Genomic DNA, 143,422 nt, shown 5'->3' on the forward strand with positions numbered 1-143,422 from the left:
AAAACCACAAATTTATTATTATAATAATAAATACATATTATAAAACTATTATTGTAATATTAAATAAATAAATTTAAATTATTAAATTTTGACCTTCATATAGAAATTTTTGCAATCAGATCTACACTAAAAATTAGGATTATAATAGCAAATATTTTATGCTTCGTTAATTTTATTGATTGTGCACAGTTGCTCGTCTATTAGAAGTAACATTGTTCGTGCCATGATCATGTATTAAAATGTAGGTACATCTTTCAATGAGATTTCAAACATTAGCTTGTTATGTTGAAAGCAGTGTTTTTAAAATCGGACCGAACCGGATGGTCGGATCGGTCTGATTGTCGACCGGTTTGGTTCATAGAAAAAAGCCATTTTAAGAGTTGAGTCAGGTTGAGCCATTTTGAACCGGTGCTCGGACCAAGAACTGAAATCAAGCCAGGAATTGGATCCGGTTTTCAAAAACCAGACTGTGCAAAAAATTTTTTTTATTTTTATCAATTTTTTAAAAAAATGACTAATTTTTTTAATCATTTGATATTATATTGTATCACGTGATTTGTGAAGTCATGATAAACTTAAAATATTTTATTTTTTTAAATTAAATAGCAATTTCATATGTATTTCTTATATTTAAATTATTATATACATATATAATTTTTTTTAATTTAATTATTATATCACCGGTTGAATCATTGGTCTAACCCGGTTGAATCATGAGAACCGTGAACCGTTGACTTTTCGGTTCAATGTCCGGTCCGGTTCTGAAAATATTGGTTGAAAGAACTAATTATTTTGTTATATTCAACTCTTATTTTAAATTATTTAGGTCAATTTTCCCTTAATTTTTCATAGTTTTTAACTGTGGAGGTTAAACTTTATATCTGAACTATTTAAGTATAATTTTAATAGTTCAAAATTATTTATTTATTTAATATTACAATAATAATTTTACAATATTATTTATTTTTATTTATTTTATAATAATAACTCGTGGTTTAAAACCAAAAAGGAAAAAAAAAAACAAAAAAGACATTTGTGAAACAATGCAATTTAGGTGATGAGCCGAGCACCGAAACCAAGTCCTTTCGCCTAAAAAAGTGTGCGTCAATCTCGCAATGCCAAAACCCTGTTCAAAATGGCCATGAACCATAATGAATCCTTCAAAAGCCTCAGAGACTGAGTGAGTACATGTCTGGAAAATGTGGCAAATAACTCGACAGAGATGACATTGACAAAAAACCCTTTCACAAAAGACTTCAATCTAGACATCATCATCATTGCTCAAGGGCACATTAACCCACTAAAGGAGAGGAAGTCTGGAATCAATCATAAACCGAACATGATAGAAGTTGAGCGTACTGGAGTAGAGAACATTACCATACTCCAGCGCAGTATTGCCAAGGGTAAGGGTTTCCCACCGTGCCCAAAGAAGGAAGCTTGACACCTTGAGTTCTTGCAGCATAAGGTTTAGAAACCATCTGTCAACCAGCAGAAGCGAGTTGTAGAGAGACCGGGGACCATTATAATTTGCAAACAACAAAATCTCTATTTGAGTGTTTTCCATAAGTTGGAAGCTGATAAGATAAAAACATCCTACTCTGCCTTCCACATAAGCAAGAGTGAAAGGAAATAAGTACAAGCATTTACTATAAACAGATAAACAGATAAGAGGTAAGAACGTAGACATTTAAAAATTAGAAAATGACAAAGAGGAACACCAAAATAGCAAAGAGTAATAGTTAGTGAATCAGAGGGAGCGATTGGCCAGAGCAATAGTTAGTGGATGATGAAATTAAGTCTAACAAGTCACAAAAAGATCATAACCCAAGCAACAACCAATAGGTGAAAAGAAGATACAGTGAAAGAAAAATCATTTGGGAAAAGAAGAGCAGCCAATAAGATTATGGAGATTATGGGAGGAAGGAGTAAAGGCTAATTAGTGTGAAATGAAGAAAAACACTCAAATTTGTAGCTAAAAAAGGATGGCCAATAGCCAGAAGTATAAAGATAGAAAATTAGATACAGGTGAAAAAAAGGATTTGAGGCTACAAGAGAAGATCCATTACCATAGGCATGACGCATAGACAGAGGAAAAAGAAGTGGAGTTCAATACAAGCACAAAGAAGAAAGAAGAAGATTGAAAGATTCTTATCACAGAGTGTGTGTAGGTGGGAGTTTTTGGAGGAGGTGGGCGAAGTTGCTTCACCTTCCTTATGTGGTTGGTACTTTTTTTTTTTTTGGAGAAATACTAGAGACCTTCATTCACGAAGAAAGTGTACAAAAGAAAAACTTAGGAAAAAATAGAGCCTAGCAAACAACAAAACCAAAAGTAAAAAACAACCCCCAATTAAGTAATGAGAGGTTAATAATACAAATTGAAATCATCACTAAGTCTAAAAGCTGACTTAGCTAAAAAATCAGTCATCCTATTATTTTCTGTGTACAAAAAATTAATTTGGACCTCTCGATTTTTAATCAAAAGTTTTTTTGTATAGTTGATAATTTGTTAGAAATGGTGATAATTATGGTTCTCTATTGTAATTGTAGATATAACATTAGCACAATCACAGAAAACCTCGGCAAACTCAAAATCCTTTTTGCTAACAAATTTCAAATCCTTTGAAAATGCCAAAGACTTTTAGAAATAGTAGATGATAATTGTTTCACTTTACGGTTAAAACCCATAATCCAGTCTCCATTAGAATCTCGCAACATCCCACCAATAGCACTGTATATGGTTCGTACTTTATAAAGGAAGGGAATGGGATCACCTTGATTAGTTATATATATATATATATGAACCCCCCCCCCCCAATCCTCTGCTAACCTTCCTCTCCAATTTAGAGTTTTTTTGGAAGGAAGACGAAAGATAAAATTATAACTAAATTACTTATTTATTTATTATTTTAAAAATTTTAAACTATATTTAATATTAAAAAAGTATGCATTATTTTAGTCCCTCTCTCTTATAGTTAAATAAATTTTATCACTTTACAAAATTAATATATATATTTTGTTGTCTTAAATTTTATTTTTTTTCATTAGATGCACTATCAAAATATAAAATTACTGTATTTATTTTGCAAAAAATATTATTAATATAAGTTCATATCCGTAAAACAATAAATTTACTAAAATACAATATAACTATTTTTAATATAAATCAAATAAAAAATAAAAATAAACTTAAAATTGATAATAATAAAATTGTTAACTTATTATTGATTCCCTCCCATTCTTTCATAAATCAAACAAAAATTCATTAAAATCTCACTCTCTTCCCTCGTTCCCCTTGCCTCCCCTTTATCCCTCCCCTCTTTCCATTAAAATTCCTCCCCTCCCTCTCTTTTAACTAAACACACTCTAAAGATAAGAGTGAGAAAAATCTTTCACTAGAGGAAGATCCAATTAAATTTATATTATCTAGATTTGCTATAGAATAAATTTATTATAATGTTGTAAGTTTATTTTAATAAAAATAAAACCTTCAAAATGAACTGTGAGATTAAATTCAGGATGGTATAGATCTATCACTCTCAACACCACCATGAGTAAAGCAAGGTTCGGAGGGTTGCTCTTTAAAATTCATTTTCATAAAGATTTAAGTATTAAAAAAATAATATTTTTTAAAAAAATCAAGCTTTGAAATCCACTTTTTAGACCCTAAAAAATGAGCCCACGCTCAGTTGCCCCTTTTAAGTCTTTTTTTGTTTTTACATCTTAAAAAAATAAAATATTTTTAATTTTTAAATTAAATTTAAACTGTCAGAGTATATACTTATATTTTAAAAGTAAAATTTTTATTATTTATTTTTAATTTTTGAATATCATAATTGTAATTTAAAAATATAAAATTTTAATTCTAAAAACTGTATAAAATAATAAAAAAGAATTTATAGACAGCCTTTAAATAAAAGTGAGGCTTAAAAATCAATTATTTTTGAAAAAATCGGATTTAGAAACCTGAAACCATAAACAACAGGCCATAAAGGCAGAGCCCACATGAAGCCGCTAATCCAACCTGGCACTCTAATCACCTATAAAGCGGACAAACCTCAGCCGTCTGGGGCTGTGACCGCGCGAAGAAGAGTACTCTGCGACATTCAGCAACCGTGACGCCATCGGGCGAGTCAGATCGTCGTCCCGCCGGTTAGTGTTTCCTGTCTTCTTCTTTTCTTGTCTTGTTATGCTTTCATTTGTTCGTGACCCAAACCCAACGACACCCTTTTCCATTCTTTTTTCGTATGCTTTCTGTGCCAGTCAAAATGGTAATAAGTGATAGCAAATTTGTAGTAACTACTGCATGTTATATTTCTTTACTCCATTGATGCCTGTGTTCTCAAGCTATCTCCGATTTATATCGGAAAGTTTGATGCTTTACTGCTTTAGCTCCATTTTTTCTTCTCTTCAGTCTCCAAGTTCGATGCTTTAGGTCTCAGTTTTTGTAATAGCAATGATAATTTTCGATTTCATCACCTGTGTGCAAAGAAATTTGAGTCAGTTTCTTGGTGACAAATCTGAATGAACGGCAAGTTATTTGATTTATGGTATGTGGTATTATACTCGTTTCAAGTGCTCTGTCTTTATAAATACAGTAATAGATAATACATCGATTGACAATAGACAGACAGACTAGCATCCTAATTTGGATGAGAAGCTGGTGTATGGTGGTGAAAAGAAAGGGGAAAAGAATAGAAGTAGGGGGGGGGGGAAGAGAGAGGAGAGGTTTATCTGTATAACACACTGAATTTCTCCTTAAGCATAGCTTCTGATTACATTTAGGATTCCTTATAATTCATTCTTACGGAAACAAGCTACCTCCCTTCCTAACTAAGTAATATTGGCAACTAACTGATGGCTCATTTATTTTTATTTATATTTACACATCAGAAGCAAATCCTTTGTCTATAAATGTACGTCTATAAACTGATTCAGGGACAAAAGTCACAAACATCATAGCGTGGGGGATTGTTTCTAAAACCCTTGTTTCTCATATTTACCTTGTTTTGTTTCTCTTTAAATGTAATATACCCAATTTATAAAGGATTCTGACTGATAATACTCATAATTTGCCCTTTCTGTTCTCAAATCACTTTAATTCTTATTAGTAAGTTAGTAACAACACAAAAACCAGACATAGCGCCCAGAAAACTGCCTTTTCTTCCCTGCATCTAGCCAATGGCTAGATAGGTTTCGACATGGCTAATCCAGACTAATTAATATGACAGGTTCTTAAAAAAAACACGAGATATTTTTTTAATGAGAATTAGTGTTTAACGTGCAGTGTTTCTTTTAGAGAAACACAAAAGCTTTTAATTGTAGGCTTTTGTTTTATCTCTTCATAGATATTCACATTCTGCTTTTCATATCCTTGATAGTACTGTATCCAATAACTTCTGTTTGTGTCCAGGATTCCAATTTCTCCCCCATTTTTGATAAGATATGCATTGATAACTGTTCAGGTCTTCTGCGTCCTCGAAAGTCAATATTTAATCTACAGTGAATTTAAAAAACACAGAGAGAGACAGAGAGAGAGAGAGAGAGAGAGAGAGAGAGAGTGGTTGTAGAGATGAAATATGTTTTGCATGCTATATCTTTTGGTAAAAGCATTTTATTTATCTCTAAATGTATAAACACATGAATGTAAAGAATCCAATTTGTTTCTGTTGAATTTATCTCCCTAAGGGTGTAGCCCATGTTTGATTTGAATAGTCAAGCAGACAAACGAGCCTACATTTTTTTTTTTTATCTCCCACATTTTTATTTGTTTAAGTATTTAACATTTATGATTATGATGAAAATTTTGAAGATGATTCCTGTATTATATTGATTGATATCACATCAGTTTCGTTATACATGAATTATTGAGGGCTTTTGAGAGCTGGTTTATTCGAGAAGTCATAAATTAGAGTATGAGTAGGTGACCTATCATGAAAATAGGTCAAAATGGAGGTGTAAATTTGCATGACTATTAGGCAATCAAATTAGGCAAGTAGTTTCCTAATTTTCCGCCAAGTTTATTTGATTAATGCCTATTTAAATAATGAATATTTTTCTGCATTGATTGATCAAAATTCTAGGTCTCCAGTTTCATTCATCCCTAGCTATATATGATTGCAGCAAGTCACGCAATGGAAGTGGAGTCAAGAAATTCGCTAAGCAATTTCCCAGATGCCATTCTTCACCATATCTTATCTTTCCTCGAAGTTAATGACATAGCAAGACTTAGAGCCTTGTCTAGAAGGTTCCAAGCTTTATGCATTTCCGCCCCCTCTCTCTCCTTCTCCCAACCTCATCATTCTCCTAACTGCTCATGCCTACATGTCTTCAATTTTATGAACACCCTTTCCCGACAACGTCCTCGTGCTTTGAAAATTAACCAACTTTCTTTCTCATCTTTCTGTACGAAACGCAAACACCGTAAGCTTCACAAGCAGTGGATCCATAAATTATTTCAAGCTTTTCGTATCGACAAACTCTCTCTTGATTACCAGTTACCTTCAATCTTCACAAGCCTCTCTAGATTTCAGTCCTTGAAAGTTCTTAAACTAATTATGAGTTCATGCTTCTCAGTGAAGCTTCCTGAGATGAAGCTTGCTTCTCTTGAAGCTCTTCACTTGGAGGGGATTGAAACCGAAGACTCAGTTGGCGCGTGGGTTTCTCAGAGTTTCCCGTCCTTAAAAAGTTTATTCCTCAGAGAAGTCAATATGGCGGGCGTCTCAACAAAACAACTAGACCTTACAATACGAAGTTCATTTTTGGAGGATTTAACCATTCATGATTGCTGCAGCTTTAAACCTGTGAGGATCATCACCGACAATCTACGAGCCCTGAGTTACATCATTTGCTATAGTGACTCTGGTCGCTGCATTCATAATAGGTTGAATATGGATGAGATTGTAGTTGAAGTCTCTGCGCCTAATCTACAAAGCCTTATGTGGGAAGGCGCTCCTACAAAGCTTTGTTATGATAGAAGGACATTCAAGAATTTGCATGTTGCCACTATCACTAATCTGAGGGTCCAGAATTTGAGTTTAGTCAAACAGTTATTTGAAGCTATACGTTGGGCCAGAATACTACACACAGATACGGATACACTTGAGGTTAGTTCATGAGTGTGAGCTCCATATCGTAGTTTACACGCTGCAATGTGGATTCTCTTCCATTATAAAGGGGGAAAAGTAATACTATACAGATAGTAGAATGTAGGTGTTATTTATCTAAAGTTTTATTTGTTTTTTTTTTTCCATGCCCCTGGTCGACGCAAAAATTTGTTGGTCACATGAGTAACTTGACCCTGGAATCTTAGTGGAATTTTAGCACACGGCTTGTATGAAAAATTAAACTAACAGGTCTTTTTTTTCCTTGTTTTTATTTTTTTGGGCTCTAAGCAGCTTTTAGATGGAACGTCACCCATTTCATTTGGAAACGTTAGCTACCTTGAAATACAAGTTGCCCGGTACTTTCTTGAGGATGATGTTCGGGATGTTCTAACTACTTCTTTGGAAAGAATATCAAATTTGGAAACTCTTACCCTTGCCCTTATAAGCGATCCTTTTGAGGATTCTGACGAGGTAAGCAGGAATATTTTTTTCCTTTACGTGTTATCTTCTGCAATTTTCACTCCTGTAGTTAGTTTTTGAAACTATTTTTTTTTCATCCTCTCTAAAGATTAACTCTAAACTTGAAACTACAAGTCAATCTTTTATGTTGATTAGCCCCTTGTGTGTGTGTGGTATAACTTGTTTTTTATGTGAATTTTTTGGTATTTCAGGCACCCGATCCATTTAGCTTTAAGGATGTATTAAGGAAGTGTAGGAAAACTAAATGGAAGAAAATAAAGGGATTGAAGAAAGTGAAGTTAAGAATAAGAAACATGTACCACTCTATGGCTTTTCTAATGGGGATGTTGAAGAAATCGTGCGTGGACATGGAAGAGATGACACTTATTTACCCATCTTGTTATCACAAATATTTGAAGCTTTATTTGAATTGTTTGGAGAGTGCTTCTCCTGCAATTTCAATTAATTTATGCCCACCTAATCGAAAGAGATGTCGATCACAATACGACAGTCTTGACTCTTTGAAGAAGCCTTCACGACTCTGTCGCCAAGATGAAGATAATGAGTAGTTCTGCTGAAGGAGGCATTACCGAGTGTTGGTATCCCGTGTCTGTTCTGGTTCAGTCACTGTAAGAAAACAAGGTGATTGGGCATTTTTCCAATTTTTACAACTATTTATTTCTAGTCTGGATTTAACTTATGTTCCCGACTTCACAGTTACATCTAATTTAAGTTATAAGAAATACATCTATTTGTTTTAAAATGATTAATTGTTCAAATTCAATAAAGTGATTCTCAAAGGATCTGGAAAAAGTGATTGTTATTTAGCTCGACTCGTGAAATAATTACTTCTATAAAAAACTGTTTTCGGTTTATTTTGGTGAGCTATCCAGACTATTTATTAACATAATCACTTTTATTAAAAAAAAAAATACTTTTTCATATTCCCTGTTATTAAGTTTGCGTTGAGCCAAACGATTAATTTGAAAATCACTTTTTGTTGAGCTCAAACAAACTGGTCTTAAATCATCTGACAACCTTTCCATCTGCTGTCATAATTAATATCAAGGACGTTATTGGAAAAGCTGTTAATTATTTTATAGATTATGCAAAGTCGCTTACAAATAAAAACATGAAAATTCTTTAAAAAGTGATACATGCGATGTCTTATCATTTACGTTCGCAAACTTCAAGAAGAGTTTTATCATTTTCAAGCAAAACAACAAAAACAAGAAGAGTTTTATCATTTCATGATACGAAAGTTATTTTTAAAAGGGTTTGTGGAGTATTAAAAGCTCTCTCTCAAGAAAATTAAAAAAAAAAAAAAGATGTCCCTGTCTGTTTTTTAATAAGAGAATGGCGTGGATGAAAGCTTTCCGATTTGGCATGTACGGCGGGACCAGAGTTTGGAATACAGATGAAATATGACCCAATAAAACCCTGGTTAAAAGAAACAACAGAAAAAGGAAGAGATACACAGTGACAGAGGAGAAGTCAAGCGCCCTTGGGCTACCCTGTGCAGCGCAGCTCGTCAGTTCGAATTCGATCCGTTTCACGGAGGAAGGGGAGAATTCTTTTTTTTTTTTTGGGGGGGGGGGGACGGCACTTGTTTTAGAATAACTCAAGATTAATAAGGATCTAATTCTTTTGGGGAGCGGGTAAGGATATACCTGCTGATGCAGACTCAAATCACTCAGACTCGTATTTGGGCTGAAAGGGAACCCTGTCGGCTACGTCTCTGGATCTGGCGAGGCAGCTATCCCTCAATCGTCAATCGTAGCCGAAACGTTGGATTTGAAGATCTCCGAGTGCTAGATCTGCACCGCCTCCTGTGAGTTCAAGCTTATCTGGTGAAGATGCGGCTGAGACATTAGCTTTAAGAAAGCTATTCTCCTTGTGTTAGATCTGCGTCTTGAAAAAGTTGTGCTTTGGGCTCAAGTTCATCCAATGAAGAGGCGGCTTCTGCTTCGGTTGAGAGCAGGGAAGGCGTTGGCTAAGTGATGCTCTGCTCGATCTCCCCTTTGACCCCTCTTTTGACTGTCTTCTTTGCTTTCTTATCTTGTCCGTCATAACTCTCCTTGTTTGGTGGCTTTCTATTGGCCGGGGCCTTGGTATGAGCTGTTGTAATGGAATTTGATTCGGTGCTCGTCATTTCAATTCAAATTAATCCTTATCATTTATTTAAATTAATTTTTAAATATTTTTAATATTATATTTATTAATATAAAACATTTTAAAATTTTAATAAATATATTCATTATCAAAACAAGTATGAATTACTAAGCTATTGAAATCATTTATTATATATATCCAAAAAATTATACATATATGTATGTGTGTGTTAAACATGAAAAGGCAGTGTTGGTAAACTAGAATCTAGTAATCAATTATATTTAAGATACTTGTTATTTATGCAGTGTCACCTACCAATAAACAATGTATACCTTTAATTATAAATAATGTATAAGATACTTGTTATTTTTATAAGGTGATTTGTCAATAGAAATATACATATTTAACAATCAATAATGTATAAAATATTTGATATTCACGTATGGTGACTTGTTAATGAAAAACATATATATTTAATAGTTATTGATATAAAATTTTTATTATTTGCACGGGGTGACTATAAAACCAGTCACAAGTTGTTAATTTTTGATCCTTTTTATAAATATAATCCTAGGATTTATAAAACAAGACTACTAACTATATATGTTTTTTATTGACAAGTCATCATACGTAAATAGCAAATATTTTATACATCATTGATTGTTAAATATGTATATTCTCTATTACAAATCACCTTATGAAAATAACAAGTATTTTATATATTATTAATATTAAAAGTATACATTGTCTATTGGTAGGTGACATTGTATGAATAACAAGTATCTTAAATATAATTGATTACTAGATTTTAGTTTATTAACATTGCCTTCCCACATTTAACACACACACATATATGTATAATTTTTTGCATATATATAATAAAAGGTTTCAATAGCTTAGTGATTCATATTTGTTTTGATAATAAATATATTTATTAAAATTTTAAAATTTTTATATTAATAAATATAATATTAAAAATATTTAAATAAATGGTAAGAATTAATTTGGATTGAAATGACGATCACCGAATGTAAATTCCATTACAACAACTCATACCAAGGCCCCGGCCAATAGAAAGCCACCAAACAAGGAGAGTTAGGACGGACAAGATAAGAAAGCAAAGAAAGACAATCACAAGAGGGGTCAAAGGGGAGATCGAGCAGAGCATCACTTAGCCAACGCCTTCCCTGTTCTCAACCGAAGCAGAAGCCGCCTCTTCATTGGATGAACTTGAGCCCAAAGCACCACTTTTTCAAGACGCAGATCTAACACAAGGAGAATAGCTTTCTTAAAGCTAATGTCTCAGCCGCATCTTCACCAGACAGGCTTGAACTCACAGGAGGCGGTGCAGATCTAGCACTCGGAGATCTAGAGCTTCATTCAAATCCAACGTTTCGGCTACGATTGACGATCGAGGGATAGCTGCCTCGCCAGATCCAGAGACGTAGCCCATGGTAGCCGACAGGGTTCCCTTTCAGCCCAAATACGAGTCTGAGTGATTTGAGTGTGCATCAGCAGGTATATCCTTACCCGATCCCCAAAAGAGTTAGATCCTTATTAATCTCTTGAGTTATTCAAGTTTATCTTTTTGTGGAGTATTCTGTGACGGTCTTCTCACTATAGATGTGTGAGATGGGAAGAGTTGATGGCCAATATAAACCACTTCTTTTTGGCCAGATTATTTGAAGCTGAAAATTTCTGGGAATTTCAATGCTTTCCTACTCCTGTATCTTTTCTGACTTGTGTTCATTTTGATTTACTGTTTGAAATTGCGATGGGTGCACAATTAAGCTCAGGACTAGAATCCAATCGAATACTAGACGGGAGTCATTGCTTGATAGAAAATTTGAGTGCAGAATATCAAGCATTACAACCTATATATCAGTCCAAAATCCACACAAATAATACCCAACAAACAAAATCAGTCTAAAACGCCAACACAGTAGTATGTTCGAAGCAGTCATTACTTGATAGAAAATTTCAGTCCAAAATATCAAGCATTACAACCTATATATCAGTCCAAAATCCACACAAGTAATACCCAACAGACAAAATCAGTCTAAAACGTTAACACAGTAGTATGTTCGAAGGAGTTATTAGTTGATAGAAAATTGGTCCAAAATGTCAAGCATCACAACCTATATATCACGTCCAAAATCCACGCAAATACCCAAAAGACAATATCAGTCTAAAACGCAAACACAGGCACAAGTAGTATGTTAGACAGTAACAGTAACAAAGCTCTTCAGCCAGATCCACTAAACTTTGTTGACTTGATCTTCTTCTTGGAACTTCCTTCACCCTCCCCCTTTCCTTTCTTTCTTTTTGACCCTGCTGCTTTCATCTCCTTCTTGGGAGAGGACTCTTCAGGTGCTCTGAGTTTTGACCCTGCTGCTTTCATCTCCTTCTTGGGAGAGGACTCTTCAGGTGCTCTGAGTTTTGACCCTGCTGCTTTCATTTCCTTCTTGGGAGAGGACTCTTCAGGTGCTCTGAGCATAAAGTCAGCACCACTACCGTCCCAGTATATTGTAGGGACCCTCATATTTGGTGCCTACGAACCAAAAGCAAGAAAAAAGTAAATTCATATTAACAGAAAACTCGGGGGGCAAAAATAAAAATAAGAAACCAAAAGGAGTGGGAACTAACTCTGTCAAATTCTCTCCATAGTTCTTCGCATGGAGAGGCAACCAAGAAAGACTTGCTTGGTTCCTTTTCGATAATGGATTTAAAACACTGAAACAGGTCATTCCCCCCTCCATGCTTGCAGCTAAAAAAAAAAATCATCAGATGAAGAGAACAGAAAAATGCGTTTAGAGAAAACAAAGCTCAACATAAATGAAATCCTTAATCTGGATGTCTAGCTTAGCTATTAAAAAGGAGAAAACAAAACATGACAAAGTAAATCTGGAATCCTCTAACTCATATTCTTAATCCAGAAATGTCTAGCTTAGCTATTAAACAGGAGAAAACAAAACAGAACAGAGTAAATCTATAATTCTCTACTGAAATGTCTAGCTTAGAAATTAAAAAGAAGATTGTACCGTTTAATCTGGAGCTGCTTTTTAGCAGCTATGGAGACCTCTTCAGTAATGTAGGGCTCCCGTTCCAGAGCCTTCAGCATACATCTGAGGACAAAGAAGAGGAGTAAAAGCAATGCGTGTAAAGCTAACCTAAATAGATAGCAAATCAAAGAAGGATGGCAAATAACCTGGAGGTTCTGAGAGTTACCCTTCGTTTCAGGAATCCTCTGAGTGACTCCTTCAATTTGATTTTCTCGTGATAAAAATGGTAGAAAAATCGAGCATCTACGAGTACTTGATACGGAGTCTTGAATTTCAGGTCATGCTTGAGAAAATCCAGGATCTTCCTAATCCTCCCTTCGCTCAGTGGAATGGAATTGAGAGTAGGATACTGGACTTCAGGTACGTGCAGGAGAGACATAGTGGCAAAGTGGAATGACGGAGTGAAGGAATCGTGAGTAAGAATGGCTGATGAAAGGAAAAAACTTCCTAGGGAGAGAAGAGGTTAAAAGGGACCTGAACCGCTGATGCAGTTAGACGGTTAATAATGATAATGAAACAGAATTTTATAGTTTATACTAATAAAATAGTACTCCCTCCTTGTTAGATATTAAAAAATATAAAAAAATTAGTCTTTTAAAGTGTGATTATTGTCTTTTTATTAAAAGTGCCCCTATTGAATGAATTTACTTTATATTTATTTTAGGGTATTTATAGGGGTAAATATGAAAAGATAGGATTAGTTTAAAAATAAATAACTACTTTTTTGAGGGGTGAGATTCGATTAAAAATGCCTTACATTTTTAAACGGAGGGAGCATAATATAATTCTATACAATTATATAAATTTTATTTCATCACTTTACTGTATATATTATAGAACTACATGGGCTAGATAGGTTTTAGACCTGTGCATCTCACGAGAAATTTAATCTTGATTTAATTGAAGTGAATGAAAAGGAGGAGAATGTGGGAAGCGATTCTAAGGCGTTTAATTTTTTAAAATGATAATTAGGATTATAAAATTTTATTAGAGGGAAAATAGTGAAAAAAAATTAATAAAAAACTTCTAACACACAAACAATTTTGTGCACATATATATTAAATGGTTTCAATGCCCTAGTGGTGCGTATTCTTTTTTTTTTTAAAGGCAAAATAAGGGTATTTTTGTAATTTAACTTAACAATATATTTAAAATAATAAATTTGGGAGTTAGAGATAGCTTGTGAATTTCACCAGACCTCTTCGTAAAATTCTTATGGGGGACCTTGGAGTAACTATTTTTGATACGGTGAGTTATTCTTTAAAATTAGAGCATACCTCCAAACTGAAAAAATGCCGTAGAGTCCATCAACAAACTTCTCACATTGATAGTGAAATTTGATCTCATGACCTTATAAATTATGATCTAATTGTTTAACAATTAAGTTATGAACTAACTGTTTAACAATTAGACTAACCTTTTTTGGGACCTTGGAGTAATTTCCTCAATCTAAAACTTGTCGCCTTGGATGACTATGTTGTGATTGAATTGAGGTTTCGGCTTTTTTCTTTATCATGGGACTGATAGCGATTCTAATTTAGAAATTTTTTTATCGGAACTTGGCCTGATTTCGCTTCACTAATACTGCTAAATGTTTCATAGCTAAGCTCATTTTAGTGTGCTGATTATTGATGTGTTCTCGCGGCGTTAGTTAATAATCGAAGATGTAGGAATTTTAGCAGGAAGAAGAATTGAGGTGGGCGGTGATGGAGGTTTACCCCTTACCCCAAATATAGAAATTGATATTAATGTACACATCATTCCTAGGTGCACTCTCCAAGTCTTCATCTGGCTCGCGTTTGTTCATCGGATGAGCTGAATGGTTGGATGCGTGTAAAACGCAAGCGACAATTTTAATCCTTTTATAAATATTAGTTCATGTTAGGGTTGTGCAAAGACCAAGCAGTCCAGTTCAACCTTAATAAACCTGGTCTTGAAAAATTGACTCAAAAGATTAAAATGACCAATAAAACCATGCTTCGTTTTTGTATTGGACTGCACAAGAATCCGAGTCCTCAGGTCACTTGGTCTGATCTAGTCTTATAAAGTTATTTTATCATTAACTAATTAATTATGATGATAAGTTGAGCAAATGTGTAAAGTAATGCTCAAATAAGTATCCAACTACAGCTGGCACATCTGTTGATAAAAACATCCTCTCCACAGTTCAATGGAAGCATTAGTTTCATTGCATGCGAGAAAGTCAATAAATTCAATAACATTGTGTTCCACGAGATCATTTCCAATAATGATCCAGCCTTTGTACACCTGCATAGACAAAGTGTAGTTATTAGATGATAATAAGTTTAGCTGAAGTCTTGTTTTATTCGTCTTTTGTACAGCTTTAGTTTATGTGAAAGTTCATAGGCTCTTCCAACTCTTATCTTTTTATACTTCACACTTCATAACTCAGTTGTAGGAGTTTTTTTTCATGCTTAATACCCATAAATTCAAGATTACATATTATAGATTTATGTGAATTGATCTTGTAATTTAATTAATTGTATTTCTTGGATAGGATTGGAGCCATAGCAAGTCTCCCCTACCCCCCCTAATTTTAGGCTCCTTTGTTTTTTTTTTAATTTTATATGTTAAAAAGGTGGAATTTAGTTCTGCATATTCTTAATGCTTTTGAAATTTGCCCCCATGTAGGTTATAACCCCCCTCTCCCCTTTAGGATGGTTTGATTGATTATCAGGTTGGATTTTTTTTTATTTTGACATTAGTATCATCAATTAAATTTATTTAAGAGTTAAAGGATATTGTACACATTTTTTATACCATATTTAAAGAAATAAAAATTAAATTATAAATTAAGTTATGAAGAACTATTTTTGCACACATTAATATAAGATCATATAAATATATGTATATATTTGTTTAGTTAAGTTATACCAGGTCAACTTAGGCATTTCTAACAAGTGTGGGAGAAGGAGATTTTGTAATTGCACCAAAAAAAATATACTAGAATATTTCTTAATATATATATTCCTAAAATATCTAATAATGCCCATTAGGCATGTTTGAAGGTATCATTCGCATTGGGGTAGGCTGCATATAAAAAGGCTACAGTGGTGGAGACATAAATGGAGGTGGCGGTTGCATAAGTGGTGGTGGTGGTTGCATAAACAGTGGAGATGGCTGTACAAAGAGTGATGGTGGCAGCGGCGATGACATGGTAGGTGAAGGGGTGGCTAAAGTCAGTGCTACTGAAGATATTAATGGTGGTGGAAAAAATAAAAGGTGTGATGAATGGGAGGGTGAGAGTGGTATTATTTGGTCTGGAGTAGGTGGCAGCGGAGACCTCATATGGTCCGCTATCACTTAGGCCGGTCCATAATTTGACACTATGATTACTATCCAATTGATCTCCATGACAAACCTCACTGTTGGCGTTTGGATAGATTACAAAGATAATCAAATGAGAATTTAAATTCTTAATAAGATCTTTATTTAAGAACTAATAATGGTCCAGCTGTCTTGAATGCAAAAAACTTTTTTTAAAAAATAATAATCATAGCATAGTATGAATAATTAATTATGTTAGCCAACAATACTAAAACAATTATCAAACAATTGAAAATAAACAATTTCAAATTGATCGTATTTTATCATAAAAAATTGTACTATGGTGTCCCTTAAAGTGGATCCACAAAATAGTTTCTTATACCTAAATCTTTTTTTTGATTATGAATTTCATTGGGTTTATCCCAAATTTTCTTCCGTAAAAAGAATTCCTTGTGTGTGAGAATTTTATTCTTAATAGTCAAAATACTCAAAAAAAACAAACAAACATTGGCACAATAATTAACAATTATTATTAAACTAAATATTAATAACAATGAATATATATATATATATATATAATAATTATAAGGAGAAATAAACGTTAATTGAGTAATTAAGATAAATTTAAGGAGTCAATGTATGATTTAAATAACTATTGTAACTGCCAAAACATATTAATATGTGCGCATAAAATAAATACTAATTATTTATTTAAGAAGGTAATTAATGTAAATAAATTTAAGCAGTTCATGTATGATATATAGAATAATAAATAAGCACTAATAATGCAACAATTATAGAAATAACTAATTATAATTTATTATACTAAATAAGTAAATGAATAATTATTATTTAAAACTAAAATTATAAGCACAAATAATTCTAAATGAATAAGTATATGGTAAATAAATAATTATGTTTTATAAAAAGGGATACAAACTAACTAAATGTGTGTGCGTGCGCACGCATGCGCGTGTAAGATCCTTAACATGTGAATGTGGTCTGCGCATGCGCGTGTAAGATCCTTAACATGTGAATGTGGTCTTTATGTGTAATTTCTCTCTTTTTCTTATTCCTTTTGCTTTATATTACAACTCATATATATATATATATATATATATATATTATAAGAAGCATAAATTACACAACTTCTAAAATATGAGTGAGGTACTTATGTGTGATTTTCTCCTTACTTTCATATCATTTTCTTTTCACTCATTTAGTACCCAACTTCAGTGCACAACAGAGAGCAAGAAAATCAAATTATATATATATATATATATATAGTCTGAAAATGTGTGATTGTATGACTAAAATACATATAAAAATATCAGGATAATTAGTAATAAATATCTAAAAAAATTTAATATCGATTAAACAATGATATTAGCTAAAGATAAACATATTATCTTAATATAATTAAAAGATATAAATGATATTTGAGAAAAAAATTTACTGTATTTTTTTATTTTTTCCTTTCTTCTCTTCTTTTTTGCCCCCTTAGATCTTCCACTCTCTTGTTTTCTTTTTCCCTCCTCACAAGTTGCTAAACAAAAATGAGAGTAATGATCAAGCTTAGAATGAATGGACCTGCTAAAGTTATATCATCCTATACTATTCTCTTTTTTTTTTTTTTACTTCATCAAAAATGTCTAGCTATCATCCTTCACATTTTTTTTCTTTCTTTTCCCACATCTTATCAAATTTATCACATCACACACTTTTTTTTGTCCCTTTATTTTTGTTTTTCTCGTGACATCTACCCCTTTCTTTTTAAAAAACTCTTAGAAATTAAATAATTAATATCTTAGTCAGTATTGTGCAAAATACAAGAGAACAAATAAATCTTTTGAAATTCTTAAAGGAATTCTATATTTATTCTTTATGTATTTATTTATTTTATTATTATTACTACTTACACATATATCTTATTACATTATACCATACCTATTTACTTATAAAATCTTATGTAGATTATGTGTATGGGATTATATTTGGAGTGTGTGTGTGTATTTATTTAATTTTTTTTAAAGGGTGTTACATAGGTGGCTCTAGAATCTTTATTAGGTTGGAGTCTATAAATAAAAATTATGTACCATACATTTAAAATGTCCAAATGAATAAAAATTACTCCTCATTTTTTCTAATTTTTTAGTACCTTGTTCATTTCTCTTACCTTAAATCTCTCTTATTTTTCTTCTGATTTCATAATTCATACTTGGTCAATGTTTTTTTTTAACATACAACGGATATTTATAAATTAATAGACTATGTTTAACTTTTTAATACAATTAATGTAACTGTTATTGGTATTCACATATTATAGAGTTACCTATCACAATGGAAGAGTAAATTTTGACTAAAATGAGTCACAGTTAAACAAATGGATATGCCTGTGCATAGGCATTTGACATTGTTTGGAAGTTCTGCAAATGTCACAAAATATATTACAAATTGCTGAATAGCTTTTTAGGATATAATTGAGAAGTTTATGCAAAAGCAACACTCTAGATCCGGTCTTAATCAAAACAGAAGTGCATGTTTCAATTTCAAGCTCTTGATGATTGAGTCTATCTTTCAGGTACAACGCTTCAAGCTCCTCGACCACAGCCCTCCCTTTGCCTTGACGTCTTCCCCTACCACTATGACCCGTATGGCTAAACTCATACTGCAACAAAAGAAAAACATAATTAACCCCCAAGAAAATAGCAATATCATGGTTATCATCATTTGCTACTTTCCTATTCAGAATGGAATTATTAAGCTTGCTAAATATATAAATACAATGGAACAATTATAAGCTTAAGATGAAACATGTGAGTGTCTTTATACCTTCTCCTTAAAATGACCTGATCATCAGCATCAATTTGAAAATGACCATGCTTGTAGCCATAGTCAGAAACCTTGCTGACGGCATCCTTCATAAAATCAAAGACATTATAGATTTGTACAATTTTTTTTTTTTTTGCAATAAAAGGACAAGGGCTTTTCCAAGGCTCCCACCCCTACCTTTGACAATACGTAGCAAAATAGACAATCTCTTTTCTTTTCCAGATCTTCGCGCTCTGCATTGATATCGGCCCACTTTGATCAAGCAATCTCCACATCTTTTAAAGAACGAAATTCCATACCGGTTGAGTTTGATTTCTTTTGCCTCTTACTCTTGAAGAATTGGGGAAAAAATGAGTTCACATATTTAAATTAGTTATAATGAATTTAGTAATATATGTTAATGTAAAACATGAGTTGGGGAGTTAAAAACCAGAACCATTATCATATCACAAGTATACACTTCTTAAGTATTATATGCATCTTCCTGTAAAGGGACACTTCCTTCAATAGGTATAACATTTACATACAAACATGATAAGACTTCCTTTTGGTCTACTATTAGTATGAAGAGTCTTATCAACTCAATTAATCAAATAACACCCTCTTGTTAGTATACATTAGAACACTACATATATGAATATTATGTGAGTTCGATCTTTGAGCACAACATTCTTTCAACCATGAAAACAAAGTTGTGCAAATCAATATATTGAATCGGAATTGCAATTTCAACATTTGTACTATAAAAGATCATGATGAAGCAAACAAACAAGAAAATAAGTTTGTCAAAGCAATATATAGGGAAAGAACTAAAGAATACTGTAGCATCCAGATAGAAAATTAAAAAAAAATTGCAGTAAGTCAAATAGATGGATTTCTTTTTCGCAATTAGAATTGAGAAACTGGCAATCAAGAGCCTACGTTTTCTCTCTTTTATGGTGATGTTTTGATGTGCTAGACTTAACTATCCATTACAATCACCATTAGAAACTAACCTCTAATTAATGCAATAGAAATATGTAAATATACATTTAATTTCAATTCAAAGATTAAGATTGACATTGAGTTGTGAAATGTCACAAGTCTTAAAAAACAAAGAAGGAGAATGAAGTTTAAAAAACAATTATAAACCCAAATAAGCAAAGGAATTATGAAGCACGAACACTCCAACAATATTAATTAATCATTCTTTTTCCCAATATCAATTAGGACCCGTTTGTTTAAAATTAAAAAACAAATAATTTTTAGAGAGTCTATAGATTTTATAAAAATATATTTATTTTATAAAGATTTTGTAAAAAGTAAATATCATTTAATGTTTAGTTACAATAATAAAAAAGTAATTATTAATTGGCTATTTTTAAATTTTATAATATCTTTCTTGATATTTGTTTTATAAAAATAATTTATTATTATATTATTTTAAAATTTTATGATATTTTTCAATATCCCACCTCTTCTGCTACATACTCAGGCACATGAACGTTGACTAATGGACTCTCTCATTTACTATATTAGATTATTCTTAAAAACTATGGAAAGTAATTTTTTTAAAATAATCAAAATCTACCTTTTTTATAAATTCTGATTATTTTTAAAAATTTAAACAAACATTATAAAAACTCACAAAATAAATTTTTTCAAAAAATAAGTGATTTTTTCATAAAACAAGCTAAAACAAACAAGTTCTTAATTATTCTGTAATTAGATGGGTAGGTAAAATGCATATACTAATAGTTATTAAAAGACTAAACTCTTTTTTAAATACATATATTACTTAAAGAGTATTAATAATATACTAACAGTTATTACTATTAAAAGAACTTTAATAATAATTTAAATTGCTTAAATTTGATTTAAGAACCATCATGTTACAAAATAAATGGATTTGTTATATTATATATTAAAAGTGAAATGTTAGAATTATTTAACTATAAAGTTTAAATATTTAATTTTACAGCTCAAAAAGCTAGGAAAATAACATGAGACAGATAAATGACAAGACATTAAGCCTCCTATAATTATTAACACACTTATATAGAATATTTAATTAGCGTATAATTGAAAAAAATGTATAATTTTTAAAGAGGTTAAAAAACACTTAAATATCGCGAGGTAATTACCAATATTGAAGTCCGAAGGAGTACTATGCTAGAAGTCGTGTGAGTCATAAATAACTAAAGTGGTCTCTAGCATCACGTCCGCTCTGTAAGGAATGGGCATATATAAGACCTAGTGATATATAATTATTGCCCCTAATTAGATGATGCAGCAAACGTTTTGTTGTCTAATTAGATTAAGATCATATATTTTTTTTATTTATTATTGATCCATGATATGATAATAATTATACAAATTTAGAAGGCTTAAAGCCTTGAACACATTCAAAATGAAGACATGCTGGAAATGAACCATGAAGTGGCTGGGAAATAATAACATGCGAGAAGCAGTGGGTACATATATATCTCAATTCTCACTTTTGGAATTCAAGGAGGGCATAGAAGTAGTCAAAATGGAGGGCACGGAAACGAGGGAAACCAGCAGAAAGGCCAAGCTGCTTGAACTGATCTTCAGTCCGATGCTTACCTTTGGCTCTGTAGATTGTCATCACAAAAATGTCGCCCTCTAGCAACGCTCGAGTTCTGCGGCTGTCGTCGGATTCCTCCGGCAGCACCGGTTCGCAAGCTATCAATTTTCCTCCCTCCGGCAGCGCCTTGTAACAGTTCTCCAGTATCTTCTTGCACTCCTCGTCCGTCCAAGTTGTTAGTATCCACTGTAAAATCAAATAACACCCCCATTTAATTTATTACTCTCTTTTCCTTTTCATTATTAATATAACCACCAAGGAAGACACAAGACATTAAAGTGTTGGTTAATTAGTTGCTTTGTCTGGCATATGTACATATGTAATGTAAAATTGTTAGGTGTGCACACATAACTCTCTCTCTCCACACGACTAAACGTATGAGAGATGAAATGTCTCGATAAATAAGTCCTTGGCATTCTAAAATCGATTGCAGTGCACAGTGACAGTATTGCCCTATATATATTCTAAAGCTTTTTGAAACAGATAATATAAATGAGTCAAGATCCGTTCATATGCAAAGAAAGTGAATTTGGATTCAACAACTACAAGTACTGAATGTTTATATTATCTGAATCATTAAAATTCACATCAATTATTTAGATAAATTCACTTATTCATTAATGTCATGTCAAGTATGAATCTAAAATCATTTATCTAAATTTCAATAATTTATTTGGTACAAACACTAATACCCATAATAAATACAATCTCTGGATCCAAATGTCATCTTCTTCGACAACAGATTGTCTCTTTTAAGAAAATTGTGGTCAACAATATAAATAAGATACCTATGACAAGCTACCAGAAGAGATGTAACAAAGTCCCATATTGAATCAGCAAAAAAGTAAAAAATGAGTCGATGTCCAAGCATAATATTCTCAACAACAATTGTGTAGTGTACAAATTTCAATTTGTTCCTTTTTTTTTTTGAAAAAATTATAAGTGAAAATATAAAATTTTAATAAAGAAAAAATGTGAGGAAAAAATGAAATAAAACTTTCAATCTCATTTATTTATTTCTTTCAATCCAACTCACTAAAATTTCTCATTCATCCCTTCCCTTTCTAAAACATATTTTTTGTTTTAAAATTTGTTTCTTTTAGACTGTATAAACTTGATTTATTTTACGATTCGCTATCATAAAAACAATTTATTTTATCATTTCTTATCTATTTACATGTTAAAACTATATATGGCAACTTATTTTATTCTATAACCTTTTACTTGCCCAATTTAGGTAATAAATTATTATATTTTATAATTTGGAGATCCAGTCTCCCTCCCACGCATATTAAAAAGTTAAACATCACATTTTATTTCAAAATTTGTCACCCACATACATCTAATATATTAAATGTTATTCTAATAATAACTTTTTTGTTTGGCAATTTAGTACTATACATACGAAAAATAAAAGCAATTTAATTTACTTTATAATTTAGTACTTTTTTATATATTAAAAATACAAGAAATCCTGTCAATGGGTTGTGTATATTCTTATAAATTAAATTTGCAATTCCATAGCAAGCCTCACCCCCATTTTTTTTTTCACAGTAATCCCTACATTTATCATCTATTTTTGATTATCGATCCCACACCCATATTTTAATTTTCGCCATGCATCTCACATTTTCCCCCACTTTTTCCCAATTATATAATTTTTTAAAAAGGAAAGTATGCACCTTTGATACCACAGTACTGTACATTTACAGTACCAATAATAGACTATTTACGATTGAGAAAAAGATGCCACTCCCGTGAGCTTGTCATGGAACGGGAAGAGAGTGTCCCCACTTCTCTACCCTCCATTTCCCCCCATTTTTTTCACATCATTTTTAGATTAAAATTTTAAGAGTTTAGATTCAATTTTTAATAATATCTGGCATTAAATCTGACACTGTAAGTCGATACATACCTAGTTACCTACTGTTTTCCCCCTTTCCCCGTGGAACCATTTTAGTTATCTATTACTGTAACCTAGTATTTTTTTTATAATGAATCGAATTATTTATCCAAAAAAAAAGACGACGATATTTATAATAAAGAGATTAAACTATAACATTCTGTTACTTTGATTAAACTATTACATTGGAGGAGTTTATGTTTTATTAATTAATACCTAGAATATCTGGCATGCTGAAGAATTTTTTTTTTTTTTTTTTATCCGAGATCCCCGAAGCCTCGAGAGATATATACCTGAATGCTCAACTCAAGATGGGATGGGTGGGAACACTTTCAATCTAACAGGTTATGAGTTAGTTTAGGTAATTAGATTGAAGTTTATTAAATACTCCCCAATTCAAAAATACAATACATTTTTAGTTAATAATCTCACTCTCCATAAATTAATTAACAATTTTTAACCTAGCATCATATATGATGCTATACTTATCCTTGCTTAATGGATTGCTTTACTTAAAAATAAATATAAAATAATTTATTTATTAATAACATTTAACTTTAGAATAGTAATAACAAATTTTTTAATATCTAATCCTTAAAAAAATGTCTTTTACTTTTCAACAGAAAAAGTATAAATACTTAAATATTCAAATGAAGAGGAAAAGAGATAAAATAAAAATAAAACGATACATATCTTTATTTCAATTTCTCATCTCATTTGTTATTATTTTCATTGATAAATATGTGCAGTATATAAGTATAAGATAGAAATAATTTTGTAAATATACAATAACACCCATATATCTAAGTAAGAAACAATAAGTACAACAGATATTTTTTTTGAAAAAATGCAATCATATCTGAAAGTTATACCGACACACTGCGGAGTACCGGATGCTACCCTTTCCAGTCTCCACAGGTAACAATTACTCTGCCTACCGGTCCCCCCCCCCCCCCCCCGGGTGTCGTAGAGCAGTAACTAGGGGTATTAGAAGTAAACAAAAATCAATAAATGCAATTAAGTCTAAAGTAAGAATTAAGACACACCACCCATTTTTATTTATAAAAAAAATTATTATTTTTATTTATTTTTTATATAAATAAAATTATATATTTTAATAATCATTTATTATATAATTTTTAAATCACCTTCATAATTTATATTAATAAAAATAATTAATACATATATATATATGTTGATTAATATAAAGCATTTTAATTTAATTTTTTATTTTTAAAAATAATTATTATGGTTAATTAATTTTTTTAAATTATATAATATAATTTTTTATATATATAAAAATGAAGGGAGTAAGACTAGAAGAGGGCATTAGGGCATAGTGGCATTAAAAGGGCATCAATCAAATTACTAAAAGTTAACAAAGACGCACCTTCATGAAGATGGCATCGCCTTGGGGAATAGACTTGAACATGTCACCACCAACGTGGGTTACCCCTGACAAATAAATTAGCAGCAGCAGCAGATATCAGCCAATAGGAAAGTAGAACCACAGATTCCCTGCTTCCCCGATCTGTATCTTCCCCAACAATGACTTGGTGGCTTTCACACGGCTTACCTGGAATGACGGCCGCTTTGGCTACCACTTCCGGCAGATCGAAGTTAATCCCTTCTCGCACGCTTCGATGTTTCTGTAGGATCATCCTCAGGCAATCCCCTCCACTCCCACCCACGTCTACCAGTCTCTCCACCCCTAAGAACCCATCGTATCCCTCCAGCACCGCCTTCATGAACGGTACCGATACCCCGGACATCGCCTTCACCATCAATCCGTTCATCTCCGGCTCTTTCACATAGTAATCGTACGCCGCCTGTCCGTTAGCCTTCACGAACGGCTCCTCCGTCGAGTCCTTCACCGCCTCATGCACCAACGGCCACGCCCGCATCAGCGCGTCCTGTTTATCCGTTTATGCAAAAATCAGATACAGAGGAAATTCAATATAGCGATTAATGTTACCGGATTTCAAAATGACGAGCCTGGTGGTGCTGGAGCACGTAAGCCGCATAGGACAGGCCTTCTTCATCGGTGACGAGGGTTTTGCCGACGTCGGTCAGGGAGTATTTTCTCTCGCCGCCGGAGTCGATGTGCTCGGCGAAGACCCCATAACTGGTGAGCATGCGAAGGATGCGTTGGAGGTTTTCGGCGTCGCCGCCGGAAGGGAGGACACGCATGAGAATCTCAGAGGCGGCGAGGGGAGTGTTGGAGCCGGACTGCCAGATGGCGTCGGGAACGTTGAGGCGGACGATGGCATTGAGGGACATGGGCACACTGATCATGTTGGCCAGTTCCAGGATGGCCAGCCTTGCTTGGTTCCGGGACTCCGATGACTCTTTCGCAGACATAACTCCGTCGTCCCTCACGGTTTCTCCCACCTGCAGCTAGAGATACAGATAGAACTCTCTTCTCATATATCATATTTGTGTGTGATTGATGTTGGATTATTGATATTAAGTTTAAATTAAAAACCAAAACAAAACGAAGCAGAGGCTCTCAAAAAGGCCAACATGGCCCAGAACTCACGTGTGGTCCGTGGGGCCAGAAATCCGCCGTCGATTTTTTTTTTTTTTTAAATATTGAAAGGATGATTCATTTGTAGCATAAGGTTACAAACTCAAAAATCTTCCACAAGACCATTTCTCTGCCTTTGCCATCGATATTTTCAGAATCCAACTAACCTCCTAATTTGTGTACTCTTGTAACAAATATAAAAGGATTTAAATCATCTGAAAGTGAGATTGGTAAATTTAAGTGAAGTTTTCTTTTTTAAATTTTTTTCTTCATTTTTTATTCTTTTATAAAATATAAAATCTTCTCTCTTTTTTTAAAAAGGAAAACCTTTCAAAAATTCACTAATCCCAACTTTAGAAGATTTGAGTCCAAAATAAAAACATCTGTACTCCAAAAAAAAAAAATCAAAACATTGGTTTAGGGTTTATTATTTTTATATTTTCATTATTGAAAAATGACTGCATTAAATTAAGATTTTAAATTTAGATCATTTGGGAAAAAATTTGACAATCCAGATCAGTTGGACAGTCCAGAAGAAGGTAAGTGGGATTGGAGTCTTCTTCAAAATCTACTAGTGCCTATCTCATGTTGAAGTTAAACTTGGCTCATTTGACAGCGAAGGTAAAGCCAAGCGCAGGTGGAATTTAACCAAAAAAAAAAAATGGCACTTGCACTGTGAGCCGTTCCTATTAATTGCTTACAGTTGCAGCTAATATTAATTTGTAATGAAGAAAATGACGAATAATGGGCAAAGGGTAAGCATTTTCCTATGGCTAGCCCTGGCGATGAGGAAGAAGCTTGTTATGAATATGATGATGAAAGGCATAGAAGACACCTCGTCGCTTATGCTATGCCAAGGGGGAATTGAAGATATTGATCACGTCCTCGGAAAGTGTCCACGAGCGAACGAGCTTATGATTGTTGGTGAGTGGTAGCTCTTCGGCACCTTCTTGGATCTCGTTGGCCGTCCTTTCCATGAATATGCTCTCCACTAATCTCCAACTTCAACACCGCAGCACCCCCATGGAAAACTATATTCAGCCTACCATTTTGCAAATTATAGGAGGTAATGAGGTTATCAATGACTACAACCTTGTCAATGAAAAAGCTATATTCATTACTAGCAACCTTGTTGGTTTGGATGGAGGGAAAAAATAGAAAGAAGAAAAAAAATAGTTTACGAAAAAAATTTAAAAAATAGTTTTTTTTAACTACTCTTAAGAATTATCCCTCATAATTTTCCTTCCTTTTCTATTTTTCTCCACATCCTAACAAAGGGCAAGGCTTGATTTGAATGGTGAGAAAAGTGGAAAGAAAATAAGAAGAAGAAAAATTAGAAAGAGATATTTTCAAAAATAGTAATTTTTTAAAATATTTTTAGGAGTTTTCCTATTTGTTTTCCTTACTCTATTTTTCACCTCATCCAAATGAAGAGTTAGAGTCTTCATATATAACATTCTAAAAAGCTAATCAAGATTAACTTAAATAAAAGAGAGTGATTAATTGAATTAATATGGTATGTAGTCAAAAAAGTTTAATAGATGTGTTTGGTTGTAATTTCAATTTTAAATATAGGTTCGAGGTGAAGTTGAGTTACCCAGGCATCAAAAAGTAAGAAAAGCTAAAGTAGAAGCCTTTATGTCACATGCCGCAGCGTGTAGCATGTCCAACGCTGCGCACAAAAGGCAAGCAATAAAGGACATGCCTCTCTATGCCATGCACCATAGCGCGTGATGCATCCGCTACAATGTATGGTCAAAATTTTGCTTAAACTAACTTGTGTCTGTGAGAAAAATTAGAAGAGTGGAAAAAAAATGAAAGCACGTCATTTGCTCAATTAGGGCATGAATTAGGGACCATTGGAGATATTTTGGAGTCTCCTAACATTAAAGATAAGTCCCTTATGCTCTTTACTTCCATTCTCCCTTTATTTTCTTGAAGATTGAAGTTAGAGTTTGAGTTGGGATAATGATTTTCTATCCATATGAGTTATGGATTCAAACTCATTAACTTAGATAGAGTTAATGTAAGTATTTTATACTACTTAAATCTAGTAATAATGGTTTTATACTCTCTTGGTTGGTAAGTGTCATTAAAATCTAAAATTTTCATTTTTAAGGGTTGTTTAGAGTCTTTAATGGCTATTAATGGTAGATTGAGCTCATTAATGACAATATAGGTCATTAGAACTTAGTAAACTCAATGAGTATGATTGGGAGTGAAATTATGATTTTGGTAAAAAGGAAATTGTTGAGTTAAAGGGATAGAAATTATTCAAATAAAGGATCATAATGATATCCTTGTGATTTCATTGTAAATTAACTCAACTTAGTACCATTCAAGCCATTTGGAAAAGCTTAGGAAGTTATATTTTGAGAGGCAAACCTTTGACCTCTTAAAGATTTGAGATAATCAAAAGATATTTAGTTTATACTTTTGTATAATAATTAATTATGTGTTGGAAAGTAATATTTTGAAACTCAATAATGTTCATAAACTCTTATTTGGTGCAAATTTGGCAATTATATTTGATATGTGCAAGTTTATGATAGTAAGATGATGAAAAATAATATGTATACTTCACATAGGTTAGTGGTGCTATTGAGTATAAACATGCATATTTATATATATATATATATATGTACATGAATGCCATAAGACAATGTATTTGATAAGTTATGTTGAGTATAATGGATAAGAATTATGTGAGTATGACATGATATGATAAATATTATTATTATGCATATTATGTGTTAATATGTGTATGGCATGATCATTAAAGCAGGAGTTTGCCTATAGAGAGAAGAGTAGATTGATAAATTCATATGATAACGACTACTTACTATTGAAATCAAAAGTCTATCATGGCACCGACCGTTGAAATCAGGAGGTAGTTATTATACCATAGTTGATTAGGGACTATCCCACCTATTTTTTAAGGGACTCAAACTTAACTAGTCTATATCAGTTCATGAAAAGACTAAATTAGAGGTACAACACCCTATAGTTATTAGTATCGGGAGAACCTATGTATCACGAATGAGTGGGTTCATCCTAGCCTAGAAGCTCCTTACGAGTAGAAGGCTAGGCTAGTTCGAGTCATAGACATTGCCACTAAATAGCCACCAGTTTCATGTCAGAGGTATTGCGAGGGTATAAAGTTAGTATTGATCATGCATTCTATTTTTAACCACACGGTTGTTATTATCATAGTCCGGTGTGTTTTCATTACAAGTGCATAGTTGTTATTGTTGTGACCCCAAGATATGCATTTTTAAAATAAATGTGATAATATGCATTAGTGCCCAATTATATAGTTGTTAGTTTTGTGGCCGAGACTATAATTGTAATTTATGTATGTGAAGCTTATGAAGTTATTTAATTGCCATTTGCATCTATAATTAATCGATATGTAATTGTATAGACTAAATTAACCTTGATTATTGAGTAGTTGTACTCAATCCTTATTTCTTAACATTATAAGGCCTAGCTAATTGGATCAGGATTTAAGAAAATGATTGAAGGCATAGGATTTTGAGTAAACCCTACTTGTAAGCTTCTTAATTGTATTTATATGTATTTGAAGTTATTTGCCAACTTAGAGATCACATTATTCTTTTTTTTTACTACTTAAATTATTGTTGAAAATATCTAGTGTATTTTGTGCCCTAAGCTACTGATATAGGGTTGTAAAACTTAAATAGGGTTAAAATATTAGTGCAAGTAGGGTATACTGTAAATGATGACATGGATGATTATTTTATAACTTTTATATGAAATCACTCCCCCTTTTATGTTTTTGTTAATAAAGGGGTTGAGTGTTGAAATTATAATTTATGTGAAATGGTTTAACTGTAGTGTGTTGCATGAGTCTGTAATAGTTTATTGGGTGTGGTTTAAAGATTGGTGTAGGTTTTTAGCACTTGTATTATGGTTTGGACACCCTTGTTGTGTATCAATGTGAAAAAGGAGTAAATTTTGTAAGGGGTTTTCAACTTTTGATAGGAAAATAATTTAATTATGAAATTATTGTCATTAGTTAGAGTTAAGAAAAAGCTCTCTATAGACACTCAGATCACCTCAATTGGATATCAGATGAAGAAATGGGACGTTTTGAAAGTTTATCTTGAAAGCTATCAAATTTTGTACAATATGTCACAGTGCATGGTACAAAGGCAGCAAGCCATAGTGCAGGAGTGGTATGCCACAACACATGTGATGCGTTAACTAAAAATTGATGTTTTTACACTTTTTTTGCAACTGCATTAACTTAAATTGCATTCTAGGCTTTCCCACATGTTTTAAACTTTGATTTGTGAATGATAAGAGTGTATGGAAGTATTTTAAACTATAAAAAATGGATTCCCATTTGTATAAATTTATAAACTTGGTAATCTAATTGGATTAGTTCCATGATTACCTTGATTTTTAGAGATTAAGGTGGACTAATAAGGGTAATATTACTTATCTAACTCGGAGTTTACATTATATGCCTTTAATTTTCAATTCGCTAAGAGTTCACTTGTTAAAAATTAATTTAATAAAAGTAAATTATTGTAATCAAATGAGCACAAGAGCATGCTTACATTTTCAAAAGTTGAGACCAAATGCATCCTTTGATTTTTAATTTATATTTTCCCTTTAATGATAGATGGTTTTAATTTTGTTGTTCCTATGACTCATCCCTATTCTCTTGTTAGGGCTATTCATATAGCCTAATTGCTCGAGATACCTAGCCAAACCTAGTAAATTTTGCTCAACCTAACTCAAGAAAAAGCAGCTCAACATGTTTTAGGCATGTTCGAGTTAGACTAATGTATGGGCAGGGTCAGGCAATGAGTAAGGTATGCTGCCCTGCCTGTTTGGCCCTACCTAAGAATAAATTTTTTACATATTATTTTTTTTTAATTTTTGGTGACTTATAAACTTGATTAAGGGGGAGTAAGGGTTAAGTTTTCTTCTATTTCCCATTCCCATTTTCAAATTTATTTCCCTTTCAACATTAGCCGATGCCATCAGTCGCTCTCCATTGCACCTCAACCTCTCACTCAACAACTTTGATATTCCCCTTCCTTCCCATCTCTCAGACCTTAATGTTAGCCAAGCACAACATGCGACTTCAACCTCTCAAGGTAGTCTCTAATCTCCCCCCTCTCATTTGCAAGTTCACTTGTGCATGACTAGTAGAGCATCGATTGAGTTTGATGAGCAATGTTGTGCTCTGCAACTTCAACCTACATCTCTCCCTTCTCACTTTAACCTATGACTAAGCTTATAAATCCATCTTTCTCTTTTTCAACTTTTCTTATTAAGGAATGTTGTTAATAGTAGTTGAATATGTTGGTTTAGCACATCTTTGATAAACCTTGTAATTTTAGAATAAGGCATAGGTCTTGAGAAATTTCAAAGGGTTTTTGGTTAATCTGTAGATGACCTAAAAATTATACAATCAAGTTAAAGCCTTGTAATTCTAGGATAGGGCATAGGTCTCTGTAAATGAACTATAAAATATACAATCAAGTTAAAGTCTTTCTGTGAAATGAAATATGAAATACATGCTTCCATCCCCAAAATTGTTAAGAAACTTTGCCCATTTATTCAATATAATATTAATCTCATGCGTATTAAATTCTTTACAATAGGCAGCATCTTCTGCTAGTTTATATGTTATATAAAAAATAATCACAATACGTTAGAATCAAACACTACAGGATGATTGGCTCATGAGAATAATATCTTTCTTTATACATTTGTGTTTGTGGAGTTTGTACCTATCTACATAATCTGTTTCTTCATAAATGAGATGTTTTAATAGTTTGAATTTGAATCATGCTTATTGGCCATTAAAGTTTCTTTTATGGACTGATGTTCTTACTGCCTTGTGTTGTTTTATTATCTAACTTCTGGTTCTATTATGTAATTATGGTCACTTAGATGCCAATTGATTTATTCAGGATATAGAGAAAGTATGGAGGACCAAGCTTCCATTTAAAGTTGCGCTCTATCGTTCCAATTTGTGGTTTTATTATGCTATTAAAGCTGTTGAATTATGGATTTTATGTTGTGCCAAGACTAAAGGTAATTTTTATATTTTGAGCTAATGATTTATGCATTTATGATGTGGATTTATGGAGTATGGGTATTATTTTGGATTGAATTATTAAATATATCTGCTTTTTAAAATGATCCCTTTTAGGTTTGATTTAATAAAATTTTCTTCATAAGCAATAAACAAGGTGCTATCACTTGAGCAAGACAACCCAAAAGGTATCTAGCTTGAAATGTTAGGACTTTTAAGAGTAAAGTTGGACAATAGGTTATATTTTATAACCCAATTAACTTTTGAGTCGAGTATCGAGCAGAGACCTAGCCCTGCCCATGTATAGCTCTATCTATTGTATTTGAATCCCAATGTAGTCTATTTTTTTTACCAAGTGTTGCCTTGTATGGCATCTTTTTAAATTAAATGAAACTGATTTTTTGTTTAAAAAAAAGTTAAATATCACACGCCAGCTGAGGTTTGGGTGCTACAAACTTCAATTAGAGTGTTAAAAGCTTGTTAGAAAATTTTGAATCTTATTTGAATTAAAAAACTGCTGAAAAGAGTTTCGGGGGAAAAAAAAGCCAGTTTAACTTGAAGCTAGAAAAATGAGCTTACAAAGAAATGAGCTTGTGAACGCGCTAATGGGAAAGAAATTGGTTGCATTTAACGGTAATTATAAAGCTTGATTTACAGATTACAGTCAGAGACATTTATCACAGCTTTAGTTGCATTTGCAAACTCGCAGTTTTATAACTTCTATTTCAAACACAACCAAAGTTCAACAATCAAATACAACAAAACAATATTATTATCTTATTTAAATCTATTTTCATAATTTTTTATAATTTAAGACGAAAAAATAAAAAATTAGGGATTTAATTAATTATGTTATTAAAAATTTAAACGTAAATAAAGTCAGTCAGACTCACATGCGTAGACAAAAGAAAGAAAGAAGGAAAGGGCGGTAACGAGCACCACATGGTGAGCGGCAACATCCCAATCGGCCCACATCACATCCACGTTGGTTCTTACGCTGCGGCCTGCGTCCTTCGGCTGCTCTTTAAAATCTGTTCTCTAACTTCAAGGACGTACTGTTCCATGAATAGAAAGGCAAAAGCAAAACTTCAGCAAACTTTTTCCTTTTTTTTTTTTAACCCGAAAACTCCAGCGAACATAAATTCATTCAGTCTCAAATAAACTGATTGTATCATCACCAAGTTTAGGTAAATTTATTCCTAATAGTTATTCGTAAAGGGTTTTTTTGGTGTAAAATATTCATAGAAGTTTTATGCTGTATGAACATTCTATGGATGTGTTCCAGGTTTTTAAGACTCCATACGCTATGCTAGCTCTTCCATTCATTCACTGCATTCTCATCCATATATATATATATATATATATACACATCTGAAGTAAATCAAGTCCTTCTACGATATATTTTATTAACTCAATAAACAAATGTGCTTATGCCAAAAACAACCTTGTCAAAATCTATAATAAACGGATATGGTCGGATTTTTTTTGTGCGGGCCCACTGGGGTAGTTGCAAATCGGGATGTCGCGATACGACGTTAAGTAGACGTAATCGGTTGATTGGGCTCTGTTATTGTCACCACGCAGAGATGTTTATAGTGGATTCCTTGCAAACCGTTGAATTTGCTTCTTTAATAGATAAATTGGTTGAATTGTCGTTATTTTTATCTATTTAGTACATAAAAAGTTTAGGTAAGACGAAGTTGGGAAGATTCTCGAACTCTGGTGTCCAATAATTCTAATAAATTTATATGAAGGCTCTTAAAAAATGCATCACCTTTACCAGCACTAACCAATCATCACATCACTTGTGGGTCGTAGATACAGAATGTAAACCATGTCTACATCTTAAAGAAACCAGTAAGCTTTTTTTGTCCCCTTTCATGCCTATTTGCTGAAGACACTTGGTCTGGATGAAGCTTGGGATTAAAGAACCAGAATGTACAAGTACAGAATTTTGAAAGTGGACCAGATCAAGTTTTTTTTGCTGACTTTCTTCAGTGGGTAGCTGTCCAGTTGACTTGGGCCCGTTAACTGTTGCTGCTGCCCGTTAAAGTGGGCCTCGACCGCAGTGGGTTCCAGGGGTGCGTTCTAACACTCGATGGTCCTCTTTTTTGGGCCAATACTCGATGGTGTTCCTCTTCTTTCTTAAACCCAACAGATATAACAGGAGTGAAATAAAAATTAGTGTGCCAAAAATTGTACACTTTCTTTGTTTTTCATTTTTTACCGGCAAACATTTCATGTACTTTCAAATTAATGTAAACGTGCATCTATTATTTACCCATTTGATTATTAAGTAAATTCATGTGTCCATGCTTTCAAAATATAAGTATTGTGCTAGTGATTTAAATATTATTTAATAATATCGAGCCAATTAATTTAATTTAGATAACATTTGAGCTTAAAATAATGAATAATTTTCCGTGAATTTAGGGAAGTTAACGACTTACGTGCTTGATTAAAATAATTCTCCTAATTTTAATCTATTGTGAAGATGCGAGGATCGTAAATTCCTGAACCGATACAGCAAGGCTTACGTTATAGACAACAAATTAATAGTCTATGATATTGCCTACAGGATGAAAAAAAATGCCCTTTTTTAAGAGAATGAAAAAAATATGCTATTAAATGTTATATTTTACTGGATTTTGAATATTTGAATTGATGACTCCATCGCCGACTTAAAAAAAAAAAAATCTAACGAGCTCGCTAGTTCAAAGGACCCTTCTCATTTTAAATGTTTCTACTTATTCTTCCTTATAAAAAAATACTAAAATTCAGCCGCCCAGAAAAATTCAACTTTACCTAGAGTTACTTCCTCCGGTTATAAATCTATGAATTAGATAACTAATTGACACAGATTAAAAATTAGTTAAGTTAATTATTTATAAAAACGTGTATTAGTCTTTCCTAAAATACCATACTTTTAATATTTTGCATCAGAAACTACTGATATATACGCAATTAATATGGGTAGTCTGAAAAACAAAATGCACGGGTGAGAAGGAAGATTAATGTTACTTATATTTATAAGCAAAACAAAATATTGAACAACTAGTTTTTACTTTTTACAAATATAATATGCTGTCCTATTTATAAAATAATTGGGAAAGGGGTTTTGTCGCTGTTATTTCTTTTAATAAAAACCTACATTGACAATTACTTACAATTTTTGCCTTTCACCCTTATTTAACATTGACGTGGGAAAGTAACATTTTTTTAAGGATTTATTCAATACGAGCAAAGTATGAAATTTATTTAATTTTTAATAGAATTATAATGAGTTTTAATTTTGTTTGGTTCGGATAAAAAATAATGTAGGAAATATCATTTTTGCCTTACAACCGCTAAACCCTGGATGGGCCAACGGTGGATCCCATGCTACGACTGCCACTTTTCACCCGCAGGACGCCCTGGTTGGCGTTTTGAATTTTGATTGGTTTCAGGGAAATAAGTGTGTGCTTTGATAATTGATTGCCATGTTAATCGATCTTTTGTGGAAAAAAAAAATCAATTTTTGCTTCAATTACCCAAACACAAGTTTTTTGGTTAATTGGTTTTTGGAAGAAAAATTAATTTTTTTCGGAAGCTGTGAATTCGAGCTTGTGCAGAGAAACGTTATCAAAAATTATAAAAAGAAGCTTAAGAAAAAAATTATGAAGAAGGCATGTAATTTAATAAAAATAAAATAAAATTTTCTTCTCTTCTCTTTTTTTTAATAAAATTTAAATTTTATATTTTTAAAAAAGTTACCAGCATAAGTTCTATCAACCATCATTTTTCACTCAATACTTGCTATAAAATTAATTTAAATAAAATATTAATTAATAAAAAAATTAATTTAAAATTTAGAGTCATAACAAAGATTGTTGCAAAAGCTCATAGAGAAAGATTTTGCATCATTTATGACATTGTTACATTTTCTTTGTTGCCAAAATTTTAAGACGGTATTTAATATTTTCATCAAATATGGCTCATATTCATAATATCATTGAAGATCAATTTGTATATTATCATCTTTATTAGTTATTATAAAATTGATGTTTGATATTTAAGAATTAAATATTTTTCTTTTATTAAATTTATTTGAATTAAGATATATTGAGTTATTTATTTACATAAATTAAATTATTAATATTAATAATTAATCAAATATGTAATTTAAATAATATATTTTACTTCTTAAATAAAATTTAACAAATTTCATAATATTATATACAAATATATTAATAATTTAATTTTAAAAAGCAATATCCTATATAGTAATTTATATAGCTAAAATTAATTTTAATTAAATTATTCAAAAATTTTTAATTCTACTAAAATTAATTTTAAAAAATAGTATTTAAATATATTGTATTATAATATAATCAATTGTAATTAAAATTATCATTTAATTAATTATTTTTATAATTTATCATATTCAATTAAAATTCAAATGGGCACCGAATAAAATGGGTTTTGGAAGTTGAGGCTGTGGATCTTATACGGGGATCAATGTAGTGTATATGCAAGTGATCAAAATCGGGTCAAGTCAACTGAAAAAGGCCAGCTTGGTCATGGTCAACTTTCATGGCAAGTTCTAACCCACCAACCATTAACATTGACCTCTTAAAATATACGTTTCAGCTTTTGAATTTCTCAACTGTTTTACTTAGCTGCCGCTTCAAAACCCAACGAATTTCATGTTCCTTTAATTGACATTTGACGGTAATTTTTTTTAGTATACCTATCTGGACTATAACATAGTTAATAATATGAAGTACTGAGTCGGTTATATTCAATTATACTTTTATTTTATTATATCATATTCAATTCAAATAATAATTAATGAAGTTGTTTTAAATAAGTCACACGTCATATTTATTTCACTCAAATATACGATTGCAAAGATATACAAATGTTTAGAAAATTAAAGATTCAACCAACTTTTTTTAAAATATATACGAGTTAGTAATGAATCGTATTATGATTGATATGGAGTATTAGTTACATGCATACACGCTCTTCTGATTTCTTTGCTCCCAGTCCGGATTTTTGTTTTGGTTTTCTTTTTCCATTATTAATACTCTCCAGTCCTAAATTATAAGATACTTTTAAAAGAATTTTCCTGTTTCAAAATACAAAATACTTTAAATAGATTAAGGTTTCATTATATGCATCAATTTTAATTTTATCCTTTCTCATTTTATAATTAATTCTTGTTCATTCTCTTTTTAATATATTAAATGATCGATATTTTTGAAAGTTTATATTTTTTTTAAAGATAAAGTTGTTAAGAACATTTAATAAAATTTATTGGTATGTGAGATTTTATCTAAAAGTGTTTATACGGAGGTAGTATAATATTTCTTTCTTTCAAAGTCCACTATGCACCAATATGATCGCCTTTTTATTTTATTCATGCCGAATGAATGAGAATTTTGAAGTCGCGCTTGATTCTGGGTACTCTATTTGTTTTTGGGATAAATAATTAGTTGCCCAAGTTGTCTTGCCAACAAAAACACTGCCATTTTTTTTTTGTCGCGCACATACATGCAGAATTGCAGAGCATAGTTTTCTTCTTCTCCCAGAAAGATATAATTCTTCTTCGAAGAACATCTGTCCAATGCAGTGAGACAACACGCAGCCAAGGATGGAACCAGAAATTAATATGAAAGGAGTGGTAAAATGAGAATTCATAAAAAATTTGGGGGCTGACTTTGTAACGTACTCGAATACACATCATGTACAACCTAGGTCCGTCCCTATTGGACAACCTAGCTCCGTCCCTGAACATAGCATCGTGGTTTTGTGACTCTTCTGTATATATGTGCAAAGGGCATATGAAGCAATTACCTTAAGAACAATATTGCGTTTTATATACAACTACTATTTATTGTTGATAATATTGATATTACAAACATTTACATATCACTTAACCTATTATATATTGGCCCTGAGCAATCACGTTTATGTGAAGGAAATTAGGTTAATTATAAATAAAGAAGAGGCCGATCTCAACTCTAAATATTCCCTTTAATTAATGTGGAACAAGCATTTCCAGGAAGGTTTGTGGGCATTAATTTATCGTGATCACAGCTCTTTCGTAGTTGAATCTCGATCGATCGGCGTGTATATATAGGGCAGAGATGAGACCAAAGTTCGAAAACACACATGAATCTTAACGAAGGCTCAGGGGAGAATTGTTGATGTCTTACTTGCACAATTTTGCTTTCATGGAAAATATTATTCAAATGCTACAAACACACACACACGATTGCTTGAAATTAAAGTTTTATTTGGATAGAGAGAAGCAGGGAAAAGAAAATACTTGGAGGAAGATCATGATTCAGAAAAAAAAATATATGTTTAATTTGCTTGACTTTCCCTCTTAAGCGTTCTCTCTCGTCCTTAGCTATCAAAGTTTTGGACTATATTACTTTTAACTTCATATTTAGGGAAAACAATGAATGCACTAATTATTTAATTGGATCTGTATGTCTCATCTTTTATATAAAAGCTAACAATTGAAAAAAACCAAAAAAAGTGGAGGTATTATAAAAGATATTAGAAATAGGCACATTAAAAATACTTAGTTCAGGTCTACCCATGACTTTGATAATTTCTTTTTTCAATTTAATTCGCCAACTGAACTTGGGTTGCAGGTGGCTGGTTGATTTCAATAGAACTCTGTTTTTAGTTTTTGTATGGTTTTTCATATCCCTGTATTTCCTTTTTTTCTTAAAAAAAAAAAAACCCTTTCTCTCGAAGGTGTGGCTTTCGAAAGCAATAGCTAGGGAATATTTATTAAGAAGAATCACATTTAATTAGGATCTGACAAGAAATTTATTCATAAACAAAAATTAATGACAAGCCTCATTTAAAAGAAATAAGTTTATATTCTGGTATTAACAACAATCAATTTTGTATTATTTTTCATCTGTGAGTAAATTTTTTGCTAGGTTATTGGACGTGATTTTTGCTATTTATTAATGGATTGAACTCTGCACCAATATTGGATTTCTCTTTCTCTAGTAATATACCGACATCGTGCTGCAAGAGATTGCTCCTTGTGCTTAACTGATCAGTTTTGACTCTGTGCCGATTCACTTACATCCATCCACCGTATGGCTTGAGCAGTTGAGCTGACGAGCTCCTTTGCTGCGAAGGAGACGTAATTCCATGATATCTTTTCATCAAATAATTAATGATAACATCCAATAATGTCAAACTTATTGCCAAAATTTTCTATTACACACGGCTAAATAAAGCCCCGGAATGAAGAACAGAGAGGGAAAACGGCAATGATGTTACATATATTTGACATTACAAAGTCAAAACACATCCTGTGCTTTCATATTTTCTACATTATATCTTCACTAATTTTCTCTTAATTAGTCAATTTCCTCGACTCCAGGAAATCCTTTCTCTTGGCCTCTTTCGTGGAAATATACTCAAGAAAACTCCCAAAATCTGTGTCTTTGTAACGCTTCGGATTCATTTCGTCTATGACTTTTGGTGAAGGTCGCACCACGCAGTTGAATGGAAGGCTATGCAGCGAAGCCACCGATCTTCTACTCTTCACACCGTTCACCAAAACCCTATGCAGTACGCTCTTGTATTTCCCATTACTGTATATCTATTCCATTAAAAAAAAAACAAGAAAAAAGAAAAATCCTTGATTAATTTACTGTGAGCTCTTTCTTTTGTATAGGACTTGAAACATAAAACAAACCTCTAAGTGATCTCCAACGTTAACAACGAAGGCATTAGGAATGGGGTCAACGGTGAGCCATTGCTGTTGATGGTGGATCTGCAAGCCCTCGACCTCGTCTTGGAGGAGAAGGGTGAGGAAGCCATAATCAGAGTGAGGAGGCATGCCAAGAGTTAGGTCTGGTTCCGGGCATGGCGGGTAGTAATTGGCCACCATTATCTGGCTCCCATCTTCGAAGTCTTTAAGAATTCCCTTCTTTTCTGTCACCTCTTGGCTGGCCTCCACAATTCCCAAACTCTCTAGGATGGCCTCCATTAGTGTCAGAAACAAGTGTTTGGTTTCTTGTGCGTAGGTAGACGCCACTTCCCTTTATAAAATATTAAAACAGCGCGCATATGGGTAAATAATGACGTATAAAGTAATAAAGCGATGAATAAACAATTACCCAAGACTAAACAAGATTGGACCGTGCTGGTGCTGGATATTTGACAAAAGACAAGCAATTCAATTAATAATTCAGCAATCAGCAATATTAAATGTCAGTAGCAATGAACTAATAGTGTTAGAGATATGTGCTGCTTCATGGAACCACCGATGGACAGGCTGAAAGTTTGAAAAAAGTTTGATACTTTGAAACCCCGGGGTGGGGGGGGAGACTAACCTCAAGTCCGAGGGGGAAGTAGGCCAGTGAGCGAGGAAATCAGGTGAGGGATGGCAGTGCAGCTTCAAGAAGTCCCTCCAGCAGAAGACGGTGTCTTTGGTTTGGCTGAAGCTAGTCCCATATCGAACAGGAGCTGTCATATCTGGGGTCATGTACTTGCATCTCTCCTCAAAACTAAGATTGAAGAACCTCCCAGTCACCTCTATCATCTTCTTTATCACATCTTCCGCGATCCCATGATTCACCAGCTGCATCAAACTTTAATCATCAGACTCTTAACACATGAAGAATATAAGCATATGATGACCATCAAGACATGTCACAGATATTCATGCCATGTAATTAAACACACCAGACCTGGAAGAATCCGTACTGTTGGCAGGCATCGCGCATGGAATTAAGGCCTTGGGGCCTCTTTGGGCCAAGCAAATCACCAAAATCGATGATAGGTAACTGAAGATTCGGATCCTGTGTATTGGTACTGCCGGGTCGTTCAGAGGCAGGTAGTATGTACTTGTTGGGTACCCTGTGAAGCTCATTTTCACAGAGCAGCTTCACACCTTTCAGGAGCTGGCTTTCGGGTGGACTAGTTTGGTCGTCGCGCCTCTCATCAGCTACTAACATTGCAGGAGACATGTTAAATCACCGGCTGCAAGTAAGAGCAAGTACATGTAATTCTTAGGAAGTCTCGTTATATATGCCTTGCATGTATAAACATAATCGCACATGCAAGTTGCACCTAATTAATTGTGAACCACTACAGTCTAAACTTTCTATTTTGAAGTTAAGAGAGTGTGTGCGTGCATGTGGAGGGATGGAGAGAGATCAAAATGTGGTATATGATTGGTGAAGAAGACATGGGAGAACCACCCTACCTGGCTAGCCAGAAAGATCGAGCAATAATAAAAATTAGAGAGTGGGGGAGAAACAGAAAGGGCTAGCTTTGGGAATTGGTACGCGGGGAGGGAAAAGAGGTGAGTGTGCATATATAGGGAAAGGAGGGAGAGGAAAAGAGTGGCAAGTTAGGAAGAAACCAGGAAAAGGTTTCTGAATGGATCCATTCCATGTTACAATACCGTTGACACTTGACGAAGAGTTGAGTCTGACCACGGGGAGGGACACTCCACTTGATTAAGACTCTCCATACCGCCTTCTGCATTGTTTTATATATAATCCACCTTCCCTTCAACTTTAGCGCTTTTGTCTCTTTCTCAAGAGCCTACCCGCCTCTCTATTTCCATGTCATTAATACTGTCCCGGTTACGTCATTATTATTATTATTATATTATTATAATTATTATTAAATTTTCACCTAATTTGTGTTTATCTTACTCAAAAATTATTTGTGTGCTATATGTATATAAACACACTCTTTTCAGTAGTTGTTAGTTTCCACAAATCTGAAAAAATTGTGTGACTTTAATTTCTTCCCTTCACCGAAATTAATGAAAAAATAAATTATATTTAGAAATTAAAAATTTTTCAACAGCTTGATACAATTAATAAGGACACTATTAAAAAGATAAATTAGTTATTACATCTTTATTCTATATTTAAAATCAATGATGACTTCAAAATTTTGCCCCGTAAATAAAATCGAAAAAAGTACGCGAACGTCTCTCTTCGAGCGCGCGCATCTGAATGGGACGTAGAATTTCGCAGCTTGCTTCTTTTGAACGGAATGTATCGACCCCTCTTGTTGGATGTTTCCGGGGCCCGCTCTCTTTAGCAGTTAGCAGCCTTCATTAATTGCCACGTCTCTATTAGTATCAAATTCAAACTTTAATACTATAAAATATCAATTATTAAAGCAAAAGTAATAATAAAATTTTTTAAATTATATAAATGATAATATAATTTTTTAAAACATCATAAATTTATTAAAGTCCCTAAGTATATGTTAAAAAAATTAAAATAAAAAATTATTTTATCTTTATTAGAAATAACAAGCCCCAATAACTTTTACTTAAAAAATAAGAATTTTGGTTTCGCAAATCACAAAAATTAAATAAGAAACCACAACTTATCAATAAAGGTAAATAATATTTTTAATTTAAAATTTATTAATACATAAATTTTTAAAAATTTTAATAAAATTATGATATTTTGAGAGATTATGTTATTATTTATATAATTCAGAGGATTTTATTATGATTTTCTCATTATTATATAGCAACCCGTATTAATATTGATACTAATAGTGCCACTTATTAATTAAACCCTATTTAATACAAAGACTCAAATACTCAATTTTTTTTATCGTTAATAAATATTCACTTATTAGAAGCAATCCTATTTAAAATATGATCAGACATTAAATGTGAGCATCTAACACAAATTTAGGATGGTGTACTAGGGCAAGAATATATATAAAAATAAGAGAGGGCTAGAAGGGCTAAAAAATTCTTCAATGTTTTTTTTACAGCTAAAACACTTGTAAATTATGTCAAATTATGAGGGGGGATAGCCCTCCTCACCCCTCATAGTTTTGTTACTAGTGGGCACTTTTCTTAATAAGACTTGAAATTTTAATTCACAATGTTGTAAAATATTAGCTTGTTTCGTTAAATTAGACACAATCCTCACTGATAAGCAATCAATATATTATTATTGATACATAGCAAAATTTACAGGAAATCACATTATCTATACAAGTGAAAATTTATTACAGCCTGAGTGCAATGCATGGGGTCATCCATTAACTAGTTACTCATAATTTTATCATCTCACCGTCTACACAAACCTGACATTGCATTTTGTTTTTTAAAGATCAACACCTGTTTTGCATATGAGGCTGTCCTCAACTGATTTTTTGCTTGCAGCCAAGCAGAGCCTGTTATTAACGGGTGAGTAATAGTGGATGCCTGTTATTATTTGCTTTAAAAAACTTTCTCTAACACTCGTAGCCATTGCAACTATAATCGATAATATTTTAGTAATGCGTACTCCTAGGAACAAATTAAGACTTTCGACATCATCGAGAGTCCTGATCGAAATAAAGTTTTAAAATTCTGTATTCAATCAAAATAATTTTATATTCTAAAATTAATGTAGGATAAATAAATTAACTTAAGATCTATTTCCTTCCTCTTCCTCTTTATACATATTTATATGAAAATGATTGTTCGAAGCCTTCAACAATAAGAATTATTTACATTTAAATTGTGAATTTAAATGCTCGGGCTCAACTCAACTTAATTAATTTTAAAATAATTAAAAAATAATATTTATGAAGCCTTAACTATTAAGTCAAGATTATTTACACTCTACCCATGACAAGTGACCATAACGAAAAAAGTGCTTCCTAAATTTAAGAAAAATGGTGATTATGGGGCTTGGGCATTAAGCCAAGATCATTTATAAATAGAGGAGCCCTCTCTCAACAAGAATTATCATTAGTATCAACAAACTATCAGTTTCAGACTCCACGTCTGCTACTTTATTTTAATTTTTCTTTTATCATGTAATTTAATTTTTTATTTTTCTATTGTACGACCAACATAACCCACAATCTCTTTCCTTAATTAATGCATCCCTGCATCTACGTTAATTTTTTTCACTTCACATTTTCACATCCGAATGAACTATGACAAGAGAACTCAGGTTTCCCACATTTGACTAGAAGTCAGGTTCTTCCATTTTTTTGAGACCTCACTTCCCTGACATACCTCCTGACATCCCTTTTTATTTTGCCTAACAAGAATATATACAATTCTTGAAATTGATGAATCTACTTTAATTTCTTAAATGTTAATGTTATGAATAGACTCGTAATTTGAAACATTTATTAGATGTACATGCATCTCTAATAACTATGCATAGTTGATATCTAGATTGAGCTCATTAATATGCAAGATGCCGAGATTAAATGATAAACCAGCCTCTTGTTTTATATTTCTCCGGTTTAATATATAAGTCACTTTTAAGAGCATAATCTAGTCCACTTTATAAGTTATTTGTTAATGAATTTATTTTGTTTCAAATTGAAATTCTCAAATTACTCTCAAAAAGTAAGAGAGAGAAAGATAGAAAAAATAATATAATATAATTAACTTATTTTTTGTTTTTTATTTGAGGATTATATTTGAAATTTTATTTACTTTTATTCCTTGTACTTTTATTATATTGGTATTGATGAGGTTGGTAGAAATGACTTATAAATACGACCGGAGGGAGTATATATGTACAGTGTATGTTTTTGTATGGAGATCAATTATCTCAACTTGAACCCTGGCTAAATATAAAGTTTATTATACTTAATAATGCTTGTTAAAGTCAAATATGCTGAAACGATACACCTAGCTAGCTACGTCCTTAAATAAATGTTCACGTATCTTATCCAGTCAAAAGATCATATATTTATACCCAAATTAATCACAGGAATATATACATAAAAATATTTTAGGCGTGTCAAAATGTGGTATAATTTTTATTGAGTGTTGTTAAATAGGTGAGTTCACTTATATTTTATTCTAAGCGGGTCAAAAAATTTAACCTGACTGATTGAGTTGGTTAATCTGAATGTCATAAGTGCGTGTCACCATTTTCTATGAAAAAGATATACAGGTATGTATGTGAGCTGTGGCGGTGCCAAGACTTCCGGCCATGAGATGCTACATTTTTAAAATTAATAATTTAAAAAAAATAATAATTTTTAAAAAAATTGTACCTTCGACTTCATGTTATGAAATCATTAACAATCATTTCATTGTTGATGTTAAAAAAAATGTTTTTTTTAATATAAATCATTAGATAATTATTTATCAATGGCCATATAATTTCACAACCGATTTTTCACAAATTTCATAAAAAAATTTTCTTTTTATCGTTGTTGTGGCAATTGTTAATATCATCACTAATTTTAAAAAAGTATAAAATTTTTTAAAATTTAAATATATTTAAAGTTGGACTAAGGGCTCAAAATATTTAATTCAAGAGGTACAAAGTATTAGGATAATTAATCCTCTTTGTATTTTTTTATGTTCAAGGGGTGCATTTGCCCCCATGATTTATATGTGGCGCCGCCCATGTATGCGAGTGTTTATATTTGATTCGTTAAAAAAAAAGAGTTAATTTGATTCATCAATTTAAATATTTTTAAAAACACGCAAATGAAATTCATCGTGTTCGTGAACTGAAAATACTATCTCAACTTTAGCATTTTGTTATTTTGCCAATTATAGATCGCAAGCATCACACACACACACACACACAACTAAGTCAAATTAAATAAAATAAACCCTATTAGAGTTGGCACTAGGCACTGTACATGCTCTCGAATAATTTTCATATTCCCGTATATTCAAGACTATAACTTTACGCGACTCTATAATATAAATAGAAAGAGTGTATCTAGTTCTTGCCATATATAGAAAATCTAAGTTCCAGTTTTGCCCCACATATATCTGCAATTGTGGGCTCGGCCATGCACTGGCAACGAGTAGCAAAATTATTGACCCGCGTGCGCGCATAATCTCATTTCTTAACTAAACCCTAGCTAGCTGGGATCCAGTTGAAATGAAACCCATGAGCTGATCACATACATTTAACTAATTCATAAAGATTAAAAAACTATTTAAGCTGTTCATTTGTCGTTATTATCGTGTAAAAAATTGTATGTTGTTTTTTTTATTAAAAATACTCTAATTTTAACGAGCGCATTAACGTGGAAGACAAAGAGGATAAGAAAAGTAATGAAACTAATGAGGGCAATGGGAGAAAAAAATATTATAAATGAGGAATATAAAAAAGATTGAGAGCATATATTTAAGATCAAAATGAATTTATCAACAAAGTTGCATATTTAGGACTGAAAGAGTATAAAATCAAAGATAAGAAAGAGTATAATTAACTACTAATTTGGCATGTGGGGGCTCTGTCCCGAGCAGAGATTGAAAATAGCAATGAAAGGCTTATCCATGACCATGCATTACAGCTGTTGTGTTGAGCTTGAAGCTCCTGAACTTTGCAATTGTCGTCTAATTTGCCTCCGAATAAAATAAGCCAAAAAAAAAAAAAAAAAGCAATTGCGTGAAGGCGCGGGTCAATGTAGTTGTTATACATGCGGCTGGAGTCTCATTGGATCGAGAATGAAGCGACGTGTGTGCGTGTGTGCGTGTGTATGTATATTCTAAAGCAGCAGGTGACAAATAAACTAATAAACGACTTTGCAAACACATTGAAGCGAATTAGTCAGAATCTCATTTGTAATTGAATCGTGAGCCACAAGCGTACGACCCTATGGCTAGGTATGCTCTTCATTATATATATATATATATATATATTTGATGTACGCATATATTTAATTTAATGGTGATAGAAAATTCATGGACTTTTGAACGGGGTCGCTAGCTCGCTGACACTGTACTTTCATGGGTCTGTGCTACCATGGCCACTAATGAGACCCTGTACAGGATTCCAAGCTAGCTGGCTATAGCTACCTCTGTATATAGCTACCTCTGTATATATACAATGATTCTTGCTGTAATTTTGTTCTCATTCGTTGCGAAGTCTAGATGTGCTACCCCTTCACTGCTATGTATTGTTAATATTTATTGTATCGATGTCTAAAACCAGTGCTTTAGATTCTATGTCCTGTCTGTCACACTGATACGTCTTCGCTGGTTTTCTCCCAGCCAGTTCATTATAAGTATGCTCTGCCCATTTCCCTTTTTTTAAAAGCCTTAGACTTTGAGTCTCTCACAAAATTGCAAAATATTCGAAATCATCAAGTCTCAAGTTCTTAGAATCTGGGCTGCTTTCAACTGCTGTCATTTTTTTTAATTACAGGCCCACGGCCAGTATCGTGGAAAAAAAAACAAAATTACATTAGATTTGAAAGAAGATAGTTTTTACAGTTTGCACAACAAAGAAGGATCGCAAAATTATGATGGTGAGCATGTCAAGCAGTCCAGTCAGTGAAAATGTTAGTCTCTTTGAAGGAGTGGCCAAGAATAATAGTCCAACCTCACATCATGACGAGACACGTGGTATTCCTTAACATTGTCGAGTAGAGGATGGCTATGGTCATGCTCAACATTGCTCACTGAGAATGACACAGATAGCTTGGCAAGAATTGCTGTAGTTGCTAATTAATATGAGTCATATTTTATTCCAAGATCGGTTTGACTTATTTTCCACTAGTCCTCGTCAACTCTGACCGGTACGCTTTTTGGGCAGTTCTGTAGATGTTCCGGCTAAATATGTGGCTGGTTCCCGGTTTAGTTCTCACTTCTAAGAACACTATTGAAACTCGATTGTTGATTTTGAATCTGCGGCTAAAAAAGATCGGTCTTTCCTGCCGAATATTCCACTTTTTTTTAATGCCCAATTTTCCTTTTACCGTTTTACGTGCGAAACTCCTGATATCCATTTTTTTTTGTACCTTTTTCAAATGAAATGGTTTGACCGATTTATCGAAAATAAAACCCACTAAATAATAATAGATGGCTATTTAAAAAAAAAAAAGAGGGGAGGGGGAGACCATGTACATGTCCGTCCGACGTTGCATGATGGAGTATGTGTTTATTTTTGAAGAATTTTTTAGTTCCCGCCACTAATTTATCTATATAAACATGTAATGTAATATAATTGTTCCGAGAGTTTTCTTCCTCTTTGGGACTGATTCTGAGAGTTGAATTTATACATCTCTGTTACGTCCTGATCTTTATTATTAATTTATTTTGTCTGTATAAAAAATAGCACATCCCTATCTCTGCGTCGTTACTTGTTAGTGAATTACGTTCAAGATTCATACTTCATAGACATGATTTTAGAAGTTGAAAATGTGCGTGCTTGCATATATAATATCCATATTTTGAGAAGAGTGGGTGGATATTCATTATCGGGCACGCAATATAAGCAATATAATATACACTTGGCAATTGTACAGTTGAGCGTGTATATCCTTCGCTCAATTCAAATTTTAACAGTAAGATATAACTTTTTGTGGTTCTAAAAGTAAAATGGGGTGAATCTTATAGCTGTTTACAATAATAATATAATATTTTTTTCATTATTTTTTCCAGCAATATTTCTGTCTTGAAAGAAAGGACAAAATTTTATTTTGCGATCACTTTTTTCATAGGTATGTTCTGTTTCAGCCATTAAACACTGTGTGTGTGTATTTGAGTATCTATACTACTCTTATCTTTAATAAAATAATTTGTTGATTATACATGTAACTAATGCATATACATGAGTGGTGCATGTTTATATTGCATATCTCTGATTTAAAATCAGAAAAATTGTTTACACCATACTCCCTCAATTTAAAAATTTTAGTTTTTACGATCTTTTATCAGGTTTTAAAATATAACAAATTTTGATGTTTTCCAAGAGTAATTAATGAGATTATTAAAAAAACATCATTAATGAATATTTAAAATTACTGAGAATTTTCTATTTATTTTAATTAAATTATATTATTAAATATGGGTAAGCATAAAAATAAAAAAAATTAATAATATTATCTATTATTCTTAAGAGATACAAAATTAATTAAAAATGTCTTATACGTTTTTTTATTGCATAAAGGTGTCTTTCCATTGAAAATATTATTGTTCAAGGCACATACTGATACCAAACATTAGCACGTCTTTTAATAAGAATTTGAATATCGATTTGTCGTGTGAGGAACTAACAATCAATCAATCAATCATTAACTCATATATACAAATTTGGTGGATTAAACCTAATTAGTTAGAAAAAAGATTGACTTTGATTGGTTAATGATGTTAGGCTGATGTTAATATCATTCTCTCTTTGGTTGGTTTTATTGAAAATTTCTCTTGATCAGTAAATTTTAAATTTTTACAAACTTATCTATCACGAGAGCTTTAACATGTGTAGTTTTCATGTTCTCAAGTCCCAATAGAGAGTGAGATTCTGTTCCCAATATTCTTCGCGTCCTTTGACACATAAAGATAAACCAAAGGAGCAAGGAAGCGATACTGTGCCAGATTGTATTTGAGTTCATCATTTCCAGACTTCATTTTTAGATTGCTCTTCATTCGACTAGCAAAATCTTCATCTCCCATCAGTGATCAATGAGTTTGAATATTTTCTTTCACCATGTCTACTAAAACCTACTACTTTTTTCAACATTCAATTTCTCCACCTTCCTCTTACTGCGTTTCCTATGGGTTTTGCCTCAATTTCAAAACCCATTCAATCAATTGCAGGGATTTAAATTATAACAAATCCATTGATGAAGAATGATCTCAATGATGGCTAATATGAATTTTGACTATTCAATGTTGTATTGATTCGATGGTGCTCAATAACTCAATGTTGTATTGAGTTAGTGATACTTGATTCAGAAATCTCTCTTTTCATTTTTTTTAATATTTGTATTCTTTTATTTGTCTCTATGGTAATGAATATTTTCCCCCATACAGCCTTCCATCCTTAGTTCATTCATTTTGCATCAAAGATTGTCCTAAGGTTCGTCATCACAACTAAAAATATTTGTGATTTCTTTTATTAAGTTGTTGGTGTTTGGTTTATTATTTTCAAGCAATGGTGCAAGAGCTTTAAAGTTGAAAGAATATTTGAGGATGTCTTAGGAGTCTTTTGGTTTTTATTTATTTGTATAGATTGTTGAAGGTTTAAAAATTAACGTGTCGAGACTCATGAATTGTTTCCCAGAGTAGAATTTGCAAGATGACTTGTTAAATAAATGCAATATGATTTATTTAATAAGGTGTATCGCTTTAAAATAAAAATAAAATAATTTGTTTATTGCGGATATTTTTAAAAAAATACATTAATTACATTTTAAAATATCAAAAACACCTTATATTAAAAACAAATTAAATCCGAGTAACGCACTAAATCCAATCTGGTTTTTATTAAACACGGCCCAAGTAAAATGCCTCGTAAATTTAAAAAGAGAGAGTATGTCTCGCAATGGTAATTATATCCAACATACACACATATTACACAGATGCTTGCACCCTGCAGACACGCACAACGAGCGGTGTGAGCGTGTGTGAGAGCGAATGCACGTGCGATTGTGTGTGTGTGGTGTGAATGCATGTGCAGATGTGTGGGCATGCGTGAGGAGTGACTAGGGCTGCGTAAACAATCTTGAACCCCGTTCGCCCGGTCCAACCCAACAAAACCCGGTTCAATCCAATAAAAAAAGCCCCCCAAAAAAGATCAGACTAATCGGGTCAGATTGAATCATTGGGCCAGGGCAGGTTCAAGACTAATGTTTGAGACTACTTGATTTGGTCCGGTTCAGGTGATTAAATTTTTAAAATATAATTAATGTATTACTAAATACTTATATTTTCTTTAACAAAGCTAAAAAATAATGTACTCAAACACTCTACCTAAATCCCTAATCACTCCAGACTTAGCTTCTCTTCATTTTTGTCTCTCTCCTTTCTCTTCATTTTTCATCTCAACTGTTGAATTTATTTTAGAACGGTTGAGATTTAATATTTTATAAAATTATTATTATATTTATTTTTTATAAAATTTTAATTTTTAATAATAATTTTATAAAATATCAAATCTTAACAGTTTAAAATGAATCTAACAGTTGAGATAGAAGTTGAGATAGAAAGTGATAGAAAGTGGAAAATGAAAAACATGGAGCCAAGTCCACTCACTCAAGTCTTCCTTTCTTCACTTCCCTAGGCGCTCCCTCGGCTTCCTTATTCAAGTCCTTATGTGCGCCGCTCTCGTCTCATCTTCAAGCTTTAGGTGTTCGGCGACGGCTACACTCTATCATCATTCAAGCTTTGGACGCTGCCTCTCTCCACTTTATAGTTTAGCATCGATGCATTGTTGCTAACCTCCGGTATTGCTACACTCCATCGGCCATTCCCAGATTTCTTCCCCTCCTCTATTGCATCTCTGCTTACCGTTAGTATTTGACGGCTGCAGCTTTGGCTTTGTTCTCCTCTCCCCAGATCTGCATCTTCTCAAAATTTTATCTTTATTTATGTGGTGGATTTGATTTTTTTTATCTTTCTCCCACTCTAGGGTAGAACTTCTCATTATTTTATTTTTCATTTAATTTATGGTTCTGATTTGATTTGTGGATGAGAAGGTCTTGTTTTCTTTTAGTTATGGGTCCTATCGATCTGTTATGAATATTGGATTTCAATTGAAACGAGAGAGGAGGAAGAATGAAGAAGGATAGAGTGAAAATGTTGGTGGTGATAGGTTACATAGTGGTAGAAGAGTTGGGAGGAGTTGCAGGGAAAAAAAAAAAAAAAAATGCAAGCCTGGTAGATTGGTCTAATAGTCCGGTAGATGAAGTCTAGCCTGGCCTTGATCTCGGATTTAACTAGACTAGATCAGACTTCACGTTAGAAAATCTAACCCGAGGTGCTTTTAGGCCAGACTTTGAGTTGATGTTTAACTCTGTCTAACCCTGTCTTTGTGCAGCCTTTTATTGAGGACACTGGGCAACGTGCGTGTGTAGATAATTAGGTAAATAGTTAGGAAATTTTTTTAAAAAAGATATGACTACAAATTAAATTGTCAAGAAGGACTTGTAAATGTTTTAAAAATGAGGTCCTTTACTATCAATAATTGGAAGGTTACATGATATAAATGCCTTAAATAGTGCATAAAAAATGAACAAGGTCTTTCCTTGTTAACATGTTGCATGAATCATTCTTCGTCAAAAATTAAATATTAATATGTAACACAATGTTATTTGATATTGATATGTCAAATAAGATTCTTTTGTGCAATTTATTGAGCCTTGAAGCATGAGATCTTTTGGTATTAATATGTCACATGCTAAGTTTCTTTCATGATATGCAAATCATCTTCAATGAGGCATACATAACATTTCTTTCATAATATGCAATTAATCTTTAAAGAAATGTAATTTTCTTTCATATATTTTTAGCATTGCTCATACAGATTCAAATATTCTTTGTTAATTTTGCTTATGGATATGCTTTTTAAAGTATATGCAATCTTCCTTCCACAATATACGACTGATTTTTAATAAAATATAATTTTTTTATACATTCGAATATTTTTTTGGTAATTTTTCTCGTGGATGCTTTTGAAAGTGCATGCAACATTTCTTTTATGGTATGTAATTGATTTTTAATAAAATACAATTTTCTTCTATATGTATATGAATATCACTTTTATAAATTTGAATATTCCTTGTTAATCTCTCTTATAGATACCTTTAAAAACATATGTAATCTTTATTTCGGGATATGCACTCGATCTTTAATTAAATACAATTTTTTTCATCTATTTGAATATTACTTATGTATATTCAAATATTTTTCACAGATACCTTTGAAAGCATATACAATTTTTCTTCCATCTTCAATGAAATATAATTTTCTTTTATATATTTAAATATTACTTATGCATATTCTAAAAAAATTAGTTTCAGTGTCAATTTTTTATATGAAATACACCTTATTTTTTAACATGGTTTTTGCATATTTTGAAAAAAAATTCTTGGTATCAAAATTTTGTATAGAATACACCTTATATTTGAATATTTTTCATATTATAAAAAAAATTATAAAAAAAATCCTTGTATTAAAATTTTACATGAAATGTATCTTATATCCAAATATGCTTTTTGCATGTTCTAAAAAGTATATCATTTTAAAAAAAAAAAAACTAACAGATACTCTTAAAATGAAAATGAAACTTAAAAAAAATTATTTTTTTCAAGAAAACACTCATGATTACTATTGTTACGTGTAAAGTTCAACTACATCAACTTGAAGCATGGAAAAGAATAATTAAACAATAACAAATCCATTTACCATTGAACAAATATCATGTTCTTACATTGTTTTTTTTTTTTGTGAAAATAAATTCATTAATCAAAACTGCATAGGATTACAAGGAAAAGAGATAAATAATATACGTTCGAATTCTACAGGTATTGTAAGTTCTAATTGTACGATCTACAATAGCCCTAACTTATGCTAAGATATTATCAGTTGTATGGGTTTCACGGATCCAAGGGACAACATTCTTTCCATTGAAATCCATATACACGCCTTTGCGAAGTATTTTTCTCCAAACAGTTGCAGCAAGGTCATGTTCCTGCGGTGTCTTTTATCCGATTGTCATCAGCTTCGTTTAAGATATAACTATATGCTGAAATAAGCGCCACTTCCATTGCCCATTATCACCAATATAATCATGGAGAGTCAGTGAGATCAGGTTCAGGAATATCAGCAAATAATGATAGATTTTTCAAGGGGCCTGAGTATTAGCCCTCAGTAATGAGAATTAAGCAAGTATGTTGCCTAGCAGTGAGAATTAATGAAGCAAACCATATAGCAAGATAATGACAAAAATAATAATTTAATTAAAAACTTTCTAATTAACTCCCGGGCTTTATTAATATACACTTAAAATTTCTCGATGTTGCAGAAAATTCAAGTGATCCCTTTGAGTTTAATATCTACTCGAAACCTTAATTTGCAAACAACACCCTAGTGGATAACTGCCCTATTCCTCCTATTCTTCAGTAGGTCATCTTAGACTTATTACTCACACCAAACAGCTGATAGGTGTGTGAGCTTGTAGTTGAAACGCTTTGAGAATTCACAACCCTTGGAATTCCTGCAATATTTAACAATAAAGATACTTAATGTGAAGATGCCTTTGATGGGGGAAATTCATAGAGGAAAATATCCAAATTTGAGATAGCTATACATCCAACAAAAGTTGCAAGAACAACATAATAAATCTCGGCAGAAACTCTCATCGTGAAATGAAGGAGAGTTGAAGCCTAGGTAGAGAGTGGTGCGAGAATATGAAGGACACAAGCGAAGTGAATGGTGCTGAAATCGAAGCATATTGGAGCAGAGGAAAAGACCCATCACTTTGGATCAAGAGCTCAAACATCAAAGGGCCTCACCAATCTCGTTGCTAAGAATCGAATAGGGTAGAAGCAAGCCTGGGTCTAGGAAGAAGGCTTCTGATAGAAGAGGACCATTGGATTAAGGAGTCGAAAAATCCTTAAGGCTCGAACCTTTTGTACTTCCTCATCCACTGTCTTCAAAATCAATATCTCACCTTACCCTAATTTGTCGCCATCACCATCGGAATCATGACCACCCATCATCGCCATCAGAAACACGAAGTTGCGGTAGAATGATGCTAGAAATCACATGGAGCGAGGGAGGGAGAGGATTTGGCTAACAGCATTTAAATTTTTTTTTTAATTAACTGACACTACACTGCAGAACCAAGGTACCTCCTCAGATTCCAAGTCCTTATGGGCAATAAATATATTGGTCAATTCTTTTTGAACAATTTTCCCAAATAATTAATCTGGTTGAATTTAAATACCTTTTTTTAAAAAAAAATTCAAATATTTTTCATTCACTGACACTACACTGCAGAACCAAGGTACCTCCTCAGATTCCAAGTCCTTATGGGCAATAAATATATTGGTCAATTCTTTTTGAACAATTTTCCCAAATAATTAATCTGGTTGAATTTAAATACCTTTTTTTAAAAAAATTCAAATATATATATATATATATATTTGTTGAGTTTAAATATTTTATTGAATAAAAATTTTGGTGTGTTAGATTTCATGCATTTACTAGGATTAATAGGATATCACAAAACAGAAACACTAAATAAAAATAGTTATAGATTTATTATTTATGAGCTAATATACTCCTTGCGGGGAGGAGTGTCGAGAGAGCAACAACTCAACTAGCCCCTTCTTTCTTTATTCTGGTGACCTTTTTTTTATTTTTGGGGGGGGGGGGGGGGGAGGTAAAGATAAGGATTGTCAATTTGTTAAGTTGAATCAGTGTAGCCCAACCTCATCTCAACACTTGGAATTACTGCACGTAACGGACGTCATGGACTGAAATACTTGACCCATTTGTTTACTATTTTCAGCAGAGGGCCTGAAAAGCCTATAAAAACCCAATGGCGAGGAACTAAGCATAGACTTTTTTGGAAAAAAAAGAAGACAATCTCATTTAAGATGTAAAAAAATATCAAGCTAAAATAAAGTATTTAATAATAAAAAATCTTCATAATTCAACTTAAATTTAAACTATGAAACATATCCTCCTTGAACCAGCACCTAGTAATGCGCCAAGAAAAATGGACAGGAAAATCCTTATGCAAGACAATGCGAGAAAAGCAGATTCAGTGCATGTCTTCAATTTCGGCAATACCACCTTTCATCGGCTTTCCTTTACCTTGGTTAAGACTAATTAATCAAAAGTAGTTTAACTTGCAACTTAAAAGTTTGCAATACGTACGCTCTAGTTAAATCAAATAATTGCTAGATAGTTAGTTGAACCTGCAAATTCATTTGACAAGCATGGAAACTTCAACTGTGTGGCATTAACAAATTTAAAAATACAAAGTTCAAAGTTTTGCTTTCTTCAACTCTCTCTTTCTGAGTAAACTCTCTTTCCAATGATATCTATCACATTTCTGTAATTCAGATATCACATGGCGTTATATATATACATGTTGGGAAACGGGAACGAGGAACTCTGATCTATTTATTCGGCTTTCTGGAGAGACGAGATAGAATCCAATAGACGTATCCAGCGGAGAAGAAGCTTATAAACCAAGCATTGTTGTACATTAATGCAAAAGCTTCAGGAATGTCAGAAGTTAGAACTCCAACTCTCTGCAAGAAACCAGGGATTACTGGCAAAATACCAATAGCCAGAGCCACCATCGCCAATAAATTAAAGCCCCCTGTGTAATAGTAAGCTCCATCAGGACTACGGGAGTACAGATCTGTGATGCTCAAATTGGTCGACTGTACAAGATAGTAATCGACCAAAAGAATCCCCCCAATAGGACCTACGAACGCAGAATAGCCGAGCAGCCACGTATACACAAAGCTCTCACTAGACTTGAGAAGCCTCCAAGGCTGAAAAGCAATCCCTAGCAACGCAGTGACTAGAGCTCCTCTTCTGAAAGTGAACCGCGAAGGGCTCAGATTCACAAGCGCATTCGCAGGTGCCACGACATTGGCAGCGATGTTAGTGGTGATAGTGGCAAGACTTATTCCTATAATGGCTAGAATAATCGTCGTGAAGCCACCAATCTGGCCGAGTAGTTGAATTGGGCTAGAAATGACCTGCCCAAATATCACCTTCGTCGATGAGGTCACCGCGAGGCCGACGAACGTGAATGCCCCCATGAAGATGGGAAGCCCAATCTGGCCAACGACTTGATCAGTCTGGCTCTTAGCATAGCGAGTAAAATCAGGGATGTTCAGGGCCACCGTAGCCCAGAAGCTTATGTTGGCAGTTAGAGAAGGGAAGAACAAGGACCAAAACTCTGATTTGGAGAGCCTAGAGGACAAGGAAAGCATGTGACCAAACCCACCTGCTTTAACGCCAGACCACATGAGAAGACAGGAAGTGAGTAGAATGAGTATTGGAGCAGAGTACTTCTCCAGCTCTCGAATCCCATCAATTCCTCTCCACACGAAGGCCAATTGTGCCGCCCAGAAGGTCAAAAAACAGGCAAATTCAAGGGGGGAAGTACCGAGCCAAGGAAGATAGTGAGAGAATCGAGTTTGTTTGATTGAGTTTGGCAGGAGAAGGAAGATAGCCTCTCCACCGATCCAAGACTCAATCCCATACCAACCACACCCAACGAGGGCTCGTATAAGAGTGGGAATATGAGCACCGTGGATTCCAAAAGAGGATCTCGCAAGAACCGGGAAGGATATGCCGTAGCGAGTACCGGGATGACCGGTGAGCACCAGAGGGACCAAAAGGATGGCGTTGGCCGCGACCACCGTGGCTATGCCCTGCCACCATGACATGCCGAGGTCGACGAGGCTGCCGGCGAGGTAATAGGAGGGTACACCCACCACCAGACCCACCCAGAGAGTGGCCAATTCCAAGCCAGAGAAAGTGCGCTGGCTGGGAGTGGTAGGCTTGAGGTCGTCGTTGGTGAGGGAAGGGTCGGGTTGGAACGGGAGGAGGCTACCGGAATTGGAGCATCTCATGGTGGGTAAATGGGAGGAATGGCGGGGGTTGGTGGGTTTTGCGGCGGTGAAGGGGGAAACATGAGTGGGAAAGCAAGAGGGCTTTTGGATTTTGGAGATTGGAAAGGGAAGATGAGGACGGAGGGAGAGACACCTGGAGACCATGTCTTGGTTTAGAGGTCTCGTCACAGTTTTGGTTTGAGTGGAATCTGATGGAGTTTAACGCAGAGGGGGACTGGGTGGTTACGGTCCTGCAACGTCAATCTCAGTTCATGTGAACATGAATAATTGGCAATGATTTTTTATTCATTGAAAAAGAAAAAAAAATTATGGATCTGTTTGAATTTCTTTTGTTTTATATTTAAAAAATAAAATTTTATTTTTAAAAAATTAAAAATTATTTAAATAAAATATTTTATAAAAAAATACATGTCGAAAGTATATTTAAATAGTAATTGAAAGTAAATTTTTAAAATGTAACTATTTAAATTTTTAAAAAGTAAATTTAAAAAGTAAAATGTTATTTAATCATACTTTTTAAATTTGATCTCTTATCATTTTATTTAAAAAATAGTTCATTCATTAAAAATATAATTATTATTTTAATAATAATAATTAAATATTAATTTTTTTAGTATTATAAATTGAATAATTAATTATGTTAATTTTTAACATTAATTTATAATAAAAATTACAAATCTTTATCATATTTTTAAAAATTATAAATTTAAAAAATATAAATAATTTGACTTTAAATTTTTAACATTATAGATTAAAATTTATATTATTTAAAATCTTTATCACATATTTTAAATATTTTAAATATATTACATTTGTATAATAAAAATTATAAATCATCATAAATTAATGTCCTTTTTAATAATTATACATTTAAAAACATATTTAATTATCACAAACCAAACAGCATTCAATGTATCAAATTAACTTTTAAAAAATATAAAATATAAATTTTATTATAACAATTGATTTTCATTAAGCTGACTTTTATTAAATAAATTTTTATCAAATAACCTTTTAACAAATTAAAAATCAAACGCACACTATATTCCTCGATCATAAAAGGTGAGCATAAAAGCTGAAGCTTACCCAGAAAAACAAAAAGGCTGATTGTGAGATCACCTTCTCACCACATAAAAGCACACTTTTATTACTATTATATATTTCAACTGACTTTTAAATTAAATTATTTAAATAAATTTTAACTTATCTAAAAAATCAAACATAAATCACGTTATAATCACAAATTTTGCTCTCAATTTCAATTCAATTAATTAATTTTAATTAATTTTTAATCTCAATTGAAAATTTTTCAATTCAAATACACACTTAATCATGTTACATTGCAACACTCACGAGCCTAATTGAATGTACCTCTAAAAATTTTAGATTTACACGGAACACTTTTGATTTTGGAACCACCAAATAGTTTGATATCTAATAGAAAAGGTCAATAGTCAACATTAAAATAAAAGGGCCAAATAATCTGAGCAGATTATCTATCAATTATAGTTAAAACACACACATCCGTGTATCTTAAAAAGATTGCGTCTTCTTCGTACAAATGAATCGAGACAGGACTTTTGGCGCCACGAGCACGAAAATGAATTGATAAATGATGAGAAGTCAATGGTCCAAATTTAAAAATGCTCCAATTGGAGTGCAAGTCAACTATTCGAGAAGTACACTTTTTTCCTTCTCTTGTTATTATCCGGAGAAGTCAAATTAATCTTCTTACTTTTTTGCAATTACACAATTTTTCATATTTCATAACGAAAACATACACAACAAATATTAAAAAGAAGAGTAAAAATCAGCTTCATCAAATTTTTTTGAAAAACAATTATCATTATAAATTATGCAATACTATGAAGCGTTTATTCGGAAGCGTGCATGTTCTTTTTCGCCAAAAAACAAAAGAAAGCGTGCATATGTATATACTATAAACACATTATGGTCTTTTCAAATTTCAAGGAAGATGTGGTCTGGTTTATGAAAGATTAATGTTGCTCTGAAAATTTACATTTTTTACAGAGAATGATTAGTGGAGCCGTGGCTGTTAAAGTTGCTCTTTTTATAAAAAAATGTTTTGGGATTCTATTTGCCCTGTTTGTGGTGAGCATGATGAGACTTTAGAGCATTTATTGTTTTTATGCTCTTGGATTACTAAATGTTGGTTTGGTTGTTGTCTTGGTTTGTAGTTTAGTGACAAGGGAGTGATAAGGGTTGAACAATGGTTAGAAGAAATGCTTTTTGGTAGCAATGGCTTGGATGAGTATGGGAAAGCCTCCTTAATCACTATTTGTTGGTGGATCTGGAAATGTAGATGTAATTGAGTATTTAAAGGAGAAAAGGTAGATGTTGATTCTGTGGTTAGAATGGTGCAAATTCAAATAAGTGAATTTTGGAGGGCTAAGCAAATAAGCAACAAGAAGGCCAGATGTTTGTCCCTTACTAGATCGTAAGGTTAGAGAAATGAGTGCTTCCAAAAAAGGTTGGTAAAATTTAATGTTGATGGCTCTTTTAATTCTGCTAAGAGGATTGTTGGTGTAGGTGGGATTTGTAGGGATGAGTTTGGCAATACTCTTGGATGTTTTGGGAGGTCTTTGAATGCTATTTCACCTTTTATGATTGAAGGATTGACATTGAAAGAGGCTATAGAGTTGAGTTTTGTATTTGATGCAACTCATATCTCTTTTGAGTTAGATTGTGAAGAATTGTTTATAAGAGTTATGAAGGACTCTATTATTGGTTGTGAATGGCAATGTGTGGATTTATTAAAGGAGATTATCTATCATAAACATTCTTTACAAAATATTTCGTTCTCTCTAGTGGCAAGACAGGGAAATGAAGCTACTGATGTTCTTGCAACTCTTGGTGCAAAAGGGGTGATGAAGCCTGGTTGGCTTTGTGATATTCCATCCTCTATTGTTGTTGTATTATGCAAGGATGTTGATGTCATTTTATCTCATGATAGTGATGCTCAATGTTTTAATAAGGAGGAAGTGGGTTGATTTTGTTTTTTTTTTTTTTGTTTCTTTGGTTTAGGATTGTATTGTAGGTTTATTTTCTTTCTCTTATTTTTTATAGATTGTATGTTTAGGATTTTTACTGCCTTTTGAATTAGTGAGTGTAATGTTTTTGATAATCAATAAAATCGACGTTTTTGGCCAAAAAAAACATCACGGTCTTCTGTTTTGGGCCTGTACATTGTGTTTTGGTCCAAAAGTGAAGTTGCGAACGAGCTGACCTTTTACTGTAGCATATTGGGCTTTCCTGGTCCTCAGCTATACTGCGAAATCCAAGGTCCCTGCCATGACATGCTTTTCTGATACAACTGTGACGTATTTTTTAAGCTGCAAATATTTTTGTATAACTTACAAAATGCGCGCGCGCGCGCGTATATATATATATATATATATATATATATATATTAGTATTTGGTGAGGTGAATGGCCCTCAAAATTTTGTCTAAATTAATACAATTTTCAATCCTTTGTTGCATTGTGTGATAGTTACTTTTTGTGGCATTGTGAGATACGATTGTGCATTAAACACACTTAAGATTGATTAATCATTTTTTTAATCAATTTAAAGTCTTATTTGGTTAAAGCAATGACTGGTCAAGTTTAAAGTCTTATGTGATAATTAATTTCATAAGTTAATTAGTCATTTGTAAAGCATAATTAATTCTAAAAGTTAATTTAAAGAGCCTAAAAGTGTTAATTTTAGTGGTTGTTATAATGTCTCTAAAACCAATCAAAGGTTAAGAGAAAATTAATTTAACGGAGCTAGATAAAAGAGGAAGTTTATATGCCTAGGAAGACTATCATATTGCATTTTAATCACACATTTCATTTAATTTCAAATCTGTGAAGTTTTAGAAAATATTAAAAAGATTAGTTTTTATTTAATCTTTGTTTGTTCAATTTGCAATCATCAAATTGAATAGAATTGTTACTATTTTTGGATAGATCTAATCAACTAGGAGTTTAATTTTTAGTCAATTCTGTGAGAGATTTAACTTAATTAAGTTTTTTTTTTTTACATATTATTGAAGTGCTTCTTAGTTTAATTTAATACGCACTCGACTAGTATACATTCAATTTTGTTAATGAGCACAGAAGATGAATACCAAAATTCTTGAAGAACCTCTTGAAGAATATACAATTACGGATTGGTCACAGAAAAGTGTTCTGATTGTGATATATATTATGAACTAGTGTCCAAGAGGAGGATGGAGAAGGGAGAATTTCATTAAAGGTCTTTTGATGTGATATAATTTTAATTGAAGCTCTGAACTTCTGAAATTTTATTACAGGTCCAGAGGATTGAATGGAGTTTTCTTAATTAAATGATCAAAATACTTTTCAATTATAATTAATATTACTGAAATAATAAGTTAGGTTGTGATTTTTAAAAAAATTATAAGAACAACAAGTTAAGTTATGAGTTTTACAAGCAACATTATTAAAATAAATGCGACTTCTTGTTATTCTTATAATATTAATTATAAAAACCGTAACTTGACTTATTATTATAATAATAATACAATATGTTATTATAGTAATGTTATTTGTAAAAATCATGACTTGGCTTATTATTTTATCAATATTACTTGTAAAAATTATAATTAACTTGACTTGTTATTTTAATTATGTTACTTATAAATTTCGTATTTAACCTCACTTCTTGTGTTGACAATGTTATATGTTAAAATCATAACTTCACTTGCTATTCTAATAATGTTATTTATAAAAATTACAACTTGACTTATTATTTTAACAACGTTAATTACAATTGAAGTATATTTTTGTCATTTAAGTAAAAATAATTGTTTTATTTCAGTCTTCTAAATTTACAGTGAAATTTTAAATTTTTTTAACCTCAATTAAAATTATGTCACATTCAAAATCTTTTAATAAAATTTTCCTTGATAGAGAATGGGCATAAGAGAAATTTCATTATATTCTTCCGATTCTTTTTATAAATCATTTCTATCAACTTTATCAATATCAATGTAAAAAAAATATGAAAAATAAAAGTTTTTAAAATTTTAAATATATTTTATATTTCAAAAATGATATCATATTACTTTTTCTATTTCATGAAGGATAATTTTAAAAATACCTTTTAATTATTACATAAAAAATTATACCGTAACTTATAAATAGAATCAAATAAATTTTTTAAAATATAATTTATAAATAAAATTAAAAGGAATAATAAATTACCCGCACTCTTCAACTAATAAAATTTGTAGTCAAAATTATTTGACAGAATTTTTTTACTCCATGTTATTCTAAGTTATTCTAGCGACCCCACCGTCTATGCTTGAAACAATAAGGAACGAAAAAAATAAAACGGAGAATTATTATAAAAACACACACAGTTACACTTGTCCAATACAGTACCACTAGAATGGAACTGGAGATGAGATTGCACTGTCTGAAGCCGCTACGTGGAGGTCATGGCAAGAAAATCTCTCAAGCAGTCAACCCAACGGCTTCCTGCTTTATTGGAACTAACATCTGAAAGCGAAAAACCATATCCTCGGTCTGCCACAATTAACCACAAGTTGAGGCAACTGCAACACCAACACAGAAAAGAACAACATTACACGAGACATGAACAGCAACAATGCCGCCGCTGATGGCCAAGGCAACCTTGGTTACTTTGTGAACCCTCTCATTATCTCCGGCGCCGGCATCATCTGCTCTTGTGTGGCCTTAGCGACGTACCACTTCATCCTCTTCAGGCTTTGCCTTCAAGGCCGACGACAATTGCGGCAAATAGCTCAGCCAATGAGCCCCCCTCCTGATGACATTCCCTGCGGCGTCGACCCTGAGATCCTCAAGAAAATCCCTATTCTGCCTTACTCTCACAAGAAAGATGACGCCTTTCGTCTGGACCAGACCGAGTGCGCTATTTGCTTAGGCGAATTGCAGGACGGAGAAAAGGTTCGATTATTGCCTTCTTGCAGTCACGCTTTTCACGTACCTTGTATCGATCTCTGGTTCACTCAAAATTCCAATTGTCCCATTTGTCGAGCGCCATTAGTCATTGCCCCTGCGGCTTCAGAAGATCATGTTGCTGATGCTGAGGAAAGGCAGTCTCATCAACGTGATCATGATCATAAGATTGCTGCTTCTGGTTCCACGTCACGAGCCCCTCGTGCTGCTTCCACGATTCGGCATTCTCTCTCTGTGGCGTATCATCACGCGCAGGAAAATCCTCATCAGGGTTCCATGATGGGGTTGAAGAGGTCTCTGTCCATGGATCATTCGTCGTTTGTTTCTGTCAGCATACAGAGGGATGAGGAAAATAAAGCTTCTGCTTCTTCTTCTTCCTCGCCCCCTGTCGCTACAGGAATTGGGATTGCGCATGCTAAAGCGCTTGATCAGGTATCGTCCATGTTGATGATGTCTTTCGCGCAGTTTCGGAATAGTAGAAATGAAAGATCGAAAGGCATTCTACCCAATTGAGATTTGTTTTTTCCCCACCCCCTAAAAAAATAGATTGCGTTGAATGGGCTTCCTTACTCTCATTCTTTCTCAATTCATTTCTGGCCTTTCCAAGAATTCAACCGTAATAAATTTTCCCCCGTTACTATGTGTACAAAGAAGATAAACGCACATTGCTTATACTGTGACGGTGTGACCTTATGGTTTCACGTGTAGTGCATAGATTTGTTGAACGTTGCAAAGAAGGGCCCGATCATAAGGTTTTTTATGACACGCACTTGTACCTTCGTTGCTTAATGCTTTATCGATCAACTTTTTGCAGGTACCTTTTCCCAGATATTTTTCGGTAAGTGAATGTGCATGAATTCGCACTGAATTGAAGATCGTAACCGAAAGAAAAAAAGAAAATGCATGAGCCTGAATGTTTAATGCGATTTCACTACCATGGACGTCCGGGGATACATCAACATGTTTGACGTCTTTAATTCCAAATACGCCCTACATGAAATTGGTATCATTGTGTGAAATATCACACAACAAGATAATGCAAATTTTAATAAGTATAAAAGACGAACAAACTTACTGGACATTTTAAAAGTCAGATGTATTGTCGCGCGCGCGTGTTTATCCAATGCAACTGAGTAGACAGAAAAGGACCGAGCGCATAGGGGCATGTAAACTTTATATCGTGATGGGTAAATTAATTGTTAGGTCCATAGTGCAGGAGAACTCTTGCCTGTGGACCCTGGAAAGCAACGAAAAGTCAATTCACTAGCGACAACAATTTATCATATTTTTATCTATGATAAGTTAAATACTTAAATTAGCATTTTAATAATAGAATACTAAATTTTACAAATTTCTTCGAAAAATAATTCTAATATTTAATGTCATCATGTATGTATGTATGTTTGTGTGTGTGTGTGTGTGTGAAGACAAGTATGATTCACGACAGATTATTTCATCATATTCTAATTTTAAGTTGGTGAGATAATTAATCCTACATTACACGTCGTTACTATTAATGAAATTGGGAAATAAAAAATCTTAATCTACCTACCCTTTCAGTTGAATTCTTGGGTGACGCACGTTTTGCGAATTGAAAACTCTGGGTAGCTATCAATTAACATCTGCTCTACCTAATTGCTTTGGCTCATTTGTTCGGGAGAGAAAATGACGCTACGTAATAAACACGATCTTTCAACATCCGCTACCCTCCCTCCCTCACTTTCTCTCTGTCCCTCTCCATTATTTCCCCTAATTTTCTTGACAAAAAGAAATAATAACAATTAAGAACCAAAGAAAAATGGAGAGCGAAAAAGAAAGAAGGGAGATATATTATATATAGATTAGAACATTGAAAACAAGGAAGGAATAGAACAGAAAAGAGGGCACTGCACTACGGACGCCAAAATTGGCAATGATAAATAGAAAGTAGATTTGTCCTCATTATATTACATGCACGTAATAATAATAGACAGTAAAAAAGGTCGTCTTATCTTTATGTAGACGGCCCATGTGGATGGTGGGCCACTGAAAACTATAAAACGAACTCCACAAAGACTTGCTTTATTGCCAAAAGAATTTCTTAATGACATGTACACCCGCAACTATAAAATATTAAACAAATCTGCATTATTGGTTCTCTTTCACAAGAGAGAATTTGTTGTTTCCTGGGACCCAGATCCCAAAGCAAAGGAAATAAATTCCCTGTGTATCCTTTTTCCTCTCTTTTGAGCATTTACACAACACCCCTCCCCCAATATCAAAGGTCCGGCTACCCTGCATCATGCTAATTAACGAGGTTCTTTCTTGTTTTCGGTAAAAATGGAAAAGAAAAGGAAAAGGTGGGTCGGGTCGGGGTGGAAATTGGAGTTGAATATGTACCAATATTTGTGGGTGGAAAATGATAATAATTAGGAGGCGAATGGAGCCCTGTGAGGAATACCTTTTCTTCTCCTTGCGGTTGAAGCAGGTGGAGGAGGCGTGGCCGGATACATGTCTTGTTGTGAGCCTTCACGCGATTCTTCTTCCGATACTGATCTCCTTGATATTCCCTCCCCCCTCGCCATCGCCTCGTTGTTTCCTTCCAAAGCAAAGTTTGCATCCCCATTCCTCTTCACTCCCACAAGCTATACATGATTCCCCCCCAACACACAGAATCTTGTCATTAATTTAATTAATACAATAATAATTACTTCTACTCATTGACGCACAACCCTTCCCATGTTCCCCCCACTGTCAATAATTATCACTACTAATTATAAAACTCACGCTCCCTCCTCTGCTTTGATTATCATATTATAAACGATGGGAAATGTCAATGCCAGGCCTTCCAATATTCACATGTACATAGGGTGAGTTAATCAAGACTATGAACAGCTAGGTAGCGGTGGGATTATAATTATGATGGCGATGTGTTTTCAAATGTATGTGATGATATGTATCGGTGGTGGGTGTTATGGCCATATGGCGAAGACGATTGAGTTGTGAATGAGGTACCTATTGACAATGATATGAACCAAGAGAGAGGGCACATGGAGGGAGAAATATCTCACCTTACAGCCCAGAGAACAGAAGCGGAATGGGTCCAAGAGGCTTCTTCCGCAAACCTCACAAATGTGAGCCACTCCCTTCCCAGATTTTGGCTGAGGCCTCTCGTTCAGAAACAGGACTCTCGCGCTGTTTATCACGTACGTCTGAACCCCGCCTATGTCCAATACCTTCTGAATCTCGGACACTCTCACCACATCGTGATACGAAGATCGCCTTATCTAATCATTCGAATTCACAACAAACATCGTACGGTGAATCAATCCAGATTATTAATTGCCCAGTCGAGTCTTTAATTATTCACATCGATCGAAATGCCGCATCAAGAATTAGCAAGCAGAAGAAGAGGAAGCTACCTGAATGACCTGATGATCCTTGTGCCTGGATGACCGACAATAAAAGCAAAATGCGTCGCGATTGCAGTCGAGGCAGAACATGTTACACTCGCTCCTGGCGGCGTCGCCGTGGAAGCGACAGACGCTGAAGAAGGAAGTGGTGAGCAGGGGCTCGAGCCAGGGAGGCACCGACATTGTGGTCTGAATCAATGCAAATCAACATTCAGGATCAGAAATTCAGATCAATTTCATCAAGAGACGGAGAGTAAGAAGAAAACGGGAGTGTGACGATGATACCAATAGCCAGCAGGCGGCGAATGTGGGTCAACGGATGAGTGAGCAGTTGAAGAATAAGAGAGAATGGCAATGAAATTCAGTAGAAGGACGACAATGGCAGAGACGTAGAGGGAAGGGAATTGCAGGGGAAAATGCAGAGAAAGAGAAGGGGGGGTGGGGGAGAGAGTAAACGGCCTTGGACTTAGAATTGAACAAGAAGACAGAGGAGGGAGAGAAAGAGAGAGAGATTAAAGAAGAGGAGGGAGAGGCGTTGGATGGGGCAGTGCTGGGAATAGGAAGGAGGTTGGGTGTGTCTCTACGTGGACAAGAGCCAAGAGGGTGGGCGACCTGGCTACGCATCAGCGAAGCGAAGGAGGTGTCCAAAAGCATCAAAGGCCTTTCTCGCCCACGTGTCTGGTTCCCTCCATGTGGCGTCCCCACCGTGGTCCATCCTATACCCCGGTCCCACCTCCCTCCCTCATTCTCGCCTCAATTACTCTACACTCACTCTCCGTTTGCGCGCGCGCCTGTATGACATTATTCACTGCGCCGCTTTCACCCAACGTCTAATCTAATTTTCATGATAAACATTGTGAGAGCAAGTCTTGTTATCCGCTGTATATGAACAATGACACTGATTTATTAGAATCTGAAATAGAGTGGCAGCGTTAGTTGTTTCTCTTATATACGGAAATCTATTTAACTTTAATGAATAATTATAAAATAAATCGCATTGTAAAAATAGTTTGTTTTTTAATATGGTTTATCAGATACTATGATTATATTTAAGCGTCGTTGGATTAAATTGATGATAATTTTTTAAAATATGTCATTTGCTTTTACAAGATTTAAATATGAAACGTCATGTTTAAACAACTGTGATCATTTCACTACGACCAACACTCATTGCAATTTTTTTTTCAATAACATCAATTCAAATTTGTTAAAGTTTTACTTTTGCTATTGGTAATTCGATCAAAGTCTAATTTAATTTTTAAAATTGCGTTTCAATAATGTGTAGTCTATAACTACTCTCTCCGTTAAAAAATATAAGATATTTTTAATCGAATCTCATCTTCAATAAAGTAATTACTTATTTTCAAACTAACCCTATTTTTTTATATTTACTCTTATTAACCACTCTATAATAAATATAAAGTCAGGGCACTTTTGAAAAAAATGACAATGATTACACCTTAAAAGATTAATAATGCCTTACATTTTTAAATATTCAATTCTTCAAAAAATACCTTACATTTTTTAACAGAAAGAGTATTATTTTTTTAAAAAAAGGAAATCAAAAAGACATGAAAGCCAGCATTAATATAATTTTAATTTTCAAGAAATCGTAATTTCTATGTGATTTGGCAAATGGTTCATTGTTTGAAATTAAACACGTTCTTAATTAGTCTTGATAGGCGTACCTTACAAGTAAGCTGGTTCCACATGGCCCGCTTGAAATTAAGAGATAAGCACGCTCTAATCAAGACTTTATCCTCCAATATCGAAAACAAAATGTCAAAATCTATTTGGGGGTTATTCTCCAATATCGAAAACAAAATCTATTTGAGGCGTCTTTAAATCTTAATTGCTCATAATTGAGGAGGCAATAAGAAATTGAACGCCTCCTATATTGATCGATGCAGGAGCTGGGGATGTGTTTGGTGATCGACAAATTAAAGGGAATTATATAACGGCAAAAATTAAACCACGTATCTATTCAAATAAATACGGTCATGATCATATTTTATATATATATATATATATATATATTTTTGCCAGAGGTCATTATTAGATTATGAAATGTTCATAATTCTGTTGGATTTATTGCCATTTACACGTTTATGAAAGACACCATTCATATAATAATTGCTTCTGAATTTCCAGAGCAAGATATGCAAATCCATCGGAATCATCCTCACATGATGAAGCGTGCTGTCTCATTTGTGAAACACATTCATGTTTTCATGATCTTAATTATCAGAAAGTTCAGGACTTTTTACTCCCTTGATTATTTAATATTTCGATTTTTTTTTTACCTCAATACTATTTGGAAGTTAAAACCTTGTTTTCGACTACTTTCAAGATACGATTACATCATAAATTATGTCAAATGGATATATCCCTTAGTAAACCATAAATATTGTAGGCAGGATGTCATGTCAGGAAGGAATTAATTAAATTACTATGATCAACATCACGCGAATATCATTTAACTAATTCCCTCTTATGTATTTTTCTTGTTCCTGAATCAAAAATCAAATTACATTTCTTGTTTGGGGGGTTAAATATTTATTTACCGGTCTTATCACGGCAACTCCAAAGCTGGTGGTGGGGTCCACGACTATAACAAGAAAAGCCATAAAAACTATGAAGATAATTAATTCCTCATTTAGCGGATGTATATATATTGTTGAATAGATTCTTGGGGCTGATCAGAAGTTATTACCATTGATCTGTAATTTGATGCATGGCAGTATTTTAAAGGAAAAGAAAAGAATATTCTCTTTGGAATTTAAGAGACTACAAAATGTTTACGTGCACAGCAAGAAAACCTTTCTCGTGCCATTACCGACATTGTGACATTCACCAAAACTAGGATTACCATTCACCATTGAAAGAACCTTTGATTTCCTTTTTCTTTAATCATGCCATTAATTTAAATTTCATAGCGCCAGAAAGAAAAAAAAATCATATATAGTCATACAGCCAATAATTAATTAGTGAAAGCCACTAGTTTTCCGTTCTTCCTCCTAGTTTTGGTCAAATTGAAAAGTTTCACTAACATGAATGTATATTCACGGCACTCACATTGTTAGAAATTCAAGTTTCTATTCTGCCTAAAATTGCGTTAGTTATTTAGTGAATCAAACCTAATGTTTCACGAGCTACATAGTTTGATTGTTTCGCACTCGTACGCTGCTTGAATGAAAGGTAAACAAAAACATTAAAAAGGAAGGAAAAGGGGGGAATCAAAGGAGAAGATAACGGCGACTTTTTACTAATATCAGTGATTGTAAAACAAGAAAGCGAAAAGATGATATGCATGATGAGAAGGAAAAAGACTTAAATTGAGGGATTTTTTTTGCAGACCCGAAACCATAGTTACGAGAGTCAAAAAGTAAAAATTAACAGAAAAGAAAAGTATATATAGTTTGATTGCATGATAAGAATGCGAATCATGCGGTATATATTAAAACGTAGTATCCAATTAAGCCAAACAAAGAAAAAGTGGTTCCATCAGAATGATCTCATTCTCACACTGCTAAAACCGATCAATGACCGCATGATCACCGTCAAGACAACATGCCTTACTTAATCAGTGTTCTTAATCATTTCAGTGTCAGGTTTTAGAAAGCCAATCCCATACATTAACAGAGAAATAATTAACTGTGTGAATTAGTGCAGTTAATTAAGTACATATCTTTGTTCTGAGTGATGACCATAAAAAATGAACCACAAAGTAGTAGTCAGGTGCATAATTATATCGTTAATTTTGAAGCTTCATCATCTTGGCAAAGGAACAAGGAAAAGTGAAAGCCAAAGCGCTGTATTATACACCCACACACGCCCACACATGCACAAACCATATCTAGCCTGGCAAATCAGAACGTTATACTAATTAATAAGAAAGTTGAGCACTTTATGTAGAGAGCAAGGCTGGCAACGAGGGAATAGGGAAAAGAAAACTATACCAATATATATATATATATATATATATAATCAGCTGCATGCAGTTTCCTTATGATTTAAGGTGTAATAAACTTATAATAATTGGATAAATCCCCAGGATACATGCAAGGTGCATCGCATGCTTCCAGTTCTACAAATCACTTTTTCAAGCGCAAGATAATGTTGATCCTTTCGCAATTATTAATATAAAATTAAAGCATTGCCTCTTTCACCTTTTCAAAAGGCATTGGCCTCAGCCTCCTCCACTTCACGACAAAATATTTGAGAACCCATCCAAAATGTTTTGAATATATATTCTTATAACAAGATTCACACTACTGTAAATTTAAAGTTTCTTGGTTGATTATATATTTGTATTTACACACACATATATTGAGGACAAGACAGCGACATTCTTCTAACCCCCCCTCTTTGTTTCTTTGTCATCCTAATTTTATTCATTTTTAAAACGCGTATTTTCATAATATTATATTGCTTAGAGTGTTGTAGGGACTGCAATAATGCTCATTGTATAACACTTTTTTTTTTTGTGTTTTAAATGTTGTAGCTTTGTTGGGATTAAGGTTTATTCGGCGGTTTATATATCTTAGGGAAATTACTCCCAGGAATTACTTGAAAGAGGCAATTCTACACTCAGGTTGCTTAAAATCTTCATTTTATTTTAAAGTTTGAATTTTTTTAAATAAACTTTGAAAAATAGTTACTAAAATACATTTACATCTTCTTTAAAAAAAAAATCATCAAGGTACATTACCGCGAGTGGTGATTGGTCATAGTAATACTAGAGCCCATGACTTTGGGAGGATGAAAGTTGGGTCTCATAATATTGAATTAATGATATTTAAATTTTCAATAAATTTTTTTAAAAAATAAGTTAAAAATATCGATCCAGATGATAAAAAATTTAGGAGTTTCAAATGTAAATAAATATTTAAGTATCAAATATAACTTTTAGATTGTAAAATTTTTTTTCTTATAATTATTTTAATTAATATTTATAATTTATTTTGTAAAATTTTTTTATCAATGACCTAATTGTTATTAATTCACTTCTTTGGGACCTAATTGGCATTCTCCCCATGACTGAAAAAATGACAGTTAAGTCCTTAATAAAATTTAAAAAAAAATAAATTAAAAATATTGATCTAGATAATAGAAAATCTAGAAATTTCAGTTGTAAATAAATATTCAAGTATCAAATGTAACTCTTATATTGTAAAAGAAATTTTTATTTATAATTTTTTTTTATTAATATTTATAATTTATTTTGTAGAAAATTTTATTGAGGATCTAACTGTCATTAATTCACTACTTTTGGACCTAACCATCTTTCTTCCTTTAATTTTTTTAAAATAATAATAATTGACATAAAAAATAAATATTTAAAAGTAACAATGTTAGAACAAGAGAATTGAAAATATAATTTTTAAAATTAAAAGACTAGATTAAAAACTTATATAAAATTAGAAGATCTACATTTTGGCTAGTATAAAAAAAGTACTCTTTAACCATTAAATTATATTACGTCTTTTTTTTTACCAATATATATTCTGTCATAATTTGAATAATTTATTGTATGTAAAAAACAAATTAATATATCTAAATTCAAATAAATTTAATAAAAGAGAAAGATATAGCTCTTAAATTTATTATGCTTAATTTATGTAAAGAAAATAGATTTTCTTTCATGGCAGTTAATTAACAAATGTGTCATTCCAATTTATTTTAATTGAAAAGTTATGGGATTTTTTTTAAGTAAGAATTTAATTGGAGATATAAAGAAGCCACTTGAAAGTTTAATTTATAGGCTACTGAATTCAGAGATTAACTGTAAAGAAGCCAGCTAGATACTAAGAATATAAACAACGAAAAGCGAGACACAAGTACATCCAGAGACAAGAGTACATTTGGACAACTGACATTTTTAACAAATAATAAATGAGAGTAGCAATAAAATTGAAATTGATAAGCTATCCAAAACAGCTGAAAGAAAAACGAAGTTTGGCTTCCAATAATTTATTATGAGACAATGGAGGTGTTTGGATTTTTTTAAGCAAAACCATGGTTTTGTTCAATTAATCGATTCCAACTCTGCATCCAAAGGGGCACATACTTGTCCAAATAAAAACCTAAAAACTTGCACTTGGTGAAGCACAGTTCCACTTGGCATTTAAAAGTAATTAATTAGTTTTAATCATATTTTAGTGATTGCAAATAATTAATTCGTGAAAGTGCATGCTGAGATCATCCGTCTTGTAAAAGTTAGCCTCTCTTGTGTATTATAATGGGCCAGTTGAATTATATTACATATTTCACGAGTTGCCGTTCATGAGCCAGTGATTGATTCGACGATAATTACCATTTAAAGGGAAAGAAGAGGAAATGGCGTGAGATTGCTAATCAATTATCCCAATTTAGATAATTCTTGTTCCATCCATATATACGCAAAAACCATAATTGGTCCTCCACTAAGGTTCACGGCAAAAGTACCTTTTCAATTACAAATATGAGCCAAGTTTATAGATATAATTGCCTTGCTTGAGTCTTGAACTAATTTCATAGTCCAACCATTTAAAGAAAAAGATCTCCGAAGAAAGGTCTTGTGAAATGGTTTAATCCGTGGAGTATTATTTGGTTAAGATTTTTTTAGCCTCCAAGAAATATGTGTTGATTCAAATATTAGTCTATTATAATAAATTTTTACTTTACCCTTTTTTGAAGTTTTTACACTGTATTGGTTAGATGGTATCATGGTAGACCCAATTTATTTTATAAAATATAAAGAAATGAGTTATATTATTTACAATTTATCCGTAGCTCAGTATTTTTGTAAATTTTATATCTTGTTTTCATATAGAGACCTAATTGACTGATGTTAATATTGATTGACACAAAAATAATAGTTCTCCAAACTACAATACAAGTTATAGTTAACTAATTTACGGTTTACGAATAGTGTTGTTAAAATTTTAAATTTTAAAAAATATTAACATCTTTTCATTTATATTCTCATTAAATACTCTATGTACATAGTTTAAATTAAAATTTCAGTACATGATTTTTTTTTAAAAAAAGTAATAAATAAAGTAGAGGTATAGTTAAAAAAATAAATATAAAAATTATTTAATATCCTATATTTTGAATCAGACAAGGTTTCTAAAAAATGTTTTACATTATGGTCTGCAAAGAGTATAATTTTTAAATTAAAATACATTAACTTCCATGCGTTCCTTCTAGTTTTAAAATTTATATAATTTCTCATTGAAATAAAAACTTATACAATACAGTGTTCTTTTCTACTTTTAAGATTCGATTTCTCCGTTTAATTCAACCATTAAATCATATATTTTAGAAAGTACCGCTTCCCTGAGAAATAAGGTTGCCTACATTCTACTATCATCTTCAAGCAAGCGGTTTCAGAATCGATTGGATTTTTTTTTTTTTTTTGGTGCGGGGATGCTGTACGACCCCTTGGACATTACAATCTGATAGCCTTGGATGTACTTCCCTAGCTCAAAAGCATAAGGTTGTACCCTAAATTCCTAATACGTATGGGTAACCCTTCATTTTATATTCCTAGAAAACACCTGCTCATCCCATCGTCCTTGGTTCAAGTTCTTGGCGCGTTGTACGATATATCCAACAGTGAAGACTAACAAGATCATTGTTTATTCACCAAAAGGCTGGACTAAGTTAAAATAGGAATTTTGTTTATACTCCTCAGTCCTCACTTCAATCCCTTGCGTGATTCAATGATCAACAAAGCTGAAGCTAACAAGGTATTGATGGACAAATTAACAGTAGAACAAAAGTTGATTGCGCATGTGATGACACCATGACATCATTAAGTTACACTGACCGACATATCAAGTATCAAGAGTCCTCCACTGAGAGAAAGAAATCAGCTCCCGCCAGTGCAGGTAATTCGACAGGTAAGCTGAATAAGAAACTCTTCCTCGTCTTCTGACCCTCCTCTGGCAGGTTAACGTTTGATGGGCATTCAATGTCCATAGTCCATACAGCCAGATGAGGGGACTAAGGAGTTATGCAGTGAACTGGACATCTTATTTGATCACATCGTTAACAGTAAAATCGCACATGAAAAAAATAGTAATAAAAATCGCACTAAAATGTAAACGAAGTCCGCACGCGCACACAATAAAATCATTCAACAATTAACCTGTTTGCTTAACCAAGAACTAGTAAGGTATAATTTAACAGCGTAACAACTGGTAGAATGTTTGCTTAACCAAGAACCAGTAAGGCATAATTTAACAGCGTAACAGCTAGTAGAATGTTTTTGTTACACATTCTTCCTAAATTTTGTGTCCCTTTATTTTACAAGTACACATCCAAACCGCAGCCCTACAGACACAGCCATAACAGAAGTATCGTTCTCAGACGTTTTTCTTTCCACATCCGACCCAAGCCGTGCCAAGGAAAGGAATTAACCATTGTTTGAGCTAGGCAACTGATATTTCACTTGGTTGATTCAATTGATAGTTTACTCGGCATGACAGTCCTACAAGATTGAACAAAATTTGATTCTCCCAATCAATCAACTTGCCTAAGGCTTAACATTAAACTAAAAATATTAGGAGTCCTTATTCTTCTAAACGCCCAAGCTCTTTCTCCCAGTTAAGGCCAAACATTTGCCTACCAAAAGGGACGATGAGATTATATCGAAAAACCTGCAGAAAGATGTAAAATTTATTAAATGTGCATCGCACTTATCAAAACCAGAATATAAAACTCCAAATAAGCAGGCATTGATCATCAAAGCTTTTAGAGGAAAATCACCACTCACCTTATTATTGATGTCTCGTAATTGCGTTTTCAAAGCTTCAGAACTTTCTAACCACTTAAGATTATCACTGCACTTATTTATCCAAGATTTTTTCAATGCCACTCTCCATTCAGATATGTTAATTCTTATTTCTTTGTTAAGCTCAACCCACTCCGGCGCACAACCATTTTTGGATAGGATTCTGTACAAGGTATCTTCAGCTGGATCTGCATGAGGATTCATGTCTAGCTTAAGCGGCTTGCCTTTCCCCGGTAAGTTTTCAAATTGTCCTTCTTCCATGGAATGCCATATTCTTTGCTCAACAACGTTGATAATATCAGTTTCTGATCTGTCCAATGATTAACGAAGGTTTAAGCGGAAGATGAGGAGAAAGTATACACAAAGTAATCCACTATACAATTTCAAGAGTACTTGCTTTATTGGCATAAGAAAGAGTCCCCAGTTTTTCTTCCCCTTATGCTCTTCTATTACTCCTCCCGTATTCTTTATAAGTTATTTCTATCACTCTCATCAATATCAGTGCAAAAAAAAAAAAGTATAAGAAATAAAATTGTGTAAAATTTTAAATATACCCATATGAAACAAATTTAAAAAGTAATGTCATGTTATTTTTTCTTTCTCATGAAGAGTAATTTTAAAAATACATTTTGAATATTACCTAAAAAGCTGTACTATGACTTATAAACGAAACCAAGTAAATTCTAAAAACCAAGTAAATTTTTTAGAATGTGCTTTATAAATGGGAACAGGGAGTGCTTTATTGCAATCTATTAAATTCACCAATTGCAGAACCAGGAAGCATGAAATAGAGGAAGGCCAAGAAAAGCTTAAAACATCAAGTGAGCGTAGAAATATCAGTAACTATGACCAAAGGAATCCTTGAAACAAGATATAAAAGAAAAGCATGACCCAAAAAAGCATATAGTTGGTCTTGCATGAAATTACAGGGTCCAACTACTTCCCACAAGCTTCAAGCCACCCCTTCTTATCCTTCATCTATACAAATTAACATCCTAAATGGCCAAAAAAGAACATGAAATGTCCGTTCAGCAGCGAGAACCTAGAATTATATGAAAACGCACAAGCTCATAGTCCAATGAAATTTAAAGATGATAGAGTAAAGCAGTCAATGCAACGGGTAGGAATAACCACTAATGCAACATTTTTAATCAGCCAAGGCACTCTGCGTTGAGTTAATGACATAAATGATAAGGCCACTAATCTACTAATAAGAAATTATAAATCCCTATATAAAAAGAGGAAGAGGAAGAGGAAGAATGAATAAAACTGCAAAGAAATTAACAACGAAAAACAAATAAACCTTGTGATTAGACAAAATCGAAACCAATCAACTCCCCTTCAAACCATCGTTACTTTAATAATTAGATTTTAAGAACAAATCATTCTACTAAAACTGTGCAATAATCCTAGACTACCTGACATTGTTGCGCTGACCTCGAAGTTCAGGAGGTAGTTTGCGATCGTTGACAGCGTCAATGACAGCTGAAAGACGATCAACAAACTTCTTCACCACCTTCGGAGATTTACTGGACGATGACGACGTGGGCGAAGGCGATGCGGAGGAAGAGGAAAAAGACGAAGCGCATCTATTACCGGATAGGGAAGGGCCCCCCACTAATATTAACGGAGAGGCGTCATCCACGGCCGATCGCTGCAACAGAGAGCGCAATTTCTTCGATCTCCGAAAGCAGGTCGCCATGTCCTAATGGCTTCCAGGGATCTCGAGTCCTCCAATCAGTTGGGTCCGCCGCCAATGAAAACCTTTCAATCAGGAAAACTTTCGGTGCTCCTCTCGATAGCAGTTTTGGCGGCTACCCTGTTTCCACGTGGACACTTAGAAACTCGCCATTTCACCCTCGCCTCAAACAGCTGCCTTTCTTATATTGGAAGCTCGAGAGGCTTGTGGAGCCAACATATTTTTTTCCTTGTGGAAATTTTTTGTTTTCCGTACAGACTCATACACGAATCTCCAGAGGATTTTAGGCCTAACTCCTAAAGCCAAAGCGGGCTTGTTTGGTACTTTCATATTTTGCTAAAGAACTTTGTCTATAGGATCGGTACAATGCCTTAAAATTTTTTGCGGTCGCTCCTGGTACTGTTTTGTAAGGTCTGTTGTAATTAGAGATGGACTTTTCAAGAATGGAAACATGCCTAAAAAATTATCATTCCTTAAGAACGGAGGGATAGATAGACGTCTGTGAAATAAGATGTTCAAAATTGTACCTGCAGGCCGCAAGGACTGCGTCTAACTTAATGTTCTCATCAAACCATAAGATGATATTACAATTTCTGGAAATATAAATGCAAAACAAGGAGAATGGAATTCTTTTATAGTCAAAGAAAGAAAGAAAGAAAGAGGAAGCCTCGAAAAGGAAACATTAGTAATGAGATTGTTCGGCGTCATCATCGGAATCAGAATTAGTGTCGGGTTTATCACACATAGGAGTGGTGAAGTAGAAGGGTTGGAGCACAAATTTGACGACATCGCGATAGATGGAAGTGGGATTAGTGAGCTTGAGTCCAGACCTTCCACGACCAAAATCAGTGAGAATGTTGCATGCATAGTCAGGGGACGACACCAATCTCGCCGAGCATAGCTTCGTATCCAACTTCTTTCCGTACAAATACCTTTTCACTGTCAAATCAAATTGCCCTGTTTCATCTGTTGTGTCGCTTGTATAGTATATCACCCTGCTTCTTCTGTCCAGGCACGTCAACGACACCTTACTTCCTGCGTAAAGTATATAGCTAGCTCATAGCTTGTAAAGTGAAAATCGACAGGGGAATATGGAAATGAAATTTTCACAAATATGAATACTTTGTCGCAAAAAGTGACGTACCTTTGATCGGGTCGGATCCATGAATCCATTCGTTCCAGCCCTGAGAGCAGTCCTGGCACAGTACTTTGCCAGCAACGTGGATGATTCCATTTGCTTCATCTGAAGCCAAGACAATGTGAGTGGTGTAACTCACTAATACTGATGCTGCAATCATCAATGCCACTGCGAGTTTCATCATCTTGTCTCTTTCTCCCTCGCTCCTTCAGTTTGCACAGGAGGATAGCTGAAGCCTGAAGCTACTGAAGGGGCCGATGCATTTATATAGGACTCATGTTTGAATTAGGAATAGAAGTGGGAGAGCACCACTGTTTGCCTATTGACGTGCCAACCATCATTCAATTCTTTATCGTTAGCTTGCTGACGCATCAATTCAACTATATCACAGAATTGGAGCTCGCACCCAGCTTAGCTAACTAACGGCCACATTAGAAAAGCTCCCCCCACCCCCCCCCCCAAAACGAAAAAAAAGTTGACAAAATTTCAATAAAATACTTTTGAAATACTCAAATGATAGTTAAATACCATGATAATTATTTTGTAAGTCTTTAAAAACTTGCTTGTTAATTTATTTTAATGTGAAAAGAATATTTTATCTTTACATAAAATAAAAAACTTGTCAGACCCAATCATTCTTCTCCTTCCAAATCACAGCTCCAACTAGTTATTACAGATCGTCTTCAAATTTCTGACAGTAACAATGAAGATTGCAGATTGTTGCTTCTTTTCTTGCTTTAAGCCATTGTTGCTTTTGGATCTAATCCAGATCCCGTCATAGATATCGACATATCCGCGTCACCATCCAAACCCCTCCCGCAAAAACGCATCCTTAGCCACAGTCCATGACTTCACATTTTTCTGGGTAAAATTTCCGGGAAACCTCAAGAAGTCTAGGTTTTCTACCACGCCTGTCAACTGTAAGCTCTTTCCAGGTCTCAACACTCTCGGAATGTCATTCGTGCGCGTTGATTTCGACGTTAGAGGTGTTAATGTGCCTTGCTTCCATCCTAAAGCGATGGAAATAGCGTATGTGTTAGAAGGTAAGGTTTATTTTGGATTCATGACACCAGTATAATAAGATTTTTGCGAAAATAATTGAGAAAAGGAGAGGTCATGGTGTTCCCAGAGAGTTTGGTTCATTTCCATATTTGGCGATTTACCGGCAGCTCTTTTGGGTAGCTTCGATAGCCAGAATTTTGGGTTGTAGAATATCCCTAATGCAATTTTTGGATCTGGGATCAAGGTGGAGAGTCTGGAGAAGGATTTTCGACTGAGCCCTGTCGAGCTTTACAAGTTGAGAAAAGGTTTTCTTCTAGATAACTTGCCGTGTCATGCACCAATATTCACAATACAAGAACCCCAATACAATAATGTGTATTTGAATGCAAAAATAATCGTGTAAGTGTTGTGTGAATATTAGGGCTCTACAGAGTACTGACCTGATAGTATTTTAACCTAACTTAAAATTTAGTCCTTTTTATAAAAAAAATTAAGTAAGTAGCATGTGGTTTGCTCTAATTTTAATATAACTCAAAGCTAAATAGGATCAGATTAATTTAGTAAAACTAGGACATTAGTCCCGATCTTATCTAGCATTTCACTTTCTTTTTCTTTTTCATCCATAAGAGTAGCAATTTATTTTAACATAATAAATTTAATTAACATAATAAAATTACTCATAGTCATATAAAATTTATCACAACAATAATAATTATAAATTCATAACAATCTCCAATAACAAAAAAAATATTTCAATTATAACACAAATTATTCAAATTAAACAACCTTCAACATATTTAAAGTCCATTATACCAAGTTAATAACAAATTTCATCAATAAAAGGAGAAAACTGAGGTTAGTCAATACTAAAATTTTATTCAGTATTCATGACTTCACAAGTATAAAACACAAAAAATACTAATTATTATTATAAATTAACTTATTGTAATAATAATTAATAAATTAATTATAATTATATTAAATAAATTTATAAGATCAGACCGGATCAAGTGGTCCAAATGTTCGATCTCTTGTCCAATCCAACCCGAATAAAGAGTTTGGTCTTTTTGATCCTGAAAGACCAATTTTTATTTGGATTAGATAGGATCAAATTTGTCTCGAGTTAACTGGAGCGCACTAGATTGAAGGACTTTTATACAGCTTTAGTGAATATGATAGAATAAGTTTCAATTTTTCAAGTATTTGTGCTTCTTAAAAATATTATAATCTATTCAATTTTAGATGGTAGCCCCCCCAGCCTTAAGGGGGACAAAGCAAAAGACCAGAAGTTGCTTCTACCACATAGATGATGCTTTGCTTGTTGAAGGCATTATTTTTTATTTTAAATTTTAAATTAAGGGGTAAATATGTTGTTCCAGAAAAAATAAAAATGCCAAACAAGTTCCTAAAGATTAGAAAATACTTATCACATTTCATGATGCTTATTAATCATATGCATATTTTAAAGATATTTTATTATTATTTTCCTTAAAAAATAAATAAAATCTAAAATATTTTTTTCTTGGGCAAGAAAAAAGTGACTTTTATTAAAAAAAAAGTCAAGAGATGAAATAAAGCCCATGCACCAATTCAATATCAGCTCTATCAAACCCAACTTAAAACATAACAAAGAATGGAATATGGATAAAATAGGGAAGGCATTGCATTGGTTGATATAATCCTACATACCATATGTAATCTAATATGCACATCTGTTTGATTGTTTCAACTTATTTTTTGAAAAAAAAATTATTGTACAAATTTTTATGATGTTTGTTTAAATTTTTAAAAATAATCATAATATAAAAAAAGTATATTTGTAACTATTATGATTAGCTATTTTAAGTAATTTCTAAAAATAATTTGATGCAATAAATGAGAATATTATAAAAAAATATGAGATGCATGATGATATCATGAAATTTTAAAGTAAGTAAATAATAAATTATTTTTATAAAATAAAATCAATGAAGATATCATAAAATTTAAAAATAACTAATTAATAATATATTTTTTTACCAAAAGCAAAACTGCTATCCTAAGAACCAAGTCTAAACATTACAAACCAAACAATAAAAAAAAAAGAAACCAACTAAAACAAGGAAATCCAAACAAAACAAAAACAAAAGGAAGCTAGAGAGTAAATTATTCTGATAAACAATAATCCTAACTAAACTAGAACTAGTTGCTAGGAAGAAAGTGAGTAGGGATGGGGGGTTTAAACACCTTATCAAATGAGCACATCCCTTTAGAAGCTATCTAGCTGCGCTTTACTAAGAATAAACACATCTCCTAGAACCAAGCTGATCACCTTTAAGCATAATATAACCCTAAAAATAGCTTGCAACAAGAGACAATTACCAGACTCCTCCACCTCCAAAAATATATCCACAACCAAAATAGAATTAAACATCATACTACTAGGGGGAACCTATCTCAAATCATTTTTTACTTTGCCCCCAATCAATCTAAATAAGCATGCTAAAACATGACTATATGAAAAACAAAATATCGTAGGCAAATAGATGAAGATCTCAGGTTAAAAAAATGAATCAAGGCCCTCTTATCTCTTAAAATCAACACTCTCAACAACTAGAGCATAACATATATCTACCCAGTAGTGCAAAAAAGAATGACTCCACATGACTTAATCATAATTGTGTACCAGAAAAGATAATGAGAAACCAATAAAGAAATAGCTCTAATAAATCCCTTCCAAACTAACACTCTTAGAATAATCAACCAAATTAGATCCAATCCCTAGTAATAAGAAAGAAACTAAGGGAAAAAGGGTACAGTTAATGTCAAAGTGTTGAGGTCTGGAGTCTACAATCTTACCTTGAAAAACCCTAATCCAGTCATTGGTTCGCACGTCCTAAGCCATAATCCGGGGTTCAACATTGTAGTATCCCAATTTTTTAATGTTAAAATTTTAAAATAATTAAGGGTGAACTAGTAAATTAGTGGACTAATCAAGTTAATCACGTCTTTGAATTACTAATGGTTCTATTGGGATGTTTGGATAGCTTTGAAATTGAGTAAGGACGTTAATTAGGCCAACTAGGCCTAATTGGAGGCCTAAAATTTCATGTGAACCAATTAAGCTATTCGCCATGGTAGACATGCCTAGCACCACCATGACGAATGATGAAACATTTCATTAAATCAAACATGCTTAGTTATAAGAAATACAAGGGGATGAGTAAAGAGTCAAGGAAACATGTAACATCCTGGGGAAATTAACCAAGATTAAGTTAAATTTAATGAGGTTAAGTGTGAATTATTGTGATGTTTGGCTAGAGAGGTCTAACCAAAGTTTTTTTATTGTGGTTTTAACTTTAGATTTAAGTCCGAAGTGAAGTCAGGTCACCCAGACGTCAAAAAGCACTATAATAGAATAAGCTAAATATGACCAATTGTATTTGACAATTATAAGTGTAAAACGACAAATAAAAAAGGCACTAAATACTTGACGATTGTTTTGAAACAATCGTCAAGCATTTAGTATATATTTAATAGTTATATTGTCATAACCGTTAAATATATCTTCATCTTAGATTAGTTTTTTTATAAATATATTTGACACTTGTTTACATATAACCATCAAGTATATTTTAATATACTTGATAGTTATTTGTAAAAAAGCATCAAATATATAATTTAAATAGAAAAATTAAAAAAATTAATTACATGATACTTGATTATTAAGAACCATCAAACATGTCTGCCTTTTATTTGATAGTTGTTTAGTGACAAGTGTCAACTAAGAGATACTTGACTATAATAACTGTCAAGTATTTTGTTTTAAATTTATGCTTCAGAACCTTTCATTTTTACATTTCTGCAACTCAAACATTTTCAGAAACACTCCTAGACTGTTCAAAAATCATTTTTCATCACAAAAACTACCTAAAAACACATATTTACACTCGATTCTTCTTGGGTTTTGCTCATAAGTTTCATTTTCTAGGGTTTATGTGTTTGTTTATCCAAGACTTTATTTTCAGCGTTTTGGGTTCATTCTTTATCCTCCATGTGTAAGTTTAATTTCTCTTTCATATGCTTAATTCATTTTTGGGTTTAGTATTTAGGGTAAATCTGACTTGAAATTTTCTCCTTGCTTTTCAACAGTGTAAAATACAGATTATCTTCTCTCCTCCTCCCCCTACTCTTCTTTTTCATCCTAGTGCTCTTCCTCTCTTAAGTAAGTTGGCCTATCCTTCTTCCTTATGGCATTTTGTCAATTGATTGTAATTAGGGAGTTAATTGAAATTAACGATTGGAATATAAAATTTTTGTTCATTCGAACTATGATCTTGTGACTGGATGTATCTAGCCTTTGTTTTTTGGTTCTTTGTTAGTTATGAAATTAAATTTAGGATTGGATTATATGATAATTATTTTAGTGTTGGTCATTATATGAATTTGTTGAAATTTTACTTCCCTTATTGTGGTGATGGTGATAATTTTGTTGTTGGATAACTTGATTAGGTATGATTGAGTTATATTGGATTTTTAACATGAAATTTTTGTATTAATTGTTGTTGTGGATAATTTAATTGGGAATAAGTATTATATGAGAACTTGTGAATGATAAAATTTTTAAATGAAGAGAGGGTTCAAAACTTAGGAAACTCTCTTTTTTAAGTCATTATGTTGCCAAATTTTTCAGGATAAAATTTTTGTATCAATTGTAACACACCAAATTTTTTTTTTAAATAGTTTAACTCAACCATAGTTGGGTTACAGACACCCAACACATTTTTATATAAATAATTTCGATATAAAATATTTTATAATTGGCTTCAACTCACACACTATAATATTTCAGATAAATTTTTACCTCCCACATGCCATTAGGCTAAATCACATTTGTCCATCCTTATACTCCCAATAAGTAAACTAAATCACATTTGTCCATCCTTATACTCCCAACAAGTAAAATAAGCAATTTAGTCAATTATCAACACAAGCCAGTTATTTGGCCTTATAATCATGCCCTTTTAACCAATCCAAAGTAAACCAAATATTAAAATTACAGTCATCCAAATTGTACCAAAAATAGAAATAGTTTGAAAGGCATGATTACATTTATATATTCATATAATTGACAATAAACAAAAAAAGCCCTAATATTGCCAATATAACACATTATAAATCATAAATTAAATACCCAAAAGAGACAGTGGATCTATACCACTAAGCCTCTGGGACTCCTCCACGTGTCACTCGTGGCTCTTCTCCTGAAAATTGTTAACCACATAATGAGACTCAAAAGTCCCAGTAACCAAAGCCAATTTATGATAGTGTACACAAACAGTTAAGTGTGTGCTTATTAAGTGAGAATTAAAAATAATATAATTCCAACAAATATATGAAATATTACAATACACACAAACAACCATCCTTATATCCCTCCATTAACCTCGAGCCGTAGCCCTCACTCGGTGCTAAATTACCCGGCCAAAGGTAGATTAGCCCGAGCCCTTACAAACCACCTATTGAGCTCCAATAGGGGCATACCACGTGGCACATAAATACAACAACAATAGCAAGTCTCCCAACACCTCACACAATAATCAAATAAATTTATAATAATATTGCACAATTATATAATATTATAAAATTTATAATTTTCTCAATAATCACCCAATTAACATGAAGTAACACTAATCATAAATTAAAAGCATGGTTACCTTGTGGCTTTTTCAATAAATTATTCCTTAAAATTTCTCTCTCACCACAATCTTCACCAGTAATACAATCTACAAATAACATATTATTTATAAATATTAGTTTCAATTTTTGAAACTAATAAAATAATTCTAATAATAGAATTAAAAATATAACATAATTCCTAATCTCAATCTTAATACAAATCTATAGTTAATACTATTAAGTATAATTTTTAACTCCTCTTTTAATTATCAATAAACATTAATAATCTAAAAATCAACTTCTAAACTAATTTTTATTATCAAAATTTTCTTTTTATTTCATAAATTCGTACCTAAAATATCCAAAAATTAAAAATTAAGTCTCTAGCTTAGAATCATAATCCTATAGCCATAATAATTCATTTCTCATCCCAAATAATCATCTAAACCTCAATAAATCAACATATATTTTCAGATCTAGTCTAAAATTTGATCCATAAGCCACAAATTCAAAGATCACCAATAAATTTATACTCTAGAATATTTATTATACTACTAACAACCTCAAAAACCATATTTATTCAACATAAATTCATCCCTCTTCCAGATCTTAAATTTTCTACCACTACAAAATCAGAAACTAAAGAAGAAAGATGACTAAGAAAAATTTTTAGAACACTTACTTAGTCTTGAAAAGCTTAAAATCACACCCTAAATATCCTATTAAAAATTCTTACCTTAAAAATTTAGATATTTCGCACCGACAACTCGCTTCTCTCCGCCTCAGCTCGCGCGCAGGAAAGGAATTGAAGAAATGAAAGGAAACGGGTGAGTTTTATAAAAAGTCAGTGGGTCTCACACATTTTTTTTATTATTTCTTCTTCTCTCTCTCCCCTTTTTTTTTATTATTATTTTATATTTACTATTCATGCGGCGCCGAAAGCAAATTCGTTTTCTTCTTCTTCTTCCTTTTTTTTGGCAGACCTTTTCCCCTTTTTTTTATAATAATAATTTAATAATTTCTTTTAATTAATTTTTTTAATAAATTTATTTTTTTTAAATTTTTTTTAATTTAGAATTATATCCTAAATTAGATTTAATAATCATTTTCTACTAATTTTCTTACCTCTAAATATTATTTTTTTTAAAATTTCTATTAACCTAAATTAACTATTAAAATTTAAATTGGGATGTTACATCAATTATTGTTGGGTAACTTGATTGAATATAATTAAGTTATATGAGAACTTGAATGATGAAATTTTTTAATAAAAAGAGGGCATAAAGCTTGAGAAACTCTCTTTTTAAGTCATTATGCTACCAAATTTATTTCATTGGCTAGCATTAAAATGTAACTATGAGTTTTAAACAAGATTAAAGAGGGAATGTGCAAACATATGGTTAGTGACTTATTGACTGATTGATCCTTATATCTAACTCTCCTATTATCTAAGAGTAGTCAAAGTCACTAATCATATTTTTCTCTTAATCTTTCTAGGAATTATGGATAAGAAATGGATGTTTGTCAATTGTCTATCAAAGGAATATTAGGATGGGGTGGCATATTTCATTAAGTTTGCAGTTAAGCATGTGGAAGACCTTACTAAGATATTTTGCCTATGTTTAAAATGTGGTCTTGTGAAGCGGTTTAGTCCAAATACTTGTGAAGAACACTTACTGATTAATAGGATGGATCAAAGTTACAAGTGTTGGATAAGGCATAGTGAGATAAGGGATGATATTAGTTATAGCAAGAAGAATAATGAAAGCTGTGCATAATCTCCTGATAATTTTGACATATATACACTTAAAGAAGATTGTCTCGAACAGATGGCCAAAGCAATTTAAGAGGACCTCGATGATTGTTCGAAAATGTTTGAGAAATTTAAAAGTGATGTGGAGACACCATTGTACGCTGGTTATAGTACATCAAAGTTGTCAGCAGTGTTAAACTTGTACAACATGAAGGCAAAACATGGATGGAGTGATGCGAGATTTACCGAGTTAATTGGGTATTTAAAAGTAGAATTACTTCCTAAGAAAAATACGCTTCCTTATTAACCATATGATGCAAAACAAGTACTATGATCAATTGGCATAAGTTATGAAAAGATACACATATGCCCCAATGATTACCTTTTATTTTAGAATGAATATGTGTCGTTAACCAAGTTTTCGAAGTGTAATGCCTCACATTACAAGCAGAATAGATCAAGTCTGGCAAAGGCACTATGATATTTTTCAATCGTGTTTAGATTTAAAGCATGTATAGCAGTGTAGAAGTTGCAAAAAGCTTAATATGGCATGTAGATGAAAGGATAAAAGATGACATGCTTCATTATCTTACTGGTTCTCCACAATGGAGAAAGATTAATTATGAGCATTCTGAATTTAGGGAAGAGAGTAGGAATCTACGCCTTACTTTATTTACCGACGGGATGAATTTTCATAGGCTTTAAAGTAGTAATCACAGCACATGGCCAGTTATTTTAGTAATCTATAACCTTCTTACATGGCTTTGCATAAAGCACAAGTATATGTTATTGTCCATGCTAAATGTGGGACCCAAGCAACCTGGGAATGACATAGACATATATTTGGCTCCTCTAATTGATGACTTAAAGATCATGTGGGAGTCAAGTGTAGAGGTTTATGATGGGTACGAGGAAGAAAGATTCAATTTAAGAGCTATACTCTTCAATACAATCAATGACTTTCCTACCTATGGTAATATGTCAGGGTATAATATTAAAAGGAAACTTGTGCAAAAAGGGAACACATTTTATGAGGCTTCAATATGAGATGAAGAATGTTTACCTCGTGCATTGTAGGTTTCTACACTAAGAATATCATTATTGATAGTTAAGTAAAGTGTTCAATGAAAATCTAGAAGAAGGTAAGACACCTTTATCGTTAACAAGTGATGAGTTATTTGAGAAGATCAAGGATTTAGATATTAAGTTTGACAAAAAGTTTGAAAGGCACCTTAGGATAAGCGGATGGAAGAAGAGATCTATTTTTTTTTAACTCCCTTATTAGACCACCTTGAATGTTCAACATTTTCTTGATATGATGTATGTTAAGAAAAATGTTTGTGAGAGTCTTATTAACACTTTACTCTAAGTGTTAGAAAAATACAAGATGACACAAAGGCAAGGTTAGACATGGTTTCTTTAGGAATAAGAGAAAAATTGGCACCTCAAGAGAAGAAGAACCATACCTTTCTCCCCCCGGCAGCCCATACACTATTTGAGAAAGAGAAAATTACATTTTGTGAGTTCCTTAATGCAGTTCAAGTTTCTAAGGGCTACTCTTCAAACATAAAAAATCTTGTATCAACGAAAGATCTAAATTTGAAGGGTTAAAGTCTCATGATTGCCATGTTTTAATAAAATATTTCATTTCGGTGGTTATATGTGCAATTTTACCTCTTAAAGTATGAAAGACGATCACTAAGTTATGTTTATTTTTTAAGTTTTTTTGTAGTAGAGTGATTAACCCATATAAGTTGTCAAGGTTGCAAGCCTAAATTGTATTAACACTGTGTGAGCTTGAGATATATTTTTCACCACCATTCTTTGATATTATGATCCACCTAACCGTTCATTTAGTTAGAGAGGTTTAAATATATAGGCCTACTTATTTAAGATGGATGTATTCTATTAAGCATTATATGAAGATTTTTAAAGGCTATGTAAAAAATTAGAGTCGATTAAAGGGTTGTATTGTTAAACGATATATTTGTAAAGAGGCTATTGACTTTTGTGCTGAGTACTTAAGCCATGTTAGCTATGTTGGGCTTCTAAAGTCTTGATATATGGGTAGAATAGGTGGAGAAGGGATAATAGAAAATAAAGTCATTACTATCTCAAGTATACAGTGAGAGTAAGCCCACCTATATGTATTACACAACGCGGTTGAAGAGTATGTAAATAAGCATATGGCTGAACTTAGGAGGGATAACCTCAATAGATTGGAAATTTGTATTCCAGGGAATACAATAAAACTTTTACAAGATGGTTTAAGGAACACATTCTTCAAATGTTAAATGTTGATTTCAATTTAATTTTTGAAAAATTGAGATGGTCCGTTAACGATCCAAGCAGACAAGCCATTTCTTACACTGCTTATGTTATTAATGGGTATAAATTTTATACAAGGAAGCAAGACAATAAAATCACAATGCAAAATAGCAGTATAAATCTTGTAGCTCATTCCATGCATATTTTCAGTATTAAGAATACAAATCCTATTTATGCAAACATGTCATACTTTGGTGTAATTGAGCATATATAGAATTTAGATTACATATCCTTTCAAGTTTTGGTCTTTAGGTGTAAGTAGATTGATTGAAAAAATGGCTTGAAATTTAATTATAAATTTGAATTTATATAAGTGAATTTGAATAAGGAAGGGTATAAAGATGAGCCTTTCATCTTGGCACAACAAGCCAAACAAGTTTTCTATGTCCTTAATTCTGCTAATAAGGGATGGTCTATTCTTCTGTTACACGAAAAAAATAAATGAAGATGTAACAGTTGATGATGACCTATTTAAAAGGACATCAAATCAAAGTAACGACACTGCAGATGATGCTCTATACATGAGAAATAATCACAATGAAGATATTTGAATTTCAAAGAGGGGTAAATTATTTCAGCATAAGAAGAAAATATTTCAAGGAGGGGAAGGTTAAAAACAAGAGTCAAGGAAATGAAAACAAGCAACTTGAACATGCAACCTTTGAATTAATTGTGTCATTTTTATTTCATGTTTAAATTAATTAAGTTGATTAATGTTTGAACTAATTATGGTTGATTAATTTTTGAATTTCTTATGTTACAGATAAATGGCTTTAAATTCTGAGTCTACTGAAATTCCTCCATCAGATCTTGCTATAACTTTTACTGATGCTCTGTCATCACAAAAAAAATTAGAGCAGGAATATAACAATATCCAGCGAGGCCTGCCAATAATGGAAGAAGTTACAAAAACAAGAGCTGTAGGCAAAAAATTGGCAATGTAGTAGACCAAGAAAGGACAAACCATTAAATTTGCAAAATTTATAAGTTATATTAGGGTGGTGGCAAAGACAATTATACCTATCACCCAAAAATCATGGCAAAAAGTTGATCAAGCTATAAAGGATATTGTTTGGGAGACCATAGCTGTAAGTTGCATTTTCTTCCATTTTCTTGAAGAGTTGAGTTAGGGTTTATATTGGAATGATGATTTTCAGTTATAATAGCCATAGCTCTAAATTCTATGATTTAAATAGAGTTAATAAAAGTTGTTTAGATTATTTAAATCTAACATTTATGGTTTTACTCATTTTTAATGTGTGAGTACCATTAATACCCAAAATTTTTCATAAATGAGAGTGGTTGAAAGTGATTGATGCCATTAATGGTGGTTTAATGGTTCATTAATGATAACATGAGTTAAAGGGAGCTATTAAATCTAATGGATATGTTAAAAAGTGAGAGGTTGTGATTTTGTGAATTAGGAGTGTTAGGTTGAAGTATTGGAAAATTATCCTAATGAGGATATTAATGACTATCAATGTGGTTAACTATACATTAATCACCATTGGCTACATTCTAGCTTAAAAAGAGCTTTAGAAGTGTTTGTAATTAAAGGGCAAACCTTTAACCTCTCAAAGGTTTGAGATAACCGGAAAAAAATTAGTTTATGCATTTATTTGTTGATTAATTATATTTTGAAAATAATTGTTTACAAAACAAGTGATGTTTGTAAATCCATATTTGATTCAAATTGTGGCAATGTGTAAACTTATGTGATATGATGAAATTGGTGAGTTTGGCATTTGTAAGCATGTGTGTGTATGATTGTTGTCATACGTAAAAGTGAAAATGTATCCAGATGCATATGAAAAAGAAAATGTTAAGGTTAGATATGTGTTGAACATGATTATGTTTGTGTTAATGGTGTGTATAATATGATGAGATTAATGCCAAAAGAATTGCATACTATGTGTTGTTGTTATGTGCATAGCATAATCATTTATGATAGGAGTTCATCTAGAGAGAGGAGTAGTAATAAATCCATGTGGTATTAGCAACTTATCATTAGAATCAAAAGTTAGCCTGGCTACCAACCGTTAAAATTATGGGGTAGTCATTGTCCTATCATTTTAAAGGGACTATCCTACTTGTTTTTTGAAGGACTCAAACTTAACTAGTCTCTATCGATAAGAAGGCTAGCTTAGAATTATGACACCTCATAGTTGTTAATAATGGAAAAATCGTGACTCACAACTAAGTATAGTAGCATTAACCAAGCAGCTTTTCAGGAGTAAAAGGCTTGGATAGTTCAAGTTCATGGACATAGCCCACTATATAGCCACCAATTTCATGTCAAAGATATCATAAGGGTATAATAATGGTATTGATCATACACATTATATCTGATCACATGGTTGTTATTATTGTGGTCTAGCATATTTTGATAGGGGCACATGGTTGTTAGTTTTATGAACCCATATGTGTCTTGATATTTATCATTGATATTTGTTTATGCCTAGCCATATATTTGTTAGTATTGTTGTTGTGGTAATATTTTGAAAAGCAAATCATCTTATGAAAATAATACAATTGTGATATGTATCTATAATTAATTAACATGCATCTGTATAAGCTAGATTAACCCTAATTACTGAGTCTCCCCCCTCTTTCTTCAATATTATAAGGACTAACTCATCAGATCAGGATCAGGGGAAACAACTTAAGGTATAGGATTTTGCTAAAATCTTAATAGTAGGCCTTGTAGTTTTAATTATGCATATTTTGGTTGATATTTGCCAACTAAGATATAATGTGATTTTTGACTTTTTGCACTAATTTTGAAATTGAATTAAATGTATATTTTGTGCCTTGAGTTGTATGTGTTGTTGCAAAGTTTGAATAGTGTCAAAATACTAATATAAGTAAAGAGATGTGTAGATAAATGGCTATGATAACTTTTGTGACAATTTATGACAATTCAACTCCCCTTTATGTTTTTTTTTTATGATCAAGGGATTGAGTAGTGAGAATGTGATACATGCGTGATGGATTGTTGTGGTGTATTACATAAGTCCTGTATAATTCATTGAGTGTGATCTATGAATTTATAACCGCTTTTGAAACTTGGATTGAATTTTGGACACCCAATTTGTGGATTAATTGTATGAAGAAGTGAGTTTAAAAATAAGTATTTAAATTTTGATTAAAAAGTAATTTAAATGCGAAATCAGTGCCATTAGTTAGAATTTAAAGAAAGCTTCTACGAATATCTAAATAACCTCAATTAGATATTGGATGAAGAAATGGGGTGCGCTAAAAATTCACCTCAGAAACTATCATTTGACAGCCTTATTGCTGTAAAAAAAAACATGAAATGTATCATGACATATGGCACAGAGACAAACGTGGGCAAAGTAATGTAGGCCCATTAACCAAAAAAACAGACGATACAAATGGCAAGGTGTTGCACCCGATTTGAAATTTCTTAAAGAGAAAAATTGAACAAAAAATAAATATTAAGAGTCGCCACTAAAATTTTAAAGAGTAATTTTAAAAAGCTCTTTAACTGTATGGTCTACGTTTAGAGAAAAGGATAAGAGAGTCGATTATATGCAGGGAAGGTGTTGGCACCCCACAACACCCACTCATGTGAATGGTTACTTTAAGTTAACTATATAAATTTAAATGGCCTTAAAAATATTAATTATCCTTAATAAAAAATAAGATAAAAAAGTAAGAAAATTAAAAAGGAAAAATTTTATTTATTTATGAGTTGAACTTAACTTAGGATGAAACTTTAGAGCCTATGTACTCTTTTAAGGGATCAAAGCTTATGTAGTTTGAAATAAAAATGCGTGTCTTTTGGTTAGACATTTTTTAGGAAAAATATTAATTATGAATTTTTTATAAAATAGTTTTAATGTTGGTTTGTAGTTTTTATTTATGAAAATATTTTATTTCTTTATTTGTGACAAGATCTTGAGGGATAATTTTGTGAAAAATATTTTAATAAGATTTAAGAAAGCTTCATATGTTCACCTTTCAAAAAAATTATTTTATTTATTTATTTTTAGGAAAATATTTTTTTTACTTAAGAATAAAATGTTTTAAAATGTACTTATAATAATATATCGCTGTATAAGATAAGTTATATGATTTATAAATCTGCGAGAACTCTAAAAGTCTCATGCAACTGATAATTTCAAAACTTTTTACATACAATAATTTATCACTATATAAGATAAATTAATTAATTTATAAAATTTGTAAACAGTTTAAAAGTTTCAAGCAATTAAAAAGATATAAGTTTGCGAGGGCTCTGAAAGTCTCACGCGATTAAAAAAATATAAAATGCTTTGTAGATGCACATTTTGATAATTTATTCCTAAATTCAATTGGCCCAAAGTAACATACGATACTAAAAATTTTCAAGAGATTTAATCAATATACACGCATATCACAGGGGAACAAGCAAAATGTCAACTATAAAATGAGACAATGAACAATATATTATACATTAAAACTAAAAGCTAAATAAGTGATTTTCTCAAGAGTAAATGATGATTTCCTCCAACGTACATCAGACCACGCATGAAGACAAAATATGAGATGAAAATTGGAGAATTATTCAAGAACAGATGGAAAGCAACATGTGTAGGTTCATATTTCTTATAACAATAACCATTAAATTATTTAAGATTTAAAGCTTTAAAACCTAACTTTTTGAAATCTTCTACTAGTGTACAGGCATATCTATAGGTTAAGAAAAAAATAGATTTACCTCTATAAGACTCAATCAATTGAGACTTCTGTTGTCTTCTCTTTTTTTCCTTTTTTCATTCTCTCTAACTCCCTTATGCTCTACCTATACTTTCCTTTATATAAATTCATAGACCTAGAGTTTTTCTAATATCTCAATTCTATTGTGATTAATATTAATATTTTATATATTCTTATATTGTTGTTATTACTATTCAGAGATTGGATATTAATTATTATCTTTCCTATTATTATATCCTGATTATTATATTATCTTAAAAGCTTCAAATCATAATATTATATTATATTTTGATTATTTCAATTATTATATTGTGATCTAGCTTGATCGTATTTTTTCATTATCTTTGTACCCAACTTTTTTTTATATTTTCTTGTTATAATTTTTTTTACTTTCATTCTTATTATTTTATCTTTTTATTTTACCATAGATATTATCTTATTTATTTATTAGGCCTAGATAAAATATGATGTTTATACAAGATAATAGATTTAAAAATCTTAATAATTAAAGGATAAAATAGACTCATTGTTAAGTTTAAGATTATTTGAAAATTTTCGTGCATAATTTAAGGGTAAAGATAACTTTTATCTTTTAAAAAAAAAATAAAAAAGAAGACCGTGAATGCATTCAATCACCTCAGCTTGTAAACAAGAGAAGGAATGGTTTACCCGGCTGGACAGAATCCAAGTTAAATAAGGATTCCCGCTCACATCAGGCACATTCCTTTTCAGCAAAATTAAAATAAGTCTTGTGACCCTCTTTTGTTTAACTCATATTATCAATAATCCGTAGAAAACAAGCATCCACTCGGGTTCGTTTTATTGGGAGAAGTCCATACCCTCCCGAGATATCATCTTTCAGCAAAGAACAATGAAGGTTTTAGACAAGAACTTGGCTCTGAACCAGCCGGGAACGGTCAAGATCATCCCGGAAGAACCCGACGACTTATGGGTGGTTTACAACCTAATTGCCAACGGAGACGTCGTCACCGCTGATACGACTCGCAAAGTTCACCTGGAGTCCACCAAGAACACCGCCTCACGCGTCAAGCTTACCATCCCCGTCAAAGTCAAGTGCCGCGACTTCCACAGAGATTCTTCCACCGTGCGCGTTCAAGGCAGGAACGTCGAGGCTAGCCAGTACGTCGCCGCCGGCTCATTCCACACGTTGACCCTCGAAAAGAACAGAGGCTTCGAACTCTCCAAAAAGATTTGGGATGCGACCGCTGTGGCAGCACTATCCGAGAGCTCCGAGAAATCATCAGGCGCTGACCTCGCCGTGATTCTTATACAGGAGGGTCAGGCAGAGGTTTATTTAGTTGGGAATGGGCTAACCACACTATGCTCTAAAATCGAAGCCTCGAAAACCAGAAAGAAATCAGCCAGCAGTGCGTTTTTCCAGGACACCTTTAATGCCTTTGTGAAGTATGTGGATTTCAACACCATTAAAAGCGTAATGATAGCGAGTGCTGGATCGACGAAGGACGAGTTCCGGAGGTTTCTGCTCTCAGAAGCCAAGAGATTGAAGATAAAGACAATCGAGGACAATAAGTCGAGAATTGTAGCGGCCGGATGTAAGGGAGATCTGAAGGAGGTTCTGCACGACAATGGGGTGATGAATATGATAAAAGATAGCAAGGTTGCGTTGGAGATTCGAGCTTTCCGAGAGTTGTGGGACTTGCTGGACAGCAATTCGGGCCGGGCGTGTTATGGTACGAAGAATGTGGAGGCTGCGCAGGAGATGATGGCAATTGAGACGCTACTGATCACGGACGATCTGCATAGAAGCTCAGATGTTCAGACGAGGCAGAAGTATACGAACTTGGCTAAATCGGTGAGAGAAGGGGGAGGCAAGGTTCTAGTTTATTCCTCCCTGCATGCCTCAGCACAACAGCTTGCCATGCTCACCGGAGTAGCCGCTCTTCTCAGGTTTCCGTTACCTGACCTTGATGACGTAGATGTTTAAGTTCTGACAAGGCTTTCTACATCATTTCATCGTGTTACTTATTAATCAGGGAGAGGAATGGCTATTCCTTTCATTTGTGCATATAATGATCCTCGCTTGTTTATGCGTTGAATCTTAAATCATTAATGAATTGCTTTGCTTCCATTTAAAAAAATAATAATAATGTACTGCTTTAATGGACGTGTTCACCCGATCGTGTCACCTTGCGAAGTTTAACTGACCGAACTAATTTGTGAGTGCCGAGTACGATTGCAACTCCGACCCACCAAAAAACAAAAGTTAAAAAACTCACCGTCCCCGTGAAGACAATCAGATATACAAGCAATGTTGCTAGAGTTGTAACTTCTCATTTCTTCCTTCCCAAAGATAATGTTTCTATCCCTTCTCCAATAACGGACGATTAGAAATTTCAACTATAACCAGCGTATTCCAAAGACAACTACAAGATATACCAGATTACTCAAACTAATAATCCCATCACCATCACCCGACAACCCATAAATTTACGGGGCAAAATTTCCAAAACTGAGTCTCTTTTTTCAAGACTGTAAAAACCAGGGGCAGAAAAAAAAATTACGACACCTCAGTGCACTCATATACATCAAATCAAGAGCCATGGAGCAAGATCAGTAAATAGTCACGTGCCAGTGACCGCCACAAAGTTCTCCATCTTTCAGCTACGGCGATCCACATTATTGCAGTAAACCAGCCTCCTTAAGAGCACATTTATAATCATCAACATTTCGTAGTTGAACCTGCACCCACGGTAATAACATCATAGGAAGTCGTGATATTGATGGCCAAAGATAAAAAAGGAACTCGTGATATTTAAGCTTTTAAGGGGTGCAAGTAACTCTTTCTAAAACAAAGAATGCCGAATCATAATCTAAGATACATCATATTGAATCTTGCTGCACGGAGCAACATGATATGAGAGTGAGCCATTGTCTAGGAACATACCTCAGTTACACGAGTGCTAAAATGTTTCTCAATTTTTTCCATCAGATTCTCATCCCTTTCACCACATATCAAGTTAAATACAGCACCTACAGGATCATATAAAACATCTCAAAACAAAATCAACATTTCACACTGTCTATGAAATCTGATCCATTACTAGTTCAATCAGTAGAAAAGACAGAACCATCTTAAATCAATTTTTGACCCACTAGAAAAAGTTACACCATAAATCTCCCATTGTGTAACAGATTAATCATTTGAGTCTTAATGATGGGTTGTTGCCAGCAAAAAAGATATTCGGTGAATTGGAACATCGCTGAAAACTCCAGGGTAAAAAAGAAATAAGAGCATCTTTGTGCACAAAAAAGGGCCAAAAAAAAAAAAGGAACACTTTGGGGAACCAATACCATGAGAGCTGGGAAGGAAATCAAATGGAATAAACCTCCTGAAGGTTGGGTGACCCTTAATGTAATGGTGTATTCAAGAAAACTAGAGAAATTGCAGGAGTTGGAGTCTAACAAGGGTTCCATCGGTTAGGAGACCATATACTGAGAGCTGGGAAGGAAATCAACTGGAATAAACCTCCTGAAGGTTGGATGACCCTTAATGTAATGGTGTTTCCAAGAAAACTGTTGAAATTGCAGGAGCAGGTGTCTAATAAGGGGTTCCATTCCATCAGTGAATGATTATGTGGGTCCTGCAAAAATATTGGGCAGTGCATCTTAAAAGCTGAGTTATTGGGCATGTTAAATGGCATGGAGCCTGCATGGGCCAATAGTTATCGCCAAGTTCAGATGGGAGCAGTTACTAATAGTTCCCTTGCCGTTCAGTTGTTGAGAAAAGAGGATAAACAACAATGTTTATTCACGGATTATTAAAAGAATCAAGAGGATTTTGTGGGGGGAGTGGAATGTGCAGAATCCTTAATTTTTCAGGGAAGGAAACAAAGTATGGATTTCTTGGCCACCTATGTTATGAACACACTGCACTGGTGTTGCACTACATGGATCAGCCCCCACAAGACTTGGAGGCTATTTTGGGGATGATAATGTCGGAGCTTTTGTACGTGCCCTTGCCCTACGTCAATTTAATATGTTCAGGTGTTGTTTGAATCATTTGGTACCAAAATAAAACGCAACAAAAAGTTATTTAGAAGAAAGTCTCAAAAAACCTTAAAAACCACATAGTAGGATGTACAAAACAGAATGTCATGAACTAGAAGTTTACCCTTGCGCCCAAAACGTCCTGCCCTACCAACCCTGTGCAAATATACCTCATAGTCGGGCTCTGGTTCATGGGTATAAACAGCAGTATGTTTCACAGGGAGATCATAATTGATAACCAAATTCACCTGCATAGAAAATATACAAAGAAGAGCAGTATGTCAGCACACTGTACAGACAGATCACATACATAGAAAGGGAAGAGAACATAACAAATCCACCTGTTGCTGATCAAAACCTCGAGCAAGAACATCAGTAGATATAAGAACTTGAGTCAAACCATCCCGGAACTCCTTAACAATCTTGTCTCTCTCATTATTGTCAAGAGCACCTTGTATTGAAGTAACCTCATAACCCAAATCCGCAAGTGATTTATGCAACATACTTGCACTGTTTCTTGTGCGCACAAATATAATAGTTTGCCCAACATTCTCTCCTATCTCAAATATGTAATCTCTGATCACATAAATCTTAGAGAGCTCATCTGGACAGTTCACCTTGTATTGCTTCACTGCCTGCAAAGACAGTTCTTCTTTCTTCACAAAAAGTTGATTATGATCCTTCTTAACTACCCTTGAAACAAAATTCTTGACTGTGTCATTAAAGGTAGCTGAAAAAAGAAGAACCTGGAGAAATACAAGCCAATTAAAAAAGGTCAAAGACCTTTATCCCATTTAGTTATTGAAACATAAGCTAACGTGGGAATCCACATTTGCCGATAAAACTGTGAAATAAAAGTAACACCCTACAAAGCACAGACACTTCTAGAAAAGGAGCTGTACCTATGTCTGACACATGGTGGAGAAATACCTAAGGTATAACACAACACTTCAAATATGTGTCTGGCACATGTTGCACAAACACCTAATAAGGTATAACACAATACTAACACAACACTTCAAATATGTGTCTGACACATGTTGCACAAGCACCTAAGGTATAACACAATATTTCAAATATCAATTATTCAAAACTAAACTGTCTTAGTGATATCCACGTCCACGCTTCTTCTTAGGCTACATGGCTACATCACAAGCAGGCACAAAAGATGCAGTTCATATCACATAGCAACCATATTAAGTAAAATATTTCTACCATCAATTACATCACTCCCTTCCGTCAAAGTCCGCTTTTGATTATGGCAACTTATTAGCATGAGTGAGGAGACATTTAATCTTGACATGGCCATATCATTTATTTATTTTTTTGGATGGGGATATAGCATTAAAATGTTAAATACTCCTTGATACTTTTTTTTCTTAGGCAAGATGAAAATAGTGTAAACGTCATAGTTTGGAAATCATTCACTAGCTCCGCATGGGAACAAAGAGAGCACAAGAGGCACTTCACCTCAACAGATCTAGATGCGTCTGTTCCTATAAACTACATGCCATATGTTCGTACATGCAGTGACTGAGGATAGGTGTCGTGCATGCTACTTACAAATTGCCTGAGACAGGGGGCTCAACAAACCTGACAATGCAGATTGACTTTTTCTATTTCCTTCATTATTCTCAAGGAATCATCTCTAAAACCATCCTGCAATGTCACAATTTCCAATAATTAAAAAAATGAAGGAATAAAATATTAACAACCACACCACACAATATTTTAAAATATAAGCAAGAATAATTCAGTAAAACATAACTGACGACGATTCAACAAAATTAATGATAAGGCCGTATGATCTATATAGCATACTTTCTGCGAGGTATTCGCCCAGTAGAATTAGGCATGTTATTGAGCCAAGTTGTTTACAGATCACCCCTCCACCAACATGCATAATCAAAGAGCACCTACTATGCAATTGTTGCTGAACAAGATTGATTAGAGGGTTTAGGGTTTACATTGATAAATATATTACAACTTTTTCTTTGGTACAAAAATATATTACAAATTTAATTTCATATATCTTAATTGCGATTACTCCAAAGAATATACCATTAATTATCCAATAATTTGTAAAACATTAAGTCAGAAAAGGAACTGTTTCATAAATTAGCTTAATGAAACTTAAAGATCTAAAACAGTAGGTCAAATCAATTTGCTAGAATTACCTCAGCAAGCATTTGATCAGCCTCGTCAAAAACTAAAATTTTTAATCTGCTTACACCCAGCTTCTTAAATGACGTCCATTTCTTAATCGTGCCAGGAGTCCCAATCACTACTTGCGCCATTATGGGTGGTCGTTTTGATATTGGAATAGAATCTCTGCTGTCTGTGGGAATGGCACATTCAGAAACAATCCCTGTGTACCTCCCCATCTTTCGAAGAACTTCCATATTCTGGAATATTCAGTTGCCATCATAAAGCTCAAACTCCATGTCAGGCAGTTTTATGCTTACTAAACAAATGAAGAACACAGAATCTCACCTGAATGGCCAATTCTCTTGTTGGACAAATGCAAAGGGCCTGAGGAGCTTGCACCTTAGGATCAACACGACTCAGCATCCCAAGCACAAAACAAGTTGTCTTGCCAGATCCGTTATGTGCCTGAGCGATCAAATCCTTGTAAGGATGGTTCAAAATCATCGGCAAACTAATAGCTTGAATCTTGCTAGGCTTCTGGAATTTCATCTCAACATACAATCCCTTCAGCAACTCCGGGGACAGATTTAAATCTTCAAAGGTACTCGCTGAATTATAGGGAGTATCACCCGATGTAACCTACATCAAATTTCAACCCCGAAGTCATTAGTAGAGGAAGTCTAAACCCTATCATCCTCGAATGGATTCCATTTGCCCATCAACTATGGTGAAACAAAAAAAAAAAAGCCGGGACCTCTTTCCGAGGAAGGTTATTTCTAAGGAGAAGTTAACGACACGGTAAATACCTCAATTCGTCACTAAGAGAAACTATTTTGTCGTAGACAAAACAAAATACAACTCTAAATTATTGTCAATTGCCACCATTAGGCTATCTCATGTACACTAACTAAGCATCCAGGCTTCATTGAACTGGATAGCCCCGCTCGGGATATCCAATCTTGGCTCCGATATCAACACTCAAATAGTAAATAATAACACCTATCCTTTTCCTGTTGATACCCGCCTTTGAACCCAGAAAACAGTGATTCAAGTATCAAGGGTCACTTGCCAGTAAAATAATAGCATTTAATGTTATCAAAAAATAATAGCATTTAAGAAGGAAAAAGAAACTATCTTATTATAAAAGATCGTACCGCTTGGATACTGGAATCATCGGGTTCATCCAAAACCCTAGCACTCTTCTTTTTCTCATCGATTGTTAGTTCATCAACCTTAAGCGACGAGACTGTCGACGAACTCGCAGTGGCTTCACTCGTTTCTTCAGGAACTTCTTCTTCCGCTTCATCAGCCCATTTTTTGCGATCGCGAACAGGTGCCGCCTCCGGCGGCGGAGTATGGTGGGAGGAATCATCCGAAACCGATTCCGCCATGGCACTATATGCGTTTTTGAGCAAAGCGATGAAAGGGATTTCGGAAGGAACGTGAAGCTCCTAGTATGCCCTGGCGCCCAGTCCACTCCCGAATCGCAGTGACGTAAGACTTCTGGCGGGGCGACATTTTATGAGAGTTTTCACTCACCGCCATGACGCGTCACGTGAAGGGCGACTGCGTACAGTTGACGTCCTGCTCCCGTACATTTTAAGCTGCGAAGTTGTTTTCCTTAATTAACATAAAGGCCAGGACGAAAGAGCCCGCACGTATGCTTGTGGGCTTTGGCCCAGTTGGGTATCACAGCTTATGCAAATAGTAAAACTCAGGAGCCGGTAATTCAGCTGCCAGCTCAAATAAACTTGGAAAAAGTATTAAACCCTAAACGCCGCGCTTCATTTGATTCTTTCATGCACTCTCGTTGACGGCTATTTCGCCTCTCTTCTTCATTCTTCACTCTCAAGCTCAGCCTCTCTCACACTCTCGTTGACGGCTGACTCTGCTCGCGGTCTTTCTCTGCTCGGCAACGGTGACGACGACCATCTTCTTTTCAATCTGCTGATCTGCTTAGTTCCGTTTGGAACCACTGAAGCCTTAGATTGTAGCTTCATTTACACGGGTTTGTCCAGATTTGAAGAGACGAATCGAACACCACAATCCAACAACAATCAACAATCAATCACCAAGGTTTTTGTGTGGATGAAGAGGAGAATGCGATGTGGGATCTAGAAATGAACGGATGGATTGGAAGATATGGAAGAGAGGGAGAATTGATTCGAAGAGAGAGAAAGCGAGGGAGAAAGGAAACGCATTCGGTGCTCATGACCGCCGCGCGCTCATCGCCTTGTGCGATGATCTGAGCCTTTATTTTTTTTTTTCAAATGATCCATTTTAATATTATATTTATAAAAATAAAATATAGAAAAATGATAAAAAATTTATAATATTAAATATAGACTGTTTTTTATATTATTAAAGTATGTTGTACTCATCACTTTTGATAAGATCTAAATTATTTAATTTAAACTTTTTATTTTTATTTTATATTTATTAAAATAAAAAATATATAAAAAAATATAAAAATTTTTAGTAAATTTATTTATTACCAATCTAATCAGTACATATTCAATTTAAATAATTTATTTTAATATTATATTTAAATAATTTTTATAAATTAATTATTTAAATGTATTTTAAACAGTATATATATAATTTCAAAAGTCTAATTTAATATTAAATATTTTATAATTTTAATTAATTGATACACTCTTAATAATGTATATTTAATATTATAATGCTTTATAATTTTTTTAATGAATTTAATATAAAAATACTTTTAAAATAAATTTAAACCAACGGTAGAGATCATCCAAAAAAAAAAAAATAAAGAGCTTAGATCACCCTCATAGGGGTGATGCGCACGATCAAATGCGGTCCCAGGGATAAAATGAAGAAGACGCATACCTCCCGAGAGTGAGAAATGAAATAGTTTCAATAAAAACAAAGAAGTAAATAAACTAGAAATTAAAATGTAAAATCTGATAAAAATATTTAAACATGGTAACAAATGTAATTAGGAAATTTGGGTGACAAAGGAATTCAGGTCGGATTTAATCATTTGAGGTTTTTAATAAGGTTGAATAAGGTCAAATTTATTTAAACCAAACTTAAATTACTAACTCTAAGAGCCTAATCAAATAAAAGTTGGCATTAGTACCCTAGCTTAGATATATTTTGATAAAATATAACTTATTTTTAAAAAAATGATAATAAAATTTTTTTTAAATATATAATAATAATTTGGTCTCTCAAAACATCATAATTTTTCTGAAGTTTTTAGAAACTTTTCTATCATTAATAAATTTATATAAATTATTAAATTGCTCTAGTTAAAAATAAATGATTGACAAGTTTTATTTAAATATTCACAACTTTTTTCTTATATTCGTAATAATGCAACAACAAATAAAGAATTTAACATGTGAAATTGTGATTTGCCATTATATTATTGTGAATATGAAAAGGAAAGTTATGAATATTTAAAAAATTTATAAATTATTTATTTTCAACAAGAATAATTTGATAATTTTTATAAATTTATTAATGACAAAAAAGTCATTAGAAACTTTAGGGGAATTATAATATTTTGAAGGACCACATTATCATTTATATATATCAGATAAATTTTATTGTTATATTTTCTATTTTATATTTGCTGTGAATTGAAATATATTCTATTATGCTTATTGTTTATGATAAAAGTGTTTTTTATTTGTGAAAACTAATTTAAAATTTATCTCTCGAATTATGTATTCTCAATACATGTGCATGTGCATTCATGCAAATGTTGTATCTATTATTTTTTGGGGATTTAAAACACAAGTTCGTCTCTATCTCTAAGCATAGCATTTGCAAGGCCGTGTACCTGTAAACGAATTTAAATTTTGGAGCGAATGGCAAGATTATTATTAGAGAAGTAATATGATGTAATTTATCACTTCTTATAGTTCGTCGTAACTTTTTTGAACAGTAAAATCTCATATCAGAGTTTCATGGCTGTGTAATTTTGATGTTTTATTTTGAATGAATAGTAGTAAATAACATAGCTAATTCAATCTATCTGCCATTGTGCCGCAGATGATCTCAAATAAAATTTTGTTATAATTGTCAATAATATTCAATGAACAATATGTATATTTAGAAAAGAGTTTAATTCATCTTTGAAGTAGTTTAACATTCTGTTGGCAAGAAAAAGTTTAATAATATTTCTTCTCAGTATTTTTTAAATACCTTCAATTTTAAAAATAAATAACAATCATCAATGTCAAAATAGTCATTAAAATTAATGTTTTCATAATCGATCCAGACGTTGAATTGAAAATGCTAGCCGTCCACAGCTCGCATGGTTCAATTAGTTAGACTTACAATAGAACTGATAATGTAATAATTAAATTTAAAATATATTATATATAATATAAATATAAAAAATAAATATAAAATTGTTACAAAACTTAAAAATAAATTTAAATATTTCAAGTTAATTATAAGTTAACAAGCCTCATGACATAATATCACATCAAATGATTCAATACCAACACTTTGTAAAAAATATCCCTATTTTAATTTAGATTTGTTGACTTGAATATTTATTCAGATTAAGAAGTGTAAAAAAAATGAAAACGATTTATTAAAAAAAGTGTCAAGCAAATGAAACGAAGGTATTATTTTAATATAGAGTTAAAATTGAAACAAAGTGTGCAAATTAAATTTATTTTCACTTTCTCAAAGTGTCTGAAAAGTGAATGAGCTAGATATTTTTACGGTTAAAATTGAAACAAAATAAAAAAACTGAGATGTCCAATTTTTACAGAATTGCTTTGATTTGCGGTTTTTTAACGGTTCCCAATGTAACCATTGGTTTTGAGCAACCTAATAAAATTCAAAAGATAAAATGGTTTTGCAGTACAAAATGAGCCAGGACAAGGATTGGCCGGCGATCTTGCTAGTCAGAATGTCTAATTTTAAAATCATTGATTAAACCTAAGAACGTTTTGAGATTATTATTTTTTAATCCATCCTCAACCAAAAAGCTTTAAATTTTTATAATTCAATTATAGGTGTTTAAATCCACCCCTAATAGAAAAAATGATTGATCCAGTACGTATAAAACACATTCAGTATGAAAATATTTTTTTGCCAGGCATGCGATTTCATGACTCTGATATCTTCATTAAGATGTCTTTTTCGTGGATTTGTGCATTTTTCGTGAAATTAACACTACATGTCCAGTTCTTCGCGGGGAAAAAAATTAAGCCCATAGCAGATGCAAGCTAGACTACTTTTATTTCCACGACATTTCGCGCGGACAATATAATAAGGCTTTGAAATGGTGCGTACCATGATACTCCTTGCCTAGTCCTGCGCTGGGGATTCTTCTATATTGCGTTATGCATGCATGTCACGTAATGACAATCGAATTATTCATGTCGCAGTTGCTCGGATGAAAGAGATAATTGCACCGTTCTTTTCACTCGCGCACACACATATCCATTAGCAGCCATATAGGCAAATGATTTTTTCAAACGAGCTCTTTTGCCTCTAAAACATGTTCAACCACTGGTTTGCGTGCCAACTAATCCAAACTCAGAGACATGCAGATTGTCTGATCAGTTTATGCCATACCGTGGCGTGAAGCTCTGTTCTAATGGCATGCAAAGGTATGCACCACATGCATTTCCTTTGGACAATGCATGTGCTTCAATTACTTATCCTAACCTTTGCGAATTTCCAGACCAAAGACCAGACTCTATAGTAAAAAGTAATATTAATGCTGAAAGTAATATCAATGTTAATAATTAATGTTTGATAAAAATGTAATAATCAATGAATTGACATTATAATTGATAATAATTAATATTCTTTTCATTAAAAAATTTAAAATATTTTTTAAGGGGTTAAATATTACAAAGGATAAAGGGGCAAAAATACCCATAAAGTAGGCAGTCAGGGACACCCAATATCATGAAGTGACAAAAAGGACAAAAATACCCATAACGTCACATTTGTGGGTGTAGAAATAACCAATCCGTCTCTTGCCTCTTAATTTCGTTTATTTGGTGCGTTAATTGCTTATCTGGCCTGCCACCTGTCGTCTGACTAGTCTAATGCCGACGTGGCTTATTGTTGTAGGTTCAAAAATGATGAGTCAGCTGGTTGACACACGATTTTTGAAAATAAGCACAGAATGATAGAATAAAAATCTATGTTTATCATGCACAATCACTCTGGTCAATCTTTCATCGTCTTCACTATTTGCTTCTGACCTAATACATGGCGTCATCTTCATCGTCAACCACCAGAATTAGCAAAAGGAGGGTAACGCAGATCAAACAAGCTCGATATGAGGAAGAAGATGAAATTCTAGCTAGGCGTTGCCACTGTGGCTTGGTTGCTTCGAGATAGACAGCATGGATGGATGCTAACCCAAGGAGAAGATTTCACGGGTATCCAAAGTATCACCAGGTAATATGATTTGAAAATATTTATTTCCCAATTTCTTCAATTACTTCCTAATGTTGATGTTAAACATCACAGGGGGGTGGTGCAGCTTCTTTAGTTGGCATGATGGTGATTTTGGTGAGAGGGAGAAAATTGTCATAAAAGAGTTACTTGATGATATAGATAAGTTGTATGATGAGAATGCCTTGTTAAGAAGAGCATTAGATGGTCAACGATTTGATAAAGAGATTAATGCCATTTTAGTAGAGTTGAAGAAGCTCAAGGGAAGATATAGGAAGAATGAAATTAAACTTATGAACTATAGATGGAGCTTTAAATTGGCAATGGCAATGTTGTTAGTGTCATGGGTAATCTTCTTGTTTTGTTACAAGAGAGGTTGACTAAATGAATATGGTTGTTGTGTATTGTATTACAAGTTGTAATGAAAAGGGTTAATCCCCTGTTATGATACTAAATCTATGTCTTTATGAATGCAAAATGAGAATTAACGTGTAAGTTTACTGTTGAACACAAAATGGACTTAACATAAAATGAGACAAAAATGGAACATAAAGTTCCCTGTTGATTTTCATCATCTAAAGTACACAAATTAGTTTACTAAAAGAAATGCCACTTTACATCAGTGTACCACTTGCATCACTATTAGTGTAATAGAAGAGAAGGCAAAAAATGCCATCATAGTGGCCAAAATACCATCAACTACAATTTACATTAGACAACTTAATTTTGACAGCTTAACAGACTATTACACAAATTACATGTTCCTTGTGTTGCCCTTAGTCTTGCCAGTTATCTTCTCTCTCTCTGCCAAAAGTTGTGAGGTTGTCACACATGCCTTGCCCTTCCATCTTAAACTAGGCTCTTCCATCTTAAACCAAGGGGATCAATTGGCAGTTGTAAACTTTGTGATGTAAAGGTTACTTCATTAGTTAAGGGTATTTTTCTTGACCCCTCTCCAACCTTAAGTGTGTAACATCTTGATCTTCTCATTGCTTTCTCATTAGGTATAGGGAAGCGTGTCTCAAGGTCAACATGTTGCATCAGATATTTTTGTCCAAAGCCTTCAATAATTACTTGCTCAGAAATTTGTCCAGGCTATAATGTTTGGGAAAATTGTTGGTTAGACAGAAATGAAAACAAATATTAAAATAAGTCACACACATTCTACTTAAAGTAGTTATAACAAGTATTGAAATAAGTCACACAATTGTTGAAATAAGCTCACATTATACATTGTCCTGCCAGTTTGCTCGTTTATTATGATGCCCATTTCACTTGGTTGCTTCCTTTTAATTGGTTGCTTTCTCCTTAAAACAGGTGGTTGCACAGCTTGAGTCAATTGACTCTCATTAGGTTGGCTCACAAGAATTTCAGTTGAAGATGCTTTCTAAAATAATAACATTTAATATAATATTTGTTCAAATCTCACAAATATAGCATCTAGCAGAATAGAAATGTAAATTTTAATTTACCTCCTTGCAATGAAATTTATTATGTCCTTTTTTCTTGCAAATACTGCAAGTGATAGATCTACCCTTCTTGCTTAATTTTTCTGGTCTGATTCCAGCACTAGCCTTCCTTCTATCTATTTCTTTGATTCTGATTCTCTTTTTTTTAGGCCTTCTAAGAAACATGCAAACAGGTGGTGGTAGCAAAGAAAAAGTATTTTCACTATCCCAAAAATTCTTACCCCTGACAGGTTGCAATTTTTGCCTATAACTAATGGTGTATGAGTCCTTGTTATAGAAGAGTCAAATTTTTCGCATGATATAAGGCACAAATAACATATTGGCATGGGATTCCAGTCAAATCCCATGCCTGACAAGTACACATCTTCTTAGTTAAAAACACTGTGTGCCTATCCCGCCTTTCAATGACCTCTTAGCCCTTATCCTATTGAATACAACAGTATACTCAGAAGCAAGTTCTCTATTTCTATTAAATAATTTTGTACACTTAGGACTATAATCACTTTGCCACTTAGTCACACGATTTTCACTCTTTGCCCACTTTTGCATCATTTTTACACTTATACCATCAAACATGCTAATAACAGGTAAATACCTATATTCATCAATCCACACATTAAAACTCTTAGTGGAGTTGTTATCAACTACCTATATCTAACATCTAGAATTGAAGTAAGCTCTTACCCATGCTTGTATTAGATAACTTAACACTGCCTCTGCTGCTTAGCTGCTTAAGTTGTCCATAACCTTAAGGTTGTCTTTAAACTGTGCCTCGAATGAGCTCCAAGCACATGCAAAGAAGATCTTCCTTAATTCATTCCCCTTCCATCTCTTAGACCAATTTGCATAGATATGCTGAGCATACAGCCTATGCTCAGCCTTTGGTAACACATCAGATACAGTAGTCATCAAGCCCTACATAAGAATATTAAACATGCTAAGAACACTAAACATCAACACAGCACATACATTGACATTTGTATATCTTACCTTCTGCATATCTGACATAATAGTCACTTTTGACCCATTGCCAAGATCTAGTGACCTCTGTAGCCATTGGATAAACCATGTCCAATTTGTGCTAGTTTTTCAATCAATCCGAAAGCCAGCGGGTATAAGGAATCATCAACATCTAAACCTACAACTATAAGTAAAATGCCCTTAGCTTTTCCTTTAAGAAATGTCCCATCTATTCCTATAAATAGCCTACAGCCCTGTTTCCAACCAACCTGAAACATATTATTTATACAAGTCAAATAACTTTTACAAGGTAATAAAAAAATCCTAAAAAAACAAGATTCATACCTTTGAAGCGTTGAAGCAGAGGTACATCCTCTTAAAAACTCTTCTTCCAGCTTCTAGGGCCTCATTGCTAACCTAACACTTGCATCAGTTCCCAACTTTGAGATCCTCAACTCATTGCAGTAGGCTTCTAGCTTGCCAAACTCATTTACATAACTCCCCCCATCTCTCAAAGTATTTTTCTCTTTGCTCGCTTACACTTGTGGATACTCACGTGCACCTTCATCTCCCTCTCCACATCTCTTTTCATGTCCATTAGCTTGAAGTGAGGATTCTCTTGAATTTTATCCTTGAACTAGTTAGCTAACCAGTACACAGAGGCTCATGGGTTCTTATAAAACCTAGTACACTTGTGCTCATAACACAAAATCTTCACTTTCATACTTGGATTGGATTCATCTTTGGAAGCATAGAGAATAAATATACACCCTTATTGACATATATACTGGATCCTATTTTTTTTCACTCTTATTTATTCTTAGAATCACACTAGTGTGTACTACATAATTGTCTACAACCATTTTAATGGCACTTTTATCAGGAAAAGTCATGCCCACATTAGAAAAGGCTTGCTTCCTTCCTTTATAGGCTTTCTAAGCATCTCAACGAGCCCTTAGTCAGCCTCAAGGCCTAATGAATCCCCACTGCTTCTCCCAACAGATACCTCACTTTCATAATATGGAGATAAATCATCTAAACTTCCTTGGTATCATCGTCCACAGAATCTCCCTTATAACTCGCATCCTGACTATTAGATAAATCACTATCATCCCTCTCAGATACATCACTACCAGACAAGTCCTTACCATGTTGAATAATTTGGTTTGCAGACTCATCTATTACTTCTACTATCCTTTCGACGTCTTCAGGTATGTCATCAAGACCTTCTACATCCTTTATGTCATCATTAATTACATCTTGCACACTGTCCATCTTATCTTTAGAAGTTAACTCTACTTTTTCCCCAGAAATTAACCCATCACCATATAACATATTTTCAATTATTGAATCATAATCACCTCTCAGTCATCTTCTAGTCTGTTCCCATCCTTTGTCTACTGCATCTACCATTTGGCAATATATAGCCAGAAGCTCTGCTCACCTCGCATCACTCAACAGTCCTTGGTCATTACCCTCTTCTTCTATGGATTGACTCTAGCCATATTACTCTACTCACAAAAGATAGGACAAAAATTAGAGGATGAAAATCCGGTAGTGAAAATCTAAAGATAAAAATCAAAGGATGAAAATTTGAAGATTTCAAGGGGATTTCACTGTTCAAAGGATGAAAATTAGATGACAAAAATCTAAAGACAAAAATTGGTGCTTACCCGTGCTTCTATAGATTCTTTTTCTGCTGAAACCCTAGCAAGCAATTCTTCTATCACATGAGCCTTGCTTCCTTCGCTACCTCGTGTGTCGACCATTGGCGCTTTTCCTTTCTTTTTCCCTATTACAAAAATCTCAATTCCAAATGAACCCTATAAACCTCTCGATTTTTTAGTTCGAACAAACACAGAGCAATTGTGTGTAATAAGCCACGTCAGCGTTAAACTAGTTAGACAACAGGTAGCAGGCTAGATAAGCAATTAACGTATGAAATAAATGGAGTTAAGAGGCAAGAGACGAATTGGTTACTTCTGCATCCACAAATGTGACGTTATGGGTATTTTGACCCTTTTTGTCACTTAAGGATATTGGGTGCCCCTGACTGCCCACTTTGTGGGTATTTTTGCCTTTTTACCCTATTAAAAAATGTAAGGCACTTTTAGTGTTTTAAGTATAATCATTATGTATTTTTTTAAACAAATGTCCATAATAAATAAATCACTTTATATTTATTTTAAAGTGAAGCATCCTATTAAATAAATATAAATATAAAAAGATAGAAGTAGTTTAAAAACAAGCAAATATTTTATTAGGAGTAAAATTTAATTAATGAGAAAGTTATCATATTATATTGTCATATCAGAACTAATATCGGTGCTTATCATATAGATAAGCACTGAGAGCTTATTACATATGAATTGTTCAAATCTAATTTTCATGACATGACCGTGTGGCACCGATATTAGAAAAACATCATCACTAAATTTTCAATCTTTTTAAAATTTTAATAATTATTTTTATCATTAAACTATACTTTTTTTATTTCTATTTAAAAAAAACTGCATCACACAGTTCAAAAAAATTAGTTAACTATATTAATTATATTTGAATATAAAAGAATTGTATTAAAATATTTAAAGTTTTTATTAATTATTTTTTATGATTGTAAATGATGAAATTATGAGGAATAATGTATAAAATAAATATTTGTTAAAAAATGTAATTTTACTTATATAAAAAATAAATTAAAAATGACAGTTTTTTATAAATAAAAATGGAGGGAGTATCCCTTGATAGCATTTCATTTTGTTAAAAAAATAAATTTTGAAACGTGTTTTTCTTTCCACGTAAGTTAGATGGAAAACCTCCATTTTCTTTTCGCTGTCATCTCGACCCCGTATTCAGGCTGATTTCAATGAACGTTTCCTCTTTCCATCCTTTTCAATCTTGGTGCGCTCTATAGTCACCTAGTTGCAAGTTTCAATCAATGCGCGGACATAAAGGGGTCTCAATCTGCTTGGATTTGGAAATTAAAAGCCAAAAGGAGATAATTGGGTGTTATCAGACAAGTGTTCTGTTCTATTCTCCGAGTGATACATCACAACAGAGAAATGAAATCAGTAGGCACCCAACAATTTGATTTGGATTGATTTTTAGAGCGAGTGTAACGTTAAAGGGTCTCTTTCGGGTGTAATTGAAGATATAATGTCACACCTGTGAAAAAATATAACGTAGTATTAGATGCAGCAAGAGTTGTCAGAAAAAAAATTTGATTCTAGAATAAAATAATTGTCTTTCACTCTTTCTGGGCAAGCGGGGGTAAAAAGAAGTATAAAGAGACGCAACAGGTTCTATATATAGCAGCACCCACAGGCCAATTTGCCACTTGCTGCTTGACATTATTGTCAAGCTAATCTAGTCTGAATTAGCTGATGATAAACGGTGATAAGGAGAGCCGGTGTTCCGAAACCCTCTCTCTCTTAATGCACGCAAGCAAGCGTTGACGCGGTATTTTCCTTTAAATTCTGCGAAGGAAACCCTGGAAACATCGAAAATGCGGAGTTCTCTTCCGATGTTACTGGCTTTAGCCACTTTTTTGGTGCCGGTATCGGTGGTTCACGGTGGGTTGTCTGGGGGTTTCCTCCCTCTGGAACGAGCAATTCCTCTTAGCCTGCGAGTGGAGCTGCAAGCACTCAGAGCTCGCGACCAAGCTCGGAATGCTCGAATCTTGCAAGGTGCAGTAGGTGGTGTTGTTGACTTCTCAGTCAAAGGGATCTCTGATCCTTCCAGTATTGGGTACGGTTAGTTCGAGCAACCGCGTTTCATGCATTTCGCATTTAAGAAATTTTAATGCTCTCGCATTTATTATGCTGCTTCAAGTTGCTTTTTTTTGGTTTGCCTGTATTCTACGCTTCTCCGTTCTCAGTTAAGCATTTGGTTTCTATTTATCTAGGTAATTTTTTGGTTTTTGTTTTTTTCACTTTACTTTTTGGATTCCTCAATGAGACGCCGAGAAAGGATGGTGATCGGGTTTCCGAAATTCTGAATTTGCATCACACCTCTAGCTGATGGAATCTGTTTCTTCTCCAGTGCCCAATATCTTCCTCTCGACTTTCTGCAGCACCCTCATTTTCGTATCGCAATATTTTTCCTGTTACTCATCATTTGCTTCGAGACACTGCTTAATAAGCTAACAACTCAAAAGTACTGCTTGTCAAGCAGGGGGTAATCTTGTTTTTTTTTTTCCTTGTTCAGGCTGTATTATACAAAAGTGAAGCTGGGCTCTCCTCCAAAAGAATTCAACGTCCAGATTGATACCGGAAGCGACATCTTATGGGTTAATTGCAATACTTGCGGTGATTGCCCTCAATCTAGTCAATTGGAGGTAAATTTTTTGTACTTGTTCTGTATGCATACTTTTGGCAACTTAGTAAATAAAGTGACGTTCTATAGCATAACTGCCTCGTTCTTTTTGGTTATGCCATGCAATCTACAGATTCAGCTCAATTTCTTTGATACAGCCAGCTCATCCACATCTGCGCTGATTTCCTGCTCAGACCCAATATGCATTTCTTCAACTCAAAGTGCCGCAACTGAATGCACCCCTCAGATTAATCAGTGCGGCTACACTTTTCAGTATGGAGATGGAAGCGGGACATCGGGGTATTATGTTTCTGACGCGATGTATTTTGACACGATCCTTGGGCAGTCTATGCTGGCTAATTCTTCTACTAAAGTTGTTTTTGGGTGAGCTCTTGAGCTGTTTATTTTTAAAGTTCGTGCTTATGTAGGGGTAGAAACATATGAAGGGTTGAGAGTAATGAGAGGGTCAAACCGTCGAAGGAGCCCAGGCTTCCAAATAATGACTTCTTTTACCCTTGAAAAATATTATACTCTGATCTTCTTAAGCCGCAAATCTAGTCATATTCTGGTTCAAAGTAATAGCAAATCCATAAGTATAGTGAGGGGAATTTAGGGGAATGGATGAACATTGGCAGGGTATGAGTGGCCTGTAAGTGGGTTTCTGAATGCATGGAAGAGAGGGAAACTCTATGGGGCTTGATCTTCAATCTCGGAGTTTATCTGCACTTTTTCCTGATGCTTCTTTTATTGTAGTTTTGCCCCTTTCATGTTGATGTATAACTGAAATGAACTAATGGTTTTCCTGGGAACAGGTGTAGTACCTATCAGTCTGGAGATTTGACTAAGACAGATAAAGCGGTGGATGGAATTTTTGGGTTTGGTCCGGGTGCTCTATCCGTTATTTCGCAATTATCATCACGAGGCATTACTCCCAAAGTATTTTCTCATTGTTTAAGAGGAGAGGGTAATGGAGGAGGCATACTAGTTCTCGGTGAGATTTTGGAGCCAAGTCTTGTTTATAGTCCACTTGTCCCATCACAGTAAGCCTTCTCTTGTGCTCTTTATCTTTTATTTTCTTTCCCAAGTTGGTGGGGATTTTTTTTTTTTTTTGCAGATCACATCTTATTGATATGGAGGAAATGTCCAAGTTGCACGCAACCTAGATCATTCCGCCTTATCTTTAAAACTAGCCATTTTCATTAGTGTCTAACATTAATGGTTGAACACTTGTTTAATAATTATAAAGTAATTAATTAGGACTATAATATTATATTACATTACTTGGATGACAGGAGATGGGGGATTGATGCTGCCATATGATTTCACGAGAGTTCATTAAACATCACTTGGTGAATGTTTAGCATGTTGAAAATATTTTATTCTTTAGTGGAACTTGTGTTTCTTTGTATTCAGACAAGCATGCTTATATTAGTTTCTCAAGGTTATATTGTTAGGAAGGGTTTTGCCAGCCCTTTCCTAACACATCTTTTCATGTTATCTCTATTTGGGAAGATGCTAAATGTTACACCTGGGAAAAAGAGTGCGAAACAGCTGGATGGGGAATACCATTTTTAAAACTTTTAACTCTTCAGTTGGTTGTGGTTTCCAATAATAAATGTCTTTTGCTGAAATTAAAAGGTGGTATACAGTGTAATATTTTAATTTGTTGATGCAAATTTCTTAAAATGAATGCAGAAGATGATGTTACTGTCAGAAACTTCGGTTCTTAAAATGCTTGGCGCTGTTATTGTTGTTTAATACATGTGTTTTTATATAATATATTGCAGTGCTTTGACTACTTAACCAAATTTCAGGCCTCATTACAACTTAAATCTTCAGAGCATTGGTGTTAATGGACGAATTCTCCCTATTAATCCAGCAGTTTTTGCAACATCTAATAACCGAGGAACTATAGTTGATACGGGTACAACCTTGGCATACCTTGTTCAAGAAGCATACGATCCTTTAGTCAATGCTGTAAGTTATTAGGTTCTTTAATTATAATTTTGGAGCATTATGCTTTAAGTGGTCACATTATTCTATGATGTCATCATCACCCTTCTCCTAATAAATATCTGTCAACAGATAAATGTACGCTAATATTCTTGCGTGTTATAATCATTAATCAGCTACACTACAGAATGATAAAAAACAAGGGTTTCTGTGTCTCACCTCCTATTCTCGTGTATCATACACTTCTAATTGAGGTGTTCCTTGTTTTAAAATTGATTGTAGTTTCCATAATCCATGATGAGGATTTTTCTATTAGTTAGTAAATAACCATGAAGCCTGAGAAAGTACTTCTCATTGTGGCACACTTACGCTCTTTGCCTCACGTGCCTTTTGTTTTATCTGATATATACTGAGATCACAGATTCATTCATTTTGTGTCTAGAATGAGGCCTTTTGCCTGCAAGTAAGATGCAGATAAATTTCCCATATCTTTGATCCAAATTAAATTAAATTATTTTTCGTTTAAAAAAAAACTTGGTTTAATGTGCACCTGCATGGATAAGATACTTCAAAAATTAAACACCACCGTTGAGTCTACTTGCTTTATTGTTATTAGTTTCTTTCAAACAGGAGTGTGGAAGGGTAGCAAACTAGTCTTTCCCTTTCCCTTGAGCTCTGGTTGAGTTGTAGTCCTCATTCATCTTTTGTTACTATCAAATGAATTGATCTTACCGACACACCGGTGTTCTATTTCTTGATGAATATGCAGATAACTACCATTGTTTCACAGTCTGCCACTCCCATCATTTCAAGAGGAAGCCAGTGTTATTTGGTCTCAACCAGGTTATTTTTGAACCGTTTCCCATAAAGATTTAGATGTTCTTTTCTCTCATAAAAGTAAGGTATACAGTTACAGGATTCATAAAAATTTCATTGAAATCTTGCTTGTTATCTATTCAGTGTAGGTGATATATTTCCTGCAGTCAGTTTGATCTTTGCTGGTGGAGCATCCATGGTTTTAAAACCAGAGCAGTACCTTATACGTACCGATTTCATTGTAAGCCTCTTGGTTCTGTTTGATCATATCTTGGATCTTTCCTTACTTATGGATAAGACATTCTTCTCAATTGTAGCCCCTTGATTATTCCCTGATGATGTACCACTTAATTTAACAGGATGGTGTTCCAGAGTGGTGTATTGGTTTCCAGAAGGTGCAGGAGGGAGTTTCAATTTTGGGAGGTTGGATCTTGAACTAGATTATTTAAACAGACTAAAGTTCTCGAAGGCTGACAAAAATGAGTGCTTTCTGTTAAAAAACAATTGATTACTTGGAATGCATATGATGATAGAAGTTGGCTTATTTTGTCTGTGAAAAACCACGAGTGCTAATCATAAATTGCCTTTCCATGCTTATTTTTCTATATTATGCATCTATTGTATGAAATCTCCAAGTGACGCTCCTTGATTTTGAAGTGTTGAGTTTATCAACTTTCTTGTTTTTAAATATGCAGATCTTGTCCTAAAAGATAAGATATTTGTCTACGACTTAGCTCATCAACGAATTGGATGGGCTAACTATGATTGTAAGTTCACAGCAGGACAATTGCTTGCCTGCGAGGAATATATATGATCCCTTACTTAATCGTAATTTGAAATTGCTGCCCAGGTTCTCTGTCTGTGAATGTCTCTGTGACCACAACAAAGGATGAGTACGTTAGAGCGGGACAGCTGAGTGTGAGCAGCTCAGAGTCAGACATTCTCGCCAAGTTGCTCCCTTTAAGCATTGCAGCTTTCTTTGTGCATGTGGTACTTTTCTGGGAGTCCCAATTTTTGTAATTCAAATATGAGAATCGAAGTTTCATTCTTTCTAGCCCTCTGCATTACTTGGGTCGCTGATGTTTTTATTTATTATCGGTGACCCCACCTGATGTTGTGGTTTGGAAGTTTAGCTGTTTTGGTTCTGTATGTGTTGTGCTCAGCATTCTTGCAAACGTGGCATCTTGTATCCATCCATCTTACCGAAAGTAGGATCTCACTGTAAAGGGACTCTGTTGAGAATTTGCCAGAATTGTATATTAGCTCTTGCGGATGTAGTTGTACTATCATACTTGGCGTCTATAGAACAGTCTGATTCTAATTATATCATGGATGATGTTATTGGAGGTGGGAAATATGAATCTAAAATTTCGTTTTTAGAACTGTCATTGCTCTACCTATTTTCAGAGCAACATAGAAATCCAGGGATGTGGCCTTGTTCCGTATCTGGCTTATGGCTTACCCTATGGTTCGAGTGGAACGGATGAAAATGAGGTATCAGAGCTCGTCGTTAGCAATCATATTTTCATCCCTTTTCTTTTTCACTAAGTTGGCAATTTATTTATTCACTTATTGTATTTTGCTTGGGGCAATTTCTTTGATGGCCATGTCCATTCTATTCCGTAAGTTTTTTTTAATAATAATAAAGAAATATATCTTGTAAGTTGAAGATGCCTTTCTTGTAAGGTGATTTTGGCGTGTCCTGAACTATCTAACGTTCGATGGGCTGATGCACCGTCCGAAAATACTCCATTATTACAGCGTGTTTGATGTGAATGAAATTAAAATCTTACCAAACTATAGAGTAGCAGTATAAGGACACGTATGATCATGTTCATTTTTTTTTTTTATAAACTGTTTTGCAATACTGTTTTTTTAGAATTGTTTTCAGCAAAAAAAAAATTAAAAAATATTTGATTGTTACCAAAACTATAAATGTTGCTAGTATTAAAAAAAGTTACTTCTTTGTTTAAAAATGTAAAACATTTTTTAATGAGTTAGGTGTTTTTAAATCTTTTGAGGTGTAATCATTGTCTTTTTTTTAAAAGTGTCCCTATTAATAATGACTTTATATTTACTGTAGGGTGTTTAATAGAGGTAAATATAAAAAAATAGTATTAGTTAAAAAGTAGTTAATTACTTTATTAAAGAGGTGAGATTCAATTAAAAATAATTTATATTTTTAAATTAATTTTCTAATTAATGAAAGCTACTCGTTTTTTGCAAACCCCCATCCTCCCCCAAAAAAAAAAAAAAAGGGGGAAAGAGGAATCAAATACAATTTAAAGATGTTCTCGTTTTCTGTTTCTCGCTCCCCCCCCCCCCCCAAAAAAAACGGAAAAAGGAATCAAAAACAATTTAAAGATGTTCTCATTTTCTTATATTTGAAAATAAAAAATTAAAAAAATTAAAATAGATATTTAAAAAACAACAGAGAACACAATTTTGTGTTCTAAAAATAAAAAAAAAACAGTTTTTAAAAATAGAAATTAAATCAGCTCTCAATTTATTAGATGCATGGAAGTAAAAGAGAAGAGATGAATTGACAAACCATGAACGCTGGCAGTAAACTTTTCCATGTCTATTTATTTCTTTAAATTATCAACTCTATTGTATAGAATCAGCAGATGAGACCTTCCAATTTTAAAAACAAAAAAATAAGACCCCAGCGGCCCGTGTTACCGAAGACGCTCCTTTGTTTTGTAAAGCCTAGACTCTGGCCGCCGGTTATGGAATTTTAGGACAACCTTCTTCCAATTTTAAAGTCTAAACTCGAGCCGCCGCATTGGGAGCTCCGTGGGGTGTTCTTCGAAGGAGTTGTGCGAAGCAAGCAACGACGGGAAACAGCGGGGGTTGACTCGACTGAGCACGGTGGATGACGGTGCTAAAGTCGACGGACTTGAATCCGAAATCAATGGTAGCTGTTTTCCGCACCTAGTATCTTCTTTGCCGCTTTTTTCTATTTTCGACTTTGCCGATATCTATTTTAGATATGTTTCTGACGCTTCCCTTCATTCCCAGACCAACGAAACCATTTCCATTTCCCATCCCGCTAGTCTCTTGTATGCTTCTTGACATCTTAGTTTGACATGATATTCCCGATCTTATTGATGCTTGGAAATTCTCTACTTCTCAGTCGTAAGTTCCTTATTCTGCCAATCTTATGTTTTTTGGACCTAGAACTGATTTGCTATTGAATGGAGTGTTTTCCGTTGATGTGAGCCTGTGAGTGTATTGATGTGAGCAAACCTTTCTGGAAAAAAAAAAAAAAAATCTGAGTCCATGAGTATCTAATATGACGGATTAAAAAAAAAATAAAAATAGAACTTCCTTCTTGTATGGGCTGTAGAGACCCAGGCAAGGAAATGAACCAGGAGTTGGAGGGACTTTTTACACCTACCTATCAGGTGGTGAATAGATTTGTAAGCCTGCTTTGCACACAAGAAATGATGATAAAAGAGTAAGTATAGTAATTTGGAAAGTTTTAACATATATTTTAATGATTCACCTTCACTTATTGTCCAAAAAAAGCGTTCCCCTTCTAAATTAGTGCTTTAAATTTTAATATATTCTTGTGATTGCATTTATTTAATGTCTGATTGTTAATTTATAACAGTAATTTCCATATAGAGTTAACTAATCTTATTTTTACAAAATATATTGCTTTTAAAAGATAGTAAAATAAAATATAAAAATATTCCATCCTTAAAAAATATAAAGCATTTTTAATTTTTTAAGATATAATCATTATCTTTTTTTCAAAAGTAACTCTATTGATGATGACTTTATATTTATTGTAGGATATTTAATAGGGTTAAATATAAAAAAAAATAGAATTAGTTGAAAAGTATGTAACTACTTTATTGGAGGTGAAATTTGATTAAAAATACCTTATATTTTTTAACAGAGGGAGTATTTATTTACAAAAATATACCTTGAATTGTAATTTTTTTAATAAATAGGATACTTTTTAAAAGATAATATTGATTATTATAAAATATAATTAATTAAAATTTAATTTTTCAAACTTTATTTAATCGTCTTTAAAAGGAAGGGTGTAATGCGACAGAGGGAAATTAACCTTTTATAATTTTTGGAACGAAACATGCTTTTCAATTGAGAAATTATTCTGCTTTGATAAAAAAATAACAATTTTGTATTTCAATTAAAAAGACACCCGGTCAGCTAATTAATCCCGTGCGGCCGCGCCCTTCTTATCTAAATCTAAACCCTAATCCGAACGTTCATTTCAAAGCTCCGACCTTTGTGGGTGTGGATCAAATTGTGGGTTGCTTGATTGACGCGAGAGATGATCAACGGCTAAATTTTCCTCTTCTCTGCCTTTCGCGCCAGGCAGGTTGAAGGATCGATTCGTGTAGCCTTCACCAATCAATCACCCGAGGAGGAGAGCTGCGCTGCTAGGGGGCATGGACCAGGTTTGGAAATCGTTTTGGATTCAGCATTAGTGGTCAGTCCAGTCTATTAGCGTAGAGCGTTTTACTTATCTCCGCTCTGACTAAAAGTTTTCAAATCCCTGGTGCATCGGAAATATCATAAAGAGAGATAAACTTCAGTTTCAGGTCAATAGCTCTGGTATTTTTTTTCTCACCTTCTCAATTAGAAATTCCTGTAGAAAGATATTTTTATTTTTTGATTTATTTTTTCTTTGATTTGATTTGATTTTTATTTCAGCCCTTTGTTTTATCTTTATATTTTTTTTCCCTACTTGACATCGAATATTTCTGAGGCTTTATAGTTTATATTGATCTTCTCACGTCATATTCTGATTCAACGATGCACTGAATAAGCTTAATTATCGGTGGCCTAATGCAAGTTGCAAAGATAGATGTTGGGGTTCGCTTTGCAGCCTCACTATGTTTGGGTTACCGTATCACCGATAAATTTCTATCCAGTTTGGTTTTAACCCTGAAAGTGAATCAGTTCCGGAAGAATCTTATAATTACAAATCGAGAGGTTATTTAGAGTTAGACTTGATAGAAGAATCTTGACTGTTGGCCCAAAAAAAAAAAAAAAATCTTGTCACAACAAATGCATGTTACATGCAGCAGACATGGCTGTGCGCCTGTGCCAAAATAAATCGCATCGTAATTTTCTTATTTATTTTTATTTTTTTGCGGGCATAAAGCACATCATTATGTATTTTCAAAAGATACCATATGTGGGTTTATAAACAATGTGGAAGCTGTTGTGTATCTCAGTTGCCAATTGAATAAATATCGTTCTTTCAATCCTTTTTTTTTTTTTTTTTTGTATTCCATTGAATAGTGTTTGGGGAATTTGTGGTAGCAAATATCTGGAATTTGGAAATTTACATGAACTTTACAAGCTAAGCTGCCTTAATTTCTTTTTCATGGATGCTTTGTGTTTGTTTAGAATAACATATGTGCTTTCTAGAGAAATGACAATCCTTTGATTTGAAATAGATATCCTTGCTCTGGTATTGAAACTTGTATATATAATGCACTCCTACAAGGCTTAGTGATATTTGTATCATTTGAAGCAAATGTAGTGTATAAACGTTACTAGAGGGGGTATACTTTTCCAGTTTTCCTTTCCAACTTAGACACTCTGTGCCTTTGCTGCTCATAGCCCCCCTACATGCATGCTATTTATATATGTCTTTCGCTGGAAAATTTCTTCTATATGCACCTTTGAAAATCTTGATGTCCCTACATCATTCATTGCTTATTATGATGCTCATATATAGTGAGTGATGACTGAGAATTATTTGGAGCCTTGAACATGAAATACAATGCTGCCTTGTGTTTTGTTACGTTAGTTTATTTGGCTTACTAGACAAATGGTAGTATTTTGATTTAAAATTGATTTCTTTGTTTAGACATTTGACCACGAACTTTTAATGCACTCCTAAAAGGTTCAATGATAATTATATGATATGATACCTAATCTAAATATGCATAAATTTATTTAAAAGAGTTCTACTTTTGCATTTCATCTTAAACTCTTCATGTCTTTGATGCATTGTAGTCCTCTCACGTATTTGCTTAATATATATCTGTTTGACAAATTTCTTTTGTAAGCACACTTGCAAAAATTCATGATCATGACATCATTTGATGCTTGATTTGGATTCCCTTGTCGGACTGTAAGAAAAATGGGATTGGTTAAGAGAATTGAATATGACATGCAAAGGTGTCCTTGATTTGCTTGCTTGCATGCATGTCTACCCTTCAAAATATCATATGTGGCTTATCTAAAAAATGGTAATATTTTGATTTTTAGTTTATGTCCTTGCTTTGATATTCGAATATACATACATACTACATATATATGCAATGCACTCCTACGAGGCTCACTTTGCATCATTTGATGCATCATTTGTTGCATATTATGAATGCTCGTTTATAAATACGGGATAATTGAGATTGATTTGAAGCCTTGAACACGACATACTAAGGTGCTTTGTTTTCTATCAATAGCAAATTCGGCCTACTATACAAATGGTGATATTTTGATATAAAAGTGATGTCTTTATTTTGACAGTTCTTACCACGACCCTCAATGCACTACAATAAGGCTCAATGATAATTAAATAATTTGATACCATGCATAAATATATTTAAAAGGATTTTACTTTTGCTTTTCATCTTAGACTCGTCGCATTGTAATCCTCTCAAATATTTGCTAAACATGTTTTATTTGGAAAAAAAAAAAATTTGGAAGCTTACTCGCAAAGATTGTTGATCATTGCATCATTTGATGCTTGATTTGGTTGTCCACAAAAAGTGGAATTGATTAAGAGGCTTGAATATAACAAATTTTTCTTATATGCGCACTTGCAAAAATCCATGATCGATGCATCACTTGATAATTGATTTGGTTGTCTTTATTCAATTGGGAATTCTAAACTTAATTATATGTCAATTTTACTCTTCAACTTTAAAAATTCTTTTTTTTATCACCCCATTATTTTTTCCTTATTAGTTAATTATTAATGGGCTTCATGTTACATTTTTAATATTTTTTATTATAAAATATTTGAATCAAGAGTGTGCGCTAACCCTTTGAATAGAAGATGAGAAGCAAAAATTGCTCTTAATTCAATAAAAATATGAAAAAATAGTGGGACTCATTGATGATTGATAAACATTAAGTGTTTTTAACGTCAGAGTAATAAAGAACAATGGTGGACATAGGACCTTGAGCCAGCAAGGGCTTATTTTTTTATAAAAATAATAAAAAAACATTGCATATAATTATATGATTTTTATCAAGAAAATTGTATGAAATTTAATAATTAGGTTTAATAGAAAATACGTTTTATTAAATTTATCTTAATTCATTATTTTTAAAATTTTTATTTGTCAGGTAAAGATTTGTTACATCCTTTATTGATAAATAATTTTTCCTAAAAAAATTTTTATCATCCTGTTTGAAATTCATAAAATTTGCAATCTACTAATTCAAAATCATGTTTTAACATGAAAAATTAATTTGAATGAATAAAAATAATTGAGAGGATGATATATTTGAAAGCATATTTTAAACAAATGTGCATAAAAATTAAATGATTTTATGGAATAAAGTGTACAAAGTAAATGAAAAAATTTTGTGCTAAAAATAAATATAAAATTATTTTCATTTTATAATGTATTCTTGTATTAGTTTTAAATTTTCTGAAGCAAAGAATTAAAGAAATGATTTATAAGGATTTTAAAATAATGTAATATTTTATTTGATGGTTTTCTTTTTCAATTCCCACTTGAAGCACTATTGTCGCATTTTCCAAATTGCATATGTCATTCTTTCCGCAAATATAGAAAATGCACCTTCTTTGAATTTTTTTTAACTATGAGATTTTTCCTTTGTTTTGGCAGCCGTATAAGATAATTTTTTTTTTTTTCAAACTTTCACATCTGTTTTCTGTCTTAGAAACAGAGCTAGACAGGGAACACTAGTAACTACTGCATAACTGTGGTGTTGGACATTTGCTATCTCACTTCTCTTAACAACTATACTCATTGGATTGGGTTCCAAACCTTTCACTCTAGCATTGAAGATAAGGGATGCTTTTTCTTTTCATCTTGTTACTGAACATTCTTAGTTATTTCTTCAACTTCTTCACATCTGCTTGCTTGTTCATTGTCATTTTGTATGTAACTTAACTCTCTTCAAGTTTCAACTGGATTTGTTCAGTGGGTGCAAAATTAAGGGATGAGGAAGGTAATGATACATATATGAATGCTACATACATGGTTTCCATAATTTATTTTTTTTTGGGGGGGGAGATTTGCCCTTGAAAGCAATGTAAGTCTGCCACTAATAAGGAGGAAATATTTAACGTTGAGAAATAAAATTTATCCATAATCAAGTTTAAAGTTCCTAGTGACTCTTTGAATAAAGTTAAGAGGTAAAAATGGTCTTTAGTTTTTTTTTTAATGATAGGGTGTCCAATGCACTTTCTTCAAAAGTTGAAGGTGAAATTACTCTACATGTTAGTTTAGAATACTCGACATTTATGAGCAAATAGTTGAGGGATAAAAATGCTTTAACCTACTTTTAAAATTAACTTGATTAAATAAAGGGGGATAAAGTGCAATTTTATTCTTAAATTATAGATTTGAGAGTGTTTGAGATATCAAATTCTTTTTTTGTATAATGTTCATTTTCAACTTTTAAAAGTGATGTGATATTATTTTTATTGTTAATAAAAATTAACTTTTATCATTGTCTCACTAGAAAATGAAAGAAAATGATTAATTTAAAAAAAAAAAGACCTAAAAGATTGTAACAAAGGACAAATTTTTTTTGTCATTTTCTATTATTTTTTTATTAAGCAACAGTTAAAATTAATATTTGTTGATTGAAAGGATAATATTGCATTGTTTTTAAAAGTTGAAGGGGAATATTATACTAAAAATAAGTTAATGGTCCCAAACACTTTTAGATATATAGTTTAGGAGCAAATTTATTCTTTAATCCTAAAAAATTGTCTAATTCTTATTAAAAGAAATACAATTATCCAACCAATTCCAACCGTCTAGGCATTATTTGTTTTTTTAAACCAACAAGCACCAAGTTAAATTAAACAACACTCATGACTTAAACTCTACTGAATTCATGAATAAATATCTGACTCTAGGTAAGAATTGGAATGAGAAAATGATAATGAAGTCTTGTAACATTTGAGCGATCTTTGTATCACCTTTAAAACTTGATTCTAATATATATCATATTGACCTATAGATGCATTTTTTTTTCATATGATTTTTTAAAAAACAAGTTTTACTATTCATAAATTATGAGCATTGTATTTTAATATAAAGGTTTAAGGTGCAAATATATCTTCAAAGTACCATGCAAGAGGCATCTTGAATCCTTAAAAAAGGAAAATGAAAATGTTGCCTCTAGTCTTTTAAAAATAAAGCAATGTTGTCTAATTTTAATAGACTTAAATGATCGACTGTTAGTTGACTTACTCTATCTAGGTGGCATGCTCATGTATGGCACTATCTCACCTTGACAAAGGTACAAATCTACTTTTAATGCATCACGTTAGAGGTGTATGGTATGCTTAACTCATGAAAAGGGCAATGTCGCCCCTAATCTTTTAAAAGCATAGCAATATCACTTGATATATATTTTTAAAACATGAAAAGACTAAAATATCCTTTTTAAAATTTAGAAAAAGGGTTGAAAGGTATTTTGGCCCCTCAATTATTCACTAAGAGTATCTGGTATCCTAAACATGCAAGCAGTGTAACTTTTCATTTTAACATTTGAAGATAATGCATAGGTTGTAACACCATTGAAAATAAAGACATGGATTAGTTAAAAAAAATCAAGATTTATATGACTATTAAATTAAACACAAAATTAAGACTATACTAGGATCCTGCCTTAAGGATACTCAAATTACCAACAAAAATGACCCTTAATAGAAGAGGGGGATTCCTTTGCAAAGACCAGACTTACTATAGCCAAATCTCATAAGATACAACAAATGAAATCTCCATAAACTAATAAAATACAATAGAAAGATATCATGATTATAGTAATTTACAACATATAGAGAGGATACTTATGACATCTTAGAGAATTTAACCCTTAATTAATTGAATAAATGAATATTTATTTAGTAAATTAATGTGATGTGTGGTTACAGAGAGCTAATGAGTGTCATGTGTTGTGGTTTTAACTTTAAGATTAAGTCTGAAGCAAAGTCGAGCCACCCGGGCATCAAAAAGTGAGAAAAATAAGGAGAAATAATTCCATGCCACATGCCGTGGCGCATGCACAAGAAGCCATAATGCACGAACCACTACAAAGCAAAAGATCACTCTCTATACCATATTACAGGCATTGTGGTGCACAATGATGATTCTGCAGAAATAAAAGTGTATCGAATGTGAAAAAAGAGAGAGGAAACAAAAGAGAAATAAAGCAGAAATGAAAGAGCTTTGCTAAGACTTGAATAATTGAAGCATTGGGAGTGTTTTGAAATTTATAAACACTAGAGATAAGTTCTTTAAGCTTGAATCTCGCTTTCTCTTCCATTTTTCTTGAATTTGAAAGTTAGGATTCAGTTAAAAAAGATAATTTTTAGTCCATAAAAGCTATAAGTCTGAACCCATTGACTTAAATAGAATTAATGGGAGTTGTTTAAGCTATTTAAACCTAACATTTATGACTTTATGCATTTTTTATTGTTGAAAGTTATAAATATCCAAAATTTCAACCATTAATGAGGTGGTTAGAGCAATGTTACCTTATTAATAGTTATTTAGGAGTTCAATTAAGTTAAAGTTAGAGGAAGCTAATAAACCTTATAGGTACTTTTGGAATTGAGGAGAATGAATTTTGAGTATTGAAGTATTGAACAAAGTATTGAAAATTATTCTAAAAAAAGATATTGATATTTATGTCATGATTCATTGTAAATCAACTATCTATTGGTACCATTCGAGGTTTGTGAAAGTTTTATGAGTGGATAATTGAGGGGTAAACATATAACCTCTCAAAGGTTTGAGGTAATCGAAAGAATTCTTTCTTATATTTTTATGTGTTAATTGATTTATTGAATTATATATATTAAAATTAAAGAGTATGAAGTTATTGAAATGCAAGTATGGCATAAATTATTTGTAAATCAAACATTATGATTTTGTGGTATTTAATGACATAATTTGTGTAAAGTGCAATCATATAGTTTGTAAAGTTCAATTATGTGTGATGATGTGGAGTTTGATGAATGTGAAAACTACAAAGTTTTATGAATGTTGGTATACTGGAGTTCAATGATGTGATATTTGTGAAGTTCAACGAAATATGTATTTAAGGAGTTTGATGATATAAAGTAAAGTGGAGTTTAATGACTTGACTAGGTGAGTTTATATGATATTCATGTATGAATTGAGTATAATGATAATGTTATGCATGCCTGGACTTTAAGTAATTGCATGCCCTAAAATGTTGCATTATTATGTATCACATAATTATGAGAGGTAGGAGTTCATCTAGGAAGAGGAGTAGTAAGTTGAAATTCATATAGCAAGACTACCATTAGAGCTCAATGGTTTGCCTTGATTTGTTTATCTTTTCACTTGTTCAATAAGGAACTATCTCACTTATCCAATGAGAAACTCGAACTTCTTTAATTTTTCACTTGTTCAATGAGGAAATTAGTTAAAAGAGAATGACATCTCACAATGTGAGGTTTGGAAAAAACTGTGACCTGCAAGTGAGTTAGGCAACTTTAACTAGGTAGCCCCTTATATGTGAATGTCTAGGATAGTCTCATTTTATAGATGATCTTAATGTGTTTTAACCTATGATTTCATATAAGAGACATGAGAAGAATATAAAGGAGGGGTAATCATGCATATTATGATAAAAAGAGCACATGATTGTTTATATTGTGTCCCTTAAGATGAAATCTTATGATTAATCTTGTATTATTATGAACATGATATTATCTCATTTTATGCCATTGATGATGAAAAAGAAAAATTATACTTGATTTATGCCATTGATGATGAAAAATTTGACTTGATGTTGATTTGACTTGAGTATGATAATGTTTGTGACTTGTATTTAAATTGATTGACATGTATTAATATAAGTTAGATGAACCTTAATTATTGAGTAATTGCACTGACCCCCTTCTCTACAACATTACATGAGCTAGCTCATTAGGTCAAGACTGAGGGAAACAAACCAAGGCTTAAGATTCTATTCTAAAACTTGAAGGCCTGGTATATTTTAATTATTATTTTATGTATAATTCAAATGATATTGCTAACTAAGGTTGTTTATATTTTTTTAGCTTACTTGCACTAATGGGTTGTTAAATTAAATTGTGTATTTTGGCTCTTAAGGTATATATGTACTGATTGTGAAATATATAGTAGGGCTAAAATATTAGTGCAAGTAAAGAGTGAGTATGACATGTGATTGAGGATGATTATTTGATAATTTATGAGATTATGGCTCTCCCTTTCATTTTAAAACTAAGGGGTTAAGCATTAAAAATGTATTGCATATGTTATTTGTGAGGTATGGTGTATTACACAAGTTTGTATTGGTCTTTTGAGTGTGATCTAAGGTGTGAATTTGGCTTTTGACATTTGAAATGTGAATTGGGCACTCAAGTTATGTAGTAAGAGTGATAAGGAGTGAGTTTTTAAAATGGGTGTTCAAATTTTGCTTGAAAAATGTTATGATTGTAAAATTAATATAATTAGCTAGAGTTAGAAGAAAACTTGATATAGATACCTGAATCACTTTAATTAGATGCCAAATAGGGAAATAGGGTGTGTCAAAAAATTTGTCCCAGTTGTTATCATATGACAACAACAATGCTGTTAAAAGCATGTAATACACCGCGGTACATGGAACATGAGCTATGGTGCATGGCATCAAGGCAACATATTGCCACTCATGCCTCATAAGCCGCGGCGCATCATCTATTTTCCCTACCTTGTTTTGTTACTTGTTATGCAAATGCTTTAAATTGTGAATGATCCCGTGCTTTTGCATACATTTAATTACTTTAATTTTAAATTATAGAAGTATATTATAATGTTTTAGTTTTGAAAACTTTGTGATCCCTATTTTGTAAAACTTATCTACTTGGTGATATTTTTAAGATAGTTCCTTGATTACATTGAGATTAGAGTTGATTAGAGATTAGTAAGGGAGCCTTACAATACTTGGTGAAAAATCACATGCATAAAAGTACAAAAAGATGACCATACACCTAGGTCAAATGAGCCTTATCACCATGATCAAACAACAAGCTATAACTCTCACATGAAAAATGTTAAAATGAAGGGTGAGATATAAAATTTCAGTAATAGAAGAATAATTCTAGTGTAAACAAGCATATATAATGCAATATATTTTCATAAAAAAAGGTGTAAGCCTTAAAAGTACTATAGACAAAGCCATTCCAAATTAGGGTTCTCAACTTTTAATAAAAGCGTAACTTGTAATGACTTTTGTCATTAACCAGATTGATCTCACTATTAACCTAATACTAAAGTTATGGATCAACTATAGCTAATAATAAAACAAACCCTTAAAAGTATTTGGAAATAACAATGGGATCCTAAAACATTTGAAAATAAAAATTAGAGATAATGTAACTTTTAGTACCTTAAGTTTATTTCAGTTATTGATTTAGTCCCTCAAATTTAATTTCTATCAATGTGGTCCCTTAAGTTTACTATGGTTATTGATTTAGTCCTTATTATTTTAAAAAGACGTAATGCTGTTAAAATTGTTAACATGGATTAGAATATTAATGGCAACTATACAGATTAATGAAAATAAATATAAATATTTAGGTAGAAAAAAACTTTAAAATAAAAAAAAATAAGAGAATAATACACATTGAAAGTAATTATTTTGATTAAAATTAATTGATTTGAGTGTTAATTTATTTTCATTAACTACATATACATATTAAGTCATTAATATACTTTACAAATTAGATTATTTGAAAAATCAATTTTTGTTTTAAAACTTAAAGGACTCGTATGACAATTTAAAAACAAATATAAGAGACCAAATTAATAAAAATTAAACTTGAGGGAATGAATTGATAACTAAGGTAAATTGGAGAGACTAAAAGTTTCATTATCCCTAAAAATTTAAGGTAATAATACTAGAACACTTTGACATTAGAGTAGAAATAATTTCAAAAACACATAAATTAAGCTTAGAATTGAGAAAGGATAATACATGGGTAAAAAATGTAATTTATGCAAAAACTATAAATGTTCACCGTAGCTGAAAGCTCATCCACCATGACCAATGCTGCAAATTCATCCACCCTAGCTTATTTACAATTCGCCACAGCATATAGTATATATATTGTGTTTTTGGATTATTATTGTGGAATTGGGATGTGACTATTGTAAATTGATAGTTACCGATGATAATTTATTATCACATAGTAAATTTCATTCTTTAAAATACTCATTCCTACAGCCGAGAAGGGAAAAGGGGCAGCATATAAGACCTATTATTCTTTATTTACTATCCTTGGGTAGGAAGTGGATGGAAAAAATAGGCGAAGGTACTCATTAAATTATGGCAGCTAGACCATGGAAAGTAGATACAACTCTATAATCTCCCCCTAAGATAGAGAAAACCTCTAGCTAAGGAGTACATAAGGAGGCTAGTTATGGGGGTACTTTCTAAACTATAGCTCATTAGTTATAGATGGGAGTGTTGGGTAGGGATGAAATTTGATGTTAATTATACGTAATGATTGTATGATGAATAATATATTTGGTAGTGATTGAAAACTCCTTTAAAATGATTATACTTTTATTAAAAGTTGAGAACCCTGATTTAGAATAGCTTTGTGTATTGTACCTTTAGGGTATGCACCTCTTTTTATGAAAATATATCATATAATGGTATGCCTATTTAAACAGTAATTACTCTTTTGTTATTGAGATTTTGCATCTCACCCCTTATTTTAACATTTTTCATGTGAGAGCTATAGCTCTCTATTTGCACATGGTGACAAGGTTGGTTTGACCAAGATATATAGTCATCCTTTATACTCTTATGCATGTGATTCTTGGCCAAGTGTCTGTTATGTCTATTGTAAATTACTTGAATTGTGATACCCCCTTTGTTATATTTTGTTGGTCTATGGAGATGTTATCTTCTATATCTTGTGAGATTTGCTCATAGTAGGTCTGGTCATCATAGCGAAAGCCCCTCTTCTGTGACAGGTCATTTTTCTTAGTAATGTGAATAGATTTCTTTAGGGCAGGATCTTGGTCTAGTCTTAATTTTGTGTTTAATTTTAGAGTACATAAATTTTGAATTTTTTTTAATTAAGCCTTGTCTTTATTTTGAGGGGCATTACATAAGGCACCCTACTGTTAAAAAAAGTTAACGTTGATTATTAATTGACCTATAAAATTATAGAAAAGAACCTATAAAATTACAAATAAGTACCTTATAAGAAAATTAATACCTTAATCCTAAATTATAAGACAATACCAGAGGTATTTCGTTGTCTCGAAATATAAAATAATTTGACAAAAATAAAGTTTTATTATTGATATTTTTTTCAATATTACTCTTCAAGTGGATAAAGAATTGAAATGATTGTAGATTTAAAGTTATATTAAAAGGAGGATATTGTTAAAAATTTATATTTTTATTTTGAAAAAGTACGTTTGCAAAGTGTCATTATTGAGTTTTATTGGTATGCATAATCTTGTCTTATATGTCTTATAATTTGGGACAGAAGGAATATCAATCAAGTCACTAAAACAAATTGACAATTTATAAGTCTTCATCCAAAATATACAAGTCCTCCTTCAAAAGTTTTTGAGCTAGTATTTATGTGTAATTTAGGAAGCTTAATTGGTATTAATTTTCATGTAGGGTACTTTCATGTAATTTTTTGGGTTCTTTCCTATAATTTTTTGAGATACTTTTCTATAATTTCTAAATTAACTAACAATCAACGTTAATTTTTTTAATTGTAACATACCCAATGCATCATTTTTAAAAGTTGAAAGGAGAAAGTGCACCACATGTATGCTTAGGATTTCGGACACTTGAGAGAATAGTTGAAGAGCAAAAATACCCTTTAACATAAAAAATTATCATATATTAGCCAAGTCCTCAAGGCTATGCAGATCAACTCAAAGGTTTATTAAATTTCAAGTCAACTAAAGGAACTTCGCGTTCAACAGGAACATTTTTGTGAACAAATTAGTCCAATTGTTATGATAAAGCCAACAAGGTCTTTGACTTCATGGAATCAACCTAGAAGGGTTGATAGTGACTCTCTACCCTCAAGCTTTTGATTAGGTCCTCAAGCTTAAGGTAACCTAAACCTTGCTAGTAAGACCCTCCTTATGGTCAGATATAACTTACTGATGGTCAAAAAGGTCATTTTGTTAACTTTAAGTGACATTGTATTGTTTTATAAAGCTTAGGGGTGACATTAACCTTTTCGTGAGCTAAGGATACAAGGCATCTTTAACACAAAACTTCAGGGCAGCATTACACTTTAACTTTAATAAGAAGTAGGTGCATACTACGTAGATGGCCAACTAAATATTATTTAGTCAAACTAACAATCAATGTTTCAGAGTTGTTAAAATTGGGTGACACTTTACTATGTTAGAAACTTGGAGGGGCACATTGCCCTTTTCCTTAGTTAAGAATATCAGACACCCTTAAGGTCAGGGATAAATTTTCACCTTGGCCCTATTGTATATTGATGTTGATGATTTATAGGACATTTTGAAGAAGTAAATTTTAATCCAAAATGTAGGATATCTTGTAATAATTAAACTATTTTGTTTAATTTATCTCTTTTTGATTAGTGTGAAGGTATTTGATTTAATTGTATCATTATTTAAGGTCAAGAGTAAAAAATGAAAGCACATCTTATTTTCTATAACATTAAAAAAAAACTTGTTTCTTTTTTAAGATGAATGAAACGGTCAGAAATATCTTACAATAAAAACTAGAGGGAGTATCGTGCATCAAATAATTTTTTATTTTTTTAACATGTTTTATATACATATTTTCTATATTCACATGTATAAATATGTTAGAAAAGCTAATCATAATATTTATATTTTATATATTAAAATAATTAATTATATTCTTCTATAACTAGGGGTGAATAGGGGGCAAGCATCCTGAAATAAATTTTCTTCAAAAGATGTATATTTTTATTTTTGATATATGTGAAAATTAATTTTGACCTCACTTTTTTGTAATTTTTTATTCTTTGGCCTCTCATGTGTCAACTTCTAGATTTGTCTTTGTCCATAACACGTAAAATAATATCAATTGAAATGGAACAGAAAAATCTCAACCCGTCTAATTAAAAAAAATAAAAGTAAAATATATTGACCATCCTTCTATTATACCTTAATTATGCAAACATCGCTTATATTTTAAAAATTCAAATAAACCTCTCTTAAAATTAAAATATATATTACACAAACCTTTTTTATATATTTGAGATTCTATTTTCATCCATTAAACTATTAGTTAACTATAAAATTTGATGTTTAAACTTTTAATTTGACTAAAATTTCCCTCTTTAACATAAGAATTTTATAAAAATTATATTTTTTTAAAAAAATATTTTTTTGTATTCAAGTAAAAAAAATGTAATATGTACATTTTGAAATTTTTATTGTATTATAATTTTTTTATTTTTATCATATTATAAAATTTTATTTTTTTATCAAATTTATTGAAACTTATTTATTTATGTTTTTTTTTAAATTTCTAACAATAAATTTGAAATACATATTTTTGTTCATCACATAACATAAAATAATATAAGTTCAAGAGATTATATAAATAATTTAAATTTAAAACTTGTAAACATGTTTTTTCACAATAAAATTATGTAATTGTCAAAATAATATAATTTATAATTTATTAGGGTGGGGAGCAAATTAGTAAATAATTTTTTTAATATAAATTTTGATTTAAAAATAAGTTTTGGAAATCTTTTTAGAATATTCTTAACGGAGTTAATGAATTGAATTAAATTGTATATTTTTAAAATAGAGGAGAAGTTTATGTAATTAAAATGAAATAAAAGGGTGATGAAATTATTTTACTCCATCATTTAGCCAAAAAAAATTGAGAAATGACAAATAAAGAATTAAATGTATTAAAAGTTGGCCACAATACCCATCACTTCCCTCAACTTCAGTTGTATTGTAGCCAACTTTCCTCAATTTTAAAAATCTAAAAAATTACACTCTCAACTTAATGACTTTGACGTTTAATCTCATGATATTAAAATGACAGTTAGATTTAACAGAATGTATGTCATGTCACATCAACATTACCCTGCAAATGACATGTAATTTTGAATAATTTGTTAATTTATCATTGCTTAAAACTGATAGCTCTCCTAAGTAATTTTATAAATTTTCTAAGTACATCAATGGCATCACTGTCCAAATTTAAATGAAGAAAATATTAAAACATATTTTTAACCCTCTAACTTTATATAATATTTTAATTTAATCTTTTAATTTTATAAAATATTTTATTAGTCCTTTAACCCTAACATCATTAGTTTTAAATAATTATTTTTTATATCAATCATTATTATTTTATAATAATTAAACTTAATATATTACATTTGAAAATATTTTATCAATATTTAAAACTTTAATATAAAAATTTATTGGGATAAAACTAATAATATGAGGGTTAAAGGATAAAAAAAATAATTTATGAAGTTAAGATAGTAAAATAAAATATTATATAAAATTAAAAAATTAAATATATACTTTACCAGAAAGAATATATTGGAGATGTGATATACAGTGAATGGTTTTTGACCTTAAAAATACAAATAAAACAAACAAAAAGCAGTCCTTTGTGCAAATCCTGATACATGGAATATGATTTTTGGATGTATGAATCTATTTTACTTTTTACTTGGCCTATAAATCTATAATAATTTATTTTTGGAATAGGTTATTATGACCTTTTTTAAATGAAGTATTATCGTCTTTTTAAAAAAATCATTACCACATTTTACAATTTTACGGTCATTATTGGTGTAAAATAAAAGGGAGAGCCCATAATATAGGATCGTTGTCATTGACCTGAGACGCTGGTTTATGAGGCGAGAATTCCCGAAAGTCAGAGCCGAAAAGCTACTCCACTATTCCTAAGCCCGAAACCAAACCGTGCTTGCAACGCTCTTCGCGTCGCGCGTGGCCAGAAATATACGCTCGCGCAAACGCTGGTGCTGAACGGCCCAACCTCCTGTGTCCATGCAAAAATCGTCACACCACCTTCTCCCTCTGCATCTTTCTCTTCTCTCTCTCGCGCGCGCTCGCTCACATCACACTCTCCTTCGTTTTCTCTCACTAACCCAATCAAAATTCCCTTTCAATTTTCATTCCTTGCCTTCTTTTTCTCGCTATTTCTCTAGTTATTACTCACATTCATTCTCTCTCTGACAAAATTCGTCATTTCAAGAAATCAATACTGCCAAATCGTTTGTTCTTTATCTGCGCATAAATATAGACTGTTATCAAGTTTTTGGAAAGAAACGCTTCTGGGTTGGTTTGGCCGAAATCTTTGTTTTCTTTCTTTTATCCTTTTTAGCTACGAGAGGAGCGTTAGGAGTTTCGATTGATCAATGGCGAATACTACATCGGTCGCCGCCACCCCTGCTTCGCTTTACGTAGGCGATCTCCACCCTGACATCACCGATGGTAAACTGTTTGAAATATTCTCCGAGTTCAAGAGCCTCACTTCTGTTCGGGTCTGCAGAGACTCCTCTACCGGCAGGTCGCTCTGTTACGGCTACGTCAACTTCGTCTCTCCTCAAGATGGTAATGGCTAATGAGTTCTCTTTTGATTTGTCGATGGTTCGATACCCATCCAATGAAGCCTTCCGATTTTTTTTTTTTTGGTTTTTTTTCCAATCAAGTTATTGGTTTTCAGTGCGGCATTGTTTCTTGCATGGTGCGTTTGCTGTCCTCGCAGCTGATATTATAATGCTAATTTATTATAAAGAAATCAAATCAAAGATCTGGGGACCACTAGCCTCTCATATCTTGGTCCCTGTAATTTAATGAAGGTTACAGAGGCTTGGCTTGATTGATATATGAAACCTTTTTGAAGAAACTTATTTTCATTTCGATTTTTCTTGGCCTCTCCGACGTGCTCTGCACTGTATGGAAAAGGACGAGAAGCTGGCATTGGAAATCGCATTAATTTGTCACATTTTCGATCTCAAGTTAATTTGACTGAATCTCAAAAATTTAACAAGGCTCTGGTGGTTTTGTTTTCTTTACTATGTTTTGGCTTGTTAGAGAACTGTCAGCCATGAACATAAGGTTTCAATTATCCTCTGGCAAGTGGTTTTGTCTTCGCCTCGTCTCTCTCTCTCTCTCTCTCTCTGTGTCTAATATTGTTTGGGGGGGGGGGGGACTCTAATTACCATTGTATTAAGCAAGTTTAACTAGAAAACTTCTGTTGATTCTTTTAACTGTTGTGCTTAAGAATGGCCGTTTCCCATGCTATTTGCCAGAACTTTCCAGATTAAGTTATATTTCATTTATATATAAATTATAGATCGTAATATTCCGATAGCTTGGTGAAAGTAAAAATGTTGAAGATATATACCTTAATTTGTTCTCTTTGGCTTCGAGTAGCATTTCGTGCTATTGAGGTGAAGAATCATTATCTACTGAATGGAAAAGCGATGCGGATCATGTGGTCAAATCGTGATCCTGATGCAACTAAAAGTGGCATAGGGAATGTGTTTGTTAAGGTATGCATCGGCAACTCTTAAGTGAGATGATTAAATCGTTATTTGGTTTATTTTTTCCTTAAGTGGATTCTTATGAAAAAGTGTTTCTGATACCATGGCAGAACCTACCTGAATCAATAGATAATGTGGGATTACAAGATTTGTTTCAAAAGTTCGGTATCACTTTGTCCTGCAAAGTTGTCATGTCTGAGGATGGAAAAAGCAAAGGATATGGCTATGTTCAATTTCAGTCAGAGGAATCTGCAAATTCTGCCATTGAGAAGCTGAATGGCTCTACTGTTAAAGACAAACAGATGTAAGCGAAACTCACGATTTGTTTACTAGTATGATATAAAGCATTTTTTTTTTTTGGGGTCATGACTGTGCAATGAAGTGGATGTTTTATGTGTTTTCACTTGGCGGCTGTATTAAATTTCCGTATACTGTTACTTCCAGAGATTAAGCTCAGTGTGTTTTCCTTTTGTCACAGCTATGTTGGAAAGTTTGTCAAAAAAAGTGACCGCATTTTGCCAAATCCTGATGCGAAATATACAAATTTGTACGTCAAGAATTTGGACCCCAAAATTACTGAAGAGCTTCTACAGGAAAAGTTCTTGTCTTTTGGAAAAATTGTTAGCTTAGTTATTGCAAAGGATGACAATGGGATTTCAAAGGGCTTTGGCTTCGTCAACTATGATAACCCAGATGATGCTAGACGGGCAATGGAAGGAATGAATGGATCACAACTCGGTAGGGTGTTTATCCTTTGTTCTACCAAGAATTTCCGTTGACAAAATCTCTGTTTAGTGTTAATCTCCAATATCATATCGTTTTGGTTTTACAAGCAGGTTCAAAGGTTCTATACGTGGCCAGGGCACAAAAGAAGGCTGAACGTGAGCTTATTTTGCACCATCAGTTTGAGGAGAAACGTAAAGAACAAATCTTAAAATACAAGGCATGCCATGCCCCCTATTGTTCCGAATTATCCTGCCATTTCCATCTTCTGATGCTTAACTATGTCTTAATTTAACGACCAGGTATCAAATGTTTATGTGAAGAACATTGATGATGATATAAGTGATGAAGAACTACGGAATCTTTTTCGTGCATGTGGATCAATAACATCTGCAGTAGTTATGCGAGATGGCAAAGGTATAAGCAAGGGGTTTGGTTTTGTCTGCTTTTCCACCCCTGAGGAGGCTAATAAAGCTGTGAGCACCTTTCATGGTAAGTTGGTTTATAAGTGTGATGAATGGATTTTAACAGGGTGGATTATGTCTTCTGTACAACAATTTCAGATATATGCTGCTTTTATACTCTGCAAGTTATACTCTATATTCCACCATTTAACATTATGACATTATCTGTGGAACTCTTTAGTACACGCATATGTACTGGCTATTTGTTTATGGTACCATATATAAGCTGAACAATCTCGACAAGAATAAAATTCAAATGCGCATAGAGTGGTTTTTGAAGGTGTTATACGAGAAGTCCGGCTCCATGTTATTTGTTAGTTGCATTTTATGAAACAAATCGTGTTCAGTCATCATGAGCTGGTGAATTTTTATGGTGCGTGGCATAGTCAATCCTTTATAACTTAGTACTACCAACAAAGTTGTAAATATATCGTATCATAGTTAATATTGCTTTGGTATGTTGATCTGTAACTTGAAATTCTGGTTATGCCAATTTGCATCCCTGCCTTTATGAAACTTGAAATATCTCATGCAAGTTCTATTAATATTCCAGTTTCCATTTACGATCTTTGCGTTGACATTGCCTTTACTGCGTAATAATCCTGTTTGCCTTTGCTGCGCTGTTTTAGTTACATTTAAGTTGATATACATGCCACAGGATATATGTTTCATCGCAAACCATTATACGTTGCTATTGCTCAAAGAAAGGAGGATAGGCAAGCACAATTGCAGATTCAGCATGCACAGCGAATAGTAGGACTAACTGGGCCTTCAATAGCTGTTATTCCCGGCGGATATTCTCCTTATTATTATGCAGCTACTGGCGCCGTTTCACAGGTGCCTTCTCGACCTGGGCTAGTGTATCAACCTTTGGGGTTGACGCAAGGATGGAGGGCTAACAGCTTTGCACCTCCTACGAGACCGTTTCAACAGCCACTAGTTCCTATGGTGAGAAACATCTTTTCTTGCAAGCACAATATATCATTAAAAGAAAGGGGGGGGGGCTTAATATCCTTGTACTTCATTCACCAGCACTGTGCACAATGAAAAAGGTAAGAAATATCTTTTCTTGCAATCACAGCAAATCATTAATAAAAAAGGGTCAATATCCATGTACTTCCTTCACCCATTTTCAAGATTTTAATTCTGACCTTTTTCATTGTGTACAGTGCTCACAGTGGAAATGCATTTGTTTTGCATATAACTTATTACAGTTTTATTTTGGGTGAAGAAATCATCTTTTGATGGCACTTTTGTTTAGGCATAAACATTTTTTCCGTTCTTCCATTCACAGGTTTCTAATTCTACTAGGCAAAATAGGCAAAACAGGGGCAGGATGAATGGGCAAACAATTTCACAGGGACATGTTCACCCTGGCACACACATGCCACAATTGCGTCAGCCCTTTCAGTTAGTGGCCTCTTCAAAAGAATCAAGTACACAACAGGTTTGGTTTTGTTTCGGGTATAAAGTTTTTAAAGCATTTACCAAGATGTCTTATTTCTTCTGGTAGGATTGCATGCACGGAGACTGCACACTCTCTCCCCAAATATCCCGACTTTCTATTTTCTTAATCTTGATTCTTGTAACTTGTATTGTTTAAGGATATGTTGGATCATTTTACTTTCCTTGTTTCCTGATATGGTCTTGCGGAGGGGCGCCTTTTATTTCGTTGAGCATCTGGCCTTATATTGACTGTGAAATAAGGGAGTCTCTGATAGCAGTCATAACCATCTTTATGGAGCAAAGAATAAATGATGCAATATGCAACTTGACTTATGAGAACTGATCCATAAGTTTAAGCAGAATAAGTTTGATGCTAGTGATGATTAGAATGTTTTCTTCATGGTCTTATATTCAGTTCAGGAAATATAAAATGACGATACTTGTTTGATATCTAAAGTTTTGTGCCTTGCAGCGAGCTGGGCAGACAAAGTATGTGCCCAGTGGGCGCCAGCCTGACATGGAGAAAGTATCTGGAGTCTCATCTGGTGGTAGCTCTTCTGTAGGATCTCCGGGATCAGAAATGTTGCATAGCATGCTTGCTGCTGCTACTCTGGAGCAGCAGAAACAGATACTCGGCGAGCATCTGTACCCTCTAGTCCATAAACTCAAGGTGAAACCGATGCACTTCTGTTGTCTTTTGTTGATTCTTGGGGTTAGGTTGTGACTTAACTACAACAATTTGTCTGTGTTGTATCTTTGAATGACAGCCTGGCCTAGCAGCCAAGATTACAGGGATGCTTTTGGAGATGGACAACGGAGAATTGCTGCTTCTTCTGGAGTCTCCAGAGTCTCTTACTGCCAAGGTGGAAGAAGCCGTGCAGGTGCTCAAGAACTCTAAGACCAAAGTTTCTGGCCAGGATGTACTTCATTCGAATTTCCTTTCAGCCGAAGTTGCGGTGAACTGAATACTTAGTCCTGGAGAAAATTCTTAGTTTGAGGAGTAGTTGGTGAGGCCGGCGCTTCTCAAGAGCTGGATGTTACATTGATTTTGGATTATGAACCCTGCAGTATCTTTTCTGCATTTTATTGCCTTTTTGGACTAAACTTTTTTGTTTTTTTAGCATAGGTTGACTTTTATCTTTTAGAATTTGTAGTGAAGGAATGATTCAGAGACTTGCCTTGGTATTTGATTAGATGGACTAGCTAAAAGGACTAAATTTGGGGAAATCAATTGTGCACATTCAAGCGCTGAAAATGCAAACCTATGGGCCAGGGCCAAGCACTATTTGTTGCAGTCCAGGAACTTTTGTTCAAATCATTTGATGAGTCTTCGGCCTTTTAAAAAAAATGAACAATTGTAGCCAAAAAAACAAAAAAGAACAAGAAGCAATTGATGTACTTTCCTCATCAGGAGAAATGGAGGGATTTTGGAAGTAGACGTCTTGAAAGGGTCAAAATACATAGAAAAAATTAATTTTTTTTAATCCTTTAATTTTTAACTCACTTGTAACTAAGTCCCTCAATTATAACTCGCTGCGATTCAATCCGTCAACTTTTGATTTACCTATAATTCGATCCTTATTTTTTAATTTTTTTAAAAAATTTCTTATCAAATAAGAGGGATAAAAAAAATACTCATATATTATTCTAAAATACCCTCCTCTTGCTCGTTGATGTGAGATATAAGCTAACATGAAAAAAATTAATAATAATTCAGAGACTAATTTGTAAGTGATTCAAAAGTTGAAAGACTGAATCACAGCGAATTATAATTGAAAGACTGAATTACAAATAAGTTAACAGTAGGACGACAAAAACATCAATTTTCCCAAATACATAATATTCCTTATGGGGTATAGAATTGAAGACCGTTTTTTGGTCAGAGAATTGAAGACATATTGACATGCATAAAAATATGAATTACTGCTCATGCAGTGTGAACTAAATTATATCTCGGACCAGTTAGCCAGTTACTGAGTATTCATCGTTCATGCATGGTTCAGCGATGTTAATACTTGCATTGAAGATACCCGTTGAACATTACACCTTGCAATTCTGTCATCAAAGCAAGTAACTGGCTAATTATTTTCAGTTACATGGACGAAACAATTCACATTTGCCGCGTTACTTGAGCAATCTCACTCTAAAACAATACTTGGAAACATGAATTAAAATGTTAAGGGATTGTTTGATTTTGACTTTTACAAAATGTTTTCAGTTTTTAAAAATAAAAAACTTATTTAAGTAAGTCTTTTACATTTAAATCATTTTCAAAATAAATTTCATTTTTTATTTTTTAAAAATGAAAAATGAAAAATGAAAACATCCTAAGATTATTTCCGTTTTTTTTTTTATTTTTAAAACACACTGCAGAAGTTACATTATCATCACTCCCATTATCATTGATCGACAGCTGCTATCAGACAATAGTCATGCCTGACCCCACCGTGATTTTTTATTTTTAAAACAAACGCAAGCTGTTGTTGTCTTATTGATTGATATACTTGAACAAAAGTCGTGAGGGAGAATGACACGTAGGTTTTAAAAAGATAAATTAATTTAAATTAAATTTTAAATATTAAATTTTAAAAATTTATAAATTAACCTCCCAAATTTAAAATTTTATTGTGTTAAATTTATAACTTATCTTTTTAAATTATAAAATAATTAAATTTTTTATTAAAATTTAAAATATAAATTATAAATTCATTATAATTAAATTATAAAACTAAAAGTTGAATTTACAAATCTATGACACTTAACAATTAAAATTTAATTTAAATTAATTAATTTTTTTGGAGTTTCTCTCATTTTTTCAAATAGGGAGGATTTTATCTCAATATATATATTGGAAGTCGGTTTTGCTCCTCATTTTCTCCTCAACACTCGGGAATAAATCTAGATTGTTCAGATTAATTTAAATAGTTTAAATTTAATTTTTTTTATTTTTAATTTAAACAGTATTAATTTAATTTAAACAATTTAATTTAATATTATAATTTTTTAAAATCTTTATAAATTAACCTATCTTGTCTGTAAAAATTTATACTATCTAAATTAGTGATCAAATTTATTATAATATATTTTTTATAATTTTTGTATATGCTTTATTTTAATAAATATAAAATAAAAATAAAAAAAGATTAAACTGGGACCATCCATTGATTAATTATCGATTCAGCTTCGCTTCTGGGTGCAGAGAAGAAAAGGAGGAGCAGAAACGCGAAGGAGCAAAACCGGCTCCGATATATTGATTATTCTTTTGAATTGGAAAGTGGAAATTGAAGTCTCTGCGGAGGAAATATAGAAAACCTCGAAATCAGAAGCCTTCCTGACGCAACAAGCAAGTGCAGAATCACATTTTTCGGGGCGGAGTGTCAGTTTGTTGGCTTTAGGCTCGTCTGGGTTACGCACTGGAGCAAGACCTTCTCGCCGGAACCGAAGGTTCCTCTGTTCCATACGAAGCAAAATGCCTGCCTTTCTCTTCTGCCTTCAACTTGGCCTTTTCGCTGCCTTCCACCCACCTCTTGAGCCTCTTGATCAATTTTCTCCTCCTGGAGCAACCCCCACCTGCTCCATCATCGCTTCGAGCAGCGCCATTGCCAGGCGCGACTTGATGCTCCAAAGGAGATTCTTCTAATTCTTGCTCTGACTCATATTGAATCATTTGACCGTTTCCTTCAAATTCCAGTTCTACGTGGTCTCCCATCTGCCTCCGATCTTGATGTCGTTGCTCATGCAACCTAATCAGCTCGTGCCTCAGGCATGCATTGTTCCACCGCAAGTAAATCAGCTCCTTCACTTCACCTGCTCTTCCCTTCTTCTGCTGCTCCAACTCCTTCAGAAGGTGCGTGTACTCTTTCTCACTTGGATTTTCTGCTTCATTCTGCCAATGGGAAAGGCTTTCAATGGTCTGACTTGCAGTACTTCAATTTCACTATACTTTATACTAATCATCTCTTTATCCCTATGTATTTATGTCTTGGGCGGGTGGCTTACCTTAGACGCAGATGATTCTTTTGCTGTTTCAAGCTTCATCAGGAGTTCTTTCTTCTCTTTCTGTAATTCGTGCAAAATCCTTTGCATCCCGTTGATTTCATCCACCGATTTATTGATGACATTAATTTTTGTCCGCAAGGCATCGCCGATTCTGATCCTTTCTGTTTCTTTTGCCTTG

The 143,422-nt window shown here is 32.9% G+C and overlaps 14 protein-coding genes, 3 long non-coding RNA genes and 1 pseudogene across 23 annotated transcripts in view; 7 read left to right on the forward strand and 11 right to left on the reverse strand.

Annotated features, from left to right (window-relative positions):
• Nucleotides 1-1,010: 1,010 nt before the first annotated feature.
• On the reverse strand, nt 1,011-9,724 carry LOC129313530 (uncharacterized). Of its 4 annotated transcripts, none has more exons than XR_008594000.1 (4): nt 9,233-9,724; nt 7,883-8,189; nt 1,378-4,476; nt 1,011-1,126 (listed from the first exon to the last, which is right to left on the reverse strand). It is a non-coding gene; the product is annotated as an uncharacterized LOC129313530 (long non-coding RNA). The 4 variants fall into 4 exon arrangements; XR_008593999.1 differs by lacking the exon at nt 1,011-1,126 and adding an exon at nt 1,134-1,300; XR_008593994.1 differs by lacking the exon at nt 1,011-1,126 and having other exon boundaries at nt 1,134-1,478; nt 4,055-4,476; nt 9,233-9,693.
• On the forward strand, nt 4,028-8,131 carry LOC129313521 (F-box/LRR-repeat protein At2g42720-like). Of its 2 annotated transcripts, none has more exons than XM_054956720.1 (4): nt 4,028-4,149; nt 6,081-7,103; nt 7,395-7,574; nt 7,775-8,131. In XM_054956720.1, the coding sequence occupies exons 2-4, from the start codon at nt 6,111-6,113 to the stop codon at nt 8,129-8,131; spliced, it is 1,530 nt and encodes a 509-aa protein (XP_054812695.1). In that variant the 5' UTR covers nt 4,028-4,149; nt 6,081-6,110. The 2 variants fall into 2 exon arrangements, with proteins under 2 accessions (XP_054812695.1, XP_054812705.1); XM_054956730.1 differs by having other exon boundaries at nt 6,121-7,103.
• A 991-nt stretch (nt 9,725-10,715) lies between the features above and the next one.
• On the forward strand, nt 10,716-13,379 carry LOC129323223 (uncharacterized). The gene is made up of 2 exons (XR_008586842.1): nt 10,716-11,192; nt 13,014-13,379. It is a non-coding gene; the product is annotated as an uncharacterized LOC129323223 (long non-coding RNA).
• Nucleotides 11,666-12,796, reverse strand: LOC129323215 (uncharacterized). Its single transcript, XM_054969826.1, has 3 exons — nt 12,716-12,796; nt 12,321-12,441; nt 11,666-12,225 (listed from the first exon to the last, which is right to left on the reverse strand). Exons 1-3 carry the CDS (start codon nt 12,793-12,795, stop codon nt 11,920-11,922), a joined length of 507 nt encoding a protein of 168 aa, XP_054825801.1. The 5' UTR covers nt 12,796; the 3' UTR covers nt 11,666-11,919.
• Nucleotides 13,380-18,439: 5,060 nt separating the features above from the next.
• On the reverse strand, nt 18,440-19,487 carry LOC129308367 (uncharacterized). The gene is made up of 3 exons (XR_008592594.1): nt 19,034-19,487; nt 18,857-18,942; nt 18,440-18,692 (listed from the first exon to the last, which is right to left on the reverse strand). It is a non-coding gene; the product is annotated as an uncharacterized LOC129308367 (long non-coding RNA).
• A 1,660-nt stretch (nt 19,488-21,147) lies between these two features.
• LOC129308357 (nicotinate N-methyltransferase 1) lies at nt 21,148-25,784 on the reverse strand. Its single transcript, XM_054949441.1, has 4 exons — nt 25,342-25,784; nt 24,923-25,259; nt 24,737-24,801; nt 21,148-21,629 (listed from the first exon to the last, which is right to left on the reverse strand). Exons 1-4 carry the CDS (start codon nt 25,705-25,707, stop codon nt 21,330-21,332), a joined length of 1,068 nt encoding a protein of 355 aa, XP_054805416.1. The 5' UTR covers nt 25,708-25,784; the 3' UTR covers nt 21,148-21,329.
• Nucleotides 25,785-39,142: 13,358 nt separating this feature from the next.
• LOC129290642 (probable 2-oxoglutarate-dependent dioxygenase SLC1) lies at nt 39,143-41,381 on the reverse strand. The gene is made up of 5 exons (XM_054927470.1): nt 41,185-41,381; nt 40,667-40,958; nt 40,310-40,557; nt 39,670-40,015; nt 39,143-39,573 (listed from the first exon to the last, which is right to left on the reverse strand). The coding sequence occupies exons 2-5, from the start codon at nt 40,943-40,945 to the stop codon at nt 39,325-39,327; spliced, it is 1,122 nt and encodes a 373-aa protein (XP_054783445.1). The 5' UTR covers nt 40,946-40,958; nt 41,185-41,381; the 3' UTR covers nt 39,143-39,324.
• A 14,246-nt stretch (nt 41,382-55,627) lies between these two features.
• Nucleotides 55,628-57,457, reverse strand: LOC129320919 (purine-uracil permease NCS1). Its single transcript, XM_054966602.1, has one exon. It carries the CDS (start codon nt 57,423-57,425, stop codon nt 55,806-55,808), a length of 1,620 nt encoding a protein of 539 aa, XP_054822577.1. The 5' UTR covers nt 57,426-57,457; the 3' UTR covers nt 55,628-55,805.
• Nucleotides 57,458-62,633: 5,176 nt separating this feature from the next.
• Nucleotides 62,634-67,258, reverse strand: LOC129292931 (protein RGF1 INDUCIBLE TRANSCRIPTION FACTOR 1-like). 3 transcript variants are annotated; one of them, XR_008589047.1, is made up of 6 exons: nt 66,928-67,258; nt 66,652-66,831; nt 66,301-66,516; nt 65,691-65,874; nt 64,803-65,007; nt 62,634-64,487 (listed from the first exon to the last, which is right to left on the reverse strand). XR_008589047.1 is itself a non-coding variant. In XM_054930648.1 (5 exons), exons 2-5 carry the CDS (start codon nt 66,823-66,825, stop codon nt 64,450-64,452), a joined length of 612 nt encoding a protein of 203 aa, XP_054786623.1. In that variant the 5' UTR covers nt 66,826-66,831; nt 66,928-67,257; the 3' UTR covers nt 62,634-64,449. The 3 variants fall into 3 exon arrangements, 1 of the variants encoding a protein (XP_054786623.1); XR_008589046.1 differs by lacking the exon at nt 64,803-65,007 and having other exon boundaries at nt 62,634-64,240; nt 64,326-64,487; nt 66,928-67,257; XM_054930648.1 differs by lacking the exon at nt 64,803-65,007 and having other exon boundaries at nt 66,928-67,257.
• Nucleotides 62,845-63,887, forward strand: LOC129292926 (probable E3 ubiquitin-protein ligase ATL45). The gene has a single exon (XM_054930638.1). It carries the CDS (start codon nt 62,906-62,908, stop codon nt 63,761-63,763), a length of 858 nt encoding a protein of 285 aa, XP_054786613.1. The 5' UTR covers nt 62,845-62,905; the 3' UTR covers nt 63,764-63,887.
• A 7,493-nt stretch (nt 67,259-74,751) lies between the features above and the next one.
• On the reverse strand, nt 74,752-77,226 carry LOC129307133 (uncharacterized). Its single transcript, XM_054948017.1, has 3 exons — nt 76,843-77,226; nt 75,407-75,734; nt 74,752-75,290 (listed from the first exon to the last, which is right to left on the reverse strand). Exons 1-3 carry the CDS (start codon nt 77,124-77,126, stop codon nt 75,204-75,206), a joined length of 699 nt encoding a protein of 232 aa, XP_054803992.1. The 5' UTR covers nt 77,127-77,226; the 3' UTR covers nt 74,752-75,203.
• A 331-nt stretch (nt 77,227-77,557) lies between these two features.
• On the reverse strand, nt 77,558-78,554 carry LOC129307142 (uncharacterized). Its single transcript, XM_054948027.1, has 2 exons — nt 78,268-78,554; nt 77,558-78,158 (listed from the first exon to the last, which is right to left on the reverse strand). The coding sequence occupies exons 1-2, from the start codon at nt 78,443-78,445 to the stop codon at nt 77,806-77,808; spliced, it is 531 nt and encodes a 176-aa protein (XP_054804002.1). The 5' UTR covers nt 78,446-78,554; the 3' UTR covers nt 77,558-77,805.
• Nucleotides 78,538-79,471, forward strand: LOC129302116 (germin-like protein subfamily 3 member 2; annotated as a pseudogene).
• Nucleotides 79,472-94,384: 14,913 nt separating this feature from the next.
• LOC129316732 (protein PELOTA 1-like) lies at nt 94,385-95,858 on the forward strand. Its single transcript, XM_054961123.1, has one exon. The coding sequence runs from the start codon at nt 94,596-94,598 to the stop codon at nt 95,688-95,690; it is 1,095 nt and encodes a 364-aa protein (XP_054817098.1). The 5' UTR covers nt 94,385-94,595; the 3' UTR covers nt 95,691-95,858.
• A 148-nt stretch (nt 95,859-96,006) lies between these two features.
• LOC129316723 (DEAD-box ATP-dependent RNA helicase 38-like) lies at nt 96,007-101,492 on the reverse strand. The gene is made up of 8 exons (XM_054961118.1): nt 101,056-101,492; nt 100,247-100,540; nt 99,931-100,158; nt 99,347-99,412; nt 98,095-98,499; nt 97,878-98,001; nt 96,651-96,736; nt 96,007-96,445 (listed from the first exon to the last, which is right to left on the reverse strand). Exons 1-8 carry the CDS (start codon nt 101,290-101,292, stop codon nt 96,383-96,385), a joined length of 1,503 nt encoding a protein of 500 aa, XP_054817093.1. The 5' UTR covers nt 101,293-101,492; the 3' UTR covers nt 96,007-96,382.
• A 10,492-nt stretch (nt 101,493-111,984) lies between these two features.
• LOC129303536 (aspartic proteinase 36-like) lies at nt 111,985-117,176 on the forward strand. Its single transcript, XM_054942953.1, has 10 exons — nt 111,985-112,485; nt 112,945-113,074; nt 113,186-113,436; nt 113,865-114,092; nt 114,867-115,029; nt 115,775-115,848; nt 115,966-116,062; nt 116,181-116,244; nt 116,517-116,588; nt 116,672-117,176. Exons 1-10 carry the CDS (start codon nt 112,244-112,246, stop codon nt 116,839-116,841), a joined length of 1,491 nt encoding a protein of 496 aa, XP_054798928.1. The 5' UTR covers nt 111,985-112,243; the 3' UTR covers nt 116,842-117,176.
• A 17,997-nt stretch (nt 117,177-135,173) lies between these two features.
• Nucleotides 135,174-140,515, forward strand: LOC129312693 (polyadenylate-binding protein 7-like). Its single transcript, XM_054955373.1, has 10 exons — nt 135,174-135,677; nt 136,503-136,621; nt 136,723-136,916; nt 137,091-137,350; nt 137,449-137,555; nt 137,638-137,827; nt 138,458-138,747; nt 139,094-139,246; nt 139,718-139,915; nt 140,013-140,515. The coding sequence occupies exons 1-10, from the start codon at nt 135,482-135,484 to the stop codon at nt 140,208-140,210; spliced, it is 1,905 nt and encodes a 634-aa protein (XP_054811348.1). The 5' UTR covers nt 135,174-135,481; the 3' UTR covers nt 140,211-140,515.
• Nucleotides 140,516-142,413: 1,898 nt separating this feature from the next.
• LOC129312703 (protein CHUP1, chloroplastic) overlaps nt 142,414-143,422 on the reverse strand; it is a 1,830-nt gene continuing 821 nt past the window's right edge. Inside the window, exons 1-2 of the mRNA XM_054955384.1 lie at nt 143,245-143,422; nt 142,414-143,131 (exon numbers count right to left, since the gene is read on the reverse strand). The exon at nt 143,245-143,422 is cut by the window's right edge and continues 821 nt beyond it. Coding sequence (XP_054811359.1) covers nt 142,652-143,131; nt 143,245-143,422 — 658 coding nt within the window. The 3' untranslated portion in view covers nt 142,414-142,651. The remainder of the gene's footprint in view (nt 143,132-143,244) is intronic.

Source organism: Prosopis cineraria, unplaced genomic scaffold (assembly GCF_029017545.1).
Source record: "Prosopis cineraria cultivar Desert tree isolate PC_DT_omini unplaced genomic scaffold, ASM2901754v1 PC1, whole genome shotgun sequence".
Taxonomy (NCBI): Eukaryota; Viridiplantae; Streptophyta; class Magnoliopsida; order Fabales; family Fabaceae; genus Prosopis; species Prosopis cineraria.

Coding starts and splice junctions, on each gene's coding strand:
- LOC129313521 (XM_054956720.1), top strand. CDS start 6,111: ATGATTGCAGCAAGTCACGCAATGGAAGTGGAGTCAAGAAATTCGCTA. Junction 7,104..7,394: donor CAGATACGGATACACTTGAG/GTTAGTTCATGA, acceptor GGCTCTAAGCAG/CTTTTAGATGGAACGTCACC. Junction 7,575..7,774: donor CTTTTGAGGATTCTGACGAG/GTAAGCAGGAAT, acceptor TTGGTATTTCAG/GCACCCGATCCATTTAGCTT.
- LOC129323215 (XM_054969826.1), bottom strand. CDS start 12,795: ATGCTGAAGGCTCTGGAACGGGAGCCCTACATTACTGAAGAGGTCTCC. Junction 12,442..12,715: donor AAGCAGCTCCAGATTAAACG/GTACAATCTTCT, acceptor TTTTTTTTTTAG/CTGCAAGCATGGAGGGGGGA. Junction 12,226..12,320: donor TATGGAGAGAATTTGACAGA/GTTAGTTCCCAC, acceptor TTTGGTTCGTAG/GCACCAAATATGAGGGTCCC.
- LOC129308357 (XM_054949441.1), bottom strand. CDS start 25,707: ATGTCTGCGAAAGAGTCATCGGAGTCCCGGAACCAAGCAAGGCTGGCC. Junction 25,260..25,341: donor ACGTGCTCCAGCACCACCAG/GCTCGTCATTTT, acceptor ACGGATAAACAG/GACGCGCTGATGCGGGCGTG. Junction 21,630..24,736: donor GCGATGCCATCTTCATGAAG/GTGCGTCTTTGT, acceptor TTGATTTTACAG/TGGATACTAACAACTTGGAC.
- LOC129290642 (XM_054927470.1), bottom strand. CDS start 40,945: ATGTCTCCTGCAATGTTAGTAGCTGATGAGAGGCGCGACGACCAAACT. Junction 40,558..40,666: donor AACAGTACGGATTCTTCCAG/GTCTGGTGTGTT, acceptor AGTTTGATGCAG/CTGGTGAATCATGGGATCGC. Junction 39,574..39,669: donor ACGTTGGAGATCACTTAGAG/GTTTGTTTTATG, acceptor TTAATGGAATAG/ATATACAGTAATGGGAAATA.
- LOC129320919 (XM_054966602.1), bottom strand. CDS start 57,425: ATGGTCTCCAGGTGTCTCTCCCTCCGTCCTCATCTTCCCTTTCCAATC.
- LOC129292926 (XM_054930638.1), top strand. CDS start 62,906: ATGAACAGCAACAATGCCGCCGCTGATGGCCAAGGCAACCTTGGTTAC.
- LOC129292931 (XM_054930648.1), bottom strand. CDS start 66,825: ATGTCGGTGCCTCCCTGGCTCGAGCCCCTGCTCACCACTTCCTTCTTC. Junction 66,517..66,651: donor AGGATCATCAGGTCATTCAG/GTAGCTTCCTCT, acceptor TCGAATGATTAG/ATAAGGCGATCTTCGTATCA. Junction 65,875..66,300: donor TCTGTTCTCTGGGCTGTAAG/GTGAGATATTTC, acceptor AATCATGTATAG/CTTGTGGGAGTGAAGAGGAA.
- LOC129307133 (XM_054948017.1), bottom strand. CDS start 77,126: ATGGCGACCTGCTTTCGGAGATCGAAGAAATTGCGCTCTCTGTTGCAG. Junction 75,735..76,842: donor GGTCAGCGCAACAATGTCAG/GTAGTCTAGGAT, acceptor ATCATTGGACAG/ATCAGAAACTGATATTATCA. Junction 75,291..75,406: donor TACGAGACATCAATAATAAG/GTGAGTGGTGAT, acceptor ATCTTTCTGCAG/GTTTTTCGATATAATCTCAT.
- LOC129307142 (XM_054948027.1), bottom strand. CDS start 78,445: ATGATGAAACTCGCAGTGGCATTGATGATTGCAGCATCAGTATTAGTG. Junction 78,159..78,267: donor TGGATCCGACCCGATCAAAG/GTACGTCACTTT, acceptor TACTTTACGCAG/GAAGTAAGGTGTCGTTGACG.
- LOC129316732 (XM_054961123.1), top strand. CDS start 94,596: ATGAAGGTTTTAGACAAGAACTTGGCTCTGAACCAGCCGGGAACGGTC.
- LOC129316723 (XM_054961118.1), bottom strand. CDS start 101,292: ATGGCGGAATCGGTTTCGGATGATTCCTCCCACCATACTCCGCCGCCG. Junction 100,541..101,055: donor ATGATTCCAGTATCCAAGCG/GTACGATCTTTT, acceptor AATTTGATGTAG/GTTACATCGGGTGATACTCC. Junction 99,413..99,930: donor CTGATCAAATGCTTGCTGAG/GTAATTCTAGCA, acceptor GTGACATTGCAG/GATGGTTTTAGAGATGATTC.
- LOC129303536 (XM_054942953.1), top strand. CDS start 112,244: ATGCGGAGTTCTCTTCCGATGTTACTGGCTTTAGCCACTTTTTTGGTG. Junction 113,075..113,185: donor CTCAATCTAGTCAATTGGAG/GTAAATTTTTTG, acceptor TGCAATCTACAG/ATTCAGCTCAATTTCTTTGA. Junction 115,030..115,774: donor ACGATCCTTTAGTCAATGCT/GTAAGTTATTAG, acceptor ATGAATATGCAG/ATAACTACCATTGTTTCACA.
- LOC129312693 (XM_054955373.1), top strand. CDS start 135,482: ATGGCGAATACTACATCGGTCGCCGCCACCCCTGCTTCGCTTTACGTA. Junction 136,622..136,722: donor TAGGGAATGTGTTTGTTAAG/GTATGCATCGGC, acceptor ATACCATGGCAG/AACCTACCTGAATCAATAGA. Junction 139,247..139,717: donor AAGAATCAAGTACACAACAG/GTTTGGTTTTGT, acceptor TGTGCCTTGCAG/CGAGCTGGGCAGACAAAGTA.